Source organism: Elaeis guineensis, chromosome 11 (assembly GCF_000442705.2).
Source record: "Elaeis guineensis isolate ETL-2024a chromosome 11, EG11, whole genome shotgun sequence".
Taxonomy (NCBI): domain Eukaryota; kingdom Viridiplantae; phylum Streptophyta; class Magnoliopsida; order Arecales; family Arecaceae; genus Elaeis; species Elaeis guineensis.
The window spans coordinates 88,899,374-89,043,552 of record NC_026003.2 but is presented as its reverse complement, the minus strand read 5'-3'; the positions used below and the strand labels follow the sequence as shown (position 1 = coordinate 89,043,552).

The following is a 144,179-nucleotide window of genomic DNA, read 5'->3' as shown; positions in this document are numbered from 1 at the left end:
AGCTCGACAAAGGGTTGCATCAGTTGCTCTTTGTAGAAGCATAAGGGATTTAAAGTTTTTCAAGTGATCTACCAGATCGCAGTTCTATCATGTGGTTCCACTTGTGGCATTTTAAATCGGGCGATAGTAGTTCACTCATAACCTTCTGGGTAAATAGGGGATCTGTGTTGAAACCTAGATCTACGTCTTGCTATTGTGATACTTGCAATGCATTAATCCATCGCTGCATCTCCTAGAGTCTTCTTTCCAAATCATCCTTTCGATGAGGAGAGAAGTGATCTGATATCGAATCCCTTCTCAAGAGTGGAGGGGGCGATCGTCTATACTTCCATTGAATGGGGCTATCAGGACAGTTGAGATGACTAGCACCCACCCTAGGGCTATACAAAGGTCGGTTAGGTGACCTCCCCCTAGCCGACTGTGGGATCTCTGGAGTAGTCTGAGGCTCAGTGTTCTAGTGCATCCCTCTTACGGCAGCTAAGAGAGCCTACACCTACTAGACGAGGCTATTATATTGATCTTAAGAAATGAAATCTCCAATGCTGTAGGTGGAGAATTTTCTTGGATCGGCATAGGTGCTTTGTTCTCCGGTAGGACGTTGTTGGCTTATCTTCCGTTGGAACAACGGAACATTTGATACACCTCTTCGTGTCTTCATGGTGATCTTCGGTGAATTCTCTCCTTCTCATATTAGGACCTCGAAATTGGTTGGGACCCTTCTTTTAGCATCAAATGTTGCTCTGACTTCCGTGCTTGAGATTGGACGGTCGAGGTGAAAATGCTTTGAAGGTCATTGCTGGAGCTCCACCCAAGAACCTGCAAAAAAATATCTACCTATGTGTTTTTTGGTGGAGACCTTCTGACGCTCAAATCAAGAGATGAAAATAAGAGAAGGAGAGAGGAGTCGAGAACTTAACTTGATGGTCTCTGCTCTCCTCTATTTATAGAGAGAGAGTTGGAGTCGTACATGGATTGGAGTCTTAGCGAGCTCTCGAGTTTTATGCACAGATTGAGTTGGCGAGAATTCTTTCCTTTTAGGAGTGATTCGATCGCGGAAAATTTTTTTTTTATTTGGACTTTCTCGATTTGTGAGAAAAAATAGATTCTGTTGATGGAGAATTTTCAACTATAGCTCGAACTGGCAGATCTGAAATAGTTCATCCAAAATCAAAGAGATTACCTTGGCAAAAATTGGGGATCGAGCTATCACTCCTGATTCAGTGCCGCATTCCTGGCGCCTTTAAAATGATTGTCGTTATTTGTCCAATTTAATTAGATCCGATTTTCGATAGTTCGGATGGTATCGAGATCGAGTGTGGCCGTGGTTGAGGTGGAGATCACAACAGGTTGTACGAAGGAATCTTGGAGTGGTTGAAAAAAATGGAGAGATGGAATGCTGGATGGAGAAGTGGAGAGAGAGAATGAAAAATGAGGTGATGGATGGAGAGTTTGGCGAGGGAGAGAGAGAGTGGCCTTGCAGGTTATCCACGGTCTTCTGCCGTTGCCTTCGAGCGCTTTATCCCTTTTTATCTTTTATAGAAATGGATAACTCGTACGGGTTTCAAATGGTTCAGAGTCCAGGACTTCAGATGGTTTGAAGTCCAGATCATCATGGACATCACTTCAGGTTGTCCTGTAGTTGTCAATTTGGATTGTCCGAAATCTTAATGTAGACATCCATTGTGTATTAGAGTTGGATCTTATACTCTTGGGTTCAATCAACCCATACTTTCCTCATGCTGTTAGTATTATATATTTGTATCACTATGAAATCTATGATAACTCTCCTAACGGCTTCTATTGTGAATCCAATACACGATAAGTAGAACATGCATTTTAAGTTTCAAGAGTCAATCTGTTCTGGATTAACAAGTCTAATGTTGTGTCTGGGCATGCATGGTTTGAAAAATATCTTCTGCTAGCGATTGGATTCGATACTCACATGCATGGTGTTGCTGGTCTCAAAAATGACACTCCCTTCTCAAGGTGACGTGGTCTGTCATCATAAAAGGAAGAAAGTAACCAAACTTTTGGGTTAGCACCTGGTTGAGATGGGCTTATCTCATGCTCTATATTAGGCTATGGACAACTAACTTTTGTTGCCAAGGGGTCCCATATAGCTACTCAAAAGGTTGCAACACGTGTGACATTTTGGCAAACCACATGGGATATCTACCTGATGAAAAGCAATATACTGTTTATCTGGAGAGCCAGTGCCCTACAAACTAGATCTGGCTATGCATTTTATTGAATTCAGATTAAGTTTACAAGCTTTTAAACTGAATGGAGCGGAAGCAAATTGTTATAAGAGTGCATTTGGTTAGTGGCTGGAATTAGAATTAGAATGAATTAGAATAAGAGTTGAAATGACTAAATCTCCTGACATATTTAATTTATGATCAGATTGAGAATCGAAATTGGAATGGGATTTGAGTACAAATGGAGGGTAGGGATTTGGATATTAGGAGATTGGGACATTCCCATATCTTGGGAATTAGAATGGAAATGATATTCCTTACAGTCAAATAGTAGAAAAGAAGTCACTCATTCCTAATCTCATTTCAGAGTCCAATTCTTTCCAACCAAATATGCCCTAAATGTCTTGGGTCAAAAAAACCTTCAATTTGACCAGAAGAATACATGGGTGGCCGAGCTCCAACACATCTCGAAATGAAAACTGGGTCTTGATAAAATTGTATGGAATGGCATGTGGGTATTTTAGGGCCTGGATCAGAGAGCTCTAACTCCTCCTTCAAGGCCCATGCTACTGCTATTGAACACTGCTAAGTTCCCCAGTCCTACGACGCAACTGGGAGACACGGCTGATAATCCAGGACATGGGGATGGTTTTGTGAGTATGGAGAAATTATAGCTGATTACAAGATATGACCTCAATCAGGGATGAATGCAATCCACTAATTTAATCCGAATGTAAGTTGGTGAATTACAGATAGAACTTTAGGTCCTTTTGCAGCTCGGACTAGCAGATTGTAGATTGGAAGGCAAGAACTAACAGAGCCCCTGCCATCTTCAAAGGATCCGAAGAGATCACAATGCAGAAAACCTCTAATATACTTCGATATTGATTTCCCAAAGCTTCCGGAATTACATACCCTTCCTAACTGCATTTCAACAAATTTTCCCGTTTGTTTGAGCCTAGGTACAAGCTCCCATCGATCAATTACTGTCAATTGGTGGTCCTTCTACGCGGACGTTGGCAGGTCATGTTGGACCCTCCAATTAATTCAAGAACAGCAGAGGCCCAATCTTAATTTCCACGCTCATGTTCCAATCCTGTATCTCTTCTAGGTTTCGCCAAGAACCATTGTTCGAATAAATAAATCTCTAGACCATGCAGTTCTGATCATCTGCAAGGGTATCATATCAGATATTCTCGTGCAAAATTTGCGATAAAGGAATCTGGAATGATCTCACCAATAGATCACTGGCAAACAGGGAACAAAAACACACCCAACATAATTAAAGATCTCGCAAAGTTCGTCAATGTCGAAATATTAGAGCATCCATGAATGCCGTTGGACAACTTTTGATTACCATTCTAGGAGTTTTAGACTGGAACTCGAAGTATGATCTTCGTATAAACTAACACCACCTCCAGGGATTCATCACTAGAGCAGTGCTACCATAGCACATAAATCTCGAATTGCACAAAAAGGCAATTTGTTAAACAAACTGTGCTGCTAAAGCGTTTCCCTGATATCCCAACATATAAAGCCAATGTCACAAGGAGATCCAAACGTGCTTATGCCTAGATTCAAATCCAGTGAAACAGTGGCTATGTGTTATACCGAGGAAAAGCTCAACATGGAAGACTGTAAATTCCAGGAAGACAATTTCTAGTCAGCTCCAACACAGCAACTCAGGTATTTTAAGTGGTAAGCATCCTTTATAGCATTCCAGAGCCGCTGTCACTGAATACCCCTTTGCCTTGGGCTATGCAGAATTATTGCTACTGCATCTTCTACCAGTAGGAAGATGTTACGGAAAATATATGAAGCAAGTAAAATGAACTCATGAACACAACAGAATCTCTAAAGAAAGATAAGAATCCGCTTAAAGGAGTGATAAGACAAGTGAAACTACAATTACCATTTTATTCGTCGTTGTTTCTCAAGAAAATTCTCAATTAATAGATAAAATCTGCCATAAATAAGGCATGCAAAAGATGAGAACTATTCATGCACTGGATGTGGCAGATACTTGTGCTTGAATGCTGTTCTCACAGCAATCAAGAGAACCAACAAAACAGGTCGTCAAAATCCTCAATTTTACACCACAATAAAGAAAAGACCAACTGCAAAAGAATATGATGCATCTGTCTGGGGAAAAAAGAACAGTACTTGATCATCTACATCATGAAGGCCATTCAGCAAAATAAAAGACCATCCATTCCACAATAATCAAGCAAGATAACTGACTGTTTAATTTCAACCAAAACTTGCCACTCAAATAAAGGTCTAGCATGTTTAAGTCATAGAAGACAGGAACCTCGATATAAAGGTGTCAACAGAGGAACCCAAAAAAAAAAAAAAAACAGAGAGTAGAACATCATGACCTTTCTTTCTGAAAAAAAATGAAGGCAAAAAAGCAAAACATCACTCCGACATCTTAGGCTGCTCAAAAACCCTCGCAACTGATTGCTGTATAACAGGATTCTATGTTGCAAAATGTCAATGGAAATAAGCACCTGCAAATAACAAGGCTTTTACTTAATAAGAATATGAAAATAACTTTCTAATGTAGAACAGATGCATGCAGGTAATACTGCTAATAGACAGGGTCTGGACATATGGCAAACTCAGTTTTGAATTGGCTTGACCCAGAAAATTCCAGGTCCAGCTTGAATCCCTGCCAATTATAACCCCCACAAGCAGGAAATCAAAGATTTGATGTAAACCATTTGCATACCTCTTAACGCCTGCTAGTCTTTCCGATTGAACGTTTCCCAGAGAATAAATGCTTCGGCTTCAAGTTAGGAATGACTCTGTCAGCCTCTCCCCGGCGAGCTGCCTTATTCCTATCCTTCACAGATTTCTTTGCTATCTTAAGCGCCGTGAGCTTCTGCGCTGAATCCTTGAATCCTTCTCCGGGTGTAACTTCACCAGGTGGTCGTGATTTCGACCTTGACCTTGATCTCGACCTTGTACGCAGCTTCTTGCTGGATTGTTCATCATCGATATCCATAGCGTCTCCATCTTCTCTAGCCAGTGACCTCTCCCTTTTGCGGCCTCTTCTAGAGACAGACCTGCTCCGAGCACGATCGATAGCTGCAGTGGGGTCCAACCCCAAAGAAGATAGCTGCCTTCCCATTCTAGCAGATGTGAATTTCCTGTCCTTGTCAAACTTTCTTGGCACTATGGGACGGCTCTCAGCAGTGCTCTTCTTCATTCTATGTTCCTGGATTAGCAAACTCTTCTTCTTTCTAATTTCAGCCAAAGCTTCTTGCTCCTCAGGGGTTAACTCTTTCCCATCCATCTCAAAATCCTCCTCCTCTGCCTCTGCTACTAGACGAAGCCCTTCTTCCCTTTCCAACTCCTCCAACCTCTGTAGAATGTCTGGATCAACAAAATCATACACATTGTGTCCATCCAAAATCTCTGGCATTATGTCCTTCTTCCATTCATCATTTGCCAAAATATAACGCTTCCTTAGATTAGCAGAATAAACACCAGCTCCACCATTCTCATTTTCCAGATCTTTCTCCAGCTTCCTCTTTTCCTTCTCTGCACTGGCCTTCGCCCTGGCTTCCAAGACAGCCTGAGGAATACAAGGAGGCCGCTCTTTAGTGTCACGTGGTTTGGGAACTGCAACATGAAACCGATTCAAACAATCATTGATCTTCTTTGATTTCATCTTCATCTCTACCCTCTGGTTCAGAAGCCTCTCACAGGCAGCATTCTTCACGGCTATTACTCCATCATCAGTCAAAGCACTCATAGGCAACAAGGCACCCTCATCATTAGGCTCGCCACCCTGGGCTATTACAGTTTTTATTGCCTCAGCCTTCATCTCCATTACCAACTTCATGTCGTCCTCGGAAAGCCCTTCCAAAGGCTGCAGATCGATCTTGTTGCAGACAATAAGCAGCGGTTTATTCATGAACAATGACTTGATGCTGTGGAAGAGTGCTGCCTGTTGAGCAATGCTATAGCCACAGGATCCCGAAATGTCCAAGAAGAACAGCACAGCAGCCCTTAAATGTGCCAATGCCGTGATGCTGCACATCTCTATAATGTTCCTGTCCTCAAATGGTCGGTCTAGAATCCCAGGAGTGTCTATTACTTGATAACGGAGATACTTGTAATCAGTATGACCGACAAACAAGGACTTGGTTGTGAAGGCATATGGCTGGACATCCACATCAGCTCTTGTAATCTTATTTATAAAAGAGCTCTTTCCAACATTTGGGTACCCACAGATCAAAATTGTACGAGTATTGGGGTCAATAGAGGGAAGCCTGGCCATGTGCTGGCGTATTTGCTCCAGGTAAGCCAAGCTTGGGCCAATGCGCTTTATAACAGTGCACATGCGACCGAGAGCAGCAACCTTCAGGCACTTGCATCGGTACAATGAGTCCCCATACTTGAGCAACTTTACATAGTCTTTTGCAATCTTTCCAATAATGTTTCTAGCAGTGTTGATCTGGCCAAGGGCAAGCTTGTAGTGATCCTTGTTGTAGAGGACATGGAGGAGATCCCCATAAAATGGGTGGATATCATCCAGCCGAGGAAACTCATCAATGATAGCAGTGAGCTTCTCATGGAAGTTCTGCTGAGTAAACTTCACCTTCCGCATGTAGAATTTACGAAGGCGGGAGATGGCATATCCCTTATGGACCACCGTTGGGGTCTGTCGCTGAGTGCGGGAAAGGATGATGTCAATGAAGTCCTTCCCGGATGGCACAACAGTAATCTTCTTGAAGTTGTATTGCACCATCTTCTCAATATTTAACCAACAAACCTGGATTTTTTTCTGAAAATTGCATTTTGAATGAATAGCCAATTGACAGAAGAAAAATATCTAGAAAGAAATGGAGAAACTGAAATACAACTCCCTTTCATAAATTTAGTCTCATGGAAGTCATGACTAACTTTAGGTGATTAAGGACGTGAAACAAATTGTTATATCTACTTGTCCCCTGAAATATGAGTAAAATATACATATAACAGTGAATGAGACTGCAAAATTCATGCCAATAGGATATATGAATTTTGCATTCCCAACTGTCCTAGACAATAGTTGAATCCTCCAGAAATTTATTTCAGGTGTCTCGGTCACAGATTTCTATGTAACAACATGGATTGCTGATCAAGTTTTAGTTCTAAAGAACATATGAAAAATAAATAAGGGCCTAGAAACCTTACCTTGTCCAATTAACCAACAAACACACACACCTTTTCATGAGCTGAGAAACACTGAAAGACATAATTTACTTTCATATCTAAGAGAAATCAACCATACATTTTATATCTAACAATGCAAGGGGATGTTCATGGAGTTTGAGTTGATTCGGGTGAGTCAATGCATACAAACATTGGATTTAGAAAATATAAGTAGAGGAAAAAAATATACTAGATTCATCATTTAATCAAATCAGTAATATTTGACTGCTGTAGTCTAATCATAACAAATACATTTTCGCATTAAATTTCAAATCATCCATATAGAAAACAACATACAACAAATATGGTCTGTGGTACTGGAGCACCATAATAAGTAATATAAAAAGGTGATAGTATAACAACTTTTTGGCAGAATATGACACTGTTTTTGCATGAAGATGCTTGACGAAAAGATCATTTTGTGGGCTGAATGTTGAGTGCAAGAAAAAATAATAGACTTTGAGAAAGTAAGTGGATATAAAACCCCAAGAACTCTTTTGCCGCATGTCGCATTTTTTAGCTTCTTCTCTGTATAGTGACAAAAGCATGCAACTTTTTTTGTCATGCAACTTTGCTTAAACGATGATTGGTGATGCTTTTTTTGTTCTTTCCCTTTAATTAAGATCATTAAGATAAAAATTTTAGCTACAAAGGTTTTGGCCAAAACGTTATGGGTGGTAAGTTCTGTTATGTCTGTGTTATATAAAGTATGGGGAAAATAAAAGAAAAATCAGGTGGAATCAATCCACCCATCAATCAATTCATCAACAACGTGGGAGATCCAGACCTAAACTCGACGATTTCCCACTGATTCACCCCATCCTTGACTGGGATCAGTAAGCTTTCAAACCATGGAAAACCAATCTTATGTGACAAGAAGCTGTATTTCATACATCAACTCAGTATAAGAAAAACTCGATCATTACCAGTGAAAATTCTCATAATTAGTTTGTATCCAACAAGTCTTTTTTATCCATTCAAGCATAAATTACTTAAAAAATCTTTTTTTTCTTGGTAAAACAAGTAACAAAATTTTCGTATCGAACAGCAAAGCAACACATCTAGACCAAAAACAGAAGAATAACAGAACAAGATTAACAAAAAACGAATCGATCATTCACCTACCCGGAAGCGAGGGAAGGAAGAGATGGCTCGGTTCGCAGATCGACGTCAACGTACCGGAATGGGAAGTTTAGGGTTAGGGTTTTGGCCCCCTCAGCGAAAGAGGCGGCGGGGGTTTTAACCCTCGGGGGTTCTCCATGCATATATAGCGAGGGCGGTGCTAATAGCTTGAGATCCCCGACCCGACCCGGGTAAGTGAGGGTTAGTCGGGCTTGGTCCGGTCCGACCTGATCCCAGATAAGGGGCGACCGGTCCGCCCGCCGTCGGCGGCGGTGGGATAAAAAGAAGAGGAGCGGAAGGACCGCGCCTCAGGTCCAGGGGTTGGGTCTAGAGTCGGAAATCGAAATTAAAATGTCGGACCTGACGGACGGGACCAATTTTGCACAGATCTAAAATTTAGCCATTCTCTTGATTTCAAACATAATTGTACACATTGTTTGTATCATGCAGAGTACATTACAAGCATTTTAATAGATGGTCAACCAACAACGATACAAGATGGATAATAGGTATGATTTATCCATAGATACCTTGCTCTAGACACTAAGGCGTATGATTGTTTGGATCCTTTTGCATATATCTCCTTCCAATATACTTAATTATATATACTATAAAAATTAATTATTTGCATGTATAAGCTCTTTTTCTCAAAGTTGGTACTAGTAAAAGTATAGGGTTTTTAAATATCCATGCAAAAGATTTTTACATTTATTATTATTATGTATAAGTCATCTATCACTTTTTAGATATAAATATGATATATTCCAATTGCACTGTTTTGGATGGACGGTATGTTGATGGCCTATCGAGCTATGTTTAGCTGTTTAACTCTTCATGATTGATCAATGAAAAATGATACAATTAATGGTGACTTGCTTTGGCTATATATTTTGGTGCATAATAATTTCAACCTTTTTATATGACGTTCCAAATAAGTATACGTACATACATTTCAACTTTGGTTCGATGGTAAATTAACGGCTTAGATTTGGTGGATACTTGACTAAAAAATATTGAAATTTTGTTGAGGACCATTAGTCCCTTCCAGTACGTTCAAGATCTTTGATCATCAAAATCTGATATTTTTATAGAAGCCATGCCTTTTCAAAGATTAAAAGAAAACTAATCACTGAAAGCCATAGCTCTTGGCCACTTTTGGCTTGTTACCTATCCAGTTTTACTAAAGACCAAGAGATGTCAATTGTAGATGTTAAATGTCCCTTCTAAAAAGTCTAAGACAAGAACAATATTTATATGAAGTTATGCTTTCTAAAAGAATATTGGCTTCATGTAAACTCTGACAAAATTTACTAATAGATCTCCAAATATAATCCGGCATGAATTGTATCATAATTGTTGCTATAGGTCTCCTAGCTTGGGTCGGCTTGGCCGGAGGTGGGTGGTGAGTGCAAGACAACGACGACAGTACTTGCAAAATAAGTTTCTGACCAAAGTTGGTTTCGGTAGATACGGTCCGATGGTCAAGTCAGAAGTTTGAAATAGATGGAAAAGAATGAATGTGGGGGAGATTTTGTGCTTACCTTATGATCCCCTGTGAGCCTCTATTTATAAGTAGAAATCGATATGCCATGAGGAGACAGGAGTGTGGGGGCGTTACTCTTGCTATATCGGGCATAATGTGCCCGATATCACTTGCTTGATTTGGCAGGATTCGAGGATTATTTACTGTCTTATTTGCTTGTTGTTAGTTGTTACTAATAATTATGAAATTTGAGAATTTGATCTGATCCGAACTGTATGCTCCATGTTTTCTTCTTCCAGAGGGATCGTGATGAGACTTTCTACAGGCTCCATATGCTTCTCGGCTAACTCGTCTTGGGTGTCCAATCCTTCAACAGGAAGAGCATCGGATAACCTTGCTTCTCGAAGAGTGATGGTGTAGCATGTGTGGGGATGTTACTCCTATCATATCAGGCATGATGTGCCCGATATCATTTGCTTGATTTGGCGGGATTTGGAGGTTATTTATTGCCTTATTTGCTCGTTATTAGTCATTACTGGTGATCACGGGATTTGGAAATTCGAGCAGAATCGACGATCAATCTTGCTTGTTATATCAGCTAAGGCCGAAATTCGGAGGTATATCAAGTCAATCGAGTTTGGGGATCATTCCATCCCTATATTAGTAATAACTATGTAAATTAACATAATAGAGTGATCTAGGGTTATGTAATGTGATCGTTATATGTCAAATATTTTTATTTTTCAAACTATAATTTTGACATAAATGCCTTAAGCGGTATGCTGATTTAAGTTTGTTGTTCTAATTAAGTTATGATCAATTTCAACTTTTCATCGGATGTTTTTTCTAAATTAAGATTTGCATATATATTTTTACTAGCATATGCATACACATATACATGTATGTGTATATATCGTTGTAAAATTCTACTTTGCACACACACACACACACACACACACACACACACACACACACACACACACACACACATATATAATATATATATATATATGCATACACACATATTTACTTATACATATACATATATATACATACATATTTAAGGATGTATGATTTGAGGAATTTAAATTTTAAATTTCAAATTCATAATTTTAAATTTTAGATAATATAAATGTAAAAGATCTTAGGGATTCATTTATTATTTCTTTTTATCTTTGTATTATCATGGTTGTAATCATTTATACATTTTCAACTATAATTACCTCCTAAGACTGGGGTAGGAAAAATTTCTCACAATATTTTTTTTTTCCGCATATTCTTCTTTTCCACATAGTATTAGAGCTTTTAACTGAGCTGTCTTCATATTATCTTCCTCCAACTCCATGCCTACGCCTACCACTCAACCTTCAGCTGCTGTTCAACTCAGTTAGGATAATTTTATTATCTAGAAAGAATGTATTCAACCTCTCTTAATAGCCAATCGACTATGAGATCTTGTAGATGGCATGACCTCATCTCTATCTCCAACAATTGTCACAACATCAGTGATGGAAGAACAGAGAAGTCAATCTCCAATCTGGCCTATAAATCATGTCTTCTCCATGATCAAGTTGCTCTAGCATGGCTACTCGACAATATATCCAATATGATTATAGTTCATGTCGTCAAGTTACCACATGCACAAAATATTTGACTTGCTCTTGAATGACTTTATGCCATTCAGAGTGAAGTATTTTATAGTACTTTTATGATGGATTTTCATGCTTTTAACAAGAGCTCATATTCTATAGAGGATTATTTGCAAGAGATAAAGAGGATGTTAGACAACCTTACTGCCATTAATAGATCGATATCGTCTGCCAATTTATGCCATCAAAGCTTGCTTAGCCTTGGTTCATAATACAAACACCTTATCTTTACACTCCTTACCATGGGGATCGCCACTAGGTTTGAAGAATTATATGGCATTCTTCTCCAACATGATATCCGACTGAGGCTCCAAACTTCTAGAACTCATTTGGCTATGGTTGGGATCCATCCACTACATGTGCAAAAGGTAGCTAATGAGGTCCGCCATAATGTGCTCAATAGTCGGTGTGTAATTTTTCTAATGATGAAGTATTTATTTTTTCTCTATAGGGACCCTACTACTAAAGAGGTCGTTATGTAACACCTCCAAATACTATTAATTGATGAACTCAAAATAAGATATGTTGTCAAGTTTGCCACAATTATGGCCACATGACCTTGAAGTGTTACCATCACTTTGATTGGTCCTATTAAGCAAAAGCTGCTACTCCACAAGCAAATATTATTGTTGTGAATGATCAATCCCATATGGTACACAGATACATGTGTCTCTCATCACATGATTCCAATTTGCCCAATCTTCATCTCAACTCCGATTGTAATAGTCCTAACCAAGTTACCATAGTAGATGGGTTCAGGTTTGGCTATAAAAACTATTGGTCACTCTTTTGCACACTTCTACTCATCCTTTCCAACTTAATAATATTTTATATATCTCTCAAGTTGCCAAAAATCTTTTCTTATATCTCAATTTATACATGATAATTCCTATTATCTTGAATCTCATATTGACTATTTTTGTGTACAGGACCTCACCGCCGCTCAAACCCTCCTCAAGGGCATGCATAAGGATGGAGTTTACTGTTTCTCATTTGAGAGTATTACCAAGAAAATTTTTATTGCATATACTACTTTAACTAGTATTTTTGAATTTATTTGACATCAATATCTGGACCATGCTTCTATGCCACTTATTTCTAGAATTCTTAATAATTCATGTTTGAATTTTCATAACAATAATAAAATTTCAATTTGCTCTGCATGTTAATTAAGTAAAAGTCACTTTTTATCCTTTTCACACTCTCATTTTAGGCCTTCTTCTCTTCTTGAACTTGTGCATACTCGAGGTCCTTCCCTTAATATATTGTATTTTGGGTACCAGTAGTATATATATTTATTAGATGATTATAGTTATTTCTCTTGGTATTATCCATTGAAAAATTGTTCTAATATTTATCATGTTTTTTATATTTTTTGGTTGCATATTGAACATATCTTACAATATAAAATTAAATTTCTCTAAATTAATTATGCTCGTGAGTTTCAATCCCAATCTTTTCAATAAGAATTAAATGATCATGGAATTGATCACTATTTTTCATGCCCCCACCCCCACACATCTCAATGAAATGGGGATGCAGAACACAAACACCATCATATTGTAGAAGTAGGCCTTGCCCTCCTTACCCAATCTAATCTTTCTTCTAAATTTTAGGATACAACCTTTGAAATAGCTCATTTTCTCATTAATCGTTTATCCACATATATATTCCATTTTACTTCACCATGAAAAAATTATTTAATAAAAAGCTAGATTATATTTTTCTTCATCTTTTTGGCTCCTTGTGCTTTCTTTGTATTTATTCCTATAAAAAAAATAAATTAGAACATCATTCTCTTTCATGTGTTTTTCTTAATTATCCTACATTCCTGGGTATTGATGCTAATATCCTTCTTTTAGATGTATTTTCATATCTCAAGATGTTATCTTTAATGAGATTGTATTTTTTTTTGCATAGAATTCTTTTGGTGACACTCCTGAGCAAACCAGAAGCCCTCCTAATGCCTCTTTTTTGCCATGGCTTGCATCTAAGCCCAATGATTAGTTAACATCAACCCACATCAATCTACCCATATCTCCAGCCCCAAGTCATCAAACTCTGTCCAATTCTTTACAAATACATGACAATGACCTAGCTACGATATATGACCAATGTTCTATAACCATTGTTGAACCTGTTGTTCTTGAATTAGTGACTTCTTCTCACAGCAGTGGTCATTATATAGTGACATGCTCCAAGGATGGCACACTTAAGCTATATCACTTTAGTATAAAATATCCAATGGCATTTGCAGCTTCTAGTATTGCTGTAGAGCCCACTTGCTTCACTAAAGCCCAATATGACCCTTAATGGCGTGAAGTGATGGGAGATGAGTATTATAAGGACTTGCTCTCTAATGGTACTTGATTTTTTTTTAGTTCCATAATATCCATCACAACATGTTATTGGCTGCAAATGAGTGTTCAAAAAATCAGAAGGTAATTTGATGGCTCCATCGAGTGTTATAAAGCCTGTCTAGTTGCTAATCAACAAGAGGATGTTAATTATGATGACACGTTTAGCCCATTTATCAAGTCTATTACAATTTGCAATGTTCTTTCTCTAGTCATTTCTAAAGGTTAGCCCATTAGATAGTTGGATGTCAAAAATATATTCCTCTATGGACATCTCGTTGAGGATATTTAAATGAAACAGCCTCCTAGTTTCACTGATCCGGACTATCCCACTTATATTTGCAAGCTACAATGTTCTTTTTATAGTCTTAAACAGGTGCCACATGCTTAGTTTTAGTAGTTGAGTGCTTACTTACATACTCTTAGCTTTCATGGGTCTAAGATCGATATCTCACTCTTTATCAAGCATACCAGAAAATAGATGGCACTCCTTCTGATTTATGTCGATGATATTATCCTTACTAGCATTGTTACTTCTCCATTAGACGATCTTACAGATTCTCTACAAATTGAATTCACCATGAAAGATCTACACCTTCTTTACTATCTTTTGGGTATTGAGGCTAAGACCACTATTTCTGAACTTCATCTGACCCAATCAATATATATTTCTGATCTTCTTCTTAGAACCAACATGAATGGTTCTAAACTAGTCTTGACACCTATATCTACTGGATCCCAACTTTTTCATTCTGATGGTTCAACACTCTTTGATCTGACTTAATATTAGAGTGTTATGGGTGCACTTCAGTACGTTACTTATACACGTACTGACATTACCTTTATGGTCAACCAAGTATGTCTATATATAAATAGGCTCACTTCCATGCACTGGTTTGTAGTTAAGCACATTCTTCACCACTTGAAGCATTATGGTTTGTATTTAACCAAGGATTCATCAACTTCTCTTCATGCCTATTCCGACATCAATTGGGCTAGTGATCCTGACGACCGACATTCTATAAATGGCTTCAATATTTTTGTTAGCCTTAAGCTAATATCTTGGAGTGCTAAAAAGCACTATGGCACATTCAGGTACCAAATCCGAATACAAAGGGCTTACCAATGCTACTACTGAACTAATTTGGATTCAATCATTACTACAAGAATTGGGCATCTCACTTTCTCAATGTCCTATACTTTGATGTGACAACTTATCTACCATATATTTCACTGCCAATCCCATGTTTCATGCTCAGATATAGCATATTAAAATTGATGTTCATTTTGTTTGAGAGCAAATGGCTCGTCATTAGCTTCACATTCGATACATCTCCTTCAATGACCAACTTGCTAATATATTTACCAAAGGGTTGCTTCCCAATGCTTTCAATAGTTACGTTTCAAGCTTTTGGTGATACCTACCTCTACTTGTGGAGGGATGTTGACAGTATCTTCATCTTAGTCCTATATCAAGGATTCATGATTTGAGAAATTTGAATTTGAATTTTGAATTTTGAATTCTGAATAGCATAAATGTAAGAGAGATCCTAGGGATTTATTTGTTATTTCTTTTTATCTTTATATCATCTTTGTTGTAATATCTTATATATTTTTAACTATAAATACACATGACAACCTTATGAGACTGAGATAGGAAAAGTTCTACACTATTTTCTCTCTTAGATGTTCTTCTTTCCCATAACTATAAGCTCAAAGATGCTTGGTTTCAAGATATTACTGCTTTTGAAGTAGGACTTTCCTGAAGGGAAGAGATCACAGCAATCTTCTAGTTGAAAATAAGTGCAAGGCTTTGTGATATCATGTAGAGTTTTCTTACAGTAATTATATAATTTTCTAATAATAATTATGAAAGTTAGACATATTGTAATGATTATATAATTTTTGGGGTCCTAATATTAATGCTCCCTTCTCTAGTTACATGGACTAATTATAGAGAAATAAATAGACTGCCAACTCAGTGCAAAGCCACACATTGTTTAGACCAGTGTCCCCATAAAAGAGAGCCCGATCGGATCGAATATCTTTAAACCCTAACCAACCATATCATAATTCCGTCCAAAGAAGCAAATGCAAATCCAAACTGATTATTTTTGGTTGTTAGACTATTATAGAGCCAGGGAACCTTCAATCTGAAGCTGATCTGAGTATAATCAGGTTAAAACAAGCTGACCTGAGCTCATGCCATGGCTAATTAATATACTATGTAGTATAATGGTTAAAGAATAGATGATAATCCCATGAGATGGGGATAGTTTTGTAGGGACGAAGAGGAGAGAATAGCACAGAGATAAATCGGAACAGGGCAAAAAAAGCAACTAAAAAAATATCAAGATTTAACATGGAAAACTCGAACTAAAAAACCCATAACACCAAGCCAAATCAATCACTACTTCCAAAAGATCCAATACAAGGATGATTACAAGTAGAATCCCTCAAAGACTAGTAGGGGGTAAAGATCTATCACACAAAATAGATCTTCTATATGAGAGTTACAAGAGAGATCAACCAACAAAACAAACTCTACTAAAACTAGAGTTCTTGGAGCCCAAAAACAAACCTTCGATACTCCTTTGTTTTTGGCCTACCTTCTGTTTTTGATCTACATTCCATTTTGGCCTCTATTTCTCATAAAGTTGCAATCAGTCCCCTTAATTTCTCTAGGCAATCAATATACCGTTGAAAAGGACAACAAGTCTACTTTCCAATGCAACAAATAGTGTACCAATTGGAGTCCTTAATGCAAAGATATGGTCAAAATGCTCTAGACTATCAGTTCTAAAAATTCTGGACTGTTCAGTCTCTCTCTCAAGAATGCCTAGTGATACTTCGAATTCTACCATTATAGATGATGGCAATAGTTAGCCCACCTTGAGAATAAGTCACACCTACTTGGATATTGGGCTAGCAATAATCCAATTAGTTATGCATTCAAAGGATGTTGGGTCATCCTCATTAAGGAGGGACAAAACCCAACAAACTCCTCCCATTTATGAGGAGGAACCCATCAACATCAAGCTAGTGACCTCTCTGTATACCTCCAACTTCTCCTTTGGAAGTACCTTTGTCATCATATCAGCTCCATCCATGTCAATGTGAATTTTCTCGAGATGCAACTCCTTTTGTTCTAACACATCTCGAATCCAATGCATGCGCACATCAATATGCTTTGACTTGAAATGAAAGGTAGAGTCTTACTCAAGTGAATTGTGCTCTGACTATCACAATGAACAATATATTTGTCCTGCTTCATTTCGAGCTCTTATAGAAATCGCTTCATCCAAAGCATTTTCTTGCATGCCTCTGTTACCGCAATATATTCAGTCTTTGTGGTGGATAAAGCAATGCACTTTTGGAGCTTAGATTATCATGACATAGCTCCCCTGCAAATGTAACTAAATAGCCTGACGTCGACTTCTCGAATCAACATCACCTACCATATCAGCTCGGTATATTCTTCAAGCAATGGCCTCTCACCTCCCAAACACAAATAAAGTTTGGAAGACCACGTAGATACCTCAAGATCCATTTCATTGCCATCCAATGTTGCTTGCCCGATTTGAAAGAAATCTGCTTACAACGCCCACTGAATGATCAATATTATGTCTTGTACACACCATTGCATACATCAAGCTACCAACCACCAAAGTATAGGGCGTATGTCTCATCTCCTCTTTCTCCACATCAGTAGAAGGACATTGTTGAGAACTTATCTGAAAGTAATTGGCCAATGGAGAACTCACGGGCGTGGCTTTGTCCATGCGAACCTCTAAAGCACCTTCTTAATATAATCTTCTTGTGACAACCATAATTTTTTAATCTTTCTGTCATGAGAAATCTGCATGCCAAGCACTTACTTTGCCGTACCCAAATCCTTCATAGCAAAGAATTGACTAAGTTCATCCTTCAACATACAAATCTTCTTCATATCATGACCCACAACAAGCATATCATTGACATACAATAAAAGAATGATAAAATCACCATCATCAAACTTTTGCACATAGACACAATGATTCGATGATGTCTTCTTGTAGCCATGATCAATCATGAAAAAATCAAACTTCTTATACCATTAGCACAGTGCTTGCTTTAGTCCATATAGTCTCTTCTTCAACCTACACACCAACCTTTCCTTGCCTTTGACTTTGAAGCCCTTCAGTTGTTCTATATAAATCTCTTCCTCCAAATCACCATAAAGGAAAGCCGTTTTCACATCAAGCTACTCAACTTTAAGATCTAACTTATAGCTATACTCAGAACAATATGAATAGAACACATTTTAACTATCAGAGAGAAGATTTCTTCAAAGTCAATACCTTTTGTCTGGCTGAACCCCTTCACAACCAACTTTGCCTTGTACTTTGTTTGAGAAGTCTTCTCTTGAGCTTTCTTTCTGAACACCCATTTGTTCTTCAAAGCTTTTTTATCATTCGAGAGCATCACCAAATCATATGTTTAGTTTTCATGCAATGAGTGAAGGATATCACACATTCGAGATCATACATGCAGAAATCAGAACGTGCAATTTTTTAACTTTTAAAAAATATAAACATTATGGAATAAAATCTGATCAAGATTAAATACTTTAATCTATCTAACATGTATGAAGTAGATCTAATCTATATTCAACAGGATCGATCACATACTTTTAAGATGCTGAAATTTAAATTAAATTTAAATAAGAATAAAAATTCGAGATCAGATTTTGATACCTTCGTGCGGATTGATGATCTCTGCTACTAATTATCGTGGTAATCCAATGAGGTCCTCATCAAGCTGCATATATGTCTGACCTCTATGAATATCCATACAAAACTCTTGATCCAATCAGAGACCTACGTCTTCACCGGAGTGCTAGCTCTTTTGCAGAAGATGTCTTTTTGATGATTGATTTGAATTCTTCTCTGGATCTCTCAGACTCTTTAGAGAAGAAAAGAAATACAGGAGGAAGAATATGTGGAGGAGGAAGAAAAAAACTTTTGGAGAAAACCTCTTTTCTCTTTTTTTTTTTTCTCTCTTCCCAAAATTCTATATGAAAACCCTAGGTATACCTCATGCCTAAGAGGAGACCCTCTTCTCTTTTTCTCTCATCCCAAAAGAAAGTCCACCGCCCCTCTTATCTATTTTCTCACATTAGAAAATGTTCCACGCCCCTCTTAGAAGTGAATTATCATAGAAATCTGATTTTCATTTATTCCCATGCACAAAACAAAAACCCTTTTTGTTGGTGTCCAAAAAGATCAGGTTTAAACCTGATTTGGATAAGTAGGATCCTTATTTGATAAGGACATAAATCAAATTAAAACTTCACCTAATATGGCATGGAGGGGCATTAAGAGAGCTTGGGTGTGATTTTCTTCACACAAAACTTAGATTACTGTGAAGAAAAGATGTGGCTTTTATGGGCATGTGCAAGGTGGGGTGCTAGGGTTTTATATGGTGCAAGGGAGAGAGTCCCAATCAATTAGGACTCCTCTTGGTGCTTTAATTAAACTTAACCAAATCTGATTTGGTTGCACCCAGAAAGAATAAGAAACCTAATCTAATTAAGAATCTAATCCCCTTAATAAAATCCTAATCCAATTAAAATTAATTGAACTCAAGTCTTGATTAAATCAGGAATTGATCTTTCTTGCAATTGAGTTATCTCATAATTCAATCAGATTTGATCTAATCAAATCCAAATCAATCTAAATTGAATCCAATTCAATTAGACTTGATTTCAATCTTATTGTTCCATCAAATTAAGCCAATTAGTGATCCAATTATTAATTAATCCTCTTATAACTTACTAACTCTTAGCGAGTTGCTTTGTTACAACTCTTGCACTAGATTAATCATCAATCACATTGATGATTAGACTTAATAGTGATTCATAATCACTAATCAACTATCTGATCAGACAAAGACTCTTTTATGTATGATTCTATAGGTTCTATTCTGTCTGGTACTAAGATATACTGTGATCCCCATCATAATATCATCAAAACTCTTTTTGATGGGTTGGAACGATTCCAACTCTGCCCATCAAGTATCATTGATCATCAAGACGATACTCGATGAGTCTCACAATCTATCAATAACACTAGTAGTATGTAGTGACAATCCAGCAGAATGAAATATTAAACCTCTAGGTGTAGTTACTGTGTAGTTTAGTTCTTCTATCGTGAGTCCCGATAAGACGTAGGTTATGGATAACTCGTCAAACCCATTCGTCCATCATATATCAGATTCAATCGACTCGAGTCTATGTGAAACCTTATAAAAACTCTTTTCTATCATTCACCTACTTTGGCCATGGATTTTAGGATTCAGTCTAATAAATCGCATAAGACCTCTCCCTATTTATTAGGATCGATAGATCTTATCTTGGTGCACATCTTATTCTACAATGAATCTACTGTAGCCAACATACACTACAATATTATGAATAGCTAGGTAATCAAGTGATTGTATAATCATACTACATCAATCTATTATGAACAGTCGAGGCATCATAGGTCAAAGAACTATCTATACCACTGCAACGTTGAGCAAGTCACCAACGAGTGGGTAGTTATTCTAGTGATTTCTCATATTAGTCATGCTCAGTATCCTTGACTCTATCAAGTACTTACACTTTCACTCCAGTGTCCCCACACTGTTGACTTAAGACTCATCCATCTATGAAGAAAAGTAATCTGTGTACCGATCTATTCAGATTAGTCACCGTCTCTGTGATGATCTATCGATCGAGAGTATTTAGAAATTAACCATTAATAATATGTGCTTCAAATTCTTAACTCTTGAAAATATATGTCATCATTCGTTAATTTTTGGGATGATTCATAAACACAATTTAAATACAACATGAATGAAAAAATAATCTAAATTTTATTTATTTTAAAATTTAATTATAAAATTATGTCCTTAGAATGTGTACATGTGTTAGCCAATTTAGTTTCTAAGATATACATCTAACAAACTTCCACTTGACCTAAAACCAATTGGCCATGAACCTAAGCTCCATCTTTTCAAGATAAGCTTCAGTCTTTTGTTGGCTCAGCGGCTTGATCAGCGGATCAACTACATTCTCTATAGAGTGGACTCTCTACATCTCGATAAACTTCTTCTCAAGGTATTCGTGAATGAAATGAAATCATTGCTCGATGTGCTTAAATTTTTGATAAGATCTCAATTTTTTAGCAAGCGCTATGGCACCATTGTTGTCGTAAAAGAGTGAAACGATATTTGATGGCATCACACCAAGCTCTGCAACGAACTTCTTAAATCAGAATCCTTTCTTAGCAGCTTTCGATGCAGCGATGTACTCTGCCTCCATGATGGAATCTGTAATAATCGATTGCTTGAAACTCTTCCAGCTAAACACACCACCATTACACAAGAACATAAAATCTAATGTAGACTTTCTATTATTAATGTCAGACATAAAGTCTAAGTCTATATATCCCTGTACTTGCAAGTCTCCTCTTCCAAAGATCAATAAGAGATCCTTAGTCCTTCTCAGGTACTTAAGATATTCTTCACAATAATCCAGTACTTCTTATCTAGATTCAACTGATATCTACTTGTGACACTCACAACAAAAATAATATTAGATCGAGTACGTAGCATAGCATATATAAGATTTCCTATAATTGAAACATAAAGGATCTTGTTCATACGCTGTATCTCCTCAGCTGTGTTAGGGCACATCTTCTTGGAAAGAAGAACTCCATGCCTGAAAGGTAACAAACCCCTCTTGGAGTTTTTTATGCTAAACCACTTCAACATTTTTTCTATGTACATTTGCTGTGAAAGCCAAGCGTCTTTTTAGATCTATCTCTATAAACTTTTATTCTCAGAATATAGGATGCTTTTTCAAATTTTTCATAGAAAACTCTTTGGACAACCAAAGTTTCATAGAAGTCATCACATGAGTATCATTCTTAATTAGAAGGATGCCATCTATGTACAATACGAGGAATGTGGCAGTCCTCCTACTGACCTTCTTAAACACGTATGGTTCCTTCTCATTCTTGATGAAACCAAACGATTTGATCGCATCATTAAATCGAGTATTCCGACTCCGAGATGTTTGCTTTAGTCCATAGATGGACCTTTGCAACTTGCAGACCTTGTGATCTCTATTACTGGATGTAAAATCCTGAGGCTGCTCTATATAAATATCTTCCTCAAAATATCCATTCAGGAAGGCAATTCTCACATCTATCTGCTATATCTCATAGTCATGAACTACTGCAATAGCAAATAGTATACGAATAGACTTCAGTATGGCAACTAGTGAGAAGGTCTCTTGATAGTCAACTCTTTATGCGGACTATAATCTTAGCCACAAGTCTCACTTTAAAGGTCTTCACCTTTCCATCCAAACCAATCTTTTTCTTAAAGATTCATTTACACCTAATAGAAACTATTCCTACTGGTGGTCTACCAAGATCTAAATCTGGTTAGTATATATCGAGTCAATCTCTGACCTCATCGCTTCCAACTCGAAGTCGATGTCTGACATCATCTCGTCATAAATTTTAAGATCATCAATATGGTCCATATCATCCATGAGGAATATTTTCTCAACATCTTCTATTAGTATATTTATGTATCTTTCAGGAGGACATGAGATCTAAGTGGATCTATGAGGTGGAATGGGCTCCACAGGCTCTATGGCTCGCATGCTGACTTATAATCATATTGTGATCCTCTGAGATATAAAAACAGAACCCTAAAGACTCTTTTGGGTATCCTATAAAATAAGCTCTCATAGATCTAGCCTCTAACTTGTCCGTCTGTTGTCATTTGATATAGGCCGAACATCTTCAAATTCTGAGATAACCAAAATTTAACTTCTTATCATACCATATTTCATATGGTGTGGTAGGAATAGATTTAACGGGAACCATATTAGTTAAGTAATTGGCTGTCATTAAGGTGTATCCCTAAAGAAATAAAGGAAGGTCGGTGAAGCTTATCATGGATCGAACCATATCCAATAGGGTCTGATTTTTCATTCTAAAATCTCATTAAGCTGAGATATTTCAGGTGAAGTCCATTGAGAGACTATATCATTTTTCTTGAGGTAACCAAAAAATTTCTACTCAAATATTTTTCTCCTTGATCTGATCGAAGTACCTTAAGTAATTTTTAGTTTGCTTCTCTACCTCAGATCTAAATTCTTGAACTTTCAAAGACTTCAGATTTGTGTCTCATACCGTGAAAATCATCGATAAAGATAATGGAGTAGAGATAACCTCCTATGACCGGCATATCAAATAGGCTGCACACATCAGTATGCACCAGAGTCAGTATCTCAATTATCCTTTTTTGGTATCCTATAAAGGGTAGCTCGATCATTTTTTTTGAAGGTAGGACTCATAGACTGGATACGACTCATCCAAGAACGAGTCTAAAAGATCATCTTTCATCAGTCGTTAATCTTTTTTTCTTTGATATGATCTACCTAAGGTGCCACATGTACTTTAGGTTAACCTCATATCTGGATCTCTTAGATCCAACAGCACTCACTATTTACTCGGATAGATTAATGACTCATTTACATCAACATGCAAATGGTGGAGACTATTGATTAAATAATCACGTACAACTATTTTATTTTTAAAATAAATAGTACAATGATCTTTATTGAAACTAATTTCATAATCATCCTATGTTAAGTATGAAAAAAAATCAAATTTCTACTCACATTAGGCACATAGTAATAGTCCTTAGTTTTAGACAGAAATCAGACAGCAATCAAAGAGGATAGGTCCTTATGGTGATAGCAGCAACTCTTGTTCCGTTGCCTACTCGTAGGTCATCTCTCTTAGCCTCAACCTTCTACATTCCTTAAGATCCTGCATTGAAATACAAAATATCACTAGAACCAAAGTCTATTACCAACTGGTAGTAGAAGAAATGTTAGATTAGTCTCAATCATGAGTAGGTCTGACATACTTCTAAAGATATATCCTTGAACTCTTCAAGTCCCTATAGATATTTTCTGGTCTAAGATACAACCTAGCTTCTCGAAACTGAAAATACTTTTTGAGTTCCTTAGCCAATCTTTATATTTGGAACCTAACAATTGATTGATTTCTAAGATGTGGGCTAGACTATTAGAGGTAGATAATTTCCTACAGAGAGAAAAATTTCTATTAGACTTTTGTAATTGATTTTAGTTTGTTTTAAAATTTTATTTTAAAAACAAACTTATCTTCCACTATTTTTTGGAGCTCTCACTAATTTTTTAGATCCTAACACTCCTTGGATTAGGAAGCAAAATCATTTGTGAGTTAAGGTTTTAGTGGGTACTACAATCCCATCGATTGACACACCACCTCATTGACAGATTTTGATGAATGTGTGAACCAATAAGTGAATAATTTTTGTTCAATGCTTCAACAAATTATAGCTGACTTGATCTTTAAGTCTTAAAATCTCACCTGATAGATCTTGATCTCATTCCTTAGTTAAGTCAGACTCATCATTGAGTGCAAGTGAAGCCGCCATTGAACCCTCACCTGACGATCTTGAGTCCAACCCCATCTCCACTCTGTATTTAGAGTGATTGCTTCTCTCCTGATGCAACTGATCCACTATATCCAGCTAAAAATAATCAACATCAGAGAGGGCACGGTGCTCTACAATGGTGGAAGACCCCTCGACTTAATATTATTGAGAAGATTTTTAGTTTAGATCTCTTTAATCATTTAATTGCTAATTTATCTCTCATGTAAACCCATAATTACAGTAGATCTAATCCTAATTAGTCATAACTATTATAACTAACCTTAAGGACGTGGATTAGCTCGAATCATCAAGCAATCACATCAAGACTAATCAACCAAATTGATCAAAAAAGTGTAAGATTGATGGAGGATCCTCCTATTACTTTTCTTAGACATCAATAAATTGATCAGATCAGTGAATAGGATCAATTAAATAATTATTCTCTTAAGGTCAAACCAAACCATTTTTCTTAGACACTAATAGGTCAATCAATTTTAAATAGGTTAGCTTGTGTAACTCAAGCTCGAGCCACTAAGCTAAATTAGATCTTTGAGTTAATCGATCAACATGTGGCTGCTAATCAATGTGACCAATCTATAACTATTGAATTGATGTCGAGCACTCTTGACCTAATTTTAATCAACTTTTGATTGAGTTGGGTCAATCGCTCATCTCGATTGAGCCTAACCATGTACTAATTGATTATCCAAAAGTAATTGAATGACTAGACCTAATTGAACTACTCAAGTCCAAACCCTCATATATTATGCTTAAGATTAAGATATGAAATTTTCAATTTCAAATTTTAATCTTAATTTTAGATCATTAATACTTAATTTTATATCTTTAATTCATAATTTTAGATCTTTAATTAAGTAGATTATGAACGTGAGATAGTTTAGATGTCGAAACTACTTTTAATCTAAACTGATAATCTATGTATCTCATATATAATTTTAAATTTAACAAACTAGATCCCATACAATTTTCAGATCTAATAATCATGCATCTCATGCAATATTCCAAGCTATCAACATGCAACCCATGCAACGTGAGATTTAACAACATACATCCATGCATATTATAAAATCAGATTACATAATACATCTAATGTATTTCATATCTAATCTTACACATCTCATGGATAACGGATCTAAATATGATATCTCATATCAAACATAAACAGATCTGAAAAATCTCAATTAACACATTATCAAATAATATTCAACGATCATTCTAGGACAACCATTCAGTATAACTTGTATTACACCAGTGCAACCGTATGTCAGAACTTCGTTGAACTTTAATAAGAAAATTTCAGATCTATGCAAAACTTAAAAATCTGAATTTCAGATCTTAACTATGCATATAAAATGAAACCTGACTCTGATACTACTTAAATGATGTCGCACATCCGAGATCATGCATGTAGAAATCAGAATGTATAGCTTTCTAACTTTTAAAAAATATGAATGTTGTGGAATAAAATCTGATCTAGATTAAACTCTTTAATCTATCTAATATGCATAAAGTAGATTTAATCTACATGCAACAGAATCGATCATATACTTTTAAGATACTAAAATTTAAATCAGATTTAAATAAGAATAAAAACTTGAGATCAGATCTCGATACCTTTGTGTGGGTCGATGATCTTCGCTATTGATGATCGTGGTGATTCGATGAGGTCCTTGTCGAGTCACACATGCGGGTATCCACCTGATGCCCTCGATTCGATCATAGGCCTGTATCTTCATCGTGCTAGCTCTCTTGCAGAAGATGTCTCTTTGATGGCTGATTTGAATCCTTCCTTGGATATCTTAGACTCTCTAGAGAAGAGAAGGAATACAGGAGGAAGAATATGTGGAAGAAGAAAATTTTGGAGAAAACTCCTTTTCTCTCATCCCAAAACCCTACATAAAAACCTTAGGGATCCTCCCACTAAGAGTAGACCCTCTCCTCTTTGTCTCTCACACCAAAAGAAAGTCTACCACCCCTCTCATCTGTTTTCTCATTAGAAAATATTCCACACCCCTCTTAGAAGTAAATTACCACTAGAAATCTAATTTTCATTTATTCCCACATGCAAAACAAAAACCCTTTTTGTTGGCATCCAAAAAGATCAAGTTCAAACTTGATTTGGATAAGTAGGATCCTTATCTAATAAGGACATAAATCAAATTAAAACTTATCCTAATATGGTGGGAGGAGGGCCATTAAGAGGGCTTGGGCGCTGATTTTTCTCATGCAAAACTCAGATTACCATAAAGAAAAGGTGCGGCTTTTATGGGCGTGCTAGGGTGCTAGGGTTTTATATGGTGCTAGGGAGAGAGTCCCAATCACTTGGGACTTCTCTTGGTGCTTCAATTAAATTTAACCAAATCTGATTTGATTGCACCCTGAAAAATAGAAATCTAATCTAATTAGGAACTCAATCTTCATAATAAAATCCTAATCCAATTACGAATTAATTGAGTTCAAGTCCTGATCAAATCAGAAATTGATCTCCCTTGTAATTGAGTTATCTCATAACTCAATCAGACTTGATCTAATCAAATATAAATCAATCTAAATTAAATTTAATTTAATTAGACTTGATTTCAACCTTATTACTCAATCAAATTGAGTAATTACAATCTAATTGCTAATTAATCCTCCTATAACATACTAACTCTTACAAGTTACTTTGTTGCAACTCTTGTACTGGATTATGAAGGGAAAGAAACTATTTCTCCTAGGAAGGCCCAAGTTGCATCTAAAATTTTTTTATTTATCTATATGATTAAAGATTAAATTTTACCTAATTAGCAGTGAAACCAAAGATCAAATCTCAATTTATCTGGATTAAACCTTCATGGAGGCCTGGATGTGCAGACCTTAACTTCGCATGCACACCAGACGCCACAGAAAAGCAGGATAAACTCCAATCCAATTGCCTTCGTAAGCCAACCAAATGAGGAGGAGATGTACTGGTGTGACACCTCATACCAATAGATAGGATACCCAAGAAGGATCCACGTCTAAGGAGAGGAGGCAGCAACAAAGGGAGAGATGTAGGAGAAGATTAAGGACCTTTCTCTTCACATGCCTCTTTCTCTTTCTCTCAATCTGATTTGTTTGCTTTGCATCCATAGATAGAGACCCTCTTTATTTATAGATGATTCTCATGACCCAATAAAAGTAGGACTCTTAACTCAAATCTGATTTGAATTGATCCAATACTGATGAAAGAAGATTCCTACATGAGATAGAATTGCCATCATATATGACAATCAACTCGCACCCACTCCCTCATCCACATGGAATACCCAAACCAACTCTATATTAGGTGTTTGTTGGCCCACATGGAAGATATTTTTAGTGCAAGTAGGAATACTCATATCTCATCCAAAATGGATCCAATTGAATCCAATTCGAAGCTGGTTCGAAACAATTTTGAAAGACTGTCAATCCAAACTCTTTAGGATTTTTGTACCAAGTCTAACTTAAATTTTAGATCTAATTAAGTCTAATTAATTCAATCTAATATAAAATTAATTTATTTAAATTCAATCTTTCATATACTTCATGGATCATAAATCAAAAATTATTCATCCCGGGATCGAACCTGAACCTAATGTGTAGTGCTAGCTAACATAATCAATTCTTCAATTCCATTTGATCATAACTTAATTCTCAATCAAGTTAGCTTATATGTTCAATCAAGTCAAGTACTTTCAAATTGGACATATAAACATAGATAATTTCTTTCTACTTTATCTGACTTGTGTGTGGACTCCATAGGTCCAAACACTAAGCGATAGCATAGAAACCAATTCCTGCACTAATCAAGATACCATCTAGCAATAATTTTCGATGTCTAGATAGGTCAAATTATCACAAAAAAATATTTCAGAACCCATACACTTGGTTATCACATAATTTATCCTTTTGATCCTGAATGCTCTAGGATGGTCTCAGGTTAACTGTCAACCAAGATTGCTTTATCCGTATTGTATTTTAACCTTTCAAATCTATCTCATGGATTGCCCTAGCCAAGGCTTTATTAAATTGAAATAACGATACATCAACTCTAATAATCTGAAGGGGTCAATCCCATCTTGATCCATACAAACTTCGTAAGTACTTGACTGTACCCAGTAGCCTTCCGTCACTACATTAGAAATTCAGATAGTCCGATACCAAATACAGTGAGTTGCTTGCAAATCACTATGGTGATCTTAGGTCTGAAGGATACTTATACCTATGTATTTTACGAGCAGCTCTTGACAGCAGAATGCTCAGCAGGTGAGTCACTTGTTTAGTGATGATGTACTCCTATATCTCATCTGTATGCCATACTAGTATCACCACGCTCTTTGGTTAAGAGGACAACCAACCCATATGGTACACAATGACCTCCACTCGATAACCATCATCATCCTGTAATGACGTATCATTTGGTTGCGAACATGTTTAAAAACTATACAATAAATCTCTCTTTATCGCATACTAGTATAGTTCCAAAGACTTCATCACAATACAAGAGTTCAAAGAACATGTTACTTTGTGATGAAAAATATCAAAATAATTTTTATTCATTAAACAATAATTCATGTATAAGGATGAACTCAATCGTCAATGATTGATTTTAGGACATAATTTTAACAACTCTCACTTGGACTAAAATCAATCGGGCAGTATCTTATACCTATCTTCCATTTGAAGTCATTGAACTCTTTGATCCTGAGAGCTTTAGTGAAGGAGTCAGCTAGGTTCTCCTTTTATCGATCTTTTAAAGTTCGACATTACACGATTCATGATCTTTCGCACCAGGTGATAGTAGGCAGAACATGCTTGGTGCAATGGTGTGACTTGGGTTCTTTTGCTTGCGCTATGGCACTGGAGTTGTCACAGTATAGCAATACAGGACATCGATGGAAGGTGTAACTCCCAGCTCACTAATGAACTTTTGCAACCACACCGCCTCCTTTGCAGCATCCGATGTAGCAATGTATTCTTTTTGCAAACAGAATCAGCTACAGTATATTATTTGAAACTTTTTCAGTAAATAGCTCCTCCATTCAGAGTAAATACGTAGTCTGACATGCTTCTGCTATCATCACAATCTGACTGAAAACTGAAATCAATATATCCTACAAGTTTCAAGTCTGTATCTCCATAGATAAATCATGGGTCTTTAGTATTTTTCAAATACTTAAAAATTACTTTCATAATCTTTCAATGCTCTCACCCAGATCAGACTGGTACTACTCACTATCCCTAGTGAATCGATCACATCCGACCTCATACATGTCACAACATAATGATAGATCCCACTACCGAAGCATATGGTATTCTACTCATGCACTCTCTCCTCAGGAGTTGTTGAACAATCCTTCTTGAAAGAATAATTCTATGACCTATCAAAGATAGCCTTTCTTAAAATTATCCATGTTGAACCGCTTCAACAAGGTATCAACATACGTGGATTGGGATAGTCCAAGCATCCTTCTAGATATATCCCATAGATCTTTATCTTAAGGATGTAGGATGCTTCTCCCAAGTCCTTCATGGAGAACTGTGATGATAGCCACAGCTTCACACTCTGCAAAGTTGGAATATCATTTCTAATAACAGTATGTTATCCACATACAGCACAAAAAAATGACTACAAAATCAGAAGTCCACTTGTAGATACAAGGCTCTTCTCCATTCCTAACGAAGTCATACGTTTTGATCACCTTATCAAAATGCATGTTCCAACTCTAGATGCTTGCTTAAGTCCATAAATAGATTTTTCAGCTTGCACACTTTCGACTCATCTGTGGATGTGAACCCTTCAGGTTGTATCATATACACCTCTTTTTTAGCTCTCCATTAAGAAAGCTTTTGACATCCATCTGTCAGATCTCATAATCTAAGTGTGCAGCGATAGCAAGCATAATTGGATGACTTGAGCATTGCCACAGAGAAAATATCTCATCATAGTCAATACCATAACATTGATGGTAACCTTGGCAACTAGAAGGCTTTATAGATCTCCACCTTCCCATCCGCTCCTCTTTTTTTCTTGACTCCATCTCAAACTTCATGGTCTCAAGCCATTTCTGGAGTCGGGCCTTTGCATGGCCTCCATATAGGTGATCAATTTCATTATTCTCATCAAGTTCGATGGGGTCACCATCTGGATCAAAAAATTATAGTATCTGTCCGACTGATGGGTACTCTATCGGATCTCCTTGATGACACCTTTACTGGCTCTATATTCGATTCACCAATCAAATCAATTCTGTGTGTGTCGATCTCCTACCTCATGAACTTCATCAAGTTAATTTTATAGACATTAGCTCTTCACCAAAAAACTTCTTTTTCAAAAAGACTATCTGACTACTGACAAACACCTTTTACTCTGCAATGAGGTAGAAGTAGTACCCTTTAATTTTCTTTGGATACCTACGAACAAGTATTTATCAAACTTCAATGAAGCTTATCTATCTTTAAATGCTTAAATAAGCTGAATACCCTCAGACCCTAAGGTGTGAGAGTACCGACTTACACTCAGTCCATATCGCATACGGAGTTTTATCGACAGACTTGCTGGGCACCTTATTTAAAATGTAGCATGCAGTTTCTAAAGCATATTCCTAAAAGAGATTGACAGACTTGCAAAGTCCATCATGGATCGGATCATGACTAATAAGGTTCGATTCCTTTCTCGATACATCATTATGCTGTGGTGTTCCAGAGGGGTCCACTGTGAGAGAATCCCATTCTCTTTCAGATATGTCAGAAACTCACTGGTGAAGTATTCACCTTGTCAGTCTGATCAAAGGATCTTAATACTCTTTTCAGTTTGTTTCTCTACTTCAGCATGAAATCGTTTGAACATTTCAAATAATTCTAACTTATGCTTCATAAGATAGATATACTCATACCTCAATAGGTCATCTGTAAACTAATGAAGTTGTAGTATCCTCCTTGACACTTATGTTCATAGGCCTGCATACATCAGTATGTATTGACCTAGGACATCGCTGGATCTTTCATCTTTTCCTTTAAAAGTGACTTAGTCATCTTATCAAGTAGACAGACTCATAGATAGGCAATGATTCATAATCATCTATCTTAAGGATATTCCTTGATCAATCTGTCAATCCTATTCTTATTCACATGACCAAGCCTACAATGTCAAAGATAGGATTCACTGACATTATCTAATTTAGAATTTACTGGGTGTATATTACACTAACAGGCCGTGATATTATGTATATGTCATGTTTTAATTGTCCACGTATAATTATAGTATCATTCATAATGATATCACAAAAATTATCTTTTATTATAAATTTATAACCAAGTTTGGCCAAAAGCCTACAGAATGATATTCATCAAAAAGAGAGACAATAATGACAATCATTTAACATGATACTACTGGACTCGAAGACAAGTTGCAAAGTTCTCAAGGCCAGAATTGGAACAAAACTTCCGTCTCCAACATTAAGGAATCGCTCACCCTCTCGAAACTTTCTACTTACCTGCAGTCCCTGCAACGAATTGCATATATTAATAGACTTTCGGTATCCAATACCTAGATAGTAGTATCAAAATAGAGAAATTAAAAGAGTTATCATATAAGTACCTTGTGAAGCAACCGCTTGCTTCTTTCTCTTATTTTTAGATCTGTTTGGGTCAAAGGTGGCTATATAAGTAGGATAATTCTTTTTTCAATGACCCAGCTTCTTACAAAAGAAGCACTCTGCCTGGCTCTTATCAACTTTTGATGGTTTGCTCTGCTTGGGATTGACGGAATGGGATTTCTGCACTTTTTTCTTCTTTCCTCTCCTAGAGGATCGATGCCCTGCAAATGAATCTCCCACTAAATTCACTGACTCTTTTTGGAGCTGGTGATCCTTCTCAAAAGTCTATAGTAATCTTAGCAAACCATGATAGTTTACCGTAGGCTTCATGATTCTGTAATGACTGAGAAAGGGTAGGTAAGATTTCGATAGCAATTGAGGATAGTATACTTGCCTAACTATTCATGCAACGGAAAGCCAAGTTTGCTAAGGCATTCAATCTACTCAATCATGTACAACACATGATCGGTGACTGAAGCCCCCTCTCACATATGGGTATTGAACACTGGCAGGAGGTTTTGTGTCTCTCCGCATCCTCAGAGGTGCCGAAGGACTCATTCAACATTTGAATGATCTCCTCTGGCTGCGCATCCTCGAACTTACGACTAAGTTCATCATTCATGACTGCCCTCATTACGTAATGCATGATCGTGCGATCATTAAGCTACTTCATGTAAGTGTCTTTGCAGTACGAGAAGCATTGGCTGCAGGTTCTTAGGAGCCTGATCCGTAAGAACGTACAAAATTTCTCATGCTCCAAGACGATCTTCAACTTTGATACCAGCTATCGAAGTTGGATCCGATGAGCCTATCACTGTCCAACAACGTACGGAGAGATAATATGTTGACCATAACTGAAAAAAAATATTAGCCTATTAGTATATGAATTATTTTTAATCCTGAAGATATGGACTTTAGTCTAAAGGTTCTTCCATTATTTTTATGAATTGATAGCCCTATCTCTAACTCGAGAAATTATACTAATTTTTAGTGGATACTAGAATCCACACGGACTGCATTCAGATCCGAGTGTGGCTCGACCAACTCTAGTGCATCCATGGGTAGGTTCATAACCAATTGTTTCTCCAAATAACTTTTAAAAATAAGTTTTGCCTTAGGCATCCCTTCAGCAGGCGTGTGGCACCTCCACTAAAAATCTGATTAGGTCCAACCATTAACATGGCACACCAAGTACATCCAACAAATAGATGTCTAGGCCTGAGTGTGGCTCGACAACCTGAGCATTGATCTGAAGGTACATCATGATGGTTACATGATGAATGATAATTCCAAATGTAATAGACACCAAGTGTGTGGCGCCTCCAATGCCTATTTAGAATATTGGACTCATTATCACGTACCTTAATGAGAGGCAATGACCAAGTTATCTCATAACTTTATCACTTTATGGACCTAATAATTTAGAAAATTTGATTTCATTGATCTGAGGATAAGAGAAGAAGTTGACCTGCAAGCTGCAAATCCTCCCACTGACTTCATTAAGTATGTAAAGGATTAGACACAAGCTGGTCTAAAACACCTAAATCAATCACACTGATTTACCTTAATGATATGGGTCTGCATGAATCAACTAGTAACCTAATCAAAACATAATCTATCATGTTGGCCAGATAAGTGAGATCAGTGGAGGAATATGCCTTTAACCACCGTAGACGTGTCTAGGTGAATAGCTTCCAATTAAAAATCACTTGATCGAATCTGTCAAACTTATCTTAGATACTAACTGATCAATTAATTTTGATTTGATCCATCAGAAGATTCGGATTCAATCATGGAGCCATGATCATGGTCTATTTATTAGGGTCAAACATATGGACTTGATCAAACTACAATTATTGAGATTGATTTATAGAAATACTAACTTAATCTAATTCAATACTTGATTAGATTTAATCAATTTCTCTATATGGTCCATATGTATTTCTAACCTTGGGTCTAACACATTAGAAGACTTGATTCATGCTAACCCTTTGCCATCATTTTATGTGATTTCTTAATGATCTTCAATTCTCAAATCTAGATCATTCAAAACTTAATTCATAATTAAGTGTGTGAAACGTGTGTTTTAGTCTATAGAATTATTCTACAAGAGTTTCAAGTGAAGCATATCATATATTTCAACACATGAAAATAAATTTTTCATAATATGTTTAATAATTAAACAGACATATGTATGATCTAAACTTTATACATACATATTATGTATCATGATAATTTTTAGATCAATATCAATTACATCATATGTAATATGCAATTCAAATCTAAAACAATTATATATCTAATTTTATCCTATTATAATAATCATAAATTACTTTAGATCTAATCTAAATATATTTATGATCAAATAATACATAAAATCTATTCATTTTTTTTTCATGAAACTGGATCACAATGACATCCCTACATGTCATAAGAGAATCCATTGAATAGGTAAAAAAGAGATTAATCTCTTCAATCTCTTATGACTGAATGGTCTAGTGATCTCATCAATCTGGGTACTAGGCTACTAAAATCTGAAATCCAATTTCATATATAATAACATCAATATGTAATTATTGACAAAACTATTTTAAGTTATGAACATATCCTTGATCTTATCAATTATGTTCTTCATCTAATCTAATTAGATTTAATGTATTATGTACATTATATTAGATTAAAATATATCTTATATTAATTATAAAATATCAATTTCAAATTTGATATCATATAGAAAATTAATTAGATGCGAATATGAATGCATAAAGAATAAATTTCTGGTAAAATCTGTTTTCATGCAGTGCTGAATTTTGATATGATTCAGATTTAAATATCCATCAAAATAAATCTAATTTAGATCTAAAATAAATCTCACTTCATAAAGAAAACAACAATATTAAAATTTTATTAAAATAAATTTAAAATAGATTTTAATTCATGCTATTATTCCATCAGAAATTCACAACAGTAGAATTCTGTTATAACAGACTTATAACAAGCTCAATCAACCATTGATTAGGCACCTCTAATCCGATCAAAATCAGATCAAAAATTTTATATAAATAGATTTAAATTAAATTTAATATTTTATAAAAAAGCTTAATTATATCTTATGTAATTATTTTCAAAAAATTCTGTTATGCATACATATATTTCAGACTTGCTCTGATACCAATTGAAGGAAAAGAAACTATATCTCCTAGGAAGGTCCAGGTTGTATCTAAAAATTTTTTAATTCATCTACATGATTAAGGATCAAATCCTTACCTGATTAGCAGTAGAACCAGAGATCAAATCTTAATTTATCTGGATTAAACCTTCGTGGAGGCCTAGATGTGCAAACCCTCTACTTCGCATGCACGTCAGATACCGCAGGAAAGTGGAATAAACTCCAATATAATTGCCTTCGCAAGCCAACCAAATGAGGAAAGAGATGTGTTGGTGTGATACCTCATACCAGTAGATGAGATGTCCAATAAGGATCCATGCCCAAAGAGAGGAGGCAGCAATAAAGGGAGAGATGTAGGAGAAGATTAAGGACCTCTCTCTTCACACGCCTCTCTCTCTTTCTCTCTTCTCTCAATATGATTTGTTTGCTATGCATCCATAGGTAGAGACCCTCTCTATTTATAGATGATTCTCATGATCCAATGAGAGTAGGACTCTTAACTCAAATCTGATTTGAATTGATCCAATATTCATGAAAGAAGGATTCCTATATGAGATAGAATTACCATCATATATGATAATTAACTTGCACCCACTCCCTCACCCACATGGGATGATCCAAACCAACTCCATATCAGGTATTGGTCAGCTCACATGGGAGGGTATTCCCAGTGCAAGTAAGAATACTTATATCTCATCCAAAATGGGTCCAATTCGAATTCAATTCGAAGCTGATTCGAAATAATTTCGAAAAGCTGTCAATCCCAAACTCTTTAGGACTTTTATACCAAGTCTAACTTGGATTTTAGATCCAATTAAGTCTAATTAATTAAGATCTAATCTAAAATTAATTAACACTTAAATTTAATCTTTCATATACTCCATGGATCATAGATAAAAAACTGTTCATCTCTGAGATCGAACCTGAACCTCATGTGTAGTGCTAGCTAGACATAGTCAACTCTTCAATTCTGTTTGAGCCATAACTTAATTCTCAATCAAATTAGCTTATATGTTTAATCAAGTCAAATACTTTCAAATTGGACATATAAACATAGGCCAATTCATTTCTACTTTGTCTGACTTGTGTGCGTGACTTCATAGGTTCAAACACTAAGCCGATAGCACAGAAACCAATTACTGTACTAATCGAGATACCATCTAGTAATGATTTTCGACATACAGATAGGTCGAATTATCGTAAAAAAATATTTCAGAATCCATACACAGTTATCGCATAATGCATCCTTTTGATCCTGAATGCTCTAGGATGGTCTCAGATTAACTGTCAACCTAGATTGCTTCATCCACATTATATTTCAACTTTTCAAATCTATCTCATAGATTATTCTAGTCAAGGCTTTGCTAAATTAAAATACAGCGATACATCAACTCCAATAATCTGGAGGGATCAATCCCATCTTGATCTACACATAGACTTTATAAGTATTTGACTGTACCCAATAGCCTTCCGTCACTGTATTAGAAATCCAGATAGTCCGGCACCAAAGCATAGTGAGTTGCTTGTAAGTCACTATAATGATTTCAGGTCTGAAGGATACTTATATTCATGTATTTTGCGAGCAGCTCTTGATAGCAGAACGCTCAGTAGGTGAGTCACTTGTTCAGTGACTATGTACTCCTACATCTCACCTGTATGCCATACTAGTGTCACCACACTCTTTGGTTAAGAGAATAACCAACCCATATGGCACACAATGACCATTTGGTCCTGTAATGACGTATCATTTGATCGCGAACATGTTTAAAAACTATACGATAAATCTTCTCTTTATCACACACTAGCATAGTTCTAAAGACTTCATCACAACACAAGAATTCAAGGAAGATGTTACTTTATGATGAAAAATATCAGAATAATTTTTATTTATTAAATAAAAATTTATATACAAGAATGAACTTAATCATCATACGATTGATTTTATGACATAATTTCCAACAGATTAATCATCAATCATATTGATGATTAGACCTAATAACGATTCATAATCGCTAATCAACCATCTGATCAGATAAAGATCTCTTTTGTATATGATCTCATAGGTTCTATTCTGTCTGGTAGTGAGATATATTGTGATCCCACCATAATATCATCGAAACTCCTTTCGATGAGTTAGAATGATTCCAACTCTGTCCATCAAACATCATCAATCATTGAGATGACATTCGATGAGTCTCATAATCCACCAGTGACATCTAGCAATATATAGTGACAATCCAGTAGAATAAAATATTGAACCTCTAAATGTAGTTATCGTGTAGTTCAGTTCTTCTGTCATGAGTTCCGGCAAGATACAGATCAAAGATAACTCGTCAAATCCGTTCGTTTGTTATATATCAGATTCAATCGACTCGAGTCCATGTGAAATCTGATGGAAACTCCTTTCCATTATTCACTTACTATGATCATAGATTTTAGAACTCAATCTCATGAACTACATAAGAACTCTCCTTATCTATTAGGATCGACAGATCTCATCTTGGTACACACTCTATTCCTACAATGGATCTACTGTAGCCAACATACACCATAAGGTTTTGAATGGCTAGGTAACCAAGTGATTATACAGTCAAATTACAGTATCCCAACTATGAATAGCTGAGGCACTACAGATCAGAGAACTATCTACACCACAGTAACTTTGAGCAAGCATCGACGAGTGGGTAACCATCCTAGTGACTTCTCGTATTGGTCACGCTCAGAGCTTTGATCTCTATCGAGCACCTGCACTCTCACTCCAGTGTCCCCATGCTGTCGACTCGAGATTTGTCTATCCACAAAGAAAAGCGATCTGTGCATCGATCTATCTAGATCCGTCACCATCCCCATGACGATCTATCGATCGAGAGTATTTAGAAATTAACCATTAATGACACGTGCTTCAAATTTTTAACTTTTGAGAATACGTGTTATCATCCATTAATTTTTCGGATGATTCATGGACACAATTTAAATACCACATGAATAAAAAAATAATTCAAATTTTATTTCTTTCAAAATTCAATTACAAAATTATGCCTCTAGAATGTGTACATGTGTTAGCTAATCTGATTTTTAAAACATACATCTAACAATGAGCTCATCTCCTCTTGCATAGCCTCCAGCCACTTCTGACCATTATCACATGAAATGGCCTCTTGGTAGCTCTCTGACTCTCCTCCATCAATAAGTAACACATATTCATTGGATGGATATCTCTTGGACAGAATATGCCCCCATTCAGATCTCCATAGTTGTGCTTCTGCTTGCTGTTCAGCTTCTGAATTTTTAGACTCCAGCTATGTATCAACACCAATAAAGCTTTTTGATTCATTAGAAGAGTCAAGCTGTATGTTTCAGCACCCATTTGTGTATCGCCACCATTAGCTTTAGGTTGTTGCTGTCCAATCAGCTCCTCGATCTTCAGATTAGCAGAAACAACCCTTGGAACTTTTATCTTCTCTTTGATGTCATCAAGAAACTCGTCCTCCAAGAAGACCACATCTCGGCTACGAACAATCTTCTTGTTCACTGGATCCCATAGATAATACCCGAACTCTTTATTGGGATACCCAAGGAAGATACACTCCCTTGACTTTGTGTCAAACTTTGCTCTTTCATCTTTTCCACATGCATAAATGCTTGACAATTGAACACTCGCAAGTGATTATAACAGACCTCCCTAGCAGTTCACACATGCTCTGGAACATCACCATCCAGCCACAAGCTTGGAGTGACATTGATGATATGAACAGCGGTCCTCACATCCCAAAATGGCTTTGATAGCTTGGCATTTGATAACATGCAGTGAACTCACTCCACAATAGCGCAATTCATTCGCTCGGCCACACCATTGAGTTGCGGTATCTTAAGAGTTGTCTTCTTATGTCGAATATCCTTACTCCTACAATAAGCATAAAAAAGACCCAAGTATTCCCACCATTATCGGTTTGGATGCATTTGAGGATCACCTCAGTCTCCCTCTCCACCATAGTATGAAATTGCTTGAAGACTTTGAATATTTGATCCTTTCTCTTCAAAGGATAAGCCCACACTTTTCTTGAATGATCATCTATGAAAGAAACAAAGTAAAGACAGCCACCAAGTGTCCTAACTATCATAGGACTACATACATCTGAATATACCAAATCAAGCACATTGCTCCTTCTAGTATGAATCTTATTGGAGAAAGAATCACGATGTTGTTTACCAGCTAAGCAATGAACACAAGATTTGAGAATCACGCCTTTGAAGGCAAGTAGATGCTTCCCCTTCGTGAGGTGCAAAAGACTCTTTTCACCAATATGATCGAGGCGCTTATGCTATAGCTCCAACAGAGAATGATCTTCACTTGTGTTCACCTCTCCATCACATACTTTGGCCTCCATCCGATATAGAGCACAACATCTCTTTCCCTTCGCCGTAATAAGGGAACTACAAGCCAACTTGCATTGACCTCCATCGAAGAAATTGTAGTAGCCTTCTTCATCGATCTTACCCATTGACAACAGATTACACCGAAGATCTGGTACATGCCTCACATCCTTGAGCACCAACCTAGAATCAATATTGATCTCGATACAGATATCACCGATTCCCACGATGTTAGAAGAGCTAGTATTGCCCATCTTGAGCATGCCATTATGACTCCAATAGGATAAAAAGAAATCCTTTTGAGGAATAACATGATATGAGGCACCCGAGTCAATCAACAGCTCGAGCCATCACTAACAACACAAAGACAAGAATCCAGTGATGAGCAAAAGATAACCTCCCCTTCAGCCACAACAACTGAAGGCTCCTTAGGTTCCAGCTTCTCATAGCCCTTCTTTTCTTTTTGCTCCTTTTTCAATGACCAACAATATTTCTTAATATGGTCAGGCTTCCCTCAATGATGATAGTTGCCTCTAACTCTTGATTTTGATCTTCCTCCTTAGGTTCCAGCTTCTCATAGCCCTTCTTCTTTTCTTTTTGCTCCTTCTTCAATGACCAACAATATTTCTTAATATGGCCAGGCTTCCCTCAATGATGATAGTTGCCTCTAACTCTTGATTTTGATCTTCCCCTTGAACCATCACGCCTTCTTTGCTTGTGGTCTATGCTTGTCACCCGCTTTTTAGCAACCAATGCATCGAAAGAGGATATACCCAATGATTTTCATTTGACTTCCTCATTAAGCAAAGCGGAAGTGACAATATCTATGGTAACAACACCATCAGGTACCCAATTGCTTAAGAAAACTACCAAAATCTCCCAGCTATCCGATAAAGAGCTAAGAAGAAGAAGAGCTTGCAACGCCGTATCAAGAGTCATCTTCATAGCAGCAAGTTGATTCATAATCTTCTACGTTTTGTTGAGGTGCTCGGTAATAGAATGCTCCTCAACATACTTTAGATTTACAAGCTTTCGAATCAAGAAAGCCTTGTTGTCGGCAGTCATCCTTTCATACATACTTTCAAGCTTCTTTCATAAAGATTCTGCCGACATCTCCATAGAAACAAGATGAAAGATATTATCATCAAGTCATTGCTTGATGAAACTAATAACCTTTCGATCAAGTCTCTCCCATTCACTATCTTCCATGTCTTCAAGTTGAGCAGTTTTTTCAAGCAATAGTGCATCAAGATCCTGGCATGCCAACAGATCCCCTATTCTTGTTTTCCAAATCGCCCAATTGTTCCCATCCAAGCTGATCATTCGAATAGCCTTTGCCTCCATCTCGAACTTGCTTTGATACCACTTTTGTAGGGAGGAAGAGGAGAGAATAGCATAGAGACAAATCGAAACAGGGCGAAAGAAAAAACTAGAAAAACATCAAGATTTAATGTGGAAAATCCGAATCAGGAAAAACCACAACACCAAGCCAAATCAATTACTACTTCCAGAAGATCCAATACAAGGATGATTACAAGTAGAATCCCTCAAAGACTAGTAGAGGACAAAGATCTATCATACAAAATAGATCTTCTATATGAGAGATATAAGAGAGATCAACCAACAAAACAAACTTTGCCAAAATCAAAGTTCTTGGAGCCCAAAAACAATCCATCGATACTCCTCTATTTTTGGCCTACCTTCTGTTTTGGCCTCCATTCCTCATAAAACTGCTATCAATCCTCTCAGTTTCTATAGACAATCAATATACCGTTGAAAAGGGCAACAAGTCTACTTTCCAATGCAATAAGCAGTGTACCAATAAGAGTCCTTAATACAAAAATATGGTCAGAATGCTCCAGACTGTCAGTTCTGAAAATTTTGGATTGTTCAGCCTCTCTCTCAAGAATGACTAGTGATACTTCGAATTCCACCATTATAGATGATGGCAACAGCTAGCCCACCTTGGGAATAAATCACACCTAATTGGAGATTGGGCTGGTAATAATCCAATTGGTTGTATATTCAAAGGATGTTGGGTCATCCTCATTAAGGAGGGGCAAAACCCAACAAGTTTTGCTAATATGGAGAAAGTAAAGCTGTGTATGATACTAACTTCAATCAGACGAGGCAAATAATAATGCATTTATCAAGTTCAAAGTTCAGTAAATTACATATCTTGCAGGTTATAGACTGAAACTAAGCATCAATCCACAGGCATCGTCAAAAGATCGAAAGAGTTCAAAATGGGCAATATCTTCAATAAACTTTAACAATGATTGCAGAAATCTTCCAGAATTTTGTCCTCTTCCTTGCTACATCTTCCTCGTTACAATTCTCCATTCAACAAATGTGCGTGTTAGGCAAGCAAATCTTAGCTTTGCTTGCACATGTCAGGCTCTGATATAAATGAGCTTTCAAAATCCTTCTTACAACTCAGATTCATAGGTGCAATAAAGGTCTAAACATTGAAGAACAACTCTGGTTTCAGTCGTGCTTCTCTGCAAAATTTAATAGTTTTTCAACCTTGAGGCCTCATATAAGATCCCTGACAATTCTTTAGGCCTTCTGATCTCAATATACATTTCCAATGAACAGTCCTACAAGATAAGGAGGTTAATCCATATAAACTGTCTCCAATGGACTCAATTCAGAATAGCAATAAGTTTGGTGGATACACTATATACTTTCTAACTGCTCGGTGAAATCATTTATCAGGCAGCCTGATGGCTTCCATCTCCCAAATTTTCGTACAAAACATCACCAAAAAAATTGTAATTTCCCAAAATTATATATGACAATAAATATATATCAAAAATGAGGAAAGAAAACAACTTGTCCTAGTGGAAGGAAAAATGATCTGGTGTCGCCTTTCAATTTACAAGAACCACCTCTTCTCCTTTTTCGTAGAATTGAGCTTCATAACCAGTTCTTCGCGCTCGGCTTCCACTTCAGCATACTGGAGGCTCATTTGAAGGAATCGTTCTCTTATATCTTTTAACTCTGCCTCTAGTGATGATATCTTGCCATTGTCACTGATTGTTGCATCATTATTTCTTGGCATTTCATTGAAAATTTCAGTTTGATTTTTTTCCTCATCCATAAATCTACAAAAAACGCATGATACAAGATGAATAGTGGGTAAATGAGCCTTACTCTTACTGGTTATGAACTTTCATACTTCATGCTGTTAATTGTCGAAAAATGCACAAAATGCCCCTCAGTTCTATATTAGGGTAACAAATAATGCCAGCCTAAATAGATATTATCACTGAGGTAGAAGCTGATCGATCACATAAAGATTTTCCCAGCATTAATAATCAAGTATTCAAGTAACATTCTTCTTAAGAACACAATGTACCTGGCTTGTTTTTATAATGACCTGGAATAAAGCAATTGTTAGAGCTGTTCAGCAATGGCTCAAAATCTACAGATAATGTTTGTTGCAAAACATACAAATGACGACTCAGGTAACTATGCTTGCTTGGTTAGAAACATGTGATGAACAAAAAATGATGACTCAGCAGATTATGATCAGGACATATGATGCACTATAATTAATGGGTTGCTTGTCATAAGCTCAACCAACAATGCCTTGGTTAATCATGTCTGCTCAATCAAAATGTATCGTACCATAATGAAGGCATTTCTCATTGCAAATTAGACCTTGGCCTTTTATTTTAGTTTGAGATTGGTAAAAAAGTTCCAGTAAATCTTAGATAACCCTGATGGCCAAAGAGATCATGATACAAAATTAGATTGAAAGTGTTAGATATATGCCCTAAAAGTCAATATGACAGACGCATTGTACCAATTTTAGGATATATTTTTGTATTTAACCAATTGATTTATCAATAAAGTGAATAATTTTTTTATCTATTCTTGTGTTATTTATTCGAGAATCGTCCAAAAAATTAATAATTTAAAGATATATATTCTAAAGAATTTAGATTTGAGACATGTATAACTAATTTTTAAATTACTCTCGATCGATGGATCATCATGGGATGATGATTGATCCAGTTAGATTGATGCATGGATCGCTTCCTTCAAAGTAGATGAGTCTCAAGTCTATAGTGTAGAGACACTGAGCGAGAGTGAGCGTAGTTGTTGGAGAACATCAGTACTGAGCATGACCATACGAGAGATCACATGGATGTCTACTCACTCGTCAATGATCTTCTCGATGCTATAGTAGTGTGAGTGGTTCCTTGACCTGCAGTATCTCGGCTGCTCGCAGTAGGGTTGCTGTAGTTTGACTGTACATAAACATAGTCTACTAGCCATTTGAGTTCTTCTAATGTACATTGGCTATAGCAGATTCATTGTATGAGCAGGATGCGCATTTATAAGAGATCTATCGATCTTAGTAGATAAAGAGTAGTCTTATAAGATTTAATAAGCCAAGTCCATAAGTTTATGACCATAGTAAGATGATTGATGAAAAAAAATTTCATAAGTATTACATTCGGACTTGAGCTAATTGAATCTTTTATATGACGAACGTTGGGATTTGACGAGTTTCTATGACCTTCGTCTTGTCGGAACTTACGATAGAGGAACTGAATCATACGGTAACTACACCTAGAGGTTTTATTTTCTATTCTACTGGATTGCCACCACATGCTACTAGGCATCACTAGTGGATTATCAGAACTCACTAAAATAATTTTGGATTGATAATTCTTGTTGGGTGTGAGTTAGAGTTGTTCTAACCCATCGAAAGGTATTTTGATGATACTATGATGGAGATCATAGTATGTCTCACTACCAGACAGAACAGAACCTATTAATCATCCATAAAAGAGGTTCTTAACTGATCAGATGGTTGAGTTATGATTACAAATCGTAATAGAACTTAATTATCAATATGATTGATAATGCAAAAATTGTAATTAACTAATTCACTAAGTGTTAGTAAATTATAAGAGGATTAATTAGCAATTGGATTGCTGTCTGACTCAATTTGATTAAGCTATGGGATTCAAATCAGATCTAATTAAATTAGATTCAATTTGATTTGATTTGGATTTGATTAGATCAAGTCTACTTAGATTATGAGATAATCCAATTATATAAGGAGATCAATTCCTAGTTTGACTAGAATTTGATTCAATCAATTTTCTAATTAGATTAGGATCTAATCAAGATTTAATTGAGTTCTTAATTGGCCTAGGAATTAACTTAATTTGGGTGCAACCTAATCCTAATTTAGTTAGGATTAAATCAGATGTAAATCAACAAATAAGGAATCCCAGTTGAATTGAGATTCTCTCTCCACTGCGCCACCCAATCTCCTTGCGCCACCTAAGCTCCATGCCAAATTGGATTTAGCATGTGAATGGATCAGCCCAAGCCCTTCCATGCCTCCTCTCTTATCCCCTTTTTGGATGAGGATCAAATCAGATTTGATCTCGTTTTGATTGGATCAAAGTTGGAGTCCTACTTTGATTAGGTTTGATTTTGTCAAACCTAGTCTTAATCAAACTATGGATGCCATCTATAAAAGAGACCTAGAGGGCATGGAAAAAAAAAATCACAACTCTTTGGGCGTGAAAGCTTGGGCGTGTCATGAGAAAGTCATAGGGAGAAAGAGAGAAGGGTTCTCACCTCTCCAAAGTCTTCTTCTTCCTCCTATTTCTTCTTCTTTCTTGAGAGGGTCTTAGAGATTGAAGAAAATCAGATTCAACCATCAAGAATGCGATCTTCGCAAGAGAGCTAGCATCTCGGAGAGATTAAAGAACCTCCAATCAGATCAGGCCTTATGTGGATATTTATAGATGCTGGGCACGTGCACGGGTACACTAGAACCTGAAGACATCCTTTGATCTGGATCTGAAGGAGTTCAGCGATTCAAATATGTGATTTGATCACATATTTAATTTTATTTTTTGAAATCAGATACTTTATATCTTATTTATCATCATATGAACTAGATCAGTAGGTATAAGATTTAGATCTATGTATGTGTAGGATTAAATATGATTTAATCTAGTCTTTCACTGTTTGTTTTTTAAAATTATTTTGAAATCTGCATATAAAATACCTAGAATCCAATAGTGGTATCAGAACCATGGATTTATATGTATGAAAATAAGATAAGATCTGATTTCTAATCAGTTCAAAAATTAATTTGATTAATGATCTGACATCGATATGCCATAAGATTGTCCTAACATAAGGTTTACCCCTCATGTTGTAAAGGTTGTCCCATATCGATGTTAAATCCTTTTAAAAAGTATTTTTAATATTTAGATCTAATTTTTATTGATCTAAAAAATTATTTTTAGATCAATTTTTAATCATATATGAGATATATGAGTAGTGATTTAGATCTGAAAAAAATAGTTTTAGATCTAATTTTTTTATGTATGAATGATTGCTGAAATTTGAAAACTAGTTTCAAAATCATAACATATTAAGATCCTAAATTTAGAATTTAGATTTGAAATTTGAAAGTTGTTTTGAGTTCATAACATGTTAAATTATTCATGTAATTCACATATGGAATTTGGGTTTTAGATCTGAATTTAATGTTAATAAGATTAATAATTGATCATGGCTAAATCAAATTAGGCCTAGTAATTTGATTACATCTAGGATAATTGATTTGAATTTAATGGAACCTAATTGATTTGAGCAGTTGATCAAACCCATTCAAAAGTTGATTAGGATTAAGTCAAAAGTACTAATGATCAAACCAATAGTTATAGTTGGTTTGATCGATTGAAATTCATATGTTAAATCGATTGATCCAAGGACTAATTCGGCTCAGTAGATCGAGCCTTAATCACTTAAGCTAACCTATTTAGAATCAATTGATCAATTGGGATCTAAGGCAAGTGCTAGATAGTGATTACTTAATTAGGACCCTTGAATGTTTAAAGGAAGGCTCCCACTCATCTCCACTTACCTGGTCAATTTGGTAAATTATATCTTGAATCAGATTATTTGGTAGTTCGATTTAGCCCATACTAATAGGACTAGTCATGGTGATAACTAATTAGATGAGACTTAAATTAAAACCTCTTTGTATATATATTAAGTCTAGCAGTCTTCCACCATTGTAGATGTGTAGGCATGTAACTGGTGTTGATTGTTCTCGACTGGTTACAATGGTTCAGTTGCATCGGAAACACGCAACCACTCTATAGCAAAGAGTTGCTGCAGGGTGTTGATAGGGTTGGTGTTGGATGTATGTCCTAGAAGCCAATCTTGACTGATGCATATCATATCTCTGGGACATAGTTTTGTACTTATTGGATATTTATATTACTATTCATGTTTATGCATCCATGAATCATCCAAGGGATTAACAAGATGATGACACATATTCTCAAAGAGTTAAAAATTTAAGACATGTGTCATTGATGGTTGATTTTAAATTGCTCCAAATCATAGGATCATCATGGGAATAGTGATGGATCCAGATATATCAGTGCATGGATCGCTTCCTTCGGACAGATGGATCTCGAGCCTGCAGTGTAGAGACACTGAAGCGAGAGCGCAGATGGTTGTTAGAGAACAACTAGCACTGAGCGTGACCAACACGAGAAATCACATGGATGTCTGCTCATTCATTAGTGACTTTCTCGATGCTGTAGTTGTATGACTGATCCTTTGACCTGAGATGGCACTACTACTCACAGTGAGGCTGCTGGAATTTGACTGACATATCAACATGAATCTCAATGAGCCCTTGTAGTGGTGTTGGTGACAGTTGGTCGACTGTAGGAATGGGGTGTGCATCAAAATGAGATCTATTGATCTAGCAGAAGGGAGTAGTCTTATGAGATTTAAGAGACTGAGTCCTTAAATCTATGGCCATAGCAGTGTGATTGATAGAAAGAAGTTTTCATAGAATCACATATGGACTCGAACTGATTGAATCTATCATATGACCGATGATGAGGTTTGACGATTCATCTATGATCTGCCATCCGATCGAGACTCATGATAGAGGGACTGTATCATACGTTAACTGCACCTAGAGGTTCATCATCTTTTATTCTGCTGGGTTGCCACTACATATTGCTAGGTGCTACTGATGGATTGTAAGACCCACGAGTATCATCCTGATGATCGATGATCCTTGATGGACAGAGTTGGAACTGTTCCAATCCATTAAAAGAGTTTCAATGATAATGTGATAGGGATCACAATATATCTCACTATCAGACAAAATAGAACTTATGGGATCACATACAAAAGAGACTTTTTGACTAATCAGATGGTTGAATTACGATTATGAATCGTAACAGAATTTGATTATCAATTTGATTGATGATTGATCCAATGCAAATATTATAACTCACTAAAGAGTTAGTGAGTTAAAGGAGGATTAATAAGTAATTAGATTGCTAATTGGCTTAATTTCATTAAGCTATGGGGCTTGCATCAAGTCTAATTAAATTGAATTTAATTTGACTTGACATGGATTTGATTTGATCAAATCTGATTGGATTATAACATAACCTAAATCGCATGAGAGAATGATTCCTATTTGAATTAAGATTTGAGTTTGACTCAATGCCTAATTAGACTAGGATGTATGAGTTTCTATTTGGATTAAAAATTCTCATTTTTATGGGTGCATCAAATCCTAATTGGATTTGGATTAAATTGAGTTTGACTCAAGCACCAAGAGAGAGTCCAAAAGGACTAAGACTCCTCCAATTAGGTGATATCTAATCTAAATAGTTTGGACTCTAAATCAGATTTGGATTTTCAGCTATTTAGGTCTAAACTGATGCTAATATGATTAGAATTGCTTGAGATTTTATTTGATTTAAAACAACCACTTAAAAAGAGTCCCATGTAGATTAAATTTCCCCTCCATGCACCATAAAAGGAAGCCCACACCCAAACAAATTTTTGGATGTCAAAGTCTTCACGCCCTTTACCTTTCTTGTGCGTGTAATAACCCCTTTTTATCCCCTCCTTTTCATGTGAAATCTGGGCAGAAATAATCTTGGTGTTGGCATCACAAAAAATCAAGAGTCCATGGTTATTTGGACTCTCATCTCCTATCCAAATTAGAACTCTATCTTCTCTCTATTTAAACCCAGCACGTTGGACGTTGGATACCTGATTAGGATCAAGTTTGACGCCCAAAAGAGAGGCCTTTGTGTGCGTGAAAAATATAGGAGAAAAGAGGGATGGCATGAACAAGGATGGCGTGAGGTAAGTTGGTGATATCTTTTCTTTCTTACACAACCAAGTGTTGGTTGTTTGAACATCTCCTCTCCCACCTTTTGTCCATGTTTAGATATGAATGTCTCCTATCTTCTTTGTCCAAAAGTTGGACAAAATTTTTACATCTCTATTGTAGAGATTTGATGCATGGATTTAAGAAAGAAAAGAGAAGAAATAATTTTTCTCATGATCTCTAGCGTAGAGATCAAGATCCTCCAATCATCTTCTTTTTCTCTAAGAGTGTTTTAAGAGAAAAAGATTTTCAACCATCAAGATGTGATCTCTGCAAGAGAGCTAGCACTTCGGTGAGATCAAAAGACTTCTGATCAGATCAGAGTCTTGTATGGATATCCATAGAGGTCAGACGCTTGTGCGGCTATAAAGGACCTTTAGAAGACATCCATGATCATCAGTTTACAGTGAAGATTGATCCATGCCAAGGTATATTTTTAATTTATTTTTCTCTATTTGATTTCTATATCTGAATCTTATCTCACATATGATGATCCTATTTATGGTTTGGAGATTTGATCTTATGCATGCTTAGATTAAACTAGATTTAATCTGAAAAGTTTTAAATTCTGCTGCATACTTGTTTTAAAAAATTATGCATGCATGAAACCATAAAAATCTAACAGCGGTATCAAAGCCACATCATATGCATTAGATTAAGATTTAGATCTGAAATCTGTAGAAAAAAAATTTCAGATCTGAAAAGTTTTGATATCGTTCTGACATAAGGTTGCCCTAGCATAATTGTTATGCTGAATGATTGTCCTAGAATGATGTTAAAATTTCTAATTAAATTAGACTTTTAGATCTGATTTTTTCAGTATATATGTGATATATATTTTGTTATTTAGATCTGAAAAGAGTTTCGAGACCTATTTTGATTCATATATATGATATATGAAAGTATGTTTCAGACTAAAATTTATTTCTATGACCTGAACTTGTTTATGTATATGATACATATTTGTATGCATGATCTGAAATTATTTCGAGATCAAAATTTACTCTTCATGCAAAAAATTTAGAACTGAAAATTTTGATTTAAGATCTGAAATTAGTGTTTGTGCATGAGGGATTGGTCATGGGTAGATCAAATTAGATCATGTAATTGGATTACATCAAAAGATTTCTGATTTGATCATGTTGGGTTTAAATTGATTTAGTTGTTGATCAAACCGAGTCAAGTATTGATTAGGATGAGATCAATAGAACTTAAGATCATACAATTGTTGTTGATCGAATTGATTGATATCCATATGTAGAATCGATTAACCTAAGGACCTAATTCGACTCTATGGATCGAATCTGATTTACCTAAGCTAACCTATTCGGATCAATTGTCCAATTGGTGTCTAAGGCAAGTAATTAAAATATGGTTATTTAATTGGTTCCGTTCGCTGATCTGATCAATTTATTGGTGTCTAAAAAAAGCAACGAAAGGACCCCACCAATCTCTACTTACCTAGCCAATTAGGATGATTAAGTCTCAAATATAGTTGCTTGGTGGTTTGGTTTAGCCCATGCCAATCACATCAGTCATGTGATGACTGATTAGATGAGACCTAAACCCAAATCTCTCCACAAATATTAAGTTCAAGATCTTCCACCATTGTAGATGTGCGGGCGTGCTACTGATGTTGATTGTTCTCGATTGGTCACAATGATTCAGTTGCATCGAGAACATGCAACTACTCTATTAGCAAAGAGTTGCTCCAGGGTAAAGATGGGGTTGGGCCCAATAACTGTTAGGTGAGGGATCCAATTACGACTTTGCACCTGCTTGTGAACGATGGATCTGGCTTAACTAAGGAGTGTGGGCAATAACTGTTAGGTGAGCCCACATGACTTAGAGATCAAGTGGCTGCAACATGCTTAGAGAAGCATCTAGACAAAGAGTTATCCATGTATCGGTGTTTATTCGTGTTATCAATAACTGTTAGGTGAGATGCACGACATCGGTAGGATCGCAGTACCCACTAGAAATCCAATTGTCGCGTTAGAATTTTTATTTCTCCACTCGAAGAGTGTGGGAGATCTAATAAAATAGTGAGTCTCTGTTTGCATCTAAAAATTTCTAGAGCAAATTATAAAAATAAGTACAAACATCCAATTAGAATCTTTACTCTTTGCTGTTCATTATATCAGCTTCCAACCCTCTAGCTTGAATCTTAGATATCAATCGATTAACCGAAACCGATTACATAGACTGGCTCACAAACTTAAGAATTATTCTTAATTTTAAAAAATTAAGCAATATTCTCTATCAAGTTGTTTTAATATTAACAACTCGTCCAACTTATAGTCAACGAGCTATACTTGATGAGTGGATGGACAATGTCAATAAAGATAGGTGCTACATGTTGAAGTTCATGAACTCTAACGTATGCATGAGCACATGTTCACTGCCAACGACACATTGATTCATCTACAAGTGTTGTGAGGTAATCAAAGTCACACAGCGCATCTGATGCGTGATGGGCAGTCAGTCTATGATCGTTATTTGATAATGATCAAGGATATTAAAGAACTTGAAAGGCTCGACATGACCATGCACAAGAAATTGCTTATGGATTTGATCCTGCGATCCCTGATTAGTTTATATGGATAGCTTATTGTAAACTACCATATGAATGACCATCATGGCACCTTATCTGAATTGGTCAAAATGTTGATAACAAAAGAACCTTGAAAGAGTTCAGAGATAAATACCTGGAGAGCCTAAAAAAATAAAGACACACCTAGAATAGGTATGTCAAAATTGCTCAATGCTACCTTATGATTTTCTCTTCTCCCTATTGAGTTGTGGACTCTAGTGTAGAGTCGATGAAAAGGTAGAGGGCTGAGGAAGTAACCCTTAAATTGGCTATAGGGCAACAATTGCTGCTGTGGCCATGGGTATCTGTCCTTTGTGATTATCGTTTGGATTTAGTTCTCAAAGACAGTCTCTATCATTTGTATGGTGATGCATCTGTGAACTTAATTGAGCAAGCAGTGAATGCCATTGGATCTGAAAGATCCAAAATTGAGATGAATCTAAAGTATATGTGGAACCTATGACTAAGTCATATTGGAGAAGAAATAATTAACAAATTGAAAAAATATAGGCCTTTGGGCTCATTGACTATCGAGTCATACCTAGTTTGCGCATCATCTCTTTGAGGAAATATGACTAAGCCACTCTTGTGGGATAAGAGAAAAAGGACTACTGAAATACTTATCCTTGTACACATTTGATATGTGTAGCCCATATGATGTACTAACCAAGAAATTATCTTTACTTCGTTATTTTTACCGATGATCAGTCATGGTATAGATAAGAATATGAGATATGGCATAGTTTCATATTGGACTGCTCTTAGTACATCTCAACTCAACGAGATAAGAAGAATCATGGGACTATATAAGATATGGTCTGGTCTATAATGAACTTCACTGATTTATTTATATTTTTTTAGGGACATGCTTTATTTCTATGAAATTGGATTCATTCTAAATCTGTTTCTACCACACCATATGAGATGGCATGGTAAGAACTGAATCTTTATTATTTCAAGATCCAAGGATATCCAACCTGTGTCTAAGACAGCAGGTAGATATGTTAGAGGATAAGTCTATAAAGCTTATCCTAAAAGAGTTTAGGCTACTACTTTCTGAAAGGATTACAATGTGATTGTGACTCAATATGCTATCTTCTTGAAAAATTGTTTAACCAAGATGAAGCAGTGGGAGAAAAGTTATGCTCGAAGAGAGTGTCTCAGAAGAGCAGCAAGTCTTGGGACCTAAAGAACCTATTCGTCATGAGCTAGTAGACATATATTCTTCCTCTATCTCGTACACATAGTAGGATCTCCAATCTTCTCGAAAGATACTTGGGTATGCTTAACAGAGGATGTAGAGAAAATCATTTCTCATGGGAGATGGGAAGCATAAAGATGATCCCAGAACCTACAACGAGGTGATGCAAGATATCGACTCCAAGAAAGGGATGTGAAATAACTTTTCTGAGAAGAGATCTTCTGAAGATTTCTGTATGGAATAGCCTATGGATTTCACTTCTTGTGATAGGAGATCACAAAGACTACAATACCCTTGGAGTTGGAATAGTCATCTCGATGATATGATCAAATTATTTGATCAGAAAAGAAGAATTATGTGTTTTCAAAAGGATCAGTGGGAGTGTCCAATACTGACATTGGTTAAAGTATAGTTGAATATAGAATTCTCCATAAAAGACATAAAATGAGCATCCTAAAGATCTATATAGATAGATGCAATTGGATGCTTGTGTTTTCACAGATAAAGTACAGAGAGTAGATGCTAAAAGAGTTCAGCATAAAAATCTCGGAGAGAGATTTGCTACCCTCTCGGATATAGATATATGCCATATGATGTACTTGAACTGATATAGATAATACTGTGAATGTCACAAGTAAATATCAGTTATTTCCAGACTGAGAGCGCTAGATTGCTGTGAAAAACATCCTTAAGCTCTTAAGAAAAACTTAGGATATGTTCTTAATTTGAAGAATGATCAAAACTAGGAGTGAGAGGATACACCAATTCAGATTTTATGTCTGACATTGATGGTAGAATGTCTATGTCATGGAGTGTGTTCCTATGTCGATATCTTGAAAAGATTCCAAATAATCGATCGATGGAAGCTGAGTACACTGTAGATGTATGAGATACATTCTGGTCCTAATGTTAGTTACAGAATTGGTTGTCATGCCATCAGATGCTATTATACTATACTACAAAGACAATGGCACCATAGTCCTTGCTAAGGAGCTTAGATCTCACCAGATATCCAAGCACATAGAGCAGCAGAACACGCGACTACCTCAAATAGAAATACATAGAGGTACAGAGAGCAAACTCCACATATGATGTAGATGATCCACTGGTAAGTCACTTAGCTAGCCTAAAACTAAAACCTGTCTTGTGAAGATGGAGCTTGATACATGGTAGATTGGCTTTAGTATAAGTGGAAGATTATTGGATGTATGTCCTAGAAGCCAATCTTGACTGACGCATATCATATCTCTGGGACATAGTTTTGTACTTATTGGATATTTATATTACCATTCATATTTGTATCCATAAATCACCAAGGGATTAACAAGATGATGATACATATTCTCAAAGAGTTTAGAATTTGAGACATGTGTCATTGATGGTTGATTCCTAAATTGCTCCTGATCATAAGATCATCATGGGGATAGTGATTGATCCGGATAGAATAGTGTACGGATCGCTTTCTTCGGACAGATGGATCTCGAGTCTGCAGTGTAGAGATACTGGAGTGAGAGTACAGGTGGTTTTAGAGAACAACTAGCACTGAGTGTGACCAATACGAGAAGTCAAATGGATGTCTGCTTATTCGTTAGTGACTTTCTCGATGCTGCAGTTGTATAACTTATCTTTTGACCTGAGATGGCACTATTGCTCACAGTGAGACTGCTGGAGTTTGACTGACACATCAACATGAGTTTCAATGAGCCCTTATAGTGGATGTTGGCGATAGTTGATCCACTGTAGGAATGAGGTGTGCATCAAGATAGGATCTATCGATCCTAGCAGAAGAAAGTAGTCCTATGGGTTTAAGAGGCTGAGTCCTTAAGTCTATGGCCATAGCAGTATGATTGATGGAAAGAAGTTTTCATAGAATCATATATGAACTCGAGCTGATTGAATCTATCATATGACCGATGATGAAGTTTGACGATTCATCCATGACCTGCCATCTGATCGAGACTCATGATAGAGGACTGTATCATACGTTAACTGCACCTAGAGGTTTATCATCTTTTATTCTACTGGATTGCCATTATATACTGCTAGGTGTTACTGGTGGATTGCGAGACCCACGAGCATCATCTTGATAATCGATGATCCTCGATGGGCAGAGTTGGAACTGTTCCAATCTATTGAAAAAATTTCAATGATATTATAATAGGGATCACAATATATCTCACTACCAGACAGAATAGAACCTATGGAGTCACACACAAAAGAGACTTTCAACCGATCAGATGGTTGAATTACGATTATGAATCGTAACAGGATTTGATTATCAATTTGATTGATGATTGATCCAATACAAATATTGTAATTCGCTAAAGAATTAGTGAGTTGAAGGAGGATTAATAAGTAATTAGATTGCTAATTGGCTCAATTTGATTGAGCTATAGAGCTTGCATCAAGTCTAATTAAATTAGATTTAATTTGAATTAACATGGGTTTGATTTGATCAAACCTGATTTGGTTATAAGATAATCTAAATCGCATGGGAGAATATTCCTATTTGAATTAGAAATTGAGTTTAACACAATTCCTAATTAGACTAGGATGTATGAGTTTCTATTTTTACTAAGAATTCTCATTTCTATGGATGCATCAAATCCTAATTGGATTAGGATTAAATTGAGTCTGACTCAAGCACTAAGGAAGAGTCCAAAAGGATTAGAATTTTTCAATTAAGTAACATCTAATCTAAATAGTTTGGCTCCAAATTAGATTTGAATTTTTATCTATTTGGGTCTAATCTGATCCTAATATGATTAGAATTGCTTGAGATTTTATTTGATTTAAAATAGTCACCTAAAAAGAGTCTCATGTAGATTAAATTTCCCCTCCATGCGCTATAAAAGGAAGCCCATGCCCAAACAAATTTTTGGACGTCAAAGTCTTCACGACCTCTTCCTTTCTTGTGCGTGTAATAACCCCTTTTTATCCCCTCCTTTCCATGTGAAATCTAGGTGGACATAATCTTGGTGTTGGCATCACAAAAAATCAAGAGTCCATGGTTATTTGAACTCTCATCTCTTATCCAAATTAAAACTCTATCTTCTCTCTATTTAAACCCAGCACCTTGGACGTTGGATACCAGATTAGGATCAGGTTTGATGCCCAAAAGAGAGGCCTTTGTGTGCATGAAAAATATGGGAAAAAAAAGGACGGCATAAAGAAGGATGGCGTGAGGTAAGTTGGTGATATCTTTTCTTTCTTATACACAACCAAGTGTTGGTTGTTTGAACATCTCTCTCCCACCTTTTGTCCATGTTTAGACATGAATGTCTCCTCTCCTTTTTGTCCAAAAGTTGGATAAAATTTCTACATCTCTATTGTAGAGATTTGGTGCATCGATTTAAGGAAGAAAAGAGAAGAAAGGGTTCTTCTCATGATCTCTAACGTAGAGATCAAGATCCTCCTATCATCTTTTTTTTTTCTAGAGTGTCTTAAGAAAAAAAAAGATTTTCAACCATCAAGATGTAATCTCTGCAAGAGAGTTGTACCCTGGTGAGATCAAAAGACTTCTGCTCAGATCAAAGTCTCGTGTAGATATCCGTAGAGGTCAGACACTTGTGCGGCTACAAGGACTTCGGAAGACATCTACGATCATCAGTTCGTGGTGAAGATGAATCCATGCTAAGATATATTTTTAATTTATTTCTCTATTTGATTTCTATATCTGAATCTTATCTCACATATGATGATCCTGTTTATGATTTGAAGATTTGATCTTATGCATGCTTAGATTAAACTAGATTTAATTGAAAATTTTAAATTCTGCTACATACTGTTTTGAAAAATTATGCATGCATGAAACTATGAAAATCCAACAGTTGGGTCTAATATCTGTCAAGTGAGAGACCCAATGATGGCTTCACTCTTGTATTGAACGGTGGGTCTGACTTAACTAAAGAGTGTTGCCAATATCTGTCAGGTGAGCCTACATAACTTAGAGACTGAATCACTGCAACATGCTTAGAGAAACATTGGACAAGAGTTGTCCACTCATCGATATGCATATTATCAATATCTGTCAGATGAGGTGCACGTACATTGGTGGGACCGCAGTATCTATGAGAAATCTGTATCGTGTTAGGATTTTTGTTTCTCCACCTGAGTGTGAGAGATCCGAAAAAATAATAAGAGCATATTTATTTTTAAAGTTTCTAGAACAAATATAAAATTAAATATAAATATCTAATTAGAATCTTTACTCTTCGCAGTTTAACTATATCAGCTTCAAATCCTTTAGCCTGTATCTGGAGTCCAATCGATTGATCAAAACCAATTTCAAGGACTGGCTCAGAAATCTCAAGATAGTTTTGATATCGAAAAATTTATGGTATGTTCTTGACCAAGACCCCTCTCCTTTGCCAAGTCATCCTAATGTTGAACAGAGAGCTGCACTGGATAAATGGATGGATGATGACAATCGGATCAAGTGCTATGTACTGGCTGCTATGTCAAACGAGTTGCCAAGCCAGCATAAGCACATGCCAACTTCTAGGGCTATGATCACTAACCTGCAAGAGTTGTATAGTGAGCAGAGCCTAATGGTGTATTTTAAAGTTTCGAAGAGGCTCTTCAACTCCAAGATGCGTGATGGACTGTCATTCTACGATCATTGTTTGACAATGATCAAGGGCCTGGAGGAACTTGAGAAGCTCTGCCTTACGATGCAGAAGGAATTGCAAGTGGATCTGATCTTGCAATCCTTAACTAGTTCATACGGATAATTTATAGTAAATTACCATATGAACAAGTTAGACTGCATCCTATCCGAACTTGTCAACATGTTGGTTACTATAGAGGAGACCTTGAAAGTTTAAGGAGCTCCGTTCTTGCCATGGAGCAGGCATCTTCTTTCAAAAGAAAGTCTTTAGAGAAGAAGAAAAACAAGCCTGCAAAAAAGTAGAAGAAAGAGAAAAAGCTAAAGAAGAACACTTTGAAGAAGGCCACAATAAAGGAAATTATTTCCATTACAACGCTGACGGCCATTGGAAAGGAATTATCCGCTGTATCTAAAAAGCCTAAAGATCAAGAAGGAAGACAAACCTTCAAAGGTATGTTTAGAATGCTCGTTGTTGAATTTAACCTACGATTTCTTCTACTTTTAGTTGGATATAAGATTTTGATTCAAGTGCTCATATATGTACATCTATACAGGATTTAGTGGAAAGTAAAGGGTTGAGGCATAGTGAGATGATCCTTTGGATCGACAATGAAGCAACAGTTGCCGCAGAAGCCGTTGGCATCTACCCTTTTCGATTATCGTTGGTTTTAGATTAGTTTTGAAAGATTGTTATTATATGCCGGTAGCTAACCAAAATTTGATTTTCGTTTCTGTACTAGTATAGGAAGATTTTATTTTTAATTTCAATAAAGATTTCTATTCGATTTATTTGAGAAATAAATTGGTTGTACATTATTTTTAATTGATAGTTTTTATCACCTGCATGTTGATGCGTGTGTGAATGTAAATGAGCAAATAGTCAGTAGTGCTATAGGTCATAAACGATCTAGACATTAACTACAAGTATATGTGGCATCTTAGACTTGGCTTAGACAGGATAAACAAACTGAAAAAAAATATTCTCGTAGGCTCATTTAACTCCGAGTCATATCCAGTTTGTGAATCTTGCCTTCAAGAAAATATGTCAAGTTATCCTTTGTAAGACATAAGGATAGGCCATTGAGATAATTATCCTGATACATATTGACGTATGTGGTTCATTTGATGTGCAAGTTAGAGATAGTTACAACTACTTTATTCATATTTACTGATGACCTCTTACGGTATGGGTATGTATTTCTTATAGACATAAGTTTGAGGCTTTGAAAAGTTTAAAAAATTCAGAAATGAAGTAGAAAAATAAATAAAAAATTTCTTAAGGTTTTTCATTCAGATCGAGGAAGAAAATATTTTAATGGAGAATTTTTGAGTTATCTCAAGAAAAACGACATAGTCTCACAATAGACTCCTCCCGGTACACCTTAGCTCAACGGAGTATCGAGAGGGGAATAGGAACCTATTAGATATGATCCGATCCATGATGAGCTTCACTAATTTATCTTAAATCTTTGGAGACACGTCCTATTAACTATAATTTATCTACTAAATAGGATTTTCTCTAAATTATTTTTACTATACCGTATGAGATATGACATGGTTAGAAATCGAGTCTTGGTTACCTAAAATTCGAAGATGTCCGCCTATGTCAAAAGATAAATGACAGACAAGTTAGAAGCTAGATCTATGAAAGCTCGCTTTATAGGATATCCTAAGGAGTCAATAGAATACTATTTTTACTTTCTAAAAGATCACAATATGATTGTAAGTCGACATGTCACATTCTTAGAAAATAATTTTCCAAGATGGTGGTAATGGAGGTTAATTGAACTGAAAAAAAAATCTCTGAAGAGCAACGAGCTGTAGAACCCACTAACAATGAGCTAGTAGTTTGCCTCTACCTCATAGATCAAGTAGAATCTCCCATCTTCTCAATGGTACTTGAGTATGCTTACAGAGGATATAAAGAAAATATTCTTCGTTGGAGATAAGGGTCATAGAGATGATCCCAAAACTTATGACAAGGTGATATCTGACATCGACTCCGAAAAATGGTTGAGTGCTATGAAGTCAGAAATTGACTCAATACATTCAACCCAGGTATGGACCTTAATGGATCCACCAGAGGATATAGTATTCATTAGATGTAAATAGATCTACAAAAGAAAAATAGATGTAGATGGTAAGGTAGAAATCTATAAAGCTAGGCTCATGGTGAAAGATTATAATCAGTGCGAAGGCATTGACTATCAGATATCTTTTCGCCTGTGGCTATGCTTAAATCCATCCACACACTACTTGCCATTACAACTTTTTACAATTATGAGATACGGCAAATGGATATAAAAACTACATTCCTGAATGGATATCTGGAGAAAAATATCTATATGGAGCTGTCTTTGGTTTTACTTCCAATGATGGAGATCACAAAGTCTACAAGCTACAAAAATTTATTTATAGATTGAAGCAAGCTTCTCGGAGTTAGAACACTCATTTCAATGATGCGATCAAATCATTTGATTTCATTGAGAACGAAAAAAAACTTTATATATACAAGAAGGTCAGTGAAGTCTGTCACATTTTTCATACTGTACGTGAATGACATTCTCCTTAACGAGAATGACATTCCTATGCTGACCTCGATCAAAAGATGATTGTCCAAAAAATTCTCCATGAAAGATCTAGAGGAAGCATCCTATATTCTGAGAATAAAATCTATAGAGATAAATCTAGAAGGATGCTTGGCCTGTCACAGAAAATATACATAGAGAAGTTCTGAAGAGATTCAGCATAGAGAACTCTAAAAGGAGACTTTTACCCCTAAGGTATGGTATTACTCTCTCCAAAAAATGTGTCTAAGTACATCTGAAGAGATTGAGCGTATGAGTAAGATCTCTTATACTTCAGCTATAAAGAGCCTTATGTATACCATATTATGTACTCGATTTGATATTGCCCTTGTGTGAGTGTTACGAGCAGGTTGTTGGAAATTGTGTCCCAAAGCCAATCGTCAACTTGTTGACGTTGAGCTAATTATTGTAATTATATATAAATTATTAAAATAATAAATATTATTTATTTTTCTCATCACTCTTGTACATTTTATTTGAACTCCTATTTATAATGAAGTTCTTAGGACTATTTGAATTGATATAGGAGGATATATAGTTTAGTCCTAAAACCCTAGTTCATGACCAAATGATATGCTATTATTAGACGATAGTTATATTAAGTATAGGTTGTTATGTGCTATGTGCGTTGGTTGTCCTCTTAATCAAGGAGTGTGAAGACACTGGATAACATGCAAGTGAGACGTACGGATATATCTCATTGAATGTGACCAACTACTGAGCACTCTGCTCTCAAGAGTAACTCACGAAGAATATGGATATAAGTGTCCTTCAATCTGAGATCACCACGATGACTTGCAAATAACTCACTGTGCTTTGGTGTCAGACTATCTGAATTCAGTGATAAAAATTTTTGTGCACAATTAAATACTTGAGAAGTCATTGTGTGAGTCAAGATGAATTGACCCCTCTGAATAAGTAAGAATTAATGCATTAGTGTTTTAATTCAGCAAAATCTCAATCGGGATAATCCATGTGATGGATTTGGAAAGTTGAAACATAATGTGGATGTTTTTTCAGGACTGACGGTGAAACCCTAGGTCATCTTGAGCATTTGGATCAAAGGGATGAATTATACGAAACCATATGCCAATAGGTTCTTGAATGTTGCTTCACAATCTTCGAACTATCCAGACGTCGAGTACCATTGCTAGATGGTCACTTTGATTAGTATAGGAAGATTATTTCTGTGCTACCAGCTTAGGTTCGAACTTATGGGATCACACTCAAAAGAAGTCTCTGACTGATCATGTGGCTAATCGATAATTGAGAATCTTCTAGAATATAATCATCAATTGATTAATGATTAATTTTGTGCAAAATTATAATAAATTAATTACTAATTATTAGTAAATTGTAGGAGATTGATTAGTGATTAGATTACTAATTAGCTTAATTTGATTGAGCATGGAGGTTTGGATCAAATCTAATTGAATTAGATTCAATTTGGTTTGACTCGATTAGGTTATAAGATGACCTAATCGCTAGAGATGTTTGATTCCTGATTTGATCGAAATTTGAGCTCGATTAATTTTTGATTTGATTAAAATTTAATCAAAACTATCTGTTACCTAATTAGATTAAGTTCAATGGTCTAATTGGGTCTAACCTAATTTGATTGGATTAAGAATCTAATTGGATAAAATTCAAGTTTGAATTAGTTTGAACCAACCCCATGCGCCATCTCATCACTACGCCCTTCTTTTCTCATGCAAGAAGTATTCTTCTGTGAATTTTTTCCCATGCCCAGAAATGAATGTCGCCCACTTTCTGATCTCCTTTAGATTAGGATTTGGTTGGTTTAAAATCTAAGTTCAAATGATTTAAATTTGGACTTGAACTTGGAGTCCAAATCAAGTTTGACTCTTCTATAAACACCGACCCTTTTCTCCAAAATTGGTTCTTGCATGAATTTTTTCCATGCCTAGAAGTGCATTATCACCCCTTCTTTGGTTCTATTTGCATTAGAATAAATTGTTTAATCATTCAAATTCAAAGGGTTTGAATTTGACTTGAAAACAAACTAAAACTTATCCTTATCCTTACCTTGGTGCCACCACCTTCGGAAGGCTGAGTTTTATGCGACGATTTGAGAAGGAATTACATAAGAAATATCTCACGCCTCAGCTCTTTTGATGCCCCACTTGGATAAGAATGAAGTGGTTTTGAATTAAATTCAAAATGATTTGAATTTGAACTAATTTGAACCACTTATCCTTATCCAATCTCTTCTCCACACCCACTTTAAATTCCTCTCATTTTTGTGCGGCATAGAAGTTGGTTTTTATTGTGAAAAAATCTTCTAAGAGAGGGGGCATGAAACAGAGAGGGGCAGGCTTTTGTACATGAGAAACAGAGGAAGAGTCCTTCCTCTTTGGGCGTGAGGTCTATGATGGGTTCTAGAGTTTCGGCTCTAGTTTTGTGTGAGAGAAAAATACAAGAGTGTCTTGTTCCAATCTCCCACACCACCATTTCTTCGTAAAGCTCCATCTTTTGATCTGAAGAGTCTGGGTGATCTAAAGGAAGAAGCTTGAATCAGCCATCTAGAGCTTTCGGCGTGAGATAGCACTCTCAGGAAGGACGATCCGATCAGGATTTCGAGTGGACAATCTGTAGAGGTCGAATGATCTGTGCGGCTACTCAGCATCAGAAAGAACCTCATACCATGCCTATCAGCAGTGGTGATCATCGATCCATACAAAGATAATGAGTTTTGGACTCATCCGATTAGATCTAATGGTTAGATCTGATCTAGGGCATCGATATGATTGATGCAGTTTTTCTTTATGTCAGATTTTTGTATGCAAAAATTTATATCATAGATCCTTAAAAGTAGTTTAGATTTGATCTAAAGCATGTATAGAGATTAAAATATTTAATCAACTATTTTTCACTATAAAAATTTTAAAAAATGCATGCTTTGAATTGTCGATTTTTGTTTAAATGGTATCAGAACCAGATTGCTTTTGACATGAATATTTTGCATATAATCTGATTTTAATTATTTAGATTAGATCTAAATAATTAATCTAAATCTTAGTGTAGTAATCGAATTAGATAGATCCCCATAGTCATCCGGTCATAGGAGAAAGTAGAATTTTATGGCTCTCCTTTTATTCGATGGGGTTCTCCTATGGCGTGTAGGGATGCTGCGTAATCTTTTCCATGAAGATGAACAAAAAGAGTTAATTTTTTTTTTAATTTTAGATCTGATATATTGTATATTAGATCTGAAATTAAATTTATTTGATTATATGATAATTTGTAAAAATATTTTACAAAACTTGAAACTGTTTTCAAATACCAAATCCCAACCTATGTTAGCCCAAAACTTAATTGAGAATTAAGTGATCTAGATTTAAGAATATCTAAGACATAAATTTCATAATTCATGGGTTTATGGGTTAGCTCGAGTCAAGTCCATTTAACTGGATTAGACCTAGGGTTAGAAATTATTGATAATGGACTATGTTAGTAATTGATCAAATCTAATTAATAGTTAATCTGATTGGATCAATTCTTCTCTTGATCAATTCTCAATAGTTGTAGTTGGTCAGAATCCATGTTTTGATTAGACTAAGATGGACCTTGATCGTAATTCCATGGTCGAATCCAAGTCTATAAGTTGATCGAATTGAAATTGACTAATCAGTTAGTGTCTAAGGTAAATATAGCAGTCTTGATCGATGGTCATTAATTGGGAGCTACTTGCATAGATTGAGTCTATGACGAGTTAATGGCATATCCCTCCCACCGATCTCACTTATCTGGTCAATGTGGTAAATCATATTTTAATTAAATCACTTAATGATTGGGGTTGATCCATGCTAACTGAAAAATCAGTATGACTGATTTAGGTGCCACTAATTCAACTTGTCTATAATCCTCTTTATGACTTGGTGAAGTCAGTGAGAATATTTATGACTGATTGGCTGGACCGCTTATGCCTAGTATTTTTTTATCTAACTTGATGAAGTCAGTGGGAGGATTGAGATTAACTGGTCAAGTCTTATCTTATCTTTCATTTATTTAATTAAATCTTCTAAAATTATTAGGTCCCTAAAAATAAATAGTTATGGTAATAACTAGATCATAGCCTCTTATTAAGTTGGATGATAATGAGTCTGATAGTTTGGATGATCATTAGAGACACCACATACCTGATGTTCATTTGGCTGTCGAAATTATCATTCATAATATGTTGATTTAATTGGTCTTTCTAATGACGGTCAGGTTGGTCGAGCCACACTCAGGCCTGATCACTCATTTGTCAGATGTACTAAATTTGACATGTTAATGGTTGGACCTAATTAAAACTTTCAGTGAAGGCGCCACATATCTATTGAAAAAATGTCTGGGATAAAATTAATTGCTATAAATTGTTTGCTGAAATAATTGGTTAAGAACCTACCCATGGTGCATAGGGGTTGGTCGAGCCACACTCGAGCCCATGTGCAGCCTGTGAGGATTCTGGTATCCATTAAGAAATTAATGTAATTCCTCAAATTAGAGGTAGAGGTTATCAATTTGAATAAAATAGTGAGAGAACCTTTAAACTAAAGTCAATGTCTTTAGGCTTAATCAATTCATATACTAACTAGATTTTAATTTTTCTTTTGCAGTAATGGCCACTACCTTGTCGCTCCGTTCACTATTGGATAGTAATAAATTAATGGGATCCAATTTCGATAGTTGGTATCGAAAACTAAAAATAGTCCTGGAGCACGAATCGATCTTGTACATGTTGATAGATCCGACACCGAAGGAGCCAGCTTCGAATGCTCGCAGTACGATCCGAGACACTTATCAGAAATGGCTCAACGATCAAACTACGGTTCGTTGCATTATGTCGTGGTAATGAATGATGAGTTCAGCTGCAGATTCGAGAATATTCTGTCACAAAACATATTGCAAATATTGAATGAGTCCTTTAGCACATCCAACGATATTGAGAGGCACAAAAAAGTTGTGCCATCTTCAATATTCGAATGAAGGAGCATCAGTCACTGATTATGTACTGTATATGATCGAGATGATTGAGCGCTTAAACAAGCTCGGCTTTTCCTGCATGAGCAGCTGAGGAAGAATGCCATTTTGAACTCTCTGCCTAAATCCTACCTTTTTTCCTTACTCATTATCAAATGACAGCCTGCAGTTAACTACCATAGTTTACTGGGGTTGCTGTAGAACTTTGAGAATGATCACCAACTCTACAAGGAGTTGGTGAATGTGGTAGGAAGATTTTTTTCTGAACGTCGATCCTTTAAGAAAGAAAAGAAGAGCAAGAAGAATAAGAAAAAGGTGCAAAGTGCTGGGGCACCCAAACCCTCTCAGACCAAGAAATCTAAATCCAACCAAAGTCAAACAGAATGCTTCTACTTAAGAAGCAAGGGCACTTGAAGAGGAACTGTCCTCAGCACATTACCTCTCTGGATCCAAACAGACCGAGAAAGAAGCAAGCTATTGCTGGATAAGGTAATTATATAATAACACTTTGTAATTTCTCAATTTGTGATTGTACTGTCTGGATATTAGATACCGAAAGCTCTTTTAATATTTGCAATTTATTGCAGAGCTTACATATCAGAAAAGATTTGAAGAAGATGAAAAATTTCTTAATGTTGGAGATAGAAGACCAGTTCCACTTCTAGCGTTAGGAATTAATAAGCTTATATTCATCCAATGTAACAGTTCTTAGTAAATATCACTTTTGTCCTTAATTTTTATTGAATATTATTTCTATAGGCCTTTTGACTATGTACGGTTATGAGATTTTAATAAAAAATATATTTTTAATATCATTATGAATGTGTTAATGTGATGAATGGAAGCTGAACAATAAAATTTATATATTGTCACAACCTATTAGTGTAATGTATACGTCTGGCAAATGTCCTAGAATTGATAATTCGCTGAATTTATCTTTGGCACTATAGGTTAGGTCATGTTAACAAGAACAGAATAAATAGGTTGACTCAAGAGAGAATTCTCGAAGTCAGTGATTATGAATCACTTCCAACCGTGAATCCTATCTTTGAAAAAATGATCAAGTCACCTTTTACTGAAAAAATGAGTGATCCAGTAAAGTTTAGGTCTGATACATACTGATGTATGTGGATCCATGAACATAAGTATCAGAGGTGGGTATTATTATTTCATGATGTTTACAGACGACCTATCGAGGTATGGACATGTCTATTTAATGACACATAAGTTTGAATCATTTGAAATGTTCAAACGATTCCATAATGAAGTAAAAAAATAAACTGGAAAGAGTATTAAAACTCTTCGATCTGATCGAGGTGAATACCTCTCCAATGAGTTTCTGACATACTTAGAAGAGAATGGGATTCTCTCATAGTAGACTCCTCTAAATATCACAGCATAATGGTGTGTCGGAAAGGAGAATGAACCCTGTTGATATAGTTCGGTCCATGATGGGCTTTAAAGTCTGCCGATCTCTTTTTGGAGATATACACTCAAGTCGGTTTGTTATATTCTAAATAAAATTTCAAGTCCGTAAGTAAAATATCATATGAGATGTGGACAGAAGTAAGTCAGTACTCTCTCACCTTAGATTTAGGAGTGTTCGACTTATGTCAAATGTTTAAAAACTGACAAGTTTGGACCTAGACTTGATAAATATCTATACATAAGGTATTCAAAAGAGACTAAGGGATATTACTTCCACTTTGCTAATGAACAAAAAGTATTATTAATAATAGAACAGTCTTTTTGAAAAAAAAATTTTTTAGATGTTGCTCTTGAATTGATTTTGATGATTAAAAATATTTGAGAGATTACTAATAATTTTGACTTGAAAAAAGATTTATTGTATTTCAGAGGCAAATCGTAATTTTATCAAGTTCTAATTCGAAAGTCTCAAGAGCAAGAATAGAAGATTTGTGATCTATTGGAGGTAATTTCATACTTTTTGGATGGATATATTGAGAAAATTCAAGTTTAAAGAATTGGATCGACCCTCTAGGTCGACTCCTATCAAAAAGGGCTGAACGGCATGCTATTTCTGACTGGCACACCCAAAGGGGACGACCCATGAGTCGACCTCTGTTGCTGTGCAAGCCAAAGTTGCAGAACAGTCAGTTTCTGTTCTGTACCACAGAGATCGACCCCATGAGTCGACCCCTATGCAGAGGTCGACCCCATGAGTCGACCCCTGTGACGGAAACTTCGTAACAACTAGTTTTCAGCTCTTTTTGACAGTATTTAATGTTCTTTTAATGATCTCCAATGACTCTATTTCAGTCCAGATTTATCTCTAGCATCATTGAAGATAAAAAGGCACTTAAAGGAGGAAAAATTTTTTTTTCAAGCATTCATTTCATCCCTAAGCAAAAGACCTCTTCAAGCAAAAGAAGCTTTCAATTCAAGTTTACGAACCCCTCAAGAGCTCATTCAAGTCTTCAACCACCTTGAAGAAATCAGAAAAGCTTCCTTCATGTTGTGTAAAGTGTATTTAAAGTTTTATTTACTCATTAAAGGAGCTAAATTTATATTTTGTGTGATTAACTCATATACTCTGTTTTGTCTTATTTTTTAGTTTTGGAAGGGTTCCAAAATTTGAAAAGGTTGGTCGAACTTTGAATCGAATTGTATTGGATTGGCTTGTACCCAGAAAATAAGTATTCTAGCTTGAGATAGCTAGAGTTGGAGGTACCGACGTTGTATTCTTGTTGAATACGGTTTAGTAGATTTAAATTCCCAAGTAGGAGCTTGGGAGTGGATGTAGGTGCAAGGTTGGCACCGAACCACTATAAATCTTCATTGTTTGTGGCGTGCTTACTTGCTCTCTTTTAAATTTATTTACTTTCTTGCATTCTTGCATTTTATTGCTACACCTTACTTAAATCACTCACTACATATACCTTGCTTAGTATTACTTAATTCTTATGGTTCTAAATTAATTTAAAATTTCAAAAATCCAATTCACCCCCCTCTTGGGTTGCATAGCTGGGCAACAAGTGGTATCAGAGCTCGATGCTCTAGCCTTTTTTGATTTAACCATCAAAGAGCCAAAGATCTATGGCGACTCAAGTTGGTGCTTCACTAGCCAGGGGCAGTCCACAAACGACCTCACTTTTCAATGGATCAAACTACACCTATTGGAAAGTTCGGATAAAAATCTTTATTCAACACTTGACTATGATATGTGGAGTATCATAGTTAATGGACCACACACCCACTAAATAATTGATGGTGTAGAATCAACCAAACTCGAAAGAGAATGGGATGAGGTTGACAAGAAAATGGCTCAACTCAATGTCAAAGCCATAAATTTTTATATTGTGCTTTAGATGCTAATGAATTTAATCACACTTCAACATGCATGTCGGCTAAGAAAATATGGGATAGATTAGAATAACGCATGAAGGCACTAATCAAGTTAAAGAATAAAAATTAACATGCTTGTGCACAAATATGAACTCTTTAAAATGGAGTATGATGAATCAATAACTAAAATATTTACTCATTTACGATATTATTAATGGTCTAAAAAATCTTGGTAAGTCTTGTTCTAACACGATCTTGTGAAAAAGATTCTTAGGTCTTTACCAAGGACTTGGGAGGCCAAAGTGACCGCAATCCAAGAAGCCAAAGATCTGAATATTTTACCTTAGAGAGCTTCAGGATCGTTAATGACACACGAGCTAAGCATGAAACAACATCAAGAAGAAGATGTCAAGAAGAAGAGGACAATCGCCTTCAAGTCCACTACTCAACTGATGAGGAATCCGAAGAAATAAAAAATGAAGAGCAAGATGAAGAAATGGCCCTCATCATTAGAAAGTTTAAAAGATTTTTGAAGAAAAGAAAACAAGGGATAAGAAGAGGCCACCTAAAAAGGGGCATAGCAAGGAGAAGGATAAGGAGCAATCTCTTATTTGTTATGAATGTAAGAAGTCGGGACACTTTAGATCCAATATCCACAATTAAGAAGGGCCCAAAAAGTACAAGAAAAAGGCTATGGTGGCTAATGGAGTGATAGTGACGAGTCAAGCTCCGAAGAAGAAGAGTCTCATGAACAAGCCAACTTGTGCCTTATGGTACATGAAAATGAGGTAAATACTGAAACTCCTAATGACTTTACTTTTGAAAAATTTCAAAAAGTATTTTATGATCTAGTTGATGATCTAAAAAATTAGGAGTAAAGAACAAAGAATTGAAATCAAAGAATAATCTTTACTAAAAGAAAATGAGATTATTTCAAAAAAAAATCCGTCTTGACATAAAAAAATCAAAATTTAAAAAATAAAATTGCTAAGTTAAAACCTATAGTAGAAAAGTCCACTCTAAGTTTAAATAAACTTTAAATGATACTTGATAATCAAAAGTCGTTTATGATAAAATCGGTCTTGGCTACAACCCTTTAAAGAAACAAAAATTTCTAAAAAATATCTATGTGAATTATCAAGCAACAAGTTTTCAAATATTACTTGCTTTAAATATGGTAAAGAAAGACACATATCTTATACATATTTCTCTAGCAAATCTGAAAATTCTAATGTGAAGAAAATATGGATTCCAAAAGGAACCATTGTGACTAACCAAAAAGGATCCAAGAAAATTGGGTACCTAAAGTTAAAACTTGATTTTTGTATGCAGGTGTGTCTTGCATCCCAAGGAACAAATCAAAAATGGTACTTGATAGTGGATGCTCAAGACACATGATCGGTGATGAATCCCAATTCATCACACTTGATGCAAAAGATAGAGGGATGGTCATTTTGGAGACAATGGCAAAGAAAAATCATCGATATAGGTAACATTGGTATCACTCCCTCCAAGTATATTGAAAATATTTTATTAGTAGATGGTTTGAAACATAATCTATTAAGTATTAGTCAATTTTATGACAAAAGGTACAAAGTTATTTTTGAATCTTCATTATGCATAGTAACTAGTTCCAATAATGAAGGTATTAAATTTGTTGGGCATAGACATGATAATGTTTATATGGTAGATTTGAATGATCTTTTCAAGATAAACATGCAATGTCTGGTAGCCTTGAATGCCAAAATTAATGAGACTAGTTGGCTTTAGCACCGTAAGCTTGCACATATTAGCATGCATTCACTTTCAAAACTTATTAAAAAAGAATTGGTTACCGATTTACTTAAATTGAATTTTGAAAAGGATAAAATTTATGATGCATGCCAACTGGATAAATAAACAAAAATTTTATTCAAATCTAAAAATATTGTTTCAACTTCTAGACCATTAGAATTATTGCACATGGATTTATTTGGACCCACTAGGACTACTAGTTTAGGTAGAAAACGTTATAGTTTGTAATTATTGATGATTTCTCTCATTTTATATGAGTTTTTTTTTGACACATAAGGATAAAACTTTTCATGTGTTCTTAAAATTTTATCAAAGAATTACTAATAAAAAAAATTTCTCAATTCAAAATATTCGAAGTGATCATAGAATCGAATTTAAAAATCAAGATTTTAAAAATTTTGTGATGAAAAAGATATTGACCACAACTTTTCAGCACCTAGGACACTCCAACAAAATAGGATAGTAGAAAGAAAAAATAGAACCCTTGAAGAAATAGCCCGTACCATGCTATGTGAAAGCAACCTTCCAAGATACTTTTGGGTGGAAGCAATTAACATGGCATGCTACATTTTAAACCGTGCTTTAATTAGACCAATTCTAAAGAAAATGTCCTATGAGCTTTGGAAAGGAAAAAAACTAAATATTGCATTTTTTTATGTTTTTGGTTGCTGATGTTTTGTTTTGAACAATGGTAAAGAGAGATTAGAAAAATTTGATGCAAAATCCGATGAAGCTATTTTTCTTAGTTACTCCTCTTCTAGCAAAACTCTTAGAGTTTCAACAAAAGAACTTTAATAGTAGAGGAGTCAATACATGTTATTTTTTATGAGACTAATGATCTTCCTTAAGAAGTACGAAGGTATTGATGATGCAGATCCTCTTATAGAAGGGATGAAGGAGCTTACCCTAAAAGACTCAACAATTCAAAATAAAGAAGAACATGAAAACAAACAAGATGATGAAGGTAAAGAACAATAAGAATAATCTCAAGATACAAATGATCTACCCAAAGAATAGAGGTATGATCACAATCACCCCAAAGAACTAATCATTGGTGATCCTACACATGGAGTAAGAACTCATTTTTCACTTAGAGATGCATACAATCATTTTGCATTTGTTTCTCAGTTTAAACCTAAAATCATAGATGAAGCTGAAAAAGATTATAATTAGATAAATACAATGCAAGAGGAACTTAATCAATTCGAAAGAAATTTAGTATCGAGACCTAAAAATTATTCTGTAATTGGCACAAAATGGGTATATAAGAATAAATTGGATAAACATGAAAATATGATTAGGAATAAAGCAAGATTAGTTGCAAAAGGTTATAATCAAGAAAAGAGAATTGATTTTGATGAGACCTTTGCACATGTTGCTAGATTAGAAGCAATTAGGCTTTTACTTGCATATGCATGCTTTATGAACTTTAAGTTATTCTAAATAGATGTCAAAAATGCTTTTCTAAATAGTTATATTGCTGAAGAAGTATATGTAGAACAATCTCTCGATTTTGAAAATCATGCTTTTCCTAATCATGTTTTCAAATTAAACAAAGCATTGTATGGTTTAAAACAAGCACCTAGAGCTTGGTATGAAAGGTTAAGTAAATTCTTGCTTAATAATAGTTTTTTAAGAGGAAATGTTGATACAACCCTTTTCATTAAAACAAATCATGATGATATCTTACTTGTATAAATATACGTTGACGACATTATATTTGAGTTTACTAATGAAACTCTTTGTCAAGATTTTGCTAAGCTCATGCAGGGGAGTTCGAGATAGCATGATGGGAGAACTTACATTCTTCCTCGGACTCCAAATCAAACAAACAAAGGAAGCGATCTCCATCATCCAAAGCAAGTACACAAGAGAACTAGTCAAAAGATTTGGAATGGAGAGCTCCAAAGCAATTGGTACACCCATGAGCCCATCATGTAAGCTTGACAAAGATAGAGATAAAAATGTAGACTCAAAATTTTATAGAGGCATGATTAGTTCTTTATTGTATTTAACTGCTAGTAGACCAGATATTATGTTTAGTGTTTGTCTATGTGCTCGCTTTCAATCAAATCCAAAAGAATCACACTTAAATACAGTTAAAAAAATTGTTAAATATTTAAAATGTACATAAATTCTAGGATTATGGTATTCTAAGGACTCATCAATTGACTTAATAGGATATTCAGATGCCGATTTTGCTGGATATAAATTAGATAAAAAAAGCACTAGTGGAACTTGCCAATTTCTTAGAGTTAATCTCTTGATTTAGCAAGAAGCAAAATTCGGTAGCACTGTCTATGATCGAGGCCGAATACATTACAGCCGAAAGTTGCTGTGCTCAAATCCTGTGGATTAAGCAACAACTTGAGGACTTTGACATCAAACTCAATGAAACTCCCATAAGATGTGATAATACTGGTGCCATTAATCTAACTAAAAATCTAATTCAGCATTCTAGATCAAAACATATTGAAATTAGACATCATTTCATAAGAGAACATGTCCAAAATAAAGATATAATTCTTGATTATGTATGTACTGAAAAATAATTGACTGACATCTTTATCAAGATCTTAAGTGAAGATAGATTTTGTGAAATTAAGAGAGAATTAAGAATCCTTGATCCTTCAGCTTGAGTATCTTTCTGATTCCAAGTTTAATTTGTCAAAAATTCATTGAACCAATTTATTTTTGAGCTAAATTCACATCTCTCCTTTCTTAAAAGCTCAAAACTATCCTTCAAATGATCAATCTCTCAAATAGACACCCTTTCTTCAAGTTTCAAGCTTTTTCAAAATTTCTCCATCATTTTTTTAATTTTTGCTTGCCATGAGTCGAACCCCAGGGTCGACCCTAAGGTAAACTTGCATTTTTTTATTAAAATCCATCAGGCTTTATTTTATTGGGATTTCTCCGATTGCAAAGAGCCAACCCCTTTGCTGTTCGTTTTCCCCATTCCACTGAACAAGATCACCTCCCTCTTCACTCTCATCTCAAAATCACTCTTTTCACCAGATTTTTCCCTTTAAATTGCCCCTTTAGGATTTAAATCTCTCTTCTCTTTCTTCTTCGTTTGGATGGTTCGAGCTTATCCTAGCTTTAAACCCTCTTTTTCAAACCGACCGTCTATCTCCCCAAAATCTTTGCTTTTCCTTAAAATCCCTTCCACTTTATCCCTCATCAAATCTCTCAGGCTGTTTGCAAGTCTCTCCTGTCCAAAATGGCTCTCAAATCAAAGCTACCGCAGAGAAAAAAATTTGTTCGAGGATTAGAGGAAGATGTGCGCAGAAAAAGAATGACAGTCGAGCCCTCTTCTGCTCCAACCCCTGCTCCAGGTCCTGCTCCAGCTTCTACACAGTCCCCACTCAGCCCAAGCAAGGTACCTCTCTCCAATTGAAAAATGAAATCCAGAAAGAATATAGACTTTAAGTTTTTTGAAAATGAAGGGTTCTCTATTGGATCAAAAATTAAAAATTAAGGATGAGAGTTTGACTGTTTATTAAAAAAAAATACTTATATTGATTTGGTCAGAGAATTCTACTTAAATTTGAGTTACTGCAATGGAATAGTAAAATCTTTGGTGAAAGGGGTTAACATAGTTCTTGATCCATTGCACTTGGGACAAATCTTACACTTGTCTTGTGAAGGCTATATTCATATGGAGCTCCCAATCAAAGAAGAAAGATTAAGTGCTATCTTAGGGAGGGCATTTACTGGAAACTTGAATAAATTAGAAGCAAAAATTTTTTGGTTGAGATGAGGCTTTTACATCACATGGTAACCAAACTGTTTGTCCCTAGAAGTGACAGACATGACCTTTTATCTGGTAGGGACATATGCATCATGTACCATGTGATCACTGAGACCCCCTGAACCTTCCTACTTTGATGTTTGAAGCCATGAGAGAAACTCTAAATAGGTCTAAGGCTCATCTGCTTTATGGTATGGCACTCACCCTGAGCTTTAGGAGATTCAGAGTCTATTTTGAGGGGAAGACAGTCACCAAGTTATCACACTCTGACATCATCAACCACCACACACTGCACTGCATGGGTTTCTCAAAAACTGATGGTGGTTGGTTGAAGGGTGTTGAGGAGAGAGCTGAGGAGAGAGCAGAGGAGGAAGGACCGTCTTCACCTCTTCGTGATCACAGGGTATCTCCTGATATTTAGTTCATGTCTGATCACGAGGCTGGTCCCTCAGAGTCTGTGAAGAGACATTTCTGTACCACAGTCTGGGAACAAAGTAGATCCTTCAGAGGTCAGACTTACAGACGATCAGATTGAGTTGATGTCCCAGCGTGTTGCTTCCATTTTATCTCAGCAGTTTGCCACCTCAGGCTTTGCTCAAAGGATGATATCTCAGGCTGTTTCAGACCAGACCTTAATTCCTCATATCTCTACTGTCTTTAAGATGCTTACAGCTCAGTCCGTATGACTTGAGGAGCTTGAGGGATGTGTTCTGAGACTGACGGACAGAGTTCTAAATTTGCAGAGGCAAGTATTAGCTTTAGCCCATCTCCAGCCGCATGAGGACATCATGGAGATCTCCCACCTGTCTGCAGAGGAGGCTAGGCTGAGGAGTTTTGCACAGTGGATTTGATTTTTTGAGGAGAGAGATCAGGGGCTCTAGTGAGACTGTCTCTACTCAGATTGGTGCCTTGATGCAGTCCATGACGAGAGTTGTGGAACAATTGGACACCATCAGACTCTCTCCTAGTACAGTCCATAGCTTTCCATGCTCCAGGATCTTCTCGCCCTTCTGCTCGTGCCGGTACTTCTACCCGTGGCCGAGGCAGACGAGGTCAAGGACGTGCCCGTGGCTTTGATCCTGAGTCTTCTCATCATATCTCTGACTCTTCTGATGCCTCTAACCATGACATCTATTAGATCTAGCATAGTTAGTCTTTTATGTCTAGGTTCTAGCTTATGGCCTTTGTAATTGTCGGCTGATTGACTCGTGGATAGTTGTTATCCATGATTTTTGTATGGCCTATGTACTTTGACTTGACTATTATGTATTGTGACACACATGTCACATTTTGGCTATATATATATATATGCTTTTATCTTCTATGAATGTTTTTGGATTGTTTTTTTTTTAATGATATTAATTGAAATGTCTTAATTCTGTGATATTAAGAATGCTTATTATGAATGGCAATATCTTCTATATGAGCAAATTGAAATATCCTTTATGATTGCTATAGTGAGGGGGAGTCTCTTTCATTTTTTTTTCTTAAAAAGCAGAAGAAATGATCTTAATTGATGTTGTCAAAAAGAAGAAGTAGAGAAATAAAATCGAGCAATAAGCAAAATTATCTAAAATCGAGCAATAAGCAAAATTGTCAAAACAAATTTGTCAAAAGAAAATAATCTTATAAGCTATCTTAAAATTAATCTTCAAACTATTCATGATGCTTACTATTCAAACAATTGACTATAATATTTAAATGATGTATCTTCATAAATTTGAAATTCTTAATCAATGCTTTATATATGTTATATGTTATATTTTGCTTTTGCTTAAACATTTTGTCATCATCAAAAAGGGAGAGATTGTTGCTCCTTGAATTGATTTTGATGATTACAAAATATTTGAGAGGATTACTAATGATTTTGGCTTGAAAAAAGATTTATTGTATTTCAGAGACAAAATCATAATTTTATCAAGTTCTGATTCGAAAGCCTCAAGAGCAAGAACAGAAGATTTATGATCTATTAGAGGTAATTTCATACTTTTTGGATGGATATATTGAGAGAAATTCAAGTTTAAAGAATTAGATCGACCCCTTGGGCCGACTCCTGTCAAAAGGGACTGAACGGCATGCCATTTCTGACTGGCACACCCAAAGGGGATGACCCCATGAGTCGACCTCTGTTATTATGCAAGTCAAAGTTGCAGAACAGTCAGTTTCTGTTTTGTACCATAAAGGTCGACCCCATGAGTCGACCCCCTATGACGGAAACTTCCGTAATTGTTAGTTTTCAACTCTTTTTGACAGTATTTAACGCTCTTTTAATGATCTCTAACGGCTCTATTTTCAGTCCAGATTTATCTCTAGCATCCATTGAAGATAAAAAAGGCACTTAAAGGAGAAAAAAAAAAGATTTTTCAAGCATTAATTTCAGTCCTAAACAAAAAGACCACTTCGAGCAAAAAAAGCTTTCAATTCAAATTCACCAATCCCTTAAGAGTTCATTCAAGTCTTCAACCATCTTGAGAAAAATCAGAAAAGCTTCCTTCATGTTGTGTAAAGTGTATTTAAAATTTTATTTGCTCATTAAAGGAGCTAAATTTGTATTTTCGTGTGATTAACTCATATACTCTGTTTTGTCTTGTTTTTTAGTTTTGAAAGGGTTCCAAAACTTGAAAAGATTGGTCCGAACCTTGAATCAGATTGTATTGGGTTGGCTTGTACCCGAAAAATAAGTGTTCTAGCTTGAGATAGCTAGAGTCGGAGATACCGACGTTGTATTCTTGTTGAATACGGTTTAGTGGATTTAAATTTCCAAGTAGGAGCTTGGGGAGTGAATGTAGGTGCAAAGTTGGCACCGAACCACTATAAATCTTGATTGTTTGTGGCATGCTTACTTGCTCTCTTCCTAAATTTATTTACTTTCTTGCATTCTTGCATCTTATTGCTACATCTTGCTTAAATCACTCACTACATATACTTTGCTTAGTATTACTTAATCCTTGTGGTTCTAAATTAACTTAAAAATTTCAAAAACCCAATTCCCCCCCTCCCTCTTGGGTTGCATAGCTGGATAACATTGAAGAAGGAACTAATACCTCTAAGATTGAACTTGATGAAGTTCGATTGATAGAAGAATCGACAAAATCTAATAAACCCATAGAGTCGGATTTAATTAGATCAAACCTAGAATCTGTTGTAGAGAGATCTTTGAGAAGATCTGGTAGATAACCATATCAGCTGGATAGATACTACAGTTTTTTGGTTCGGAATGGAGATCCAATTGAACTCAATGAGAACAACGAGGATCCGATCACCTACAAGATGCAATGTAGAGGTCTGACTTCGATAAGTAACTAGAAGCCATAAAATCCGAAATAGAGTCCATGAAGGTCAATGATGTATGGACATTGGTTGACCCACCTGAAGGGATAAAATTTATAGGACGTAAGAGGATCTTCAAAAGAAAAAGGGGTGCAGACGGAAAAGTGGAGATCTATAAAGTCCATCTGATTGTCAAGGATTATCATCAGCATTATGGTATTGACTATGATGAGATGTTTTGTTCATTTGGATCATGCTTGTGATAGCAACACATCTAGACTATGAAATCTGATAAATGGATGTGAAAACAGTCTTCCTAAATGGAGAGCTAGAAGAAGAGGTGTATATGATACAATCTGAAGGTTTCACATCTATAGATGAGTCTAAGATGTGCAAGCTTTAGAGATCCATTTATGGACTTAAGCAAGCTTCTCGAAGTTGGAACATGCATTTTGATAAAGTGATCAGAATATATGGCTTTATTAAGAATGAAGAAGAACCTTGTATATACAAGTGGGCTCATAATTCTATGGTAGTATTTCTTGTTTTATATGTGGATGATATTCTCTTAATCAAAAATGACATCCCTGCATTACAGGGAATAAAGATTTGGTTGTCATCACAATTCTCCATGGACTTGGGATAAGCATCCTACATCCTTGGGATAAAGATATATAAAGATAGATCTAAAATATTGCTTGGATTATTTCAGTCTACGTACATTGATATGGTACTGAAATAGTTCAGCATTAAAAACTTCAAGAAAAACTATCTTCCGATAGGTCAAAAAATCTTTCCTGAAGAGTGATTATCCGATAACTCCTCAAAAGAGAGAGCATATGAGTAGAATTTCATATACTTCGGTAGTGGAATCTATTATGTATGTCATAATATGTACGAGATCGGATGTGACATACTCACTAGGGATGGTGAGCAAATACTAGTCCGATCCAGGTGAGAACCACTGAAAGTTCGTAAAGATCATTCTTAAGTATTTGAGAAATACTAAGGATCAGTGACTTATCTATAGAGAAACCGACTTAAAACTTATGAGGTTTACCGACTCCAATTTTCAGTCAGATCATGATGACAGCAAGAGTGTGTCGGGATACATTTATACCAGTCTGCTGGAAGAGTTTCAAGCAGCACACTGTAGCTGACTCTACTTGCGAGGCATAATATATCGCAACATCTGATGCTATGAAAAAAGCTGTGTGATTACGAAAGTTCATCAACGAGCTCGAAGTGACACCCTCCCTCGATGGCCCTGTCTTGTTACACTGTGACAGCACCGACGTTATTGCTCAAGTGAAGGAATTGAAGTCACATCAGCGCACCAAGCACATTTTGTGCTGCTACCATCTAGTCCGAAAGATCATAGATCGAGGTGACATCGAGCTTCAAAAGATCCACGAAAAGAAGAATCTGGTTGATCCATTTATTAAAGCCCTCGATGTCAAGGAGTTTGAAAATTATAAATCAAAGATGGATATATGATACTGTATCGATTGGCTTTAGTCCAAGTGGGAGTTGTTGGAAATTATGTCCCAAAATCAATCGTCAGTCTGTTGATGATTGAGTTAATTATTATAATTGTATATGAATTATTAAAATAATAAATATTATTTAATTTTTTCATCACTCTGTGTACATCTTATTTGAACTCCTATTTTATGATGAAGTCCTTAGGATTATTTGAATTGATATAGGAGGATATATCGTTTAATCCTTAAATCTTAATTCATGGTCAAATGATATGCTATTATTAAGATGATAGCTATATCAAGTATAGATCGTTGTGTGCCATGTGCATTGGTTGTCTTCTTAACCAAGAAGTGTGGAGACACTGGCATGACATGCAAGTGAGACATAGAGGTACATCTCACTGAACGTAACTAACTGCTGAGCACTCTGCTATCAAGAGTAGCTCATGAAGGATATGAGTATAAATGTCCCTCCGATCTAAGATCATCACGGTGACTTGCAAGCAACTCACTGTGCTTTGGTGTCGGACTACCTAAATTTTTAATTCAGTGATGAAAGATTTATGAACATAGTCAAGTACTTGCGAAGTCAGTGTGTGAGTCAAGATGAAATTGATCCCTCCGAATAAATAGGAGTTAATGCATCAGTATATTTTAATTTAGTAAAACTTCGATCGAGATAATTCATATGATATATTTGAAAAGTTGAAATACAATGTGCATGACTTTTTCAGAGTTGACAGTTAAACCTTAGGTCATCTTGAGTATTTAGGTCAAAGGGATGAATTATACGGTAAGCATATGCCAATAAATTTTTGAACGTTGCTTTGCAAATTTTCGACTTATCCGGACGTCGTTGCTAGATGTTCACTTTGAGTGGTATAGAAAGATTGTTCCTATACTATCGATTTAAGTTCAAACCTATGGGGTCACACTCAAAAGAAGTCTCTGATTGATCATGTGGCTGATCGACGATTGAGAATTATTCTAAGGTATAATCGTCAATTCGATTGATAATTAACCTTATGCAAAAATTATAATAAATTAATTCGCTAATTATTAATGAATTGTAGGAGAATTGATTACCGAATAGATTGCTAATTAGCTTAATTTGATTGAGCATTGAGATTTAGATCAAATATAATTGAATTAGATTCAATTTGATTTGACTCGATTAGATTATAAGATGACCCAATAGCTAAGGGTGTTCGATTCTTAATTTGATCGAAACTTGAGTCGATTAATTTTTAATTTGATTAGGATTTAATCGAGGCTATTTATTATCTAATTAGATTAGGTTCAGTGATCTAATTGATTTAACCTAATTTGGTTGGATTCAGAATCTAGTTGGATAAAATTCAAGTTTGAATTAGTTTGAACCAACCCCATGCGCCACCTCATCACTGCACCCTTCTTTTCTCCATGCAAGAAGTGTTCTTACATGAATTTTTTTCCATGCCCAATAGTGAATGTCGCCCACTTTCTGATCCCTTTTGGATTAGGATTTGGTTAGTTTAAAATCTAAGTTTAAATGGTTTGAATTTAGATTTGAACTTGGAGTCCAAATCAAGTTGGACTCTTCCCTAAATGCCGACCACCATTCTCCACGCACGAAATTGGTTCTTGCGTGAATTTTCTCCACGTCCAGAAGTGCATTGTCATCCCTTCTCTAGTTTTATTTGGATGAGGATAAATTTGTTTAATCATTCGAATTCAAAGGATTTGAATTTGACTTGAAAACAAATTAAAACTTATCCTTATCTTTACCTTGGCGCCACCACCTTTGGAAGGCTGAGTTTTGTGCAATAATTTGAGAAGAGAATGGCGTGAGAAATATCTCATGCCTCAGCTCTTCTGACGCCTCACTTGGATAAAAATGAAGTGGTTGTGGTTTGAATTCAAAATGATTAGAATTCGAACTAATTTGGACCACTTATCCTTATCCAATCTCTTCTCCATGCCCACCTTAAATTTCTCTCTTTTTTGTGTGACAAAGTTGGTTTTTACCATGAAAAAATCCTTCTAAGAGAGGGGGCGGGCTTCTGTGCATGAGAAATACAGGAAGAGTCCTTCCTCTTTGGGCGTGAGATCTAAGATGGGTTTTAGGGTTTCGGCTCTAGATTTTGTGTGAGAGAAAAATACAAGAGTGTCTTGTTTCAATCTTTCACACCACCACCTCTTCGTAAAGCTCTATTTTCTAATCCGAAAGAGTCTAGATGATCCAAAGAAAGGAGCTTGAAGCAACCATCCAGAGCCTTCGACGTGAGCTAGCACTTTCAAGAAAGATGATCCGATCAGGGCTTTGAGTGAACGACCTGTAGAGGTCGGACGATCTGTGTGGCTGTTCGATATCAAGAAGAACTCCATACCATGCCTATCAACAGTGGCGATCATCAACCCATGTAAAAGTAATGAGTTCTGAACTTATTCGATTAGGTCTAATGGTTAGATTTGATCTAAGGCATCGATGTGATTGATGCAGTTTTTCTTTATGTCAGATTTTTGTATGTAAAAATTTCATATCATAGATCCTTAAAAGGTAGTTTAGATCTGATCTAAAGCATGTATAGAAGATTAAAATATTTAATCTACTGTCTTTCGTTATAAAAATTTTAAAAAATACATGCTTTGAACTGCCGATTTTTCTTCACAGATATTAGTCGATTCCAGAAGAAGAACACTAAATAGCTGTGAAAAAAATCCTTAAGTACTTGAAAAGAACTAAAGATTTATTTTTGATCTTTGGAGGAGGATCGAAGTTATGGGTTGAAAGATATACTGATTCAGACATTATGTCTGATCTTGATGATAAAAAATCTACATTAGGGAGTGTGTTTGTATGCAATAATGATGCCACTAGCTGGAAGAGTTCCAAGCAACCTATCATTACGGATTCAATGATGGAAATTGAATATGTCACTGTCTCGAATGCTACAAAAAAAATCTTTTGGTACAAAAAGTTCATCGTGAAATTTGGAGTAATGGCATCAGATGCCATCACGTTATACTATGACAACAACGATGCCATAGCACTAGCTAAGGAGCCCAGGTATCATCAGAAGTCCAAACACATCGAGCAGCGATTTCATATAATATGCGACTATCTTAAAAAGAAATATGTTGAGGAAGAGTAGACTTTACAGATAACGTGACAAATCCATTAACGAAGCAGTTGAGCCAGCTAAAGACTGAAGTCCACCTTGAAAAGATAAGACTAAAATTAGTGGCTAATTGATTTTAAGTCAAGTGGAAGATTGTTAGATGTATGTCTTAAAAGCCAATATGACAGACACATTGTAATAATTCTAGGACATATTTTTATATTTAAATAATTGATTTATCAATAAAATAGATAATTTTTTATTCATTCTTGTGTTATGTGTCCAAAAATCATTCAAGAAATTAATGATTTAAAGATACATATTCTAAAAAGTTTAGATTTCAGATATGTAAAATTAATTTTTAAATTACTTTCGATCAATGGATCATCATGGAGACGGTGATTGATCCGATTAGATTGGCTCACAAAATATTTTTTTTCGAAATAGACGAATCTTAAGTCTATAGTGTAAAGACATTGAGTGAGAGTGCAGATGATTGTTGGAGAACATCAGTACTGAGCATGACTATACGAGAGATCACATGGATATTTACTCACTCGTCAATAATTTTCTCAATACTGTAGTGGTGTGAGTGGTTTTTTGACCTGCGGTGCCTCGACTGCTCAAAATGGGGTTGTTGTAATTTGACTGCATATAAACATGATCTCCTAGCCATTTGGATCCTTGTAGTGTATGTTGGCTATAGTAGATTCAATGTAGGAGTAGGATGTGCACTTATAAAGGATCTATCGATCTTAATAAATAAGGAATAGTCCTATGAGATTTGAGAAACCAAATCCATAAATCTATGACTATAGCAAGGTGATTGATAGAAAGGAGTTTCTATGAGTATCATATTTGGACTTGAGCTATTGAATCTTTTATATAACGGATGTTAGGGTTTAATAAGTTTTCATGACCTCTATCTTGTGGGGACTCACGATAGAGGAACTGAATCACACGGTAACTACACCTAGAGGTCCTATGTTCTATTCTGCTGGATTGCCGTCACATACTGCTAGGCATCACTAGTGGATTATGAGAACTCATTAAGATCATTTTGGATCGATAATTCTTGTTGGGTGTGAGTTAGAATTGTTCTAACCCATCAAAAGGTGTTTCGATGATACTATGATGGAGATCATGGTATGTCTCACTATCAGACAGAACAGAATCTATAGGATCACACATAAAAAAAATTCTTGACTGATCAGATGGTTGAGTTATGATTATGAATTGTAATAAAAATTAATTATCAATATGATTGATAATGCAAAAATTATAATTAACTAATTCGCTAAGTATTAATAAATTGTAGGAAGATTAATTAGCAATTAGATTACTGTCTGACTCAATCTGATTGAGCTATGGATTTCAAATCTAATCTAATTGAATTAGATTCGATTTGGTTTGATTTAGATTTGATTAGATCAAGCTTAACTGGATTATGAGATAACCCGATTATATAAGGAGATCAATTTATAGTTTAATTAGAACTTGATTCCATCAATTTCTTAATAAGATTAGGATCTAATCAAGATTTAATTGAGTTCCTAATTGGACTAGAATTAACTTAATTTAGATGCAATCTAATCTTAATTTGGTTAGGATTAAATCAGATTTAAATCAAATCTAAATCAGAAAATAAGGAATCCCAGTTGGACTGAGATTCTCTCTCCACTGCACCACCCCATTGTTAGATTTGTGCCCTAAAAGAAAATTGTTGGCTGACACATTATGTATTTTCAGGATCTAAACTTGTACTTATAATCTTTTTATTATCAATAAAGGATTTTTTTATTCTAATCATGTATATGTGTCCATGATTTGTCCTAAAAATTAACAAAGATGATTTTGTATATTCTTAAAGAGTTAAGAATTTGAGACATACATTAATTAGTGGTTAATTTCTAAATACTTCCGATCAAAAGATCGTCACGGAGGACAGTGATTAATCCATTTGAGATCAGTGTACGGTTCACCTCCCTTATGGGCAGATGAGTCTTGGATTTGCGGTGTAGAGACACTGGGGTAAAGATACGGGTGATTGTTAGAGAACTTGCACTGAGCATGATCAATATGAGAACCATATGAATATCTACTCATTCATCAGTGATCTTCTCGATGCTGCAATGGTGTGAGTGGTCCTTTGGCCTATGGAATCATTGGCTATTCGTAGTGAGGCTACTGGATTTGACTACACGTTCCCTTGATCCTTAGCCATTCAGGTCCTTGCTATGTATGTTGACTTCAGTAGGTTTAGGTTCGCTATTTGGAGTAGGATACACCTAGATGAAATCTATCGATCTTGATAAAAAAGGAGAAGTCCTATACAATCTGCGAGACTGAGTTCAGAAAGTCTTTGGCCAAAGTAAGTATGAATACTAAAAAAGAATTTCCACAGGATTCACAAATGAACCTGAGTCGAGCCAATCTAACATGTGACTGACGATGGGGTCTGACGAGTTCTCCATGACCTCTGTCAAGTAGGAGCTCATGATAGAAGGACTGAATCATACGATAACTATACCAAGGGGTTCGTACTTTCATTCTACTGGATTGCTACTACATACTGCTAGATGTTACTGATGAATTGTGAGACCCATCGAACATCATCTTGATAATCGATGGCCCTCGAAGGATAGAATTGAAAATGTTCCAATCCATCGAAAAGAGTTTCGATGATATTGTGATAGAAATCAAAATATATCTCACTACTAGATATAATGAAATCTATGAGGCCACACATTAAGGGATTTAATCTTGAATTTATCAATTGGGCTTATGAAGTTTCAATTGGATTAGGGTTTATTAAAATCCTATTAGGTTTATGAGAACTATGCTAGCACACAGTTAAACCTAATTTTTCTCAGAACTTTGATTTGATCAAGTCTATAGCCTTGAACTTAACCTAAATCTATTTGGATTTAATTGGGCTCTTAATTATGAGCTCAAGAAGATTTAATTAAGTCAATTAGTTGGTATAATTATCCTAATATAATCTCTTCTTTATCTCCTAATTATCTCTAAGTGTGCATATGGAATATTTGAAAGATTGGATGGCGCATCCCTTTTCTTTTGGTAAATATTAGATGCTATATCCTAAAGAAGCCCACCCCCTCTCATATGTCATGACGTGGAGAGAGAGTAGGGGCCACGTCCTATCTCTTTTGGCTAGAGATCCCTTTGTGGGGCGCCAACTATCTGACAAATATTTCATGGATGCCTCTTGTACATGCTTGAAGGGACTGATTATATACCATTTATATCTGATTTTAATTGGCATAAATCAGGTTAAAAAGGTAGAGGATTCTTATGAGATAAGGATCTACTTTTTTAAGATAATTGAATTCCTAATATATATTAAGATAGTATCTATATAAAGGGAGGTCTCTAGGATTTCTTGTTAATAGAATTTTCATCAACAAAAATTTCTCTCTCCCTCTCCACGCATCCTCTCCTCTCTCTCTTCCTTTCCACGTCCAAAGGTTGGATGCCCCTCTTCCACATGCCCAAAAGTAGTGTTGGAGACTTAGACATTGTAGATTAAGGAGAAGAAAAAGAAGGTTGCTGATCAAAGAGTTGATCCTGCAGTCCAGATCAAAGAGATTGATCAAAGTATTCAAGATTGAAGTTCTTCTTGAGAAGAAAAATCTTCTACGAGGAGAAAAAAATTCGAGATTGATCTCGATGGATACTCATAGAGGCCGGACATGTATGCGGCTCAACCATCTATGAATTCGAGATCATCAGAAGCAGTGAATAGCTACCCATGTCAAGGTAATGAGATCTGATCTCATAAGTATTTTTAAATTTCAGATTATTGATATGTGCTTTCTCTTGAGCTTAGGTAAGTTTAGATTTGATGTCTTGCACGTGGGGTTAAAGGGTTTAACCCATTTGATTTTTTGCTATCTGTTTTTCAAAGTTTTTGAAATCTATATATGTTGCCTATCCGATTTTCTAACAGTGGTATCAGAGCCACAAATTTTGAAAACACATGTGATCTGATTTTTAGATTAGATATGAAAGTATAATGATTTAAAATCAATTTTGTGCTGATATAAGGTTATCCTGGTATAGGATTTACCCCCTATATTGCAAAGGTTGTCCTAGCATAAGATTGATCGATTTTGAAAACTATTTTTGAAATAATTAAATTAGATCTTTTAAATCTGAAAATTAGTATGTGTGATATGTTTATTTTGAGTTTAGATCTGAAATTAGAATGATTAAAAATTCATATCAAACTGATATAAGGTTGTCCTGATATAGGATTCACTCCTATATTGTAAAAGTTGTCTTAGTTTGAAGTGAATCGATTTTTGAAAAGATATCTTTGAAATATTTTAATCATTATTTTAGATCTGAATTTACATATATTTGATATGTGTAATTTAGTTTTAGATCTAAAATTTGATGTATGTGTGATGCATATTTGATTTAAATCTGAAACTACATATATTTGATATATGAAACTAGGTTTAGATCTGAAACAGTTTCAAGATTATAAGCCACTAATTGCATGCAATGAAACATAATCTAAAAATCATTTTTAGATCTGAAATTATGTTGTTGCATGTGGATATAGATTAAACAAATTAGGTCTAAGTGAACAAACTACAATTAAGGTCTAATTGATTAGATCAGGTTAGAACTCATTTTTGATTTTGAGCAGTTAATTGAACCTAATCGACGAATGATTAGGATTAGATCAAAGGGGCTCAAAGTCGACTTTAATTGTAGTTGATCGTATCGATTCATATTTTGATGTGAGTTGATTGACTTAAGACCGAATTTGGCTCATAGTTCAGGCCCGTTTCAATAGATTAATTTAATCAATTCTAATCGACCAATTTGATGTCTAAGACAAGTATTTAGATGGTGGTTATTTAATTAGTTCCGTTGTTTGACCTGATCAATTTTGATTGGTGTCTAAGGAAAGCAACGGGAGGACCCCTACACATCTTAACTTACTTGGCCATCTTGCAAGATTCAGTTTCATGTTAGATTACTTGTTGACTCGAGTTCACCCATGCCAACTAAGATGGATAGACATATTGATGTGCTGACCTGATTTAATCAGTCAAATATCAAATCTGTTGATTTAGAAGAGATCTAAACCCAAATCTCTTCATTAAATATTAAGTCTAGAGGTCTTCCATCGTTGTAGAGATGCGGGGGCCTTCCTGGTATTGATCGTTCTCGACTGATTATAGTGGTTCGATTGCATTGAAAAGGTACAATCACTCTATTGATATTTGATATCCAGGGGTAGAGATAGGGTTGGACCCAATAACTGTTAGATGAGGATCCCAATGACGGCTTTGCATCCACTGATAAACGATGGGTCTGACTTAACTAAGAAATGTGCCAAGAACTATTAGATGAGGCCACAGGACTTAGAGACCAAGCCCACTGCATCTTGCTTAGAGAAGCAATAGACAAAGTGTTATCCACTCATTAGTCTGTGCTCACCAATAATTGTTAGGTGAAGTGTGTATAGATTAATGGGACCATAGTACCTACTTGAAATCGATCGTGTATAAGTTTTCGTTTCTCCACCTGAGGAGTGTGGAAGATTCGAGAAAATAGTAGGACCATTTGTTTGTTTTTAAAGTTCCTAAAATAAATATTTTTATAAGTACAAAATCTAACTAAAAACTGTTCTTTCTGCAGATAACTATATCGAGTTCAAACCCCTTAGTCTGAATTCTTGATATAAATAGGTTGACCGGCACCAATTACAAAAATTGGCTCCAAAATTTGAGAACTGTTCTTAATTTCAAAAAACTTACCCATGTCCTCGATCAGGAAGCGCCTATGTTATCTGCTCGCCCATCCACTGATCAACGAGCTGCACTTGAGAAATGGATGGACGAAAATAACAAGACGGGTGCTATATCTTAGTGTCCATGTCCAATGATCTTCAGCAACAGTATGAAGATATGAGGACTGCCAGGGAGATGCTGGTTCACCTGCAAGAGTTGTATAGTGAACAGAGTCGCATGGCTCACTTTGAGGTCTCTTGGAGACTTTTCAAAGTGAAGATGTGTGATGGGCAGTCCGTCAATGATCATTGTTTGACAATGATTAAGGATATAACAGAGTTTCAGAAGCTCGGAATGAATATGGACAAAGAACTGCAGATAGATCTGATCCTCCAGTCTCTTCCTGATTCATATGGGCAGTTCATCATGAACTACCATATGAATAAGATTGATGCCACTTTGCCAGAGTTATTGAATATGCTGGTGACTGCAGAGGGCACCTTGAAAAGTTCAAGGGGTACAGTTCTGGCTGCGGAGCAAGCTTCCTCCAAAAGAAAGTCTTCTTTCAAGAAGAAAAAAGCTCATAAAAAAGCAGAAGAACAAGGCCAAGCCCAAGAAATAGATTCCGAAGAAGGCCGACGACAAAAGAAAATATTTTCATTGCAATGTCGAAGGCCACTGGAGAAGGAACTGTCTAGCCTACCTAGCGACTGTCAAAAGCAGGAAGAAAGATGAGCCTTCTAAAGGTACGTCTGAGTTGCTCGTTATTAAAATTAATCTAACGATTTTCTCTTCTTCTAGTTGGGTTCTTGATTCTAGTTTAAGTGTTCATTTATGCACTTCAATGCAGGATCTTGAAGAAATTAGGAGGCTGAGGGAAGGTGAGGTCACTCCCTGAGTCGGCAATGGGGCAAGGGTTGCTGCTGTGGCCGTCGGAACCTATCCTCTGCGACTACCGTTAGGATTTAGTTTGCTTTTGAAAGACTGTTTCTATGTACCTGTAGCCAGTAGAAATTTGATTTCTATCTCTGTGCTGGCATAGGATAATTACAACTTTCATTTCAATAAAGATATATGTTCTATTTATTTTGGAAATAAATTATGGCACGTGCTTTCTTAATTGACGGTCTTTGCCATTTGCATACAGATACAAATGTAAACATTAACGAGCATATAATAAATGCCATAGGATCTAAGAGATCTAGAGATAGGATCAGTCAAAAGTATCTATGGTACTTTAGGCTAGGTCATATTAAAGAGGATAGACTCAACAAACTGGAGAAAGATGATTTTCTTGGATCATTGACTTCTGAGTCTTATCTACTCTGTGAATCGTATCTTCAAGGAAAAATGATCAAGCTGCTCTTTGTAGGACAAGGGAAAAGGGTCATTGAAATATTAACCCTGGTACACACTGATATGTGTGGTCCATTTAATGTACAAGTCAGAGGTGGCTATATCTACTTTATAATATTTACTGATGATTATTCATGAAATGGATTCGTGTATCTGATGCACCGAAAGTCTGAAGCTTTTGAAAAATTCATAGAGTTCAAATATGAAGTAGAAAAACAGACTGAAAAACCTATAAAGGTTCTTCGATCAGATCGAGGAGATGAATACCTTAGTAAAAAATTTTAAGCCTATCTTAAAGATAATGGCATAGTCTCACAGTGGATACCTCCAGGGATGTCTCAGCTCAATGGGGTATCTAAAAGGAGGAATCGGACCCTATTAGATATGATCCGATCCATGATGAGCTTCACAGATCTTCCTGACTTCCTCTGAGGACATGCTTTGCTTACTACGATTCATCTTTTAAATTGGGTTTCTTCTAAATCCATTCCTACCATACCATTATGAGTTATGGCATGGTAAGAAGCCATCTCTTGGGTACCTCAAGATTTAGGGATATCCAACCCATGTCAAGTGACAGCAGACAGACAAGTTAGAGGCTAGGTCCTTAAGGGTTTGTTTTATAGGGTATCTCAAAGAAATCATGAGATACTACTTCTATCTTCTCGAGGATCACAATGTGATTGTGAGTCATCATGCTGTCTTTTTGAAAAAAGAATTTATCCAAGATGGAGGCAGTAGGAGAAAGATTGAGCTTGAAGAGAAAGTCTCTAAAGAGCATCGAGTCTAAGAATCTGAACCCAGTAATGAGTCAGTAGATATGATACCTCCACCTCGTAGATTAAGTAGGATCTCCTGTCCTCCTGAAAGATACTTAAGTATTCTTACAGAGGATTTAGAGGAAGCATTCTTTGTGGGAGATAGGGACATTAGGAATAACCCCAAAACCTACGATGAGGTGATGTTAGATGTAGACTTCGAGAAATGGATGGAAGTGATGAAGTTAGAGATTGACTCCATGCACTCTAACCAGGTTTGGTCCTTAGTAGATCCATCCGAAGGTATTGTACCTCTTGGGTGTAAATGAATTTACAAAAAAAAGATTGGGTCGGATGGTAAGGTAGAGATCTATAAGGCAAGGCTAGTTACGAAAGATTATAGTCTATGCGAAGGCATCGACTATCATAAAACCTTTTTGTCTGTAGCCATACTAAAATCCATCCGTACTTTGCTTGCCATAACAGCATTTCATGATTATGAAATCTGACAGATGGATGTGAAAACTGTCTTTCTAAATGGATATCTTGAAAAAAATATCTATATAGAGTAGTCTCTGAATTTCACATCTAGTGATAGTGATCACAAGATCTGTAAACTGTAAAGGTCCATATATGGACTCAAGCAAGCATCTCAGAGTTGGAACACTCACTTCAATGATGTGATCAAAATATTTGATTTCATCAAAAACGAAGAGCCATATGTACAAAAAAGTCAGTGGGAGTGCTGTCACATTCCTTATATTGTACGTGGATGACATGCTCCTGATTGAGAAGGATATTCTCATGCTGACGTCGGTCAAAGTATGGCTGTCGAAAGAGTTCATCATGAAAGACCTAGGAGAAGCTTCTTACATTTTTAGTATAAAGGTCTATAGAGATAGATCTAAGAAAATGATAGGACTCTCACAGTATATGTACATAGAGGTGCTGAAGAGGTTCAGCATAAAAAATTCTAAGATGGATCTTTTATCCCTCAGACATGGCATTCATCTCTCCAAGAAGATGTGCCCTGACACGCTTGAGGAGATCCAGTGCATGAGCAAGATTCCTTATGCTTCGGCAATAGGGAGTCTCATGTATGCCATGTTATGTACATGCCTTGATATAGCACTTGTCATGAGTGTTACGAGTAAATATCAGGCAAATCTAAGAGAAGAACACTGAATTGCTGTTAAAAACATCTTTAAGTACTTGAAAAGGACTAAGGATTTGATGTTAGTTTTTGGTAGAGGATCAGAGTTAAAAGTTGAGGGATACACTGATTCAGACTTTATGACTGATATCGATGATAAAAAGTCTATATTCGGGTGTATCTTCTTGTGTAACGGTGGTGCAGTTAGCTGAAAAAATTTCAAACAACCAATCATTGCAGATTCGATCATGGAAGTCGAGTATATCGCAACCTCTGAAGCTACTAAGGAAGCCTTTTGGTTCAAGAAGTTCATTGCAGAGTTGGGTGTGATGCCATCAGATGCCATTGCACTGCACTGCAACAACAACGGTGCCATTGCCCTTGCTAATGAGTCCAGGTCTCACCAGAAGTTCAAGCACATAGAGCGGTGGTATCATATCATACGCGAATACCTCAAAAAAAAATTTGTCAAAGTGCAGAGAGTCGACTCTATGCTGAAGGTGGCAAACCCGTTGATCAAGCCTCTCAGCCAGCAGAAGACCGAAGCTCACCTTGAGAAGATGGGTCTTAGGTATATGGCCAATTGACTTTAAGTCAAGTGAGAGTTTGTTAGATTTGTGTCCTAGAAGCCAATTGTTGGCTGACATATTATGTATTTTCAGGGCCTAAACTTGCACTTGTAATCTTTTTATTATCAATAAAGGGCTTTTTCATTCTAATCATGTATATGTGTTCATGATTTGTGCTAAAAATTAACAAAGATGATTTTTGTATATTCTTAAAGAGTTAAGAATTTGAGACATACATTAATTAGTGGTTAATTTCTAAATGCTTCCGATCAAAGGAACATTATGGAGGACAGTGATCAATCCATTTAAGATCGGTATACGATTCACCTCCCTTATAGGCAGATGAGTCTTGGATCTGCAGCATAAAAATACTGAGTTAAAGGTGCGGGTAGTTGTTAGAGAACAACTTGCACTGAGCATGACCAATACAAGAACTACATGGATGTCTACTCACTCGTCAGTGGTCTTCTCGATGCTATAGTGGTGTGAGTGGTCCTTTAACTTGCGGTGTCATTAGCTATTCGCAATGAAGCTACTGAGTTTGACTGCACGTTCCTTTAGTCCCTAGCCATTCGGATCCTTACTGTGTATGTTAGCTTCAATATGTTCAGATTTGCTGTTTGGAGTAGGATGCATCTAGATAAAATCTATCGACCTTGGTAGAAAAAGAAAAATCCTATGCGATTTACGAGACTGAGTTCAGAAAGTCTTTGGCCAAAGCAAGTGTGAATATTGAAAAAGAATTTTCACAAAATTCACAAATGAACTTGAGTCCAGCCAATCTAGCATATGACTGATGATGGGGTCTGACGAGTTCTCCATTACCTCTATCAAGTCGGGGCTCACAATAGAAGGACTGAATCATACGATAATTGCACCTAAGGGTTTGTACTTTCATTCTACTGAGTTGTCACTACATACTGCTAGGTGTCACTGGTGGATTGTGAGACTTATCGGGCGTCATCTTGATGATCGATGGCCCTCGAAAAGTAGAATTGAAAATATTCCAATCTATCAAAAAGAGTTTCGATGATATTGTGATGGAGATCACAATATATCTCACTACCAGATAGAATGGAACCTATGGGATCACACATTAAGGGATTTAATCTCAAATTTATCAATTGAGCTTATGAAGTTCCAATTGGATTAGGATTTATTGAAATCCTATTAGGTTCATGAGAACCATGCTAGCACACGGTTAAACTTAATTCTTCTCGAAACTTTAATTTGATCAAGTCTATAGCCTTGAACCTAACCTAAATCTATTTGGATTTAATTGGACTCTTAATTATGAGTCTAAGAGGATTTGATTAAGTCAATTAGTTGACATAATTATCCTAACATTATCTCTTCTTTATCTCCTAATTATCTCTAAGTGTGCATATGGAATAGTTGGAAGATTGAATGGCCATCCCTTTTCTTTTGATAAATATTGGGCGCTATATCCTAGAGGCGCCCACCCCCTCTTATGTGTCATGACATGGAGGAGAGAAAGTGGGGGCCATGCCCCATCTCTTTTGGCTAGAGATTCCTTTGTGGGGCGTCAAGAGTTGGCGCCCCAACTACCTGACAAGTATTCTATGGATGCCTCTTGTACATGCTTTAAGAGGCTGAATATATACCATTTATATCTGATTTTAATTGACATAAATCAGATTAAAAAGGTAGAAGATTCTTATGAGATAAAGATCTACTTTTTTAAGATAATTGGGTTCCTAATATGTGTCAGGATAGTATCTATATAAAGAGAGGTCTCTAGGGTTCCTTGTTAATAGAATTTTCATCAACAAAAATTTCTCTATCCCTCTCCATGCCTCTTCTCCTCCCTCTTCCTTTCCACGCTCAAAGGTTGGGTGCCTCTCTTCCACACGCCCAAAAGTAGTGTTGGAGACTTAAGAGATTGTAGTTCAAGGAGAAGAAGAAGAAGGCTGCTGATCAAGAAGTTGATACTGCAGTCCAGATCAAAGAGGTTGATTGAAGTATTCAAGGTTGAAGTTCTTCTTAGAAAGAATCTTCTACGAGGAGAAAGAAGTTCGAGATTGATCCCGATGGACATCCGTAGAGGTCGGACACATATGCAGCTCAACCATCTACGAATCCGAGATCATCAAAAGCGATGAATAGCTATCCATGCCAAGGTAATGAGATCTGATCTCATAAGTATTTTTAAATTTTAGATTATTAATATGTGTTTTCTCCTGAGCTTGGATAGGTTTAAATTTGATATCTTGCATGTGGAGTTAAAGGGTTTAACCTGTTTAATTTTTCGCTATCTGTTTTTCAATATTTTTGAAATCTACACATGCTGCCTACCCAATTTTCTAACACCCATCTCCTTACGCCACCTAAGCTCCATGCCAAATTGGATTTGACATGTGAATGGATCAGCCCAAGCCCTTCCATGCCTCCTCTCTTATTCCCTTTTTGGATGAGGATTAAATCAGATTTGATCTAGTTTTGATTGGATCAAAGTTGGAGTCCTACTTTGATTAGATTTAATTCTGTCAAATTTAGTCTTAATCAAACTATAGATGCCATCTATAAAAGGGACCTAGAGGGCGTGGAAAAAAAAAATCACAACTCTTTGGGCGTGAAATCTTGGGCATGGGATCTCCTTGGGCGTGAGAAAATCCTAAGGAGAAAGAGGGAAGGGTTCTCACCTCTCTAAAGTCTTCTTCTTCCTCCTATTTCTTCTTCTTTCTTGAGAGGGTCTTAGAGATTAAAGGAGATCAAATTTAACCATCAAGAAAGTAATCTTTGTAAAGAAGCTAGCACTCCAGAGAGATCAAAGAGCCTTCGATCAGATCAAGCCTCATATGGATACTCGTAGAGATCGGACACGTGTGCGACTACACCAGAACCTGAAGACATCTTCAGATTCGGATCTGAAGGAGTTCAGCAATTCAAGTATGTAATTTGATCACATATTTAATTTTATTTTCTGAAATCAGATACTTTATATCTTATTTATTATCATATGAACTAGATCTATAAATATAAGATTTAGATCTATGCATGTATGGGATTAAATATGATTTAATCTAGTCTTTCGCTACTTATTTTTTCAAATTATTTTGAAATATGCATGCAAACTGTCTAGAATCCAACAGAAAGACCATAAGAAGATGAAAGGAGTCATATGGAAATCATTCTTAAATATCCTATGGCTTTGAGAAATTATTGAAACAAACCTTGACCAGACCATTAGACTCAAAACACCGGTAAACAGTGACTACTAAAGAAAATTATGTAGTTATGGTCCGAGAGATCCAGGGATCTAGGAGGGGCAAACTTGCGATAGCCACAACCTTTGGTATTTTTTTGCATAAAGTAGTTGACCCAGAACTTTCACACCTGCCAAGTCTCTTGTCAGCCCAAGCCTTTTACTATTGCACCAAGCAATTAGCCCTATTTAGGGCTGAAATCAAATCGAATACGGATAGGATACTAGTATATCCATATCAATATTTGTTTTGTCTAATGCATACAAATACGGATATGGATATTGTTTGGATGCAATAATTCATATCCATATTATCTTAAACAGATATAGATATAATTCGGATATTGTAAGTATGGATATAATTACGGATATAAGTTGAATAATTAAACTTTATGATTATAAAATCAAAGATATTACTAAATAGATGATAAATCAAATAAATAACATGTTTATATGGTTGCATATTTTTTTAAAAAATTAGTAAGTACTATATAAAATTATACAGGATTACAAATAGATTCATATATTCGGATATAGATTAGATAGTTATCTATCCATATCTATATCCATATTCTTTTTTCTTTAATAGATATGGATATTAGTCGGATCCTCAAATTTTTGTCCATATCCGGATGGATCCGGATACAAAAATGAATCTGGACGGATATTATCTATATTACTTTCACCCATATCTCTATTGATGGCCACTATTAAATACTAAATTCCCGGCTAATCATGACACATTACTGCATGCAATCATCATAAACATCGTCATAAAACTTAAGCCCATCTACTGGGATGATAGGATACAATATTAATTAACCACTATAACTCAAAAGCTTAAAATATCAACAAATGCATCACATGTAGCCAGAGCATGCATGAAGAAATAAATGAGTCAAGAAACAAGAATGACCAGAGATAATAACCGGGAATGACTCAAGAGGAAGAAAGACTCAAGATGATAAACAAGTGAGTGAAAGAAAAATTAAATTGGAGGGGTTTTGAACTCGTCACCTCCAACTCTGTTACTATATAAACTAACCACCGTATCCCAAAAGCTTAAGTTGTCAAGAAAAGGGTCAACAATACATATGAGGCAGTAACACAATCAAGATGAAACCAAACAACAATAGACCAGCAACAACAAGGCTGAGATTTGATGGTCTGCTGCCAAAACAAACATGGAAGGCATTTTTTTACTGCGGTGACAAATGGTTGCAACAAACAGGAAGCAGCTTGCAGGAACATAAAGGTGTGGATTAAAGCAATAGTGCTGATTGCTATGCTGTTAGTGGGGAAGATAGAAGGAAAGAGGAAAAAAACCTCTTTCAAGAAAGTGGCAGATATTGTCCATGGTGCGAAGCCATGCCAATACTAAGGAGACTCCAATGGTCGTTGACTAGGTGGACTACACATGAGAGATATATGGTTCTGGGCATTGGGTCAACAATGAATATCAGGCCTTAGCAACAATCATCATGAACTGGAGATGAATAAATATTCAGCTATATATTTTCAACTTATATTAGCCATTAGATGGATGTCGAAAATGCATTTTGGAGATAAAAGAGGATATATACATGAAAAATTATACAAGGTTTTGCATTTAAGGACAGCATAGTGTGTAATGAACAAAATCGATATAGAGGCCTATTTTGATAAAGTCAGTAATTTTCTCAGCGCATAAGGAGGTAAGAGACATCAGAAAGTTACTCTATCACAATAAAGCAAGATGCTGATGGTCATGAACTCATGATATTATAAAAAGTGGATTATATTGCAGTGATTGACATGATGCTAAATAACTTCTTTAAACATCATTTGTATGTAAAGAATCTTGTTATCGTCCAACATTTCTGGGAATATAAGTGACTAGGTCAAGGATAGTTACTATCATCCATCAGAAATAGGTGCTTTAGAATAAAACGATAGATAATACTCAAACAGACCCAATTTGAGGCTGACAATTGATCATGTGGAATTGTTTGAGGATGCAGGATGATGGTAAATGTTAGCAGACAGATTGTTCATTCAAATATAGAACCTATGTTCTTTTTATCTATTGTGTGTTTACTTGGTTAATGTGAATGATTAAAAAATAAAAGAAAATCACATGCAGATGCAGTTATTTGTACTTTTGTTATTCGAAGAGAGCTCTTGGAAAACAAATATAGTATAAAACAAAGTTTCTCTAGTTCCTTGTAAGTAAAGCTCCTATTTGTCTCTCTAACATCATGCCTTGATAAATTGCTAGCAATGCACATTGCCAAAAATGAAATATTTCATTCAAGGACCAGATAAAAAGAGCAAATTGTCATTTTATTAAGGAAATATTGAAAATAAAGTAGTATTCCTCTTGGCTATTTGAAGAACTATCCAGCAAGTCAATTTACGAAGAAAATATCCAGGCTTTAGCTGTGTTGTTTAAGTGCTCCAATATTTACATTCCAACTTGTAGAGAATCTCAAATACTAGATCATGTGTTAGTGGGATATTACATGGTTGGTTCTATATACCTACACTTAAAAAATGTTCAACCCAAAATAATAAGATGCTTCACGTAATTATTGCCTACACAGATCAATCACACCTGCACATAGACAACACAAAAACACACGCACACATCCTCCATTCCCTTTCCATCTTCCTTCTTCGTTTTCACTCGCCAAACAACTGCCATCTCCCCATTGTCTCTCTATTGATCTATATCGCTCGCTGTTTCAAACTATGTATATGAATATGTATGCATGCATGTACATGCAAATCTCTAATTGTATGTATATTTGTGTGCATGTACACACATGTGTAGGCATATTTATGTTGAACTTCTTATCTTCAGTTATTATTCCTTGTGTCCTATAAATGTAGTTTATTTTATTTTTTAACATTAATTTGCTGGGTTGCTAATATATGTGTTATTGATTTATGTGTTTAAATAATATATGATCCTTGATGATCTTCATGTCATTACCTAATGCATCATGTGCCTCCTAGCAAAGTTCGTGGTCTCGATATTGGATCCATACCAATACCATCCTATTATAGTGTTGGAATGCAGTACGGTACGAGACAATATATTAAGTGTTGTATGGTATAAGTCACCACATTGGTACGGTACAGTATGCCCCATATCGGATGGTATGGGGCAGTACAACAAACTATGCCTCTTGGCCTCGATTTTGAGTCCATAGCTAAAATATTGATGTTGCCTTCTCCCTTCGTAATGTGCTCCAGCCGTCCTATCCTATTCCTACGAGAAAGCAAGATCAGGATGGGGTCAAGACTCTAAAACTAATCCATATAGGGAAAAGAGAAGAAAAGAAAGGAAAGAAAGAAAGGAAGGGAAAATGAAGAAAAAAAAATGAAAGGAAAGAAGAAGAAAATGAAACAAAGAAAGGAAGGGAGAAGAAAAGGAATGAAAGGATGGAAAGAAGGAATAACGGAAAGAGAGAAGAAAAGGAAAGAAAGAAAGAAGCATAGGAAGGGATAAGAAAAGAAAAAAAAGAAAAGGAATGCAAGGAAGTTAAGGGAAAGGGCAGGAAAGAAAGAAGATAGCAAAGAAAGAAGAATAAGAAATGCAAAAAAACAATGAAAATATTACCTATATGGGTTTGTATTTCACAACTCAGATGTGATATGCTTGTTTTACGAATCTCCATTGATCTTCTGACGCCTCCTCGAAGTGCATGTGCAACACTAGCAATCTCGAACCTCCTTGATCATGTAGGGGCTACAAGAGTCTCTTTTTATATCCACATGCCAAATCATTGAGTTCTAAGATGGTGACTCTAGAGAGATATGCCATAGAGAGGATGTAGGTATTCTCAAAATGGATTGATGATAGACGGAACGTACATACCATGTACTTACAGATGAGACTCACTAAGAGTCCTGCTCATTTTAAATCAAGGTTTGCCATACCGTGCCGAACCGGCCGGTACACCCCATCTCGTACCGGACCGGCGGGGACCGGCACGATTCGACCGGTAAAATCGGTACACCGGCGGTATCGAAGAAAAAAGAACGAAAAGTGAGAAAGAGAGAGAGGGGAGGGGAGGGAGGAAGGTGAGAGCCGTCGGAGGCCGGCTGTGGCCGTCGGAGGACTTCCGAGCCCCATATCGCCCGATAGGACTTTTAAGAGAGCAAAAAAGAGAGAGAGAGAGCGCTCGGAGGGGGGGCGGAGAACCTACCGGACGGATGGTGCCTGCATTGCGAGGCTCCCGATGGCCGGCGAGCCGACGCCGACGGCTTGAGGGTGGTCAAGCGGGGGCTCCGCCCCCTTCTTCTTTTTCAAAACAGACGACGTTTGTTTCGATTTTTTTTTTTTTTATTTTAAACTTATGAAGTGGGCAACTGGGTTGCCGACTTAAGAATTTTTTTTTAAAAAAATAAAAATCGTGAAGCCGACAAATCGTTTGCCGACTTCATTTAAAACCATGTTTTTTTAAAAAAATTACGATACAGGGACGATGCCCTTGTTTCACGCCTACGGCGCCGCACGCGTGGACTGCGCCCTCCGACGGCCATGGCGGCCAGTCGAAGGCCGTCCGGCGGCCCCGCCAGCTCCTTCCCCTCCCTCTTTTTTTTTCTTCCTCTTTCTCTCTCTCTATTTCTCTCTTTTTTTCTTCCGATTCGGATCGTCAGTTTGGTACGGTATGAAACCATACTGAACCGTACCGTCGGCCGATCGAAACGACCGACAGTACCGGTTCAGCATACCTTGTTTTAAATACTTAATTGGATAAGAGTCCTGCTCATTTTAAACACTTAATTGGATCATCCTAATCCTTATTAGGGTCTCTTATCATGATAAGTTGGATTCCTAGTGGGATCCAACTCTCACATCATCCCAACAACCCATGTGGATGAACAACGGGTATGGATCGCATTCAAAACCGATCAAATTCCAACAAAAAAGAAAGAAAGAAAGAGAAAGGAATAAAAAGGAAAAGAAAGAAGAATAGGAGAGAGACAGGGGTACCTATGGGACTCTCAATCGGGACTACCATCGAGAATTGGGACAATGGGGCATCCGCTCCATGGAGAAACTAGGACACCCCCATCCCATGGGATTCAGAACCTTGGTTGCATCTTTATTTTACCAAAAGATGGATCACTAAACTTGTGACGATATCTAAACATAGACCATATATTAATTCAGATGAAATTTGTCTTCAACATTTTCTAATTGATGTCAGTGTTCTATAGTTAAAGTATCAAATTTTAAAAACATCCTGACATAATGATTCCGTAGTAGTGCAACTTTAAACAATAAACTACAGAAGAACACTAGTTGCTTTATAGGTATCTTTATGTAGTGGATATATAATTTACTATGATGGTTATATTAAAAAAAATAAAGGGATGATAAAAATTACCATGCATTAATTGGGAGAAAAATCAATAAAACCCTATAAAAGGAACCTAGACTTAAGACATTAGGTCTATGATCCACCATGGATATAAGAAGAATAAGAGAGGAGGAATGAAAAGAAAGCAAGAAGGATCAAGTGGCAATGAGATACTACAAAAGAAGAGCTCTAGGCAAGTAGATAGCTTCAACTTAATGCAATGCATACCTTTTGCCTATTAAATTGGGGGGCAAGGCTCATAGTTCCAATGCATGCTGCCCCATGATGGGAAATATGTATCGAATTGATATTCGGTACAGGGCACAGTTTGCCATCTCGATACTAGACCCAATATCGGTACCATCCTATTACAGTGTTGGTATGCAGCATGGCACGATAAGGTTTGGAGTACCATGTATGGTATTACAAATAAATTCAGTATTGATATAGTATGATATGCCCAGTATTGTACCATACTGACCAGTATGATAAACCATAGTATAGGGGATATATTAAGTGTCAATACACTGAACTAACCTCATACCAGGCATTGAGACTATACCAACATGGCACCAATATAGAATCTGGTGATAATATTGCGAACCTTGTTAGGATTTTTCTCCAAAAAGGTCCACTGTATCAATTTGTCACTAATTAATGGCTAGTCAGATCTACACAATTAACACATTAAAAATGGCTTTTATCATTTCAACCATGTTTTGCAAAACTATTATGGAGTACAATGTTGTTATGTTATAAATTTGGTATAGTATAGTTGATATGGTATGATACACATCTTGTACTGAAATAGGAATCCAACACTTCTTCCTCGGTACTGCCCCAAACTAGGTATCACGAGGCAGTTCTGCTCGGTTTAGATGGGTATTGATTAGTTTGGCTCATATATCTAATCGAACCTTGATATCATACTAGTATTTATTGATACAATATGATAGGGTTGGTATGACAGACCTTGATTTCAACCCAATAGCAAAATAGGACCATGTATGATACATGAAACCAAGGTTTGCCGTCTCGGTACCGGACCTCGTACCGGTGAAATCCCACCATAGTATTGGTACGTGGTACAGTACAGTATGCCTATGTTGGTATGTGATGGTTCGACATATCGATACGCTACCGGGCGTATCGAGTGGTTTGACTTGATATGCAATTCCATGCATGAAACACATGATTAGCTGAGCAAACAGGATCAATTATAAAACAAGAAAAGAAAAAAAATCTCTATATATATTCAATAAGGTAAGGTCATCTAACATATATATATATATATATATATATATATATATATATATATATATATGAAATAAAATAAGGCTATTCAACATGTGACATAGGCCTAACTGATCTGCTTTAGAGAGAGAAGAAGCACAAGGAACAAAGTAGAGAAGATGTGGAAGAAAACTCTATTCCAAGGACTTTACTGAATCAAAAAAAGTCTGCCACAAACTAAACGTGGGCTGCCTTATATTGACAAGCCTTATAGTCACAGTAAAAAAAGGAAATCCGACCAAAAAATAAAAGGAAAACACCTAACTACCTAAGATTATTCAACTACAAAATACGAAAATTTGATAAAAACTAATGCCAACTCTAATGGAAAATACATTATTGCAGACTCCAATTGCGAATCTACCAGCTCCTACAAGGTTTGGCATTATCCAATCGATCATAGTACTTGCCAGTTGCCAGTTGTATCTTGCACTGCATCAATACATCTACAGTCTATATTCAGAAAAATAAAAGCTCAGAGTAAATACACAAGTCTAGACTCCGAAGACTTTCATATTCTTTTTGTAATTCCCAGGGATTTGTGGAATTCCAGTTCATTATGGAAAGCAAAGCAGCATAATCCAAGGAGCAATTGCAAGTGCCCAAACTAGTAATGATATGAGCACAAAACCTTGGAAACAGCTATGACAACTTCACCCTAGTGTATACTTTTGTTTGAAGAATGTTACATGCTGCCTCATGTTTTATATGTGCTGGATCTCAATGGAATTGGCTGAACATGGATTTTGTGGGTTAGCAACTAGCAACTGTTAATTATGAAGACTTACAACATTCAGAAGTTTCGTTCATTTAACCATCCTTTCATTAGAATCATCCTATTAAATTGCTTCAAAATTCTGTCTTTTCGCTAGAAGATCGTCATAAGCTAAAAGTGGCAGGAGAATAGGGGGACCTACCATGACCCTTTACTTCAACTCTTCAAGTGTCGCAACAAGTAGTGCTGAAACCCTCGCTAAGGTCATTATTGTCTAGTTAAATTTCAAATTTCATTCTTGGGCATTAATTTTACAAGCAGGGATTCAATGAAACTTTTTTATCTGCATGATTGACTTCTTATTTGGTAAGAAAGCTAACTGATGTCGCTGGCTTTTTGCATATTTATTTTTTACATGGCATTTTCTTGATAGATAACATGTGGTACATTTGTTTATTTTCTACAAGGAATTAGCTTCAAGACTAAGCTAGCTTAATTCTAATGGGGATTGATGATTGATTCATGCAAAAAGTAATATTTTCTTGTCATATGTAATGGCAAAGGTTTTGTGGCCAATCCTGTAGTCTGTTGTGATGCTACTACGTATTCTGTTCCAAGTGACTAAACGGAAAGAACATTTTGGCATATAACTAAAAATAGTTAATTGAGACTTGCAATTTTCAGTGAGTTTCCTCTTAAAGTTTATTTCTAAAATATATGATCAATTATATCATTTATGTTAATTGACATAAAAAGTTTTAATGAAACCAACTTTTCTTAAAAGACTATATGGAACAGAAACAAATATAAATATGAATTGACCTACCTCTGAAGTTGCACCTTATATGTAGTATTTGTTTCCAAAGCATCAGCAAGTCTAATTTCTAGTAAGTGGACCTTTGCTTCGAGGTCAACTTCTTTGCTGACTTGTGGCCTTCCCATATGATCCTGAAGCTTGTTTCCCCCCTAAATCACCAAAAAGAATGAAAGCCAAAACATAATTATTTGCATCTGAGAGAGACCAAATAGCATTATAATTCTCAAAAGCAAGCAGAAATCTTGCTGCCATTGCTTTCTCTAAGGTCTTTAATATATAGTACAAAATTTACTTGTTCATTGAAGTACAATATAAAAACTTAAAAGGCACTGAAATTAAAGAAAGAAATAGCAGATAAAATCTTATTCAATATTCATTAATAAACACAGGAATGAATATTACAATCCAAAGACAGAAATAGTTGAGAACATAACCCGAAACAGAAAGTAAGCATTTGCAACAATTATGATATCAATCATTGAATTGTATTCAAATTTTGTCACTTAAGGAAACAGTCAGGTGAAGCACACAATCAGTAAATGAAAAACTATGAAAGCAAATCCATCAGTCAGGAAGAATAAAACAAATTATCATATTGGTTTTCAGATAAAAACATAAGGGCATGAGAACTGAAAGTTTACCAGCAAGTTTGGATGATATATTTTGGTAATGTCCTGGAGTGCTAGAAGAATATAAAATAATTTGTAACAGAAATTGGCATAGTGACAGCTAACTTCAATATGGAAAACAAAGTCCTCCATGTTGAGAGAGAGAGAGAGAGAGAGAGATATTTGGGTTGCGCCATAGGCTGAAGTGTGGGATTATGGTTTGCCAGTCATGGGCCGAAGCATGACCGTGAATAGTCTAAATCGGAAAGATAACCGATCTGAAATCTGGATAGTAATAGAAGATAAAGTATATGAATCGCTGTTGAACAAAAGTTTTAAAATTGATAATATACGTGATATGTTTTCTTTGAGTGAGACAAATATTTGATTATATACATTTATGTGTATATACATGGATTTATTTGAGTTGTGCTGCATAGTCAGTATGAGGTTTTATGATTTTTACCTACAGTTTGATATGGTTTATTGCTAACATTTATTTAAATGTACTATCTCTATATTGGTGTGTGAGGGATTCTTACTGGGTGTAGAGTTTGAGCAATGGAATCATTAGTTAGCTGGTTTATTTTTTGATACCCAATAAACATTTTGGTGGTATTGAACTTTGTTCATCTTATACGCCTTGCATGATCTCTGGGGCATCGCTCTAGGTTTCATGTGGCCGTGGACATCACTCCACGGTTCATCCAGCCATGTTACGTGGCCGAACCAAATGAGGGGTTCAGGGCATGACAACATTAATCATCAAAATGAAAGAAGGCGGAACTATCCCAAACCATTAATTTGGGAGTGTACTGAGCCATATTGGCAGCAGATTGAGATAGTTTTAGCAATGAAATTGAGAAATCATTGGAGGGGGAGAGGAAGAAGAAAAGAAGGAAAAGATGGGGGAAGAGAGGGAGAGGGAGGGTGGCCAATGACTAGTGGAGGAGGGGTAGGCCCGGGAAGCCGTGCAGAAGGGCAAGGGGGCTTCGTCTTCGATTCCGCTGTTTCATTTGAAACAGAGGTCCCAAAGAGGGTCTCTTTTTATTTTTCAAAATTTATTTATTTTGAAAAAAATAAGTGAAGTCAATAATGATTTGCCGACTTCACCTAAAATTTTTAAAAATAAAAAAGGTCCCCCCTCTGGAACCTCTGTTTCGAATGAAACAGTGGCACCGGAGGCGTAGCCCCTCCACCCATCCACGTGGCTTTTTGACCCTCGTTATCCTCTGCCAAATGTTTTCCACCTTTCTCTCACCCTCTCTTCCTCTCCCTCTTTCTTCCCCCTCTCTTTCTCTTCCTCTCTCCCATTCTTCCCCTCCCCTATCCTATCTACTGTGTCCAGACGTGCTCTACCGGCCTCCATCGGTGTTCTCCCTCTCTTTCCCTTCCTTCCTCTCCCCCTCTATCCCTTCCCCCTCCCCTCTCTTTCCTTCTCCCTCTCCCCTGCCCTCTTTGCTGAGTCGTTGTAGGCCTAGAATGGAATGACAAGGGGCACATACCGAACCATGCAGCCCGGCAACCGATCCGGAGCATAGAGATCCTTGATCAGAACAAGTGACACCTGTTTGATTATGATTTTTTTATCATTAACATTATCTCAACTTCATCTGAGAGCTAACAGTTCAAGAATTGCAAATAGTAACTAGGTTGCGATATCTATAATTCAACAAGAAAGAAAATTATGAATGAAGATGTGCAAATATTGCTAGACAAATCCTTGAATGGAGCAAATTTCCATTTCTTTAAAAAAAGATCAAAAATATTTTTACACAAACATAGAAGTTTCATTTGTAGTATAAATACTAACACCAAACAATAGTTCGACTTCAATCAGATATAATGCCTGTACTGTATAGTTTTCCTAAATTTCCACCTTTCTTAATACTTGATCCTAAGAACAATAACTGTTTTGTTGGTTACGGAGAACAATATTTGTTAAAAACTAGGATACAATACATAAAAATAAGGATCTATTTGTGGTCTAAATATTTTTGATGTGATTCATTTTTATCCGTATAGAATGAAATAGAAGCTAAGGATTGTACCAATGTCTTTGGTTCCCTAGCATCGAAATGATGGTCACCATTTTGAAAATTTAGTGATTGCCTTTCCATATTATGCTTACTAGTATGCCGCTCTATTCCACTCTGTAATAAATATCAGGACCATTTGGTCAGTACACATATGAAAAACTCAGTTATATTTGAAGAACTAAGAACAGAAAATTACAGAAGAAAAGCTCTTAGGGAAACTGAGCTTCGAATGAATATAAGAAATTTCAGCTCTACATTCAGATGGCATACCTCAATCGAAATTTTGTCATCCTGGTTATGATCATTTTTCATCATCAGTTCCCTCTCAATTAGTTGTGTTTTCCTCATCAACTCATCTTTTTCCTGCTCAAGTGATTGTATTTTCTTTGATACACTTTGTTTGTTCTCTTGACTGCATGAAGTTCATTCTTCAATTCATCTTCATAAGCATATGATGCTTCTTGAGCAGTCAGACTGCTTTCCAGTCTCAGAAGCTTTTCTTCCAAAGCAATTCTACTGCATCTATCATCTTCGCCATCATACAAAGCCTTCTGCATGTCTGCAACTTTCTTCTTTAAAGAAACTTTCTCTGTTTTCAATTCTTCACATTCTTCAGTTAGTGACTGCAGTAACTCTTCTAGTTTTCCCCTTTCAAACTTTGCCTCATCTAGAGAAGTTTTAAGAACCAAGATTTCATCCTGAAGATGAGCTATTTTTTGCAGTTGAACATTTAACCCAGAAATCTCTTCCACGGTTTGTTGTTTTTCATAATCAGAAGCTTTAATCTTTAATTTCAGTTCCTTTGCCATGTTTCTGAATTTCTCTTCACTAGATTTGGCATCCTCTAATAGTCTCTGCATATGCTTGATGTCAGTCATCAACATTTCCTCACTCTGTTTGGATGCATTAAGCAAATCAACTAACCCTTGAACCATATTTTTGGAATCTTGTCGTATAGTTTGTACCTCAGTCTCATACAGCTTAACCTTCTCATTGACCTCCTGAAGACTACATTCCAGTTTAGCCTTATCTGATTGCAGGCATGAAACTTCATGTGCTGCATCTAATGCTGCTCTTTCTTGTTCATCATGTTTTGATGACAACAGTGCAGTGAGGTGTGCAAACTCGCTCTCAAGATTCTCCACTTCAACTGCCTTTTCTGATTGAATCTTATTCAACATGATATGTGCCTGTCTTAATCCCTCTTCATGTTCCTTGTGCTCTTGGAAAATACTTTCCAGTTCTGACAGCAGTAATTTCTCTTTTGAAGCAATATCATTTTGCAACGAGGAAAGTTCTACCTCCAAGACTCAACTCTTTTACGAAAGTAAGAACTCTTTGCCTGTGACTCATCCAATGCAACCTCCAGATGTGTAATGCGTTCATGCGACTCTAGTTTTTCTCCCCTTAAATCTTCAGTTAACTTCTGCAGTGAGCTGCACTCTTCAATAAGACTCTCAACCATTGATTGTAATTTAGAATGGGATCTCCTTAAAACCTCTGATTCCTCTTGCACTTCAAACAACTGTTTTTGCGATTCCTGCAGTTTTTGTTTCAGTTCCACATTTTGTGTTTCCATTTAGATTCCTTTTTTTCAATTTTATCCTCAAGATCCATTATAAGAGACCTTGAATCTTCTAGTTCTAGCCTTGTTAATTCATTCTCATTTGTCAAGTGTCTTAATTGAGCTTCTAAGCCAGATATATGTTCTGATAATTGTACATTCTGTTGTTCCATCTCAGATATATGTAACTCTAGCTCCTTTTTGTAACTTTCAAGTTCAATTGACTTCCTTTCTAGCATCTTATTAGCAGACATATGAGAATCAATCGTGCTAGTAAGTTCCATTAGATCATGATGCACATCTTCCAAGTATTTAGAGGTTACACTGCATTCTCCATGTGCAATTGCCAAATCTTCTTCCAACTGACCTTTATCTTTTGAAGATTAAAAATAATATCTTCTAGTTCCCTTTTGGAATGTTTCAGAATATCAATTTCCTGTTCTTTTAACAACATCTCAACCTTGAGCTCCTCCATCTTAGAGTTTCTTTCCTCTAACTCTTCACTAATACTGTTGCTTCTGGATTGCATTTCTGCCTTCAGGTTTTCAATTTCTTGTTCCAACAAACTGTTATCTTTTGGCTGCTCTTGTGTTTCAGCAGAATCAACACCTCCTTGCTCAGCGACTATGTCTCTATTTTGAAATATAGACTTGCAGCCCCTTAATAGCTCATTCAACTCAAGCAACTTATTTGTCATAACCCCTGCCTGCTCCTTCAGAGTGCTAATATCTGTACTGATAGAAACCATAAAATCAGGATCACAGATATACTCTGTATTTCCATCAGAGTTACCATCAGAACGTAGGTTTCTTACATGAGAGAGAGCAAAATGAAGTTGCTTATTCATCTCAGAATACATTCTTAGCATTTCTGATGTGCTCCATGATTCAATTTCCCTTCTTTCAGTAATGATGTCAAGACCCAAGTCAGTAGCATGGAAGTTTTCAAGTTTTTGGTGGAGTTCAGTTAACTCTAAGTTCTTTTCTTCCATTTCTGCTTGGCTTTTTTGAAGCTTTATCTCAAGATCACATGTTTGATCCTTGAAATGTTGTATTTCAAACTCAAGATTAGCACATTTTCTCTCAAGGTCCTTGAGCTTGGTTGTTGATGGCTCAACTGTATCTCCATCTGTTGATATTTCCTTCTTCTTGAGCTCCTCCTCCAGCTGATGTATATCTGATTTAAGTAAGTCAATTTCAGACTCGGAAGAGTTAGGACCAGGAGAACCCTTCCCTTCTTTTATGTCCTTGCTCAATTCCTTCACCTTAAATATGAGTTCTAGGTTCTCATCTGTAAGTTCAGCACAATCTTTCTCTAGCTCCTGCACTTTAGCTTTTAATACTTCGATTTCTCTTATCAGGTAGAATGACATTCACCAGATACCATTTCACTGTGTTGAGCATTCATCATGTCAGACAGCTTCTCTTCTAACTTGATGATTTCTTCTTCTTTTAGAGATAGTTTTCTTCTCCATTCTGTATCAGTATCAGATAAAGATAGACTCCTCAGGTCCCCATCAAGTTCACTTACATGATTCTGTTGTGAAAGGTTTTCTATCTCCAATCTCTGTTTTTCTGAGATCTCTTCCAATTCCTGAAGAATAGAAACAAGCTCAATATTTGATTCTTGCATCTTCTTGAGCTGTAGAGTTAGACCGGCATTGGATTCTTTCAGAAACTTCAACTCATCCTCCAGTTCCTTTTGCACACGGAGCACACTTTCAATTTTGGCAGAGCCAGTATCACTATTTGTTTTCTTGCTCATTAACTCCTCTAATGATGATTTCAATTGTTCAACCTCTTGTCTCAGAGAATCACGTTCAGTGTATGCAGATGAAAGATCATTTCAAGGTCTGCTTGATGCTTGGATTTTTCAGAACATTCCTTCTTTAGTACCCCAACATCAAGCTTTAACTTCTGAGCATGTCTCTCCCACATCTTAGCCTCATCACGAAGTTCCTCAATAGTTTCTTCAGCAGTTTCCAGAAGATCTTTAGCAGAATCAGAGGGTCTTAATGATAATGCAGCAAGGCCATTTATGGATGTTTGTGTGGCACTCTCTTGCCACAGATTTGTATTAGAGCAGCCTGAGACTCTAGAATTGAACGATGACTGATTTGATTTAGAAATATCATCACCAGCACGTGCACTATATGTTGAACTAACATGAGGGTCAGTTGAATCTTGTCTCCCCATGTATGCTCCCCCATTTAAGTTGTTTTTGGGAGAAAAAATCGTTCTTCCTATGAAACTATCCCCCGAATCTGAACTTCGATGTGACCCTGATGCTGAGAAACTTCTGTCCTGAAGAAAACGAGCAACATTTGTGAACACAAGAAAAGAAGAAGGCTAAACATGTCGAGCCTCCATAGTAAAGAATAGCTTGTAACAATAATAACAGCTGCAAACAAATCCATCTCTGTTTTCGGCATGCAAAAAATATTCCATTCATTATCAGTATCATACATAAACAATCTCACACAAGGATTGCTGTGCCAGTATCGGAACCCATACCAGTTGATTGGCAGATCTGAAGGAGTGACTAAATCATTTAGAAGATTTAAAATCCAAGCTCCATCTATCAGCACAAACTTGAGATTCCATATTATATGAGGCTTATATATCCCCATGGGTACATGGATTAGATGAACCCATTATAGATATCAAACTGACATAAATTGACCTGAACTCATCCAAACTGAAGTCATTTTGGACGTTTGGGTAAAAAATATCAATGCTTTTCATATATGGATTGTTTCTAGGTCATACAAGACTTGATCTGAACATGAATTGAGATGAAATTCATAATAATATGTATTTGCACCCATCCTGAAAATTTTTGAATGTAAGAGACTAATGTGTATTTACTAATAATTTTGATGTAGTTACTGAGTTATTTCTTCATTTCCTTTTATGTGGACTAATGTGTTTTTTATATTTGGAATTTTGGATGATGCTAAAATCCAATCTAACAAGACTAGCTTGTACCCTTCACAAACCTGAGTCTTGAGATCATGATATTCCGTACCGACCCGAATCAGCCGGTACATCCTATACCGTATCGTACCGGTGGGGAACCGGTTCGGTTTAGACCAGTTTTTGGAAAAATGGCCTAAACCGGATCGAACCAATCGTTTCGATCCAGTACGGCCCAAACCATCCGGTACCGAGCGGTTTGGTCCGATACGGGGCAGTATGGCACCGATACAGTGCGGTTTTCTTTCTTTTTTTTTTTTTTTGACCATTGGGTGAGATTTTTTTGATTTTTTTATTGGCAGTATGGGGCAGTACGGTACGGTATGGTACCATACCATACCGGCCGGCAACCGGCACGGATTGGGGCACCAAATCCGCGAACCTTGCTTGAGATGTATATCTTTAGCTTTTACTCATAATTCATTCCATTCTTCCCCTTTACCCCATTTCACCTCCTTGTTGATCATGCTTCCTACCATTTTCCTTGCAGATGATAGATGCTTGACACAATCATCATATTCAAAGACAAGCTGCAGAAATTTATATACTAATTTCAGTTGTTTGACTTTTATTTTATATTTTCTTGTGATTTGCATGATAACTTTTAGGGCTAAATTTCTGGTAGCTTTCTGAGTCCTATTTCAGGTAGGACTATGTCTACATGTCCTACTTTAAGTCCAGATTTCATTAGAAAAAACTTCCAAGTCATTGTGGTTCTGTTTTGAATTCATTTCCATTGTTTCTTTGTAGGAATTCATCAAAACATCAATATTACCTTTTCTTGGGGAAGTGTTTTTTCAGGAAAGTACCAACTTTAATCTAGTGAAGTTTTAAGTAGATTAGGACTTTTTGTTATCAATCAAAATATATAGAACTAAGTCCACTATAAGTATTGGCCTATCGGGAGTAATTTTGTGGCGAAGAAACATTGCCTTAGAGTTGATTGAATGTCCACATATATAATTCTACAGAGAGTGATGAATTTTGTATGATTTGTGGGTGATCACAAATGAGTTAGCTCGTTTGAAGAGGTCTTGAGAAACTTGTCCTTGCACTCTCTTCCTTAGTATTTTCATATTCTCTCTCTCTCTCTCTCTCTCTTTTATTTTTTTTATTATTCCAAAGAAACCCATATCCCTACCCAAATCTGCTTGTGCACTCACTCCTGCATCCAGCAACTGAGGTCTCTCTCCCCTCTGAACTTCTTTTTTCTCCTCTTTTCCATCTTCGTAGCTTCTCTTTTACTTCTCTAATTATCTGTCTGCCGTTTTTCAAAAGGACTTTCAGGTCAACCCATCTCTGTTTTTTTTCCAGCACATCATAAATCTATTTGCAGTTCTCATGCTACAAGGCTGCTTCATTACTCTAGTATAGCAGATTCTCTAACATGCATACTGGAGTACTCAATCTCCAACTCAAAAATATGCAAATTGGCAGAGTTGAGAATGAAGGATGAAAAGGAAATGAGAAAATAAGGGTGAAAAGTGAGAACCCCATATCCCCTTTTGTCTTACAAGACTGAGGATAACATGAAACATATTTTGTGAAGAATCTTCTTGATGAACAATAAATTAAATTAGATAATTCAGCTCCAATGGTTGATCATCCTGCCCCTTTAGCCACCTAAATTTTATTTGGCACCATGCGTTGCCACTTGCTTTGCATGTACATATGGGGCATCTAACTAGAAAGGGTCTAAATTCCCTAATGTGCTTATACAAGAATAGCATGTTGGAAAAATCCAGATCAGACTCTAAACTAGCTAAGAGAAGGATGATAATCATTTAGATAGTCATGCAAAAAATTTAGAGTGTGACTTACATTATATTCTTATTCTCTAAGAGCAACAGTTTAGGGGAATATGTGCTATTTCCAATTTTCATGTTTTCTCATCCATGCTCTCCTCTTTTCAACTAGGATAAACATTGCCTAGTTTTTTTTTTTAAATTGGAGATTCAAGATACCAATATGCCATCCTTGTATAACATAATAGAATACCCAATTACCACTAGTATGTGCATAATATGATAATAGACTATGGTTTTGTAAGTGCACATTGAGAAAAAAGGTTATAATATAATACACTATGGGGCTCGAAAGCCCCCTTATTCTCTCCCTCCCTCGGCCTCTCTCTCTCCATCCCTTCCCTCTCTCTCTTCCCTTCTCCCTCTCCACCTCCCTCACTGGTTTCTCAAACTGAGGGGTGGAAATATGCCAGTCCACCCCTCGATATGGCTTAGTATGCCCTAAACTGGGCGGTTTGAGGTGATATAGCATTCTTTGATCATCATCATCCAAGCATTTTGCCTATCAAATTTGGGTCAACTAAGTGAGAAATCTACATGGAAGGATTGATCAAATTTTATGACTTGATGTCATCCTAGCATCAATCAAGGTTTTAAATTCCATGGGACAGGATTGTCCCAATTTTTTTATGAAACAGGACGGACTGTCGTCCCACCCCCTCCTGACACTTGGGATAGGGGATGTCCCAAGATGCCCTGATTGGGATGTTGGGATGATGGTGGGACGATCCTGTACTGACACATGGGATGGTACACCATCCTGGTGTCCCGCAGGATGTCCCGTCGGGATCTGAATCCTAGGCATCAGTCCTCTAAAATTAGAGTTAGATTCCTAGACAAAGCAAATAAACACAAGGGAGATTGTTGTAAGCCTATATGGCCAGTTGACAATGTAGGGAGATTTACCTCATTAGTCACAATTTAAGCTCATGCAACCAATGCAAACCCTCCATGATCTCCTTAGAATTTATTTGGATGAGAGTTTTAGATACTTTGGTGCTTGATGGTACAATAATTTTTCATTAATTCCCTCAAATCATGAAATTAGAAATTTATAATTTGAGTAAATTTTTTTGAATCCATGATTTTTGCCTCTACCATGTTACAACTTTCCATTTTTGAACTCCATTTCATAACCAAACACCTACTAAAAGATTTTAACTTTCCAAGTTCTAAAAAAGTTCCAATTAAAAAATAAGATAAAATCATGATTTTTGAAATTTAGATGTCCAAAGTAATAGAATGCTAACCTTGATATAGGGCATTATTTTTCATCTCGAAGGCACAAATAAGCTAAAAAGGTAAAAGAATTGTAGTTCCATACTAAATCTTTTTTGTAATATTATTTATCTATACTATATATGAAGTATCACTAAATTTCTGTCCAGAGATCAGTTCCAGCCCTTAGATTTTATTTAATTAATCTTGGCCATGGAAACTACACCAGATTCTCAAACAAACTGTCCAAATTACATGTGAATTCTACTCCAAAAGATTAATTTTATTAAATTAACATTAGCTATCTAAAGTAAAGCCTGGACCTCAACCAATCTTGCATTCTTGGAGGAGTTGCAAACCCATCCGAGATCTATCCCTTTGAAAACTCCAGTGTCTCCTTTCTTCTTTTTTTTTTTCCCTGTTTCAAGTTCCTCTCCTTTGCTGCATGATGCCTAAACTTATATACGGTTATACAGCCATCTTGAAATGGATGCAAGCCCTACATACTTTGTCTAGAAGTACCATGATCTTTAGATCCAATAGGGCATATATCAATATCAGCTCTTCAAATTGTTCAATAATATATATCCACTGGATTTGCTTTCTCTAACTCTTCCTTTCCACAGCCCTTCAATCTTACATATCCAAGCCATATATTTCATTTTCTAAATTTGGTGTCATCTCTATTCCACATAACATTCCCACATTTGGGAAAAAAAATTATAAAGAAACAATACACACAAGTCTTGCCGAATTCACTCTCTAAGACTCATTTATTGATACATTTCTAAGAAAAAGTATTAGGCAAGGTTTGCCAAACTATCTCAAACCACCTGGTCCAGGCATGCCGAACCATACTGGCGGCCGATTGGGATGGTTCTAGCATTCAAAACAAAATACCGATGAGGATGGGGGGAGGGAGAAGAGATGAGAGGAAGAGAGAGAGAGAAGGGGAGGGAAAAAGAGAGAAAAGTTGGAGAGGCTGCCGAAGGCCCACTGAGGCTGCCAAGTCCTTCGAAGCTCCATTCTCCTCTGGGAGAGAAAAATAGAGAGGGGGGATAAAGAGGGAGGAAAGGAGAGGGAGGCTATAGAGGTCCCTGAATAGTCTGATTTTCCTCCCTAGCCTTTATTGGACTCACCCCAGTTTTGATCCAGCAGAGGTCGATGAGGGAAATCTAGTTGTCCAAAAGCCTCCGCAACCCTTCGACAACCATTACCGGCCTCCCCACCCTCTCCCGCTCCTTCCCTTGCTCTCCCTCCCTGCCTCTCTCTCTCTCTCTCTCTCTTTCTCTCTCTAGTTCTTCCTCTTTCCCGCTCCTTTGGTCATTCAAGGGCCTCTGCGATCCTTTGTTGGCCACCACCGGCCCCTCCACCATCTCCTTCTCCTCCCCTCCCTCTCCCTCCCCTCCCCTCTCTCTTTCTTTCTCCAGTTCTCCCTCTCCCCTACTCTCTTTACTATGTCAGTTCGGGCCTGACATGGGGGCATATCAAACTATGCTGTCGACTAGCGATATGGGCCCCGGTACCCACACATGAACCTTAGCATTAGGTAAAACCATTTAGGTAAAATATACTCTTTTATCATGTTTAGCCTTAATTAAATGGGTTTGGGTTAATTCCATCCCCCAATGGTAACCTTTTTATAAGGTTCTAGTGATGCAGTGGAAGGCTCATGTTTAGAATTTTCATTCAAAACACCAAGTGCATCGAAAACCCTAATGCCCAAGATCCCTTGACTATAGCAAGCAAAGCATAAATAAATAAACATGATAAGAGGAATACCTGTAATGCTTCTTTCAATTTCACTGTGCGCTCAAGTGTTCGCCCTCCAACGGTGACTCACACAGAATCAATCCAAAGACAGCACTCCTACTTGAATCTTGCTTCAAGAGTTCTAATCCCTAGAACTCGAATAGCCTCGCTTCGGTTAGATTTCTTCAAGAACCTGATTTCACCCTCTCAAGAAACTTTTTTGGACTTCTAAATCTCTCTTTCAGAACCTCCTTTACCCTTGTTAGGACCTCACTTAGGCTTTTCTTAAATATAGAAAGCCTTGTCCTAAAACTAGGGAGTGAGAGGAGAGAAGAGAGAGACTTGTAAGGAGAGAACTCTAGACTTTGGAATGATCGAACACTCAGCACCATGGGCTTTTATAGAAGAGATAAGGGTGCATGGGGAAGAGTCACATCTCTTCCTCACGCCCCATAGGTGATTGCGTGTCTGAGAGAGAGAGCCTTCAAACAGAAGGACTCTTCTCTAAAGCAACGCGACCCTTCTCCCTTCACCGCATGTGCGCACACACAAGAGGCATTTCTGGCATCCTTTTCATTTCAGATAATTCTGAAAACATACCACATTTATCCTTATTTGAATAAGATTCAAATGGTAGGTATATCAGATATGGAACGCCACCTTCTATCCCATGGCAGAAGGACTCTTCACGCGATGAGTTACATGATTTCATTCCTCATGGCACGCAGACTTTTTTCAAGAGTTTCACGCCCAAAACAATTCTAAAAAAAACCATCTCATGCTTTGAGATGAGAGCCAGAGAATAGAGGGTGATGTGGGCTGCCACATAGGTCTTAATCCCAAGGCAGAAGGACTCTTTCCTTCTCCACACGCCATGGTGCATGCCCACACTTTCTTGCGCACCAAGAGTCCATCCTGGTTAGAACTCTTGGTTATGGTGCCTTATGAGGCTATATGACGCCATCCAATGGCTGCCACACTCAGATCCAAATCCAAATTAGCTCATGGCTTAATTTGGTTTGATCAAAAAGTAAGATTCGAATCGAATTCGAATTTGATTCAAAGAGCTAGGATTTTCACACATGCTAGCATGCTTATCGGCAATCCGATTGGATCCAAAATTCCAAGAAGCTAGAGTCCATCCAAAATTCTAATGTATGTGATCCATTGGATTTCACATCTAGCCAGTAGTAAGGTCTGAATGCATGTTGACCTAGTTTGATTAGAACCCTTCTAATCGATTAAGGTCCAAACCGTACCGATCCGAGTTCAGCAATTAGAACTCTTTATAATTAGAGATCGAATTAAACACTTTAATTCAATCAAACCTACAAGTTAAGATTGACATCTAGCAACGTATCATGACTATTCAGAAGATGTGAAAGTTAGTGAAAACACCAAATATATCCTTCAGTGGCAAGTTACTGTGCAATTCAATCTTTTGATCATCCCTGCACCCCGAATATGTTCATGAGTATGGAATCATATCAAACTCAAACACATACTTATATTGATTCTCCATCGATCAGTGATGACTCTAACGATGAAGCATTAGAAATCCTTTCTAATCTTCATCTTATTTTGGGCAAAGACTTTCTGAGTCATCTAAAATGAGAATGCATAGGATGCCATCTCCTCTTACTAAGAGTGATCAATTTCTTATTGACCGACTTACAACCTCTATACACACTTCACCATATCCAGAAATCCCATACATATCTTTATGCTATACTTGGGTATGAACTAAAATAGGATTTATGTGTGCAAGATTTCATGGTGGTTTCAAGTCTAAGGATCACTTGCACAACTCCCACTTAGAGAACCATCTTTTGTCATGTAAGTAAGGCTCCATAAGATGTTCTCCATTGACAAGTCAATTCAATGAACTCATTCCCTAATGAGCACCCACATTCTTGTATTAGTATCTCATACAAGTGGCTTATGAAATCAGCCACCCTCTCCATCGAACATACATAGAATGTGCCAGTCTAACCAGAACATTGATCTCCGACTCAATATTCCTACGACTAGGAATGCTTTAGATTAGAATTTTAGGATTCTAGATTTCATAAGCATGAAATCTTCATGACCTTAAAACTATTGTCCTAATCTATAGAATTCATCATAATCTTAAACACAATAAGATGCAGCTATAATGATGAATTAATATCTCATTTATTTCATAAATAAATAATGTCATTACATGAGTTGGAAGATTACAAAAAAAAGTTCCATCGCATCACTCGTGCAATTAGCTTGTAGGGCACTATTCTTTCACTTTTTTCTTGAAATATAATAAAATCTCAATCCTTGTTATCTCGGCTAATCTATGTATTGATCCTTCTAATCTTATTTCTCAATGTCAAACAATTTTTTATATTATTAAATATTAAAATCAATATCTATATAGTCAATCTAAGTTTTTTATAAAAAAATTGCTCAATGTTTCTGGTTCATATATTAATGGTATCGCAAAATATCTTTGTTCATTTAAAGTTTTCTTTTCATCTTGATGGAGATAGACTGAGGCCCATGTCAATATTTACCATGCAATACACAAGTTCTCAGTTTTAAAAACCTTGAATCAGCTAAAATGCCTCGATGAAAGTATCTGAGAATCTCGGTGAAGTTAAGGCTGCCCACATCTACAAGGAGGGAAACTAACCATGCTGATTAGCTGACTATATCATCTTAATTACAGAATCCACCACCGTGACAGATGGCTTTTTTTTATGATTTGCTGCATCGAACCTATGCCAACCATGTTCATTGTACTTTTAAACTCTAACATCCATGTCCGATGTTAGCTCTTAGTACCAAATATTCCAGAGTGACAGCATGCTCTTTCACTTTCTAAGCTCTTAAAAAATTTTTAACTGGTTGCATATGAATTATTTTCTGCAAATAAACCAATTCAATCAAATTAACAATTAAGAGCAAACTCCTTATCAGTGTCAAAAATTAGCAACACTTTTTTAATAAGTTTTTGTTTTCTTACTAAAAATGCATTTACATGTACAGATTTACTGGTGCCTTTTAGACATTTCATAATTGTTGATGGTTTCAAAGTAATCATTCTTAAATATAGTTTTACTACCAAAAATAGTATAAAGCAATATATTACAATTGATTATCAGAAACATAATATAAAATATATGGTTTAAAACACACTATTTAAGAATTTCTTTTTTAAGTATAAATAATACTAATAAATCTGACATTATAAGTTTATATGAAACTAATCTTTCAAAAATTTTATGCAAACATAGTTTTGGTAGTTGTCTTTTAATGATTATAACGGCAACATGCTCCAATTTACTTAACTTAAAAACGATGTGGTAAAAAATATATAAATTCTGTACATGATTAAATTATTTATGGAGCATAATTTATATTCTTTATGCTAATGATCAGTTATTTATCAATATTTACAAGCATATCTGAGAGTTGGCCCTAAAAAATGTAAATTATATATTAAATAGATCTAAATATAGATTACTACTAATCCCATTGCCAGAAAGAGCACAGCTTTCTTTCGTATTTTGGCCTCCAAGGAAAACATGCCTATACGAGAAAATGCATAACGAGATTTCACCACCACCAAAGGGTCTTTTTGCGGTGATAAAGGATATAAAAAAAGGAAATGTTGCCACACCACCTGCCAAGACGAAACATTGATTAGAGGCATAAGAGAGGATATAACTAAGAAGACCCTCTTTCCTTTGACATTCTGTATGAATCTGACAAATACCTTTTTTCCTATCAGGTGCCTTGATACATAAAACATCCACAGCACTTGATATGCACTGACTCTATGACCACTAAAAGTATCTTGATATGCACCGACACATTTGAAAGTATCTTATGCTATCCATAAAGCCCTTACCTAATCATTATGCATGGATATTAAAAAGATTATGCACAACTAGATTTGTGAGTAATCCTGCGAACAAAGTGGGTGTTGGTTCTAAGTCATTGAAATGGCCCCACATATCCCAATGTTTAAAATTAAGGGTGAAAGTAGATCAGATAATATCCATCCAGATTTTTTTCATATCTGAATCTATCCAGATATGGATAGAAATTTGAGAATCGAATTAATATCTGTATTCATATCTATATCCGAATATCCGATTCTATTTATAATCTCATTTAATTTAATATAGCACTCATCAACTTTTAAGGGAAATACACAACCACATTAACATGCTATTAATTTGATTTAAAATCTATTTAGTAATATCTTTGATTTTATGGTCATAAAGTTTAGTTATCTGACTTATACTATATTTATATCCATACTTCTAGCATCCGACTTGTATCCATATCCATCTAAAATAAATATGGATATGAATTTTTGTATCCAAGTAATATCTGCATCCATTTTTGTATTCATCAAATAAAACAAATATGGATATGGATATACCGGCATCCAATCCAGTTTCAGCCCTACCTAAAATGAATATGTAACATAATATATCATGATACATCATGACTCAATTTCTAGCATCACTAACTTCGATGTCCATTGCTAGGCAAGTGTAATGGTCAACAAAATGGGGACGGCCATGTTTGAAGTTATGTGTACTAGCAAGGAGCAGCAAGTTAATGTAGCAAATAATCCATATACTAGAATGGAAAAAAAGGGAAAAAGAGATGCAGAGCTACACATGTAGCTATGCAGACTTGAAAGGTGCAAGTCTCAACCTCTAGGTAGGCAATAAGTTTAATGCATTGATATTACTAAGAGCGCAGTTTTAATATTACAGTATAGAACCTAGAATACTAAAAAACAAAACAAGATTAAAGAATAAAGAAGTCCACTTTAAACTTTTTGATTCTGCATATGAATTCATCAAACTATGATTAGAACAATACAACAAGACCAGCATAAGTCAACACGGTTAGAAGTTGATTTGGAACCACCTAAACTCATTTGTTACAGTCAAGTGGTTCTAGATAAACCCATTTCTGCCCCAAATCACACTCCATCTCTTTCATATGCTTTAATAAATGAGAAAGATATGCATTTTTTGGGTTTAAATCACAAGGTTCAGTCATAATAGATCTCTGGATTCTTTGACATCTGTGGATCTACGTTTTGTCCAAATCAAGTTGAGTGGATAATGCTTTAACAAATGAGAAAGATATGTATTTTTGGGTTTAAATTACAAGGTTAAGTAATAATAGATCTATGGATTCTTTGACATCTGTGGATCTATGTTTCATCCAAATCAAGTTGAGTGGATTATGAAGAAAAATAGGTTTACATGTGTGCTTTTTGGGGGTGTATCACAAGGAACATTAGGTATTCTGAGGTATTAGGACTTAGGAGTTGCCCAAAGAGAATGGTTCAAAAGAAGGGAGAATAATGATAGAAAAGGAAAGGGTCCAAAGGTTGGCCGAACCAGACCGAACTACTTAATTCAGCCTGTACTAAACCGAATTGGCGCAGATCGGGTCGGTTATGCCCCTAAATTCAAAATGGGCCCCGATCTGTGCCGAACAGGTCCAGTATCAGGTCAAACTGACCTGTTTGGCCCGATTTGGGAAAAGTAGCCGTTTAAAAGTGGGATGAACAAGAGAAGGTCAGGAGCCTTCTCTTGCTCAGTTCACAAAGAAATTTTTCTCCCCTTGTCCACAACAAAAAAATCGCCACAAAACAAGGAGAAATCAATGATTCAAGGTATGCAAGCTTCTCCCCTACCTCTCTTGCTCCCTTACCTCTCTTTTTTTTTAGAAGCTTGAAAATTCATAGAAATTAGAAAAACAAGGGAAGATCATGCAAAAATTTTTAATTTTGACATGATTTTATCATATGTTGTAGATCTATGGATAATCTACATAATGACACTAAAATCATTAATTTTCATTAAGTATATAATTTTTAAAATTAAAAATATATTTTTGGATTAAAAGATTATTAAAAGATAAAAATTGAAAAATAGCTGTAAAATTAAAATATTGTTTAGGGGCTTGCAAGATACTTTTGACATAACTTTGGTATCTATTTATCAAAATTTTGATGCATCATGCACATAGTGGTCTAGGCCTAAATTTGAATCAAATTGAAAAATATGTAGTATTTTATGCATTCCCATGGGATTAGAAAAAAATACATATCATCTATAAGATTCTACATGGATCTAAGATCAAATTAATTTTTTAAATTTTTTGATTTTAAAATATTTTAATTTAAAAATAATAAAAAATAAAATCAATACAGAAAATATAAAAATTAGAACAATGAAATCTTACTATTTTTATATAATTACTAAACTAACATGATTGTTCAATCTACAGGAATGGATCCATCGAGGAGAAGGACCTAAAGCATAACATTGTTGGGACTATGGACAGATGCTCTCAGATCAGCACGAATGAAAATACAATTAATGCGACATAGAGTTCAAAAGAAGAGAAATAACTAGGTTGAAGTAGCACTTAACTAGTAGTTATCTCAATACAGTTATATGCCGAAAATGCCCACAAGAGGTCCGTCAACTAATGAAGATGTACTTCACTGATTTTAGAACAACGAAGGAGAGGATTTCAAATAAGAAAATGGAGGTGGATCGCCAAGCCATAGAGCAACCTTTCCATCACTCTAAGGAGTCAGAGGAAGTCTCCGCTCTAGATGATGAGGCACAGATTTAGACAACCATTCGAGTGAGCTTGGATGATCAGTGGTAGCTTGAGGAGATGGCCAGGCATAGGGCTCAATATGAGCCATTAGCTTATGAGTCAGGGTTGGGCTCTATGATCATTGGAGGAGAATCAGAGTTTAGGAGGACCTCCTCAGTTAGAGAGACCGTCAATAGAGGCAGTAGCCATATTACATCTATGTTGGAGACTTTTGGTTGCAGTAAGAGATCCTTTAGAGAGATTTCCTCAGGACCATTATCCATAATTTGGATCCGCATGCCTTCTCCAATAAGAACTCCAAGCAATAGAGAATTGGCAGTATGCTAAAGAAGGATAAGAAGAAAGATATATGACAAGCTATTGAATCATGATTTCACTTCAGCCATATCTTAGATAAGCAACACATATTATCGCTCTGCCATTGCATCCATATAGACTGCCGATCTGAGTGTAGATCCTCTCGGACCGAAAGACATCTACAATGAGCATCTTGACAACAAGTTGCTACAGAAATGGATTGCATCATATCAAAGTCAGTGGCCAACATATGCATTGACGGTGATGTATGATGGTCGGACTGGCTCTAACAGATGGAGTATCATCATTTTTTGATATATTATGATGAAAAAATATTTTTTATAAATCTATTAATACTTTGAATTAGATGCACGATGTCATGTACATCCTCAGATTAATGGAAGAGATGATTGATTAGGTAGGAGAGCAAAATATTATGCAGGTTATCACTGATAATGGACCATTGTATGAGGCTATAGAAGAGATCCTGATGGAGTGGTGACCACATATTTTCTAGATCCCATGTGTTGCACATTGTATTAACCTCATGTTGATGGATATTAAGAGGCTTCATAAGATGCAGAAGGCAGTGGAGTCAGCATAAACTATTACTAGATTCATCTACAACCACACATAAGTCCTGTCATTAATGTCAAGGTACATAAGGAGAGAGACCTTGAGATCACATCTCGCACGGTTCACCACAAACTATATGACACTTGATAGCCTTATTGATAAGAAAGTAGGCCTACATCAGATGTTTGTCAGTATCGAATGGCAGGACAGTAGATAAACCAAGACAAGCACTAAAGGGAGCATTATCGAGAACTTAGTGATGAGACAAACATTTTGGCAATGTATCGAGAAGACAGTAAAGGTTATCAATTCTTTATATGAGGTACTTCATGTCTTGGACAATGAAAGATACCTCTAGATGGGCTTCTTATATCACGTGATGGAGAGGGCAAAGGATCAGATCACAATGGCAGATCCGAAATATGTCCAGAAGTACATCCGCATCATTGAGCTACGATGGGACTATCAGATAGATAGGGATTTACATCTAGCAGATAAGCAGCAATCAAGAATGCTCTGAAAATTTGACTGCTTTAACATTTGTACAGTTATATCTAAACAATTACAAAATTTATCTGCAGCTTGCTATTTGAACTTGAGGTTCCAATATACCATACCTAAGAAAGACATGGATGAGGAGCTTTGGATCATCCTATGAAATGTGATACACAAGATGGAGCCCAATTCAGAAATCGTAGCTATATGCCTAGAAGAGGTTAGGTTAAATGGTTTTTATGAACTTAGTTGTATCTTCAACCAAAAATGTTATAACAAATATATTTTTTGCTGATGAAAATATTTAAGGAGAGCACTGAAAGCTTTGGAGAGGGTGAAGCTATCATAAGCAAAGCAAATATAAATTCAGATAAATTAGATATCAATAATGACAACTCTTATTTTATGTTACATAGCTACTAATATGACATAATCTTATTTTTAATTTTGCTTAATGTTTCTATAGTTGAATGATGGATTCATTTTGGTTTAGTGATAAAAAACCTAAAGTGAGTTGCCATCCAGATCCTCTCCTAGACAGTCTCCTCTGATGGCTGTGAGCGTAATTAGTTGACCTTCATCTTTATCCACAACAAATAGAGGAACCATCTGACACAAAAATGCCTCAATGACCTGGTATATGTTCACTGCAATCTGAAGTTAGGCTCAAATGCATTCAGGAGGAAGTTGAGTTGAAGTATTTGAATTTGACTACAAGTGACTTTATTGATGATGATGAAGATCCAATGATCGGATGACTTATGAACCAATAATAGAAGTTAGAGCTTGATGAGCCATGATTGTTCCTATGACCAGTCAGTTTTATAGTTAGCGAGGCTAAGGTGGATGCTGAGCGATGGACAAGCAGTAACATTTAGCGCAAGCTTCCAGCTGATCTGCCACAACATCCATCCTTGAAGCATAGGTAGCTAGAGCATAGCAAGATAGGAGGCAAGCAGCTTTGTTTAATGTAGAGACAGAAAAAAAAGGTAATGTGGTCTCAATGCAGAGGGTGGAAGTGTAGTCAGTTCACTCAGATTTAAAGACTAGGTGGAGTACTAATGACAGTTCTTATGGTCATAGATTAGGTGGCCAATGAGAGAGTGGAGGATAGAAGACCATCATTTATGAGACAGCTACAAGATGATCTTTGATTTACCACTGAGTCCAGTTTATATATGCCACATAGGATAGGGACCATGATACACGAGCTGATAGAGCCTGCAAGGATACATATACAGACAATGGGCTCTTCGAGATCATTTAGAATACAATGCAGCTGTAAATGATCTTGCATATGGAGTAAGATCTATGGATGTATTAAATTTATCTTCATATTCGGGATCCCTTACTCGTAATCACAGACAGCTTATGATCCATACAGATACAGATATGGTGTGTCCGAGGTATCATTTTCTAGTGGTTACTATCCTCTACAGTCCAAAGTATCTTATGATCGGATTTTACTGCTGACATATTTGGATGAGCCCCTTCATAGCCATTCTATCAGTCCAAGGACACCTCTCAAAGCCAGAGCTTTAGTTAGAGATCTAAGATTAGTTACAATCCAAAATGCATATCTTATGTGATAAGCATAAAGGACTATAATGCTGCTTGGCTAGAAGGATAGGTTGATGTTCCTCCTGATTATGCAAATGAACTAGATATCTATGAGCAATATCAACATTCAATGAGATTTTATATCTCGATATGTATTGATTACATATATACAATTGACTGTACAATTTTATTTTTTGTATTTTTATTTGATCTGAGCACTTTAGGGTTCCATAATACCTAGTTCTTATAAGATTGTCCCTAGGCTACTCCTTGTAACTTGTAATGCAATCCCCCTTTGACATGATGCCATGTCAAGTTTAGATCTGCATCACATACGATTAAAGATGTACCAAAGTGACACAAACATCAAATAACATTAATAAACATCAATTGGGGCTTAAAAAGATCATTCAAAAAACCCTGAAAAATTGATTAGATATCTTGAAAACCAAAAAAAATAAAAAAATAAAAAAAATGAAAAAAAAGAAAAGAAAATTGGCATGCCGGTTTCGAACCGGCACACCTAGCCATATTGTATGTCGATATGGTACAAATCGGTACTATACCAAACTGGTTGCCGACTAGTACGAGTCTCGATACCGGTTCGGCTAACCTTGGGCCTATAGATCAAAAGTTTACATGCATTTGTGCACATGCATGTGCATGCGTGGGTGTGCATGTGCATGCATGTACATGTATGTGTGCGTGTGTAACACAAGTAGTGCATCTAGAAACTAATGCCATTGTATACAAAAAAAAAAAAAATTATATCTCTGACATCGGGCAACCATGAATAAGTGTTTACACAATGATGTAGTTCATTATATAAATGTAGAAATGGAGGGCTTTTTTATTAATTTTTCAAGCAAGCATGAATACTAATCTTGAGCAGGAGAGTCACACCATATTTCCAAGTTCATTTGGATAAGTAGTGCCCGAATGATTGCTTGATGAAGACCCCACACTTCTATCGAACATATTGTCAGATTCATCTAATTTGTTGTCCATGTCATCATTGTTCGTATTTAGATCTTGAAGACATGATGTTTCTCCCCAAGAATTCCCATCCCTGCACAATTCAAACTTGTTATTATGCAGGTTCCAGGATCTAAATTCACGACTGCAAAATACTAAACCTTGATTTAGATTTTATGGTGGCACACTGGATCCTGAGCTGCACAAAAAGAATACAAAAAGAGTATCAGTTTTCTGGATAGAAATAAAATGTGTCAGTTAAAACCATTTGCAGGACAAGCAATCAAAGGCATATATAGAGAGATGAAATAAACAGTGTTGCATGGACATAGATATTAGTCTTATTTGAATGTTTACCTAAGTTTCTGAATTGGCAAGAGAAAATAAAGCAAGATATCAGGACATTTAGGTGACAAAAAACAATCAATGTTTATAATAGTTTTAAGCTTTTACTTATATTTTAAATTTGAAAATATTAGGAGATCATATACAGGACTGTGACTTGTTTAGTTGTACTTTCAAAGGTGCCATAGATCTAAAGTGGTAAGAAGTATGTGATATAGGAGATATTCATTTACTATATTTGCTTATATATAAAGAGTATTGGTGTCAATAATGATGAAAATGGCAACAATGAGGTAGGTTGTATTTGATACAAAGGTTGGCACCAGGGAAAGTGGTATGCATTTCTCAAATAGGAAATTAAAGCCATCCTGCTTCCACTCAATTGCATTGCTTTTTCCTGTCATTAGTGCAAACAGGTCCCTTATGCACATATAGACATACATAGCTACCAATGAAAATCGCCACTTCATCCAATGTATTTAACCTATGTTAACCGGACACTATGATTTGGCCTAGAGTACCTATATATGATACTGTGAAAGTAATGATTGTATCTCTTTTCATATATTCAATTCATGTTACAAGAGACTTTACATATAGAGCAATAAATGTCTAGATACAATGAACCATATAAATCATGATCTCAATCAAATATTCTGTTATCTAATTTATCTCTAATGATTGATACATATCTTCTAATTGATACATTTCTTAAACAGGATTATTCTCAACACTCCTTCAAGCTGGAGCATATATATCATATATGCCTAGCTTGTTACAAATGAATTTACTCAAGGACCCCTAAGTGCTTTGGTGAACAAATGTACCAGCTAATCACTTATCCCAACAAATGTAGTCATAATATCTCATGACTATAATTTTTCTCGAATAAAGTGGCAGTCAATCTCAATATGTTTAATCCTTTTATGAAAAACGGGGTTTGAGGCAATATGCATTGCTACCTGATTATCACAAAATAATTTCGTAAGTTGTGATTGTGTCATGCCCAATTATCCCAATAGCTGCATCAGTTACATCAACTCACAAGTAGTCAGGGCCATAGCTCTATATTCAACCTCTACACTCGAACAGGCCACAACATTCTGCTTTTTACTTTTTCAGGAGATCAAGTTTCCTCCAAACAATACAATATCCAGTCGTGGACCTTCTATCAGATGGTGAACCAGCCCAATCAGCATCAATGTAGCCAATTAACTAAGCATGATCCCTATCCTAATACAATAATCCTCTTCCAGGCACAATCTTGACGGATTTGATAATTTGGGTTACTGCATCCTAATGTGCTTTAGTTAAGAATACAGGAATTGACTTACAACACTAACAGCAAAGGAGATATCTGGTTTGGTAATTGTAAGATAATTCAACTTACCAACCAATCTTCGATATCATCCGGGATCTGAGAAAGGCTACCCCTCTTCTAGTGCGAGTCTGACATTCAGATCCATAGGAGTATCAATGGGTTTGGACTCAAGTAATCCAGTTTTCTCCAAATATCCAACACATACTTTCTCTGATATATATAGATACCACGTTCAAATCTTGCAATCGCAATTCTAAGAAAATACTTCAGAGATCACAAATCTTTGCTCTGAAACTGTGAATGCAAATGAGTCTTATGTTGAGTAATATCAACTTCATCATCTCTAGTGATAACTACATCGTCAACATAGATAACCAGAATTATTCTTTATCCCTTAGCATGTCTATAGAAAATAGAGTGATATGACTGAGATCTCACTAGTCCTAAGTCCAGAATAGCTGAATTGAAGCAGCAAAACTAGGCTCGAGAAAACTGCTTTAAGCCATATAATGACTTCTTGAGCTTACATACTTTACCAAAATACTCCTGAGCAAGGTTCGCCGTACCGGTACCGGACCCCGTACCGGTGAAATTCTATTTAATGTCGGTATGCGGTTCAGTACATACGGTAATATCGGTATACTTCGATATGGCGTACCAGTACGAGATCAATACGGTACGATACGGACAGTATGGGGCGGTACGGGATGGTACAGTATTCCATACTCCTGAGCAACAAATCAGGAGGTTGCTCCATATAGACATCCTTCTCGAGATCTCCATGCAATAAGGCATTCTTGATGTCTAGCTGATGCAAGGTCTAGTGATGAATAGTAGCTAAAGAAAGGAGCGAACAGACAAACAATCTTAGCTACTGCAGAGAAGATCTCACCGAAGTCTATCTCAAAAATTTGAGCATAGCTTTGGCAGCAAGTCGAATCTTCAAACGATCAACCTTTCCACTAGAAGATACCTTCATTGTGTACATCCAACGACATCCGACTGTAGTCTTACCAGGTGGCAAAGACCCTTGTTCCCAAGTTCCATGAGCATGCAAGGCAGACATCTCTTTCATCATTGCTGCCCGCCATTAGGATGTGCCAATGTCTCTGTAGTAAAGTGAGAAATAGAAACAGAATCCAAGGAAGAGAGAAGGGCTATATAGGGAATAGATAAGCAATGATAGCTCAAGAAATTATAAATGGGATGAGTAGTAGTAGCATGTCTATCTTTTCTATGTACAATGGGCAGATCAAGTTCAGAGGATAATTGTGATGGTAATGATGGACCCAAGGTGGAAGGAGCTATGGATACAAGAGAGATCTCGGCAAGTCTTATCGAAGTGTCATGCACTCCTACTACAATGATTTATGCTTGAGGCACCCTCTGCCTGTGTTGATATGTGATCAGATTACTCTGTCCTGCTTTCCTAAAAAAAAGAACTTAAAGAGGGCATGAAAGTAAATGTTCCTAGAAGAGGAAAAGTAGAATGTTATGGTCCATTTGAGTGCAGAGACTGAATATAGAGCTATGGCCCTGACTACTTCTGAGTTGATAAGGTTGAAATAGCTAGTGGGAGAATTGAGTATGACACAATCACAACCTATAAAATTATTTTGTGATTACAACCTAAGAGCGGACGCATCAGTGGTGGATGACTCAGATGATGACGTAGTAAGTTGGAGAAGAAAGGAGTGGACTCAAAAAAAGTAACATGGCACAAACAAAATATTGGTGAAGTTCAGGAAAGTAGCACCTATATCCTTTCTGCCCTCATAAATATCCGAAAAAAATACATTTAATAGAACGAGCAGATAACCTAGATGCATCGGGAGATAATTGATGAACAAAGCATACACATCCAAAAACACATGGGGATAACGAATAGGAGGTATCTCGGGAAAATAAAATTGAAACAGAAATCTGATCCTGAAAAACACTGAGAGACATTCGATTAATAAAATAACATGCAATAAGGAGCGTATCATCCCAAAAATGATCAAGAACATGCATACGTAAAAGTAATATTCGTGTCGTTTCAATATGATGCCTGTTTTTTCACTCAAATTTTGTTGAGTGTGAGAGCATAAGGACCGATGTATCATGCCACCAGACGACATAAAAGACAGAAATTGAGTAGATAAGTATTCTTGGGCATTATCACTACGAAGAGTACAAACAGGAACTCTAAATTGAGTGTTAACCTCAACATAAAAAGAAACAAAGATAGAAAATAGTTTAGAATGATATTTCAACAAATAAGCCTAAGTTACTCTAGAGTAATCATAAATAAAAATAATAAAATAGTGGTAACCTTGACTCGAACAATACTACAAGGATCCTAGATATCAGAGTGAACAAAAGCAAAAGGAGTGCTAACTTGTTTATTGATATGGCTTGGAAACTGAGTTCTAGTATGCATGGTATTCTATACCGACCCGAACCGACCAGTACACCCATACTGTACCGTATCGATGGGGAACCAATTTGGTTCAGATCAATTTTTTAGAAAATAGTCTGAACCGGATCAAAACAATCAATTCGGTATGGTATCGGCCCGAACCATCCGATATCGTGCAGTTTGATCCGATACGGTGTAATACGATATCAGTTCGGTCCAATTCAGTTTGATTTTCTTTTTCTTTTTTGTCGTTGAATGAATTTTTTTTTGAATTTTTTATTATCGGTATGGTCCGATGTGGTACCGCACCGACTAGGAATCGGTACAGGCCTCGACATTGATTTTTGAAACCTTGCTAGTATGTTTTTCAAATTGACATGACTGACAATCTAATTCACTAATATTAGACATACTAGGGACTATCTTCTTTAGAATAGTTATGGATGCCCAAGACGACTATGAATTTGCAATGGAGAGCAGCAACCATGTAGATAGTAGATAACTCAGAGGAGACTAGAGTAGAGAGGCGGTAGAGATCTTGAGACTCATGCCCCATGCCAATCGTCCTTTCAATCCTTGAATCTTAAATCACAACATTATTAGAAGAAAAGATTATGACACATTTTTTATGAGTTGACTAATGAAAATTAAGTTAAAAAAAATTGAGGAAGAAATAAAATAGAAGATAGGGATCGGAAGCAGTAGGTACTGCTATTTCAATGTCCCATACAGGAGTAATAAACCCATTGGCTAATATGACAGATGGTAGAGCATTAGGCTTAGTTAAACAAGAGAACAGATTGAGATTACTAGACATATGATCCAAAGCATCTAAGTCAAGAATCTAAGGGCCAAGAGATAATTAAGGCATGCAATAGAGTGACTTGACTGAGCGAGCAAGACAATGGGTTGAGTCACCTATCGAGCTATCTGGCTCTATAAAAAATGGCATATTCTTCTATAGATATGACAATAGTGGACTGTCTAGTGGGTAGTATACTATCAACATTGGAAACCTCTGTCTATGTTGCATTGGTGATCTTGAGAGAAAATCCATACAAGTAACAGGTATCATGACTATGTCCTTGCTTGTTGCAGTGACTACATCTGGAAACATTTCTTCGACCACCCCTACCGCCTCTACCACCTCAACTTCTCCCATGAGTGCCAAAGGGTGCTCCAGATAAATTAGACTATGTGATAAAAATAGATCTATCTCTAATAGGCACATGTTCTGAGATAGCTGGAGTGGAGGCTACTCAAAGTAGTTATGAAAAGACATCTGTCAGTGAAGAAACTGATTCACCACCTAGGATCTAGGTTCTAACTAATTCATACTCAGATCGAATATTTTACAAACAAATAACTGAAAACATCTTCTCTCGTTGAGCCTGCTGTACTTTCAAATATATAGTAAAAGGCATTAATTCATTAAATTCAGTAAAAAATACTTACAATTGGCCCAAGTGTGTCTGCACATCTGTGTCGGCCTGTCTTAGTTGAAAAAGACAGGGCAAAACATCATATATCCTAATGACATCACTAGTGTAAAGCTCATGAGCACGAGTCCACACCTCTTTACATGTCCGATAAGGATGAAATATAACCATCAAGGATGGATCAATGGCTTGTCGCAAAAAACTAAATAGTTGTGTGTCAATCTTCTTCTAGGTGGCTTGATCAAATGTCTGAATATCAAATTTGAATTTGGAGAGATGATCTTCCTATTCTTGACCCGTAAACCAAACCTCGACAACTATGCTCTAGTCAAAAAAATTTTTGCCATTCAGCTTCATGGTGGTGATTACAATGTTGCCAGAGATTAGAAGACCTGTGATGTTAATAACTTTAGAATCTGACATTTTTTTTTAATACATTCTTGCATATGATATCAATGAAGAAAGAAGTAGATATGGCTTCGACAAGAGAAGGCAATGCAACAAGAAGTCCTGCCTTCGATTGGTGAGTGGTGCACAGTCAGCGATGACACATCCGATTGATGAATGTGGGGTGGTGGTGCAGAAAACTATACTCTCAAAAATTAAATTACTCTCATGAAAAGCTCTGATATCATGTGAAAGTAATGATTGTATTTCTTTTCATATATTCAATTCATGTTACAAGAGACTCTATATATAGAGCAATAAAGATCTAGATATAATGAACCATATAAATCATGATCTCAATCAAAATTTCTATTACCTAATTTATCTTCTCCTAATTTATCTCTCATGATTGATACATATCTCCTAATTGATACATTTCCTAAACATGAATATTCTCAATAAACACTTAAACGTGAATGTTGATATAACTCTTTGAAATGGTCATGCCAGAAAAGATCCTTATTAATATAGATGTGTCTTGCATTTAGATTAGCATTGACCACAGAGTTAATAGAGGCCTTTCCTTTTTGTTGGGTGGAGCGTAGTACAGCCCAACAAGTGGAAGGCCCAATATCGTTACCATCCTGATGTGGCGCTTCGACTGGAATTTGAGGGTGCGGAGGTAAAGCCCCTACGGTACGGATCCGATCCGATTCTATTTATATCTCAGGGTATCTATTTTGGTGAGATATGTTGCCTTTGAAGCATGAGTGTTTTTCTAGGATTTTTTGTCTTCTACTCTATAATCTTCAAGTTTGAAGATAGTGAAAATCTCCAACCATCTCTGCCCGTGGTTTTTCCCTTTGATTTAAAGGATTTTCTACATAAATCCTGTGTTTGCATTAATCTTTGTTTTCTTCAATTTCTCTTTTATTTGGCATCTTGCTACAACAATTAAAATGATCAGATGCTTAGACACACACCTATGATCAACAGACGAACCCATGTAACAAGCATTTTATCCATGTCACTAGATCTTCTCTCAAATTGGCAAACCAACAATCTATTTGAAAATAATTATAAGACTAAAATATCAACCTCAAATAGTTATCTTTCATTATATGACATATTTGCATTCTACTTCTGAACTTCAGGAGTTTTTTGTGCCTAAGACCAAATTTAACCACTTATTAGTAACCACATCAATCACCTTAGCCATTATAAAAGGGTAATGTATCATAATTCAACATGCACAAAGGTCCCTTTTAAATAAGTGTGAGATCAAAGGGAGAGACTTTTTTGAGTAGAGAGTGCCAAAATAGACTGGCAGCAATAAAGTATATGCATAAGCAAAGGTATGAAATGCAAATCAAGAGGACCAGACCCAAATGAACAGCATTCACCTGTAAAATCGTGCCATAGTTGCACTTATTCAGTGACAACGAAAGAGGCCCAGAGTCTCTTGAACTTAGATAATCTGATAGATTCAAAACAACCTCTCCAAGAATACCAGATCTAGCTGATCCCTGCGTCAAGACATGCACCAGAGCAGTGACTTTATTAACATACAGCCAATGAGAATTGACTGTGAATGGCTATTTGATAAACAATATATACATGTGTGTGTGCTCTAATTCGATTCATAGTCAAGGATAAGTGTCACACCATGGAAACAACAATTTTAAATTGACATTCTTCAAGTTCTTTTGATGCATCATCTTGAGAAACCAATATAGATTCTGACAAAGTCTCAGCCCATTGACAAGTTCCACCACGTACTGTTGTTTTGCTGGACTTAGCAATTGCTTTTCCAGTCTCCACAGAAATGATAGAAAGAAAAAGCTTCTCCCATCCTCTAGGAACCTGTATAAACAAAAATATTAAAGATGACACTCAAATGAATCAAAGTTTCAAGTAGATGATAGCATGGAGAATAAATCAAATGGTAAGGTTTTTCATAAAAGAAATTTTATCAGCATGACTGCACTCAAACAATGATTATAGATTCACATTTTTCAATAAAGACAGTGAAGTGTTAATACAACATTCTCCTGCAGCATTTCTTCCATCAGAGAAAATTTATTAGCATCAATGGACTCAGAATGATTCTAGATACATGTTTCAATAAAGATACTGCACTGCTATTACGACATTCTCATGCAGCATTCACAAAGATAAGATCACTATGTAATAGTAAATAACAAATCCAGCATCAAAGACATATGTAAATATATAAGATAAGAGAACCTCAATAAAATTTCCAATCTTCATTGAGAATCATGGAAATGGCAATTTTAAACATCAAAAGTGTTTGAAGTATGGAAGATAATGTTTCTTGGCAGCTAGGATTGCACAATTTAGATATATCAGGTGATAAAGCAAGCTCAGATTTTCCACTTGACAAATTTTTTTGCCATGATTGGGCCAAAAGACAGAATCTTCACATGTTTCAATAAAAACAATGCAGTGTTACAATGTCAATCTCCTTTTGTGTTTTCGAAGAAAAGAGCTAACCATAGAAAGCTTAAAAACGAGCATCAAATGTACATGTAAAAGACAGAAGCTAGGAGAACCTTATGAACTATCAGATCTTCACTGATAATCAGGAATGTGGCAATTTTAAAGATCAAATGAGTTCATAGGACAGAAGCCAATGTTACCGAACAGCTTTGATCAGGCAATTTAGGCATATATAGCGACAGATTAAATTAAGATTTTCATCGGACAAATTTAATTAGCATGACTGAACCTCAAAAATGTGATTCTAGATTCACATGTCTCAATAAATACAGTGATGCACTGCAACTACGATATTCTCCTGCAGCAATTTCAAAGATAGAACTGTTTAACAGTTAACAAGCGTAGCATCATCAAATATATATGGAAAAAATGTATGCTAGAACCTAAATAAAATTTCAAATCTTCACTGTGGTAACTTTAAAGATCAAGTGAGAGAGGATAAAAGCTAATGTTACTGAGTAGATCTGGCAGTGAATAGATATGGTCATTGATAACTATTAAAAAGATCATATACACTTGAACACTCATATCCGTGAACGAACCTTAGATATGACATGAAGTAGAAAGAAAACATGATATACTAAAAAAAGCATAAACATTGAACATGTATAACTACAAGAAGATCAACTTAACTAGGACTCCTTTCTCATTATGATGAAGTTTTCTTGAGCTAATTCCAAACTGTGATAATATTCTTAGGGACTGAAAAACACATCAAGGCATTTAATGCTTTATACCATGAAATCAGTTTGCTATATCATACTACAAGATAGTGCATAAAGAAGCAGAATGGAGAAAAACAAAATGAGGTGTCAAACCTTGCATTGCAGAAAATGTAGACCATGACCCATGTTTATAATGTAAACTGTAGATCATGAAAGGACTATTTTACCCACTGTGGTTCCATGCATAATTCTTATTTAACACCTTTCATGTGTGCCCTTGCAATCTAAAAATTCTCAACTTCTCAACTTGACCTGCACCATCTTGCTCTCATTGTTTGCCACTTATATCATATAATCTCCACTTTTCTTCCTCTAGGCCTGGTTCGTGTTTAGGCATCTTCCTTAAAAGATAGATATATTATCCCGAAATATAAACTATCAATCTTCTGCAAAATGTAATCAAATAGGGAGTTAGCATATTAATTATGGGTTAAATAATCATTATTTATCCATCAAACCTTGTCCCAATTACTTAAGGATCAATTCTATGGCTCCTAATTCACCAAATATTCCTATTTTGGAAATTATGTGTTAAATAGCGCTAAACATTATATCCAAAAGACTAGTACAAGTTACTGATAGAGTAGAGAGACCTAAATACAAATTGTTGAAAAACCATCATATTGAGGGACTTATATCTCATGATATTCCGTTTTCCGAAGTTCACCGTAACATTCCATCTCCAAGATTCCACCTTGCGTAAAGCTACGGACTCATCATTCTAATTGCCAAATAAAACTATCAGCTGAATGAATGCTCTAGAAAAGACAAAACCTTTCACTGCATCTTCAACAAAAATAAATAAATAAAATAAAACATCCCATTTTCACAGCAGATTCTAGTTTCGGTGGCAGACAAAGGGAGAAAAAAATTACTTGTAATAATCCCATCAAATACCAATCCGGAGAGAAAACAAATGGCGATTAATGCCGCACCCCCTCAAATTTTGCACATAAAACTGCACCGCAGAAACCAAAACTCATTCACTTCATTCATTCACTGCCCTCATAAATCCATCCCGCATAATTAACGATTTAGCATTCGATCAAATCAAGAAAAAGAAAACATAAGTATATAAGAAATTAAAGCACCTGAAATGCCTCGAAATTGGAGAATGTGAACTCGACCCTGTCGTCCAATCTATCGAACTTGTGCCTGTGCAACTTGAACATCCCTTTTTCCTCTACTCTTCTCGCGCTCTCCTCCTCTTACTATGGCAAATCAAGGAGCCACCATCCTAAAAGAAAATCCAGAGGAGAGAAAGAGAGAAAGAGAGAGAGATTATTTTATTTCCGTTTGGTAGACTTCGAGGTGCTTCGGCGTTTTCTCAGGTGGAAAGTCAGGCCATACAAAGTCCGGAAATCAGGTGGGAAAGGTAGTCAAGTCAGCAAATCTACCGCTACGCGGCCCCCATCCTGCAACCAACCTGGCTGCTCCCTTCCGCGGAGCATATACACGTGGCCCATGGACGTCAGAATGGAGTGTAATTAACCGTCCAATTGGGATGCGTCTGAGGTATCCAGATTATAAGAATTTCAAATATAGGAACCGGGAACAGATCTCAATACCAGGTGTTAACGTTACGTGCACATAAATAATTATTTAAACTTTATTATAAAAGAATTTAGTGCAACTCGTTGGTTTTATTATCAAATACTTTACAGCTTTACTAAATTAATAGCCATGGGTTTTGAAAAATTTTTATGTACAAATAGCAGCTTGGCTTTTCCTTCCCTACACTTTGGGTAGCAGAAGATTGGTTGCTGAGTTAATAGAATCGACAGTTAATTAATAAAAAGAAATAATAATAATAAGACCAAAACAGCTACTTGCCCGATGGTAGGAAAATTGTAAAAGGCATAGTGTCCGTTAGCATATTTCTCCTAGAATTTTCCGACCAAGCCCGTTGGCAGCTTCTGACGGGCCGAGGGAGCAAGAAAACGGGCGTTAATTCGGATGCTGCACCAGGTTCCATGCAACCCCTGTTGTACCAAATAAAACCAACTGCCTGTCCATAATTCACGATTTGATTCAAAAAATAAAAAATAAAAGCACGAAACAATGTGGGCCCTCCTAAACTGCCAGTATTCGGAATTTGAAGAACGGTTCCTGCAAGCGAATTCGCATTGGATGAGGGATCATCGTTATCGGTCCCATCGACGGGGTTTTATTCCTCAATCCCGATCTGTTTGATCTAAATAATTCTCCTGCTAATCCGATGGAGCTTCGGCGTTTAAAGTAAACGAATCGGCGATAAGTCTAATGAAGACGGTGGAAAAGGAAAGGCGAAAGCTTTCTTTGTTGGGATCTATTGCGGACACTTTGAGAGGTTTGATATTCTTGACCCCTTCATTTGGAATTGGAAAGTCCTCCTTTGCCTCGTGCATGGCCCTACCGTTATAGCTCGCAAACAATGCCTGGAAATTTGTATTCAGTCCCAAGAAGTCAAGATGTGTTTCTTTTCTTTTATTAATCAACAAAGGGTATTGTTGTGGCCAAAATCCAAGCCAGTGAGATCGGATTTTGCCTTCTGAATAAAAAAAAATGGCAAAGAGAGTTTTGACGGAGATGAGGTGAAAAAGTCCTCAATTAGGAATGGGGTGGAAATGTCCACATCTAGGATAAGATGAAAGTATCTTTATCTGAGATGAGGTGGAGATGCCCTCATTTGGCGATAAAATGAAAGTATCCTCAGTTAGGGGTAAGGTGGAGCCCTTGGCTAGATATAAGGTGGAAGTATCTTCGGCTGGAGATGAGATGAAAGGGTTCTCGACTAGAGATGAGGTAAAGTCGTCGACTGGAGATGAGGTGGAGCTCTCCTGGGTGCTAGAGCTGGACCTGCAAAATAAATCCTTGTTCGGAAGATTTTTCGGTTGGGACCCTCCATCACTCAAGTTAGCTTGGAATTGGAGAACAACAGTAACAAAGAGCATTTCAAAACTTTTTGAGAGCTTATCTTGGGGTTCCTGTGCCCTTCTATTTATAGAGAGGGAGTTAGAGTCGTACACACCATGGAGTCTGGCCAGTTTTCAATTATTGTGCATAGATTAGGCTGGCGGAGAGTTATTTCCATTCAAGGAATGATCCGATCATGAAGATATTCTTCTTTATCTAGACTTTTTTGAATTGAAGGAGATATGGGATCAATCAATGAAGACTAATGTCCATCATAGCCAAAGGTCGAATACCACGATTTGGCCGAGGTCTGAACTGAGTCTTAGCTGATTATGGCAACTCCCACTTACCTCGGCCAGAATCGTGGTATTCGACCTCTGGCTATGATGGATTATGGCCAACTCCCACTTATCTCAGCCATATAGTTAGTCGAGGTCGAGGTGGCGGTCCACAACAGTAGCCCCCTACTCTCTCGAGTCCTAGCTCAAGTTGAGATCGGACGAAGAGAATAAAAGTTTAGGACTGAGGCCGACCAGATGTTGAGATCTCCTGTCTTACTGCTTTTATCGCCATCCTTCATTGCCATTCGTGGAATTCCACATTATAGAGGTGTGTGCCCCTTTAGATCATCCATTGTGTGGGATGTATATAGCTTGTAGTTTAAGGAAAAAGTCCAATCTCTACCCAGCTTGTCTTTATGCGAGATATTTTAGTCAACTCGATTGAGGGGTCCCTAGTGGGTTAGCCCCTTCGTCATTATTTCTGGCCTTTACTTGACTCATCAAACAATGAGGATGATGAGCACCAGTTGGCACTGTAATCATGATCTTTGCTCATCTCTTCTGTGCATTGAAGAATTCTGGAGATGTGTTCCGCTCAGCTTATATGTGGAGAGGTGTGCGTGTTGGAGAATTTCAAAGATGATGTATTTCACTCGGCGTATTCATGTATTAGAAGTACGCATTGGAGAATTATATAGAGATACATTCTGCTCAGCTCGTCTGTGGACAAGGAGCGCGCATTAGAGAATAACATGGAGACACATTTTGCTCAGCTTATCTATGGACAAAAAGCAAGTGTTGGAGAATCGCATGGAGATGCATTCCATTCAGCTCGTCCGTGAATGAGAAGCATGCATTAGAGAACAGCACAAGATACGTTCTACTTAACTTATTTGTGGACGAAGAGCACATGTTGGAGAATAACATAGAGATGCATTCTACTCAGCTTATCCATGGATGAAGAGCGTGCATTAGAGAACTGCATGAAGATGTATTCCGCTTAGCTCATCTATCGATGAGGAGCATGCATTGGAGAACTATATGGAGATGCATTCTACTCAGCTCGTCCATGGACGAAGAGTGTGCATTGGAGAATCACATGGAGACGCATTCCACTCAGCTCATTTATAGACAAAAAGCGTGCATTGGAGAACTGCATGGAGATGCATTTTACTTAGCTCGTCCATAGATGAGGAGTGCATATTAGAGAACTGCATAGAGATGCATTCCGCTCAGTTCATTCATGGACGAGGAGCAATGTTCGCTCAGCTTGTTCGTGGACGAGTGTGCCTTGGAGAACCGTATGGAAATATGTTCCGCTCAACTCATTCATAAATGAGGACTATGCATTGGAGAACTACATGGAGATAAGTTTTGCTTAGTTCGTCCATGGATGAAGAGCGCATGTTGGAGAATTTTGAAAAGGCATTGAGATCTGCATATAGAAAATGAAAGAACTCGTCGAATCGACTTTGGCTGCACCCTCTGATTCCTAAATTAGATCAGATTTTGAAATGATAATAAAGAAAATTATAAATGATTAAAGTCGTATTACCCTATTTTAGTTAGTTTGCCTCTTAGTCGGCCCTCTCAAGTTGCCATTCTCAAGTTAATCTTTTCACCTTAACATCCGGGAGCTTGGCTTCAGGATGTCGGCTATTGGAGGTTAGCTTTTGTGAGGTCGGCTTTAAAAGCTTGGACTTTGGAGGTTGACCTTTGGGAGCTTGACTTTTGAGAGCTCGATCATTTGGAGGTCGGCCTTTGGGAGCTCTATCTTTTGGAGGTGTAGCCTTTTGGAGGTCTGCCTTTAGGAGCTCAGCTTCGGGATGTTGGCCATTGGAGGTTGGCTTTTGAGAGGTTGGCTTCAGAAGCTTGGCCATGGGAGTCAGTCTTTTGGGAGTTCGGCCTTTTGGAAGCTCAACCTTCAAGTGGTCGGCCATTAGGAGCTCGACTTTTTGGAAGCTTGGCCTTTTGGAAGCTCGATCTTCTGAAGGTTCGGCCTTTTGGAGGTTGATTTTTTGAGAGCTGGACTTTGGAAGCTCGGCCTTTTGAAAGGTCGGCCTTTTAGGAGCTTAGCCTTTGGAGGTCGGCCTTTTGCAAGCTCGATGTTGGAAGCTTGGCCTTTTGGAAGTGAGCTCGGCTTTGGAAGCTCGATCTTTTGGAGGTTCAGCCTTTTGAAGGTTGGCTTTCGGAGGTTCAGCCTTTTAGAGGTCAGCCTTTGGGAGCTCGACTTCATTCTTGATCTTCACTTTGGCTTGGTGAAGTGTCTTAGGCTTGATAGCTCAATCTCGATCTTCACCTCGGATCAGTCTTGATTTCACCTCGATCTTTCACTTGGTAGCTATCTTAATCTTCACCTCGACTTTTAGCTTGATAGCTCGGCCTCGATTTTGATCTTCTCCTCGATTTGGTAAAGTGCCTTGGGCTTGATAGCTCAACCTCGATCTTCACCTTGGATTAGTCTTGATTTTCACCTCGATCTTTGGTTTGGTAACTCGACGTTGGTCTTAATCTTCACCTCGATTTTTGGCTTGATAGCTCAGTCTTGATTTTGATCTTCTCCTCGACTTAGTAAAGTACCTTGGGCTTGATGGCTCAACCTCAATATTCATCTCGGATCAATCTTGATTTTTATCTTGGCCTTTGGTTTGGTAGCTCAGTTTCGGTCTCGATCTTTACTTTGACTTTTAGCTTGATAGTTTGGCCTTGATTTTGATCTTCTCTTCGACTTGGTGAAGTGCCTTGGACTTGATAGCTCAATCTCGATCTTTACCTTGGATTAGTCTTAATTTTCACCTCAACCATTGGCTTGATAGCTCAACGTCGATCTGAGATGCTCAAGGACTTGTCAACCTGTAAGGAGAAGAAACTAGAATGATAGATGAGGGCTTAAAAGCTCTTACCATGCTAGCTTTTGTATTGTGGGAGTCTCTTCCTGATTGTAGAGTTGTAAGCACGTATGCTGTCCTCGACCAGAGCCCTTAAGTTAGTTAGATCGACTATGCCGCTACCTTGGACTATGAGAAGGTGACCGCTAGATCACCAATCTAACTTGGTCTCGATGGGGGGTGAGGGATTTGGTGTTGGTTAAGATATAGTGGCCTATTGTGTGCATTATATCATAGTGGTCTAGGCCTATACCCACTGCACAATTGATCATTTAAGATCGCTGGTGTAGGTTGAGGAGGTGGTAGCGGTGTCTAAATTGATTCAGGTACTATGGCTTCCTACTGAACATTATTAGGTTGTGCACCGTTTGAGTGGCGAGACGCATTTGATGCTTCTTTTCATGGCCTCATGATGAAATATTCTCTCATAATAAGCTCCAAATAAGGATTGGGGGCTCTTCTTCTAGCGCTAATCTGTTGTGGCTAAAATCTAAGCCAGTGAGATCGGACTTTATCTCTTCGAATAAAAAAAATATGGCAAAAGAAGTCTTCAATTGGAGATGAGGTGAAAATATCCTCAGCTTAGAATAGGGTGGAAATATCCTCATCTGGGGATGAGGTGAAAGTATCTTCATCTGTGGATGAGGTGGAGGTGTTCTCATCTGGGGATGAAGTGGAAGTATCTTCAGTTGGGGGTGAGGTGGAGACCTTGGTTAGATTTGAGGTAGAAGTATCTTTGACTGGAGATGATGTGAAAGGATCTTTGGCTGGAGATGAGGTGAAGTCCTCAATTGAAGATGAGGTGGAGCCCTCTTGGGTGCTAGAGCTAGACCTGCAAAATAAATTTCTGACTGAAAAATTTTTTAGTGGAGATCCTTCGATGCTAAAGTTAGCTTAGAATTGGAGAATAACAGTAAGAGAGAGCATTTCGAGGCCTTTCGAGAGCTTACCTTGGAGGTCCCTATACCCCTCTATTTATAGAGGGAGAGTTAGAGTCATACACGTCATGGAGTCTGGCCAGTTTTCAATTATTGCATGTAGATTAGACTGGTGGAGAGTTATTTCCATTTAGAGAATGATCCGATCATGGAGATATTCTTCTTTATCTGGATTTTTTTGAATTGAAGGAGGTGCGAGGTCAGTCAATGAAGACTACTATGCACCATAGCCAGAGGTCGGCCCAAAGAATACCACGATTATGGCTAAGGTCCGAGCTGAGTCTTAGGTGATTATGGCTAACTCTTGCTTACCTCGGCCATATAGTTGCCGACATTGAAGTGGCGGTCCACAACAAGTATAAATCTATTATGTATGCTATTATTCAATAATCTACTTTTAGTGTTCTGCCCTATTGTGTGGGTACCACATAATCAAGGGTTAAAGATTGGCACAAGTTAAAGCTTGCAATTGCAAGGTAAGTGGTGAATGTAATAAGTTCTCCACGAAACATATGCAAATAATTTTTGTTAATATATGCAAGTATAGCGCTCCATCATGAATAATGTCTGTGGATATTTCATTATTTTTAGCTGGTTATTATATTACTCAAATATGATTCATATGGAGCTATTCTTATATATTCTTTCTTTTTTGCAGTTATTTTTATGGATCACTCAAAAATCATAAAAGTAGCTAATAAGCCAAGGAAAGAGAAATAAATGGAAACAAATTTAGAATACTATAGAATTGGGGTTAATGCTTTTTTATGGTTATTCTTGGGGAACAAAAATCTTCTAAAACCAGAGGAGATAATATAGAGCATTCTTTCTTTTTCGTAATGTATATCACCACATCCATCTTAAAATGAAAATCAAAGAGTCAAAAAAAAATAAGAGTCCTCCCACAATAGAGTCATCTATCTTGTCACTTTAAAAAAATAAAACTGTGAGGCGTCATTTGTCAAGCCATCCACCCATCCCTCTCTTCTTCCTCATCGAGCTGTCCTTCCCTTTTCAACCATCCTTGAGGCCATCCTCCTTTTTCAGTCATTTTTTCCTCTAAAAAATGGAGTCCTCTCTTATTTACGGAACAAAAATTTTTTGGTGTGTGCACGAGAGAAGATTGTATAGAATGATTTTTTTTTTACCACATATCTTATTGCATCCTACTTAAAGTGGAAATTGAAGAGTTAAAGCAGGATACGACTCCTCCCACTAATGGAGTCCATTCATCCCATGACTTGAAAAAAAAAAAAAAATACATGAAGCATCATCCATAAGGATGTTCACTTATATCTTTCTTTCCTTTCCCATCAAGTCATCCTTCCTTCTCCATTCATCTGTGAGACCTTCTTCTTCCTTCTTGAGTCACTTTTCCTCCTTCGAAATATAGAATCTCTTCCTCTTCATGGCCAATAATTGTATTCACTAATATATGGTATATGACCAAGTAATGCATACCTAGCAAATGAGTCATCCAACAATCCATATACACATCTAGACAAATTGATATACCATTTCTAGAACATTATGTTTATCAATATATAGCACATGTACAGATGATACACATTCGATGGATTTCTGATACATAGTTGTTGGATACATACCCAGCAACAACCTAATATATAAAGAGTCATGAAAGACCCTTCAATACCTTTATCCAGAATGCTTTGTTGGTATTACTTGAAGGTGTAACTAAGTGCTACTCTCATGGGATAAAAGAAGTCTACCACACCTCTTAATTCCCCACCAACCTTTATTGATCCATCAATGTTTTGGCTCCTGGTATCCTTAGTAAATACTTCTCATTCACCTCAATATTTAATTAACAAAAGCAGAGCCAACCAACTCAAATATCTTTCCATCCTTATTCTCCAAGCCTTCAAGCTCCCTCAAGATAGCCTAGCCCCCATTGTGATCTGGGTTACGAAAGGCTGCTGCTTTTGTTGTGCAGATGTTAGGCACCTAGGCAAGATTGAAAGAATAGATTGGTTTGCTTCTTGGTTTGCTTCTTTGACAAGGTGTTGGGCATTCCTCTCAATCATGCAAATTGAAGTTGCCTTGACAAAATCACCAGAAAATGAACTTTAGTGGTTAACCTATCAAGCAATAATTTCATCCCAACTGATCTAGGGGTCAGATCATGCTTAAATGAATCTCTACGCTCAGGAATCATCAATGTATCTACTTTCAACAACCGACAAATTTCCAACTCTTAGCTTCCTAAGGACCTTCAAAAGGTTCTCTCAGGATTTGACTATGAACATAAATTCTTTGATCATTATAGATTCATTGTAGCTTTCCCTAGTAGAAGAGAAGTGTTGATTGCAAATGCAAAAGGAGTCTTCAAAACTAGACATTTTGATTTCACTGTCACCTTTTGATCCATCAGAGATGGAGAAAGAGATGCTCATGTTTAGCACAAAGTCCTCATCAAGCTTCTCAATCTACCTACGACCTATAGAATTAAAATACTAAATTAGTAAAAAGGATTACTATCAGTTTTGCTTTCAAAAAGATCTCTCCTTCTTCCATCGTTGGGTCAGACCAAAAATTCCTCCTCACCACCATTCTTTGTGAGAATATTGTTAACATCCTAAAGATGATGGACATTGGTTGTGGAGATTTTGTTTATCATGGTCAGGTTGAGATCTTGGATGTCAATTTTGGAATCTTACCCCCTTCCAAGCTCTCTCATTTGCAAGATTTTAAAAAACTTCCATGGAAACTTTGAACACCATCTAGATGAACCTCATCTAACCTTTAATCCCTTGGGGTCCAAGCTACACCTTCTCATCCTTGTTTCTTTGCCCACAATTGGCATGGCCCTATCTTTCTTCGATCTCATGAAAACTAGGGCAGAAGTTTGAGAGAGGCTCCTCATCTCATCTCTAATCTAGAATCTATTTTAAGTCCTC

At 36.4% G+C, this 144,179-nt stretch overlaps 2 protein-coding genes across 2 annotated transcripts; both read right to left on the bottom strand.

Annotated features, from left to right (window-relative positions):
- Positions 1-4,410: 4,410 nt before the first annotated feature.
- On the bottom strand, positions 4,411-8,666 carry LOC105034535 (nucleolar GTP-binding protein 1). The gene is made up of 3 exons (XM_010909737.4): positions 8,529-8,666; positions 4,930-6,993; positions 4,411-4,708 (listed from the first exon to the last, which is right to left on the bottom strand). Exon 2 carries the CDS (start codon positions 6,955-6,957, stop codon positions 4,933-4,935), a length of 2,025 nt encoding a protein of 674 aa, XP_010908039.1. The 5' UTR covers positions 6,958-6,993; positions 8,529-8,666; the 3' UTR covers positions 4,411-4,708; positions 4,930-4,932.
- Positions 8,667-42,362: 33,696 nt separating this feature from the next.
- On the bottom strand, positions 42,363-135,745 carry LOC105034538 (uncharacterized). The gene is given in 15 exon segments (XM_073246219.1): positions 42,363-42,813; positions 102,622-102,761; positions 105,272-105,373; positions 105,530-105,639; positions 105,642-106,568; positions 106,571-106,840; positions 106,843-107,202; positions 107,205-108,185; positions 108,188-108,664; positions 108,667-109,126; positions 125,050-125,215; positions 125,283-125,320; positions 132,418-132,540; positions 132,680-132,877; positions 135,351-135,745. Coding segments are annotated over 15 exon segments (4,662 nt in total). The 5' UTR covers positions 135,432-135,745; the 3' UTR covers positions 42,363-42,584.
- Between the last annotated feature and the right edge of the window lie 8,434 nt (positions 135,746-144,179).

Coding starts and splice junctions, on each gene's coding strand:
- LOC105034535 (XM_010909737.4), bottom strand. CDS start 6,957: ATGGTGCAATACAACTTCAAGAAGATTACTGTTGTGCCATCCGGGAAG.